The sequence below is a fragment of the Theropithecus gelada genome, chromosome 12 (genome assembly GCF_003255815.1).
Source record: "Theropithecus gelada isolate Dixy chromosome 12, Tgel_1.0, whole genome shotgun sequence".
NCBI classification, from domain to species: Eukaryota; Metazoa; Chordata; class Mammalia; order Primates; family Cercopithecidae; genus Theropithecus; species Theropithecus gelada.
In genome coordinates this window covers 110,317,974-110,439,406 of record NC_037680.1, presented here as the reverse complement: position 1 = coordinate 110,439,406, position 121,433 = coordinate 110,317,974, and the positions used below count along the sequence as shown (strand labels likewise).

Genomic DNA, 121,433 nt, shown 5'->3' with positions numbered 1-121,433 from the left:
GAGAACAAAGAATGTAAAATATCCCATTAATAATTGTTAGTATTGATTTTATGTTGAAATGATAATGTTTTTGATGCATTGAATTAAATAAAATACATTGCTGAAATTGATTTCATGAATTATAATTTTCAGTTTTTTAATGCATTTATAAAAATTTAAATTACACATGTGGCTCACATTTATTTCATACATCATATTTCTATTAAACAGTACTCTTCTGTATTACAAAATTATAATGTTTTGTACGGGTAAGTTCTCAATTTCTTTTATTAAGTAAAATCTATCTAATTTTTTCTTTATACTTTTGGACTTCAGTGTCAGGCTTAGAAAGTGTTTCACACCCCAAAATTTTATTAATGGTCACCTATAATTTGTCCTAATACATTTTACATTTGCAAATTAATTGTCTACTTAATTTGAAATTTATCTTTTGCTTATAATGAGAGATTGGAATATACATCACTTTTTTCCTAGTTGTATGCTTTGTTTCTGAAACTTGGTCTATTCATTTTCTAGTCATTATCGTCTCGTAAAGCATTTTGACATCTCATAGGACAAATATCTCATATTGTTCTCTTTCAAAAATTTACCGCCTAATTTCATATATTTATACTTTCAGATGCACTTTAGAATTTCTTCTTTTTTTTTTAGTTGTTTTTTGTTTTTAGTTTTTTTTTTTTTATTTCAGTAGGTTTTTGGTGGTGTTTGGTTACATGAATAAGTTTTTTGTTTTTTTTTTTTTTTGAGACAGAGTCTCTCACTATCACCCAGGCTGGAGTGCAGTGGCGCTATCTCAGCTCACTGCAACCTCAGCCTCTCGGGTTCAAGCGATTCTCCTGCCTCAGCCTCCTGAGTAGCTAGGACTACAGGCACTGGCCACATGCCCGGCTAATTTTTGTATTTTTAGTAGAGATGGGGTTTCACAATGTTGGCCAGGAGTTAATAAGTTCTTTAGTGGTGATTTCCGAGATTTTGGTGCACCCATCACTGGAGCAGTGTACACTCTACCCAATGTGTAGTCTTTTATCCCTCATCCCCCTCCCACTCTTTGCCCCGAGTCCCCAAAGTCCGTTATATCATTCTTATGCCTTTGTCATCATAGTTTAGCTGCTAGTCCTCATAGCTTAGCTCCCACTTATGAGTGAGAACATACAATGTTTGGTTTTCCTTTCCTGAGTTACTTCACTTAGAATAATGGTCTCCAACCATCCAGGTTGCTGTGAATGCCATTATTTTGTCCCCTTTTATGGCTGAGTGATATTCCATTTTATATATATATATATATATACACACACACATACACACACACACACACACCAAATTATGGTGTATATATATGTACAACCACAACTTGGTGTGTGTGCGCGCATATATATATATGTATATATATACACACATGTACACCACAATTTATTTATCCACTAGTTGATTGATGGATGGGCATTCGGGCTTGTTCCATATTTTTGCAATTGCAAATTGTGCTGCTATAAACATGTGTGTGCTAGTATCTTTTTCATATAATGATGTCTTTTCCTCTGGGTAGATACCTAATAGTGGGATTGCTAATGGGATCTACCATTTGGTAGTTCTACTTCTAGTTCTTCAAGGAAATCTGCACACTGTTTTCCATAGTAGTTGGACTAGTTTACATTCCCACCAACAGAGTAAAAGTGTTCCCTTTTCACCACATCCACACCAACATTTTTTATTGTTTTATTTTTTCATTATGGTCATTCCTGCAGGAATAAGGTGTAAATGAAAAAAAAAACTGTTAGAAAATTTATTGGGATTATGTTACATGTAGAAACTCTTCAGGATGTTTGCAGCTGTTTAAATAATGGAGAAGGACAACAGGAGTCCAGGGTTGGGGCATGTTATGTAACAATGGGGACCAGTTATATAAGTATCGGCACGTCCCAGGTGGATCTCTACGAGGATGTGTATATATGTATTTGACCTGGAAAATGCCCAGATATTTTATTACATGAAAAATGTAAGTTTTGACACATGAAGTTTAGCATTATTCCCTTAATGTAAACTTGTGAACATAGATCTACGTGTGTTATTTCCAGACAGACTTACCCCAAAGGGTATAGTCATTTCTAAGTGGTACAATTCTTATTGTCATTTCATTTTTCTTTGCATTTTTTCTATATTACTTGACTGATATTTTACAATTAGTGACTCGGTTATTAAAAACCAAAGGCTATAGCTAAATATTTAATTGACCAATTAAGTCAGTAATCTTGAATTAGACTTTTTGCAATACTTTATTTTGTCTTGCCATTCAGAAACATGATATAACTCTCTATTTTTCAAATCTTTTTCTTCCGCAAGAAAAAACTGCTGTTACAATCATATATGCTCTCTGTATTTCTTCTTATTTGTATTCCTGATTCCTATGCTTCTGTTTTTCCACTGCTTTTATAGTCACTTTTGATAGGTGGGAAAACTAGAAAGTTTGGTTTATATATTTAATTTTTTCAATTCAGCCACCTAATAAAATTCCTTAATTAATTCTAAATGTTTCTCAGTTGATTTATTCTCTTGAGTTGTCACGGTAGACAATCTGCAGATCGTCTGTGTATTCTTTCTGAAGTTTAAACTCTCTTCTTCTTAGACACTTAGGACACTGGGCCGCTCTGAGGATAATGTCGAGTTAGAGTGTTATTAAGATGCATCCTTGTCTTGTTCTCTAAATAGAAAGGTGCCTTTTATTTTGTCATCACAACTGACTGCTCTGGGCTCCTGCTGGAGCACACTGCCTTGGTGTCGTGGGTGTGCAGCAGGCCCAGTGCACTGTCCCCCCTCCACTCACCGCTGGCTGCTTGGCTGTAGATAGGGATAAGTTGAAACACCCCTAAGGTAACTTTGTGGAATATGTGTGTTTGTGTCTCTTTGTGAAAAGAGTTTTAGCTTTAATATATAAAGAATTTTTATGAATCAATAATGATAGGCAAGCTGGCCAGTAGAGAAATGGACAAAGGAGGATACTGGAGATTTATCCTTATCTACAGTCAAGCAGCAAGCTGTGGGTGGGAGCAGATGCTGTGGGGAATGCGTGTTATTTTGCTTCTGAAGTCTCTGTATCATCCCCAAGTGGGGTGCAGGAAGAGATGCTAACTCCTGAGGAGGAATGGGCTCTTGCTGAAGGTTCTGGGAACCCCAGGTTGCTGGAGATACCAATCTAGCCATCCTTATCTCATGTGTCAGAGTCCCATTCTTTCCCAATCAGTACCCTGAACTTGGCATAAAAGATCTGCTTTGTTTGGGAATGCCATCTTCTCAGGAGTTCAGCCATGCTGAGCATTCGGTCCTGGGCCTGTCCTCAGGCCTCTCTGTCTTCCTCCTGCAGAAGATGAAGCTCTTTCTATGCTTTCTTTGCTCTGTCCTCGTATTTTTGTTTCCTATGTCCTGGACCATCAATCAAGCTTAACATAAGTCACCCAATTCAATTGTCCTTAGAGCTACTACTTCCCCCATATTTCACAACTGCCCAAAACATTGACCAGTTAATGCACTCCCTTCCACCGCTCTGCCATCCATCCATTCCCTACCAGACAAGTGGCAACAACTGGACCTCCACTTCGTGCCTTGCTCAGGACAGGGTCCTCACTGCCAGCCAGGAGGTGGGTGATTCAGCTTCAAAACCCCATCTTATCATCTGTGCAGTGAGTTGAATGGTAGCCCCCGCACCGCCTCCCCCACGCCAAAAGATATGTCTCCAAGAGCCTGTAAATAACCTTATTTGGAAAAATAGTCACTGCAGATGTAATTACAGATCTCAAGATGAGATAATCCTGGATTGGGGTAGGCTCTAAATCCAATTACTGGTGTCCTTATAAGAAAAGAGAAGGGGAGAAGACACAAAGGAGAAGGCCATGTGAACATGGATGCAGAGATTAGAGCACTGTGTCTACGAGCCAAGGAATATCACAAATTGCCCGCTGTTACCAGAAGATAGGAGAGAGACATGGGACAGGTTCTCCCTCAGAGCCTGCAGAAGGAGCTAACCCTGCTGACACCTTGATTATACTCTTCTGGCCACCAGAACTGTAAGAGATCGATTTATCTTGTTTTAAGCCACCCTGTGTGTGGCAATTTGTTACAGCAGCCCTAGGAAACTAATGCAGTCTCCCTTTTAGAACCACTTCCAGAACCAACTATCCAAAGTTGGGTTCCCTAGGAGCCAGACTCTGAGATGAAGTTTGGAGGACAGGATATTTATGAATGACTCCCCTGGGACCAACACCTGTGGAAGCTGGAGAGGAGGGGTAGGAGAAGGGTAGGAGAAAGAAGGAGTGAGCAAAAGGAAAGGCTGAGCTGCAATTCAGGTCCAACCAGAGCCTTGGTTGATCTATGGCGCCCTCCAGAATTGCCCTCACTTGAATCAAGATGGCCACAGTGATGAGTCATGGGTGCAGGCCACCAGGGTATGAGCGTGACGTTGGGTGAAGCAGTTTTCTGTAACTGAAGCAATCCCTGGAGGGGCTGACAGCTGATGGCAGCTGCCAACAGCACTCCTAGCAGCTGGTGCAATGCAGCCCTTCCTTGAAGAGGAATCTGAGTGGCACATTGGTGCCCAACACAGCTTCCTTGGCTCAGTACTGTTTTTGTAAGATTCATTCATGTCCTTGCAGTACCTATAGTTTGCACTGCAATACATCTCCATTCTATAAATTTATTTAAACATATAATGTATTGAATCATTCTCCTGTTGATTAACATTTGGTTTGTGTTATGAGCTGAACTGTGTTCCTCCTCGCCTTCTAAGAAAATTTGTTTTTATTTGTACCTCAGAACATGACTGTATTTGGAGATAGGGTCTTTAAAGAGGTAATCGGTTAAAATGAGATCATTGGAGTGGGCCTTAATCCAGTATGACTAGTGTCCTTGTAAGAAGGAGATTAGAACACAGACACACACAGATGGAAGACCACGTGAGGACACAGGGAGAAGATGGCCATCTGCAAGCCAAGGAGAGAGGACTTGGAAGAAACCAATCCTGCTGACACCTGGATCTCAGACTTCCAGCCTCTAGGACTGTGAGATAATAAATATTGATTCTTTAAGCCACCCAGTCTGGAGTACTTTGTTATGGCGGCCCTGGCAAACTAACAAAGTCTGATTCTGGTTTGGGGCTTCTATTAACATCCTCATATGTTGATACCCATGTTGGTATCCATGTTCAAATGCTTTTCTCTGGTATATCAGAATCTCTGAGGTGTATACTTCTTAAATAGGAGTAAATCATTGGCTAAAAGTTTGTGGATGAGCCGCTTTATTAGATATTGCTCAAGTGTTTCCAAAGTAATTAAACTAATTTACATTATCTTCAGCAGGGTGTTCAAATTCCAATTGTTCCATGTCCTTGTCAACACTTGGTGCTATTATCATACAATTTTTGCAAACCCAAGGGCACATAATTGTTTTAATGTATATTTCTCTGCCTATTAATGATGTAGAACATTTTGTCACATGTTTTTGGTCACTTAGAGTTCCGCTGTTGAGAAGGGTGTGTTCAAATATTCGCCCAATTTTTCTTTTGTGTTGTCTGTCTCTTATTGATTGAGTCATATTGGTCTGGAAGTTGCAAATGTCTTCCCTGATTCTGTTTGTTGTTGTTGTTGTTTTACCTTATGGTATCTTTAAGGATAGTTCTTAATTTTTAATGTCTCAAACTTATCAATTTCTTTTGATGGGTAATGTTTTCATGCCTGGTTTAAGAAACCCTTCTGCCCTCTACCTCCCCTGCGTCACCCAGCTTTCCTTCTCTCTGAGTGATACCGTCCTTCTCCGGACTGCACATGATTTTCTAGATGCCATAGAGAGAGAGATCTGGGGTCATGTGAGCCACAAACAGCTTGAAGCTCCGTCTTTGGGGCTGGCACCTTCCGAGGAAAGAGGGCTTCTCTCTCCCGGCATCTTTACATAAAATCCCTAGAAAGAGTCTCATTAACCCATTTTAGGTCACACCCTCACCTTTGGCAGAGCAGGTGTGGCTACATAACTAACAGCCCCCATCGAATGACATTTCCTTCTTTAAAAGGAAGGAATGCTGAGCCTGTCCCCTGGAACCAGGGGAAGAAGTCAGACATTCAAGAAACTGGAAGAAGGCCAGTGTGGCTGGGATAGTCTAGAACAGGAGTGTCCAATCTTTTGGGTTCCTTGGGCCACACTGGAAGAATTGTCTTAGGCCACATGTAAAATACACTACCACTAATGGTAGCTGATGAGCTAAAACATAAATAAAAATTTAAAAAGGAGAAAAGAAAATTGCAAAAAAATCATAATATTTTAAGAAAGTTTACAAATTGTTATTGGGCCACTATCAAAGCCATCCTGGGCTGCATGTGGCCCGCAGGCCATGGGTTGGACATGCTTGGTCTAGAAAGAGAGGAGAGTGTTGCAAGATGAGATAGGATGTGGGCAGATCTACATCACACACTATCTCTGAGGCCATGTTAAGGATTTTGGATTTTTTGTCATTCAAGCAATGAGCTATACCATGTTCTGATGCTGATAATGATGGCTTGGGTCAAAGTGCATCAACAGAGCCTGCCATTTATGCATTCGTATTATTGTTTGAAGTTCTGTTGTCTCTGGTTCAAACGAGATGACCCTATTTCTGAACTCCATTATCCTGAAAACTAATGATTAGGGTACCAATTATGTTTTTAGTACATGCGTAGCCCTGGGGTTACATGGCCCTTAAAGCACTCACAGTCTCGTGGGAAGATAAAGTTCACACCCCTGATGCATTTAGAAAACAAATTCTTACTGAGGCTGAATCCATTCACATCAAACATTGTTATGAAATTTAAAGCACATCATCCCTTACTGGATAAGCAATACTGCCTACTTCTACTTGGAGATCTCACTTCAACACATGTCAATAAGGGAGGCAGAAATATTAGTTATAATGTAAGATCATTAACAGGTAACCTTCCAAGGTAACTTTCCAGCTTAAAATGCAGATTCCTCTGTTACGTGTCACAAACAACTATCTAGAACAGTACTGTCTAGCAAAAAAACTAGATAACCTTCTGAGATAACCTTCTGGTTTAAAATATAGATTTATCTGTTGCCTGTTGGAAACAACTGTCTAGAATAATGCTGTCCAGTGGGACTTTCTATAACAATGAATTGTTTCCTATCTGCTCCATCCAATATGGTAGCCACTGGCCACATTTGACTACGGAGCATCTGAAATGTGACTGGTGTGGCCAAGTAACTGAAAATTTAATTGTATTTAATTTTAGTTGACTTTAATTTTAATGACATCATGGCTATTGGCAATAGTATCAGAAATCTCAGGTCTAGAACATAGCTGAAAACCTAGGAGGGGGCAAAAGTGATCTCTCGGTAGCCTAAATTAGAATTACAACATATACGTATAGAACCCACCTTCCTCATTAAAAAAGTCCCTCAGCTTTCATGGAGATTGTAAAGAATCTGTGTGTGATTATTTTTTACACACTTCCAACAAATTTTGTTACATGGTTTCCAGCCCATCAAAAAAAAGAAAGCTGCAAATCAAAATTTTGAGATGGAAGTCAGCATGTTGAAAACAAGAAGTGAAATTATAACATGATAGCTAAGAAAGAGACAGAAAAATGAATATTGTGTAGTATTCTTTAGATTGCATTCTGTAGGACACTAGGCTGTTACAAAGCTTAAGTGATGTAAATATGTTAGTCCTTTTTGAAGAGTTTATTAGCATACAAATGCTCTGAGAATCATGTAAAGAAAGTGATTTAACTTAGTTTTAACCAGAGTTTTCAATCAGGGAAACTTTGAAAAAAAAAAAAATCTTGCAAAAAAAGTTTTCCATGAATCACAGTTTGGGAAATGCTGAAGTGAACTTACAAACTTTGAAGGACAAGCTGGGAAGCATTGATTACATGATAAATATGTCTCCAATTTCACTGATGCTTTATCAGAAAGTTTTGTCGATTTGCTAAACAAATTATTTTCATGATATTGAAACTGTTTCAAAACACACATACACACAAAATACACGGGAAGCTTTCCAATTCACTGTACCAACCAAGCAGTTGCTAAGACAACGAAAACCTGAACAGGATAAGGCAAAGGAAGAAAATCATGCATCAGCCTCACTTCAAATAAGCAATGAAAATAAAATGCAGTAGCAGGAAAAGGAATGAAGCTCTTTGACCAAGTGGAGCATATTCCAAGATTGTTTAGTGCTGCGAAATTCACGAAGATAATTCATAATACCAGAAGAGCAAAGGTGAAAAACAGTATCATCATTTTGATAAATGCCACAATGGCAGTTGATAAAATTAAAGATCAAAGTGTTTCATGAACTAGGAAGAGAAAAAGGAAATGTCTTAATAGGATAAAAATAACAATCTGGTCCCAAAGCAAATGCCACACCCAGTGATCGTGAAGGATGCTGTCCTTCAACGAAGGACTCATCAGGGCTGCCTTAGGACTTCCATGAGCCCTGGGTACTTTTGCCTTCGTGGGCCCCTAACTCCATGAAGAAATACAAATACATAGAAAATGATGGTTTTATCCCTGCATTGTATAAAGACTAATATAATTCAGGCGAGGTTACATCCATTTTTTCTTCTGATTCTAAAAGAAATTAAAATATTTCATGACCTCTAAACTTATCATCTGCCTCAGCACTACCTCTGGTGGCAATGGAGAAGCCCACCTGAATGTGAAGCAGCTGCCCAGCTGCTGAGAGTATAAACTTATCATCTGCCTCAGCACTGCCTCCGGTGGCAATGGAGAAGCCCACCTGAATGTGAAGCAGCTGCCCAGCTGCTGAAAGCATAGATGCTGCCAGAGGAAGTCCCTTCAGGGCCCTGGCCTAAAGTGTGCCCCTTCGCAGGGTGGCCCACAGCCAGTGACTGACTGATAGAAGCGTCAAAAGGACTGACCTTCTTGGTCCAGTGCAAGGAGCTCTGAAGAACCATCTAGCCTGAGAGTTCTCTGTTGTCCGAGGCTGTCACTGGGTCTCCATCCCAGCCTGACTTCTTCTGCCCACTCCCATTTTCATCTTCTTCCTCAGGGTTTCATTGCAAGTGCATCCCCAAATAGACATCCTGTGTTAAACTCCATCTCGGAGTTCTCTTAATGTTTTGTGTAGTCCTCTTTAATGATAAATCTTGCATTAAAGAGAGGAAAGATTTAACCAAATAAAAGTATATTGATTGTCACCACCATAGTCACTATCGTTTCTGTGGTAGTGCTGGCCATTGTTCTGTCCCCCTCAATAAGCAAGAAGAAGGAATGATCATCCATTCAGGTTTCCCTATAATCATAAACTCTGAGTGCCATTCAAAGATGCAGCCACACAACGATGATGTTCTCAAACTTTCTCACCCACGTTTCCCAATATAGGGGAATTGTAGATAAGATTAATGTGGGTAAATAGTGGTGAGGGTTGTTGCAGATGGTCAAGCCAAGTCACTGGCTCCCCTCTGAACCTGCAACAGGTCTAATTTCTTGCATTAATGATGAAATGAGGTAATCCGTTACCTGCTCTTCCTAGCAATAGAATATATAAGCCCAACTTTCAGGATGTTAGTTTCACATCAAATGACCCTCCCTGTGACACTGATAGACATGCTCCCTTCCCTAAGACTTGCATTCAATTAAAGAACAAGTAGACATTGAAATGAATGTGTAACCCCTGACATAAATGGGACTTAGAGCTGAACTTCAACTCTTCAACAAATAAGCTGCCTTAGGGAATTCAACTCAAGAAAACAGAGTGGTTTAGAAGTTTCTTTGCCATCATCCTCAAACCTATCAGAAAGGTTAGTAAAAGCCTCACAGTACGGTAAAGAGGAAAGCCACAACCCTAAAGGCAATATTCCCTGTTCAGGGTCATTTCAAAGAAGTGTGATATTATTAGACCCCTCTGGGGCAGAATGGCCCATTAGGTTCCATCCACAACACGTTAGGTATGCTGTGAAAGCCAACAGAGAGCTAAGCAGGCACCTGGAAAATGCAAAAACATTGCCCTCCAAAAAGAAGAGAAGGAAAGTTATTTAGCTAAAGTCTGTTCCAGAGCCATTTAGAAATCTCTGCCCTCATATTTGCATTAATACTTATTGGGTTCCCATTTGGCCTTTTAAAAATATAAAGCTATTATAGATCCAAGAGTCATGCTCTGAAATAAGTTAATAGTTTTCTTCCAGACCTCAGAGAAACTATGAGATTTGGGATGTTAATTGAAAAATGTTGCCGTTGTCACCCAGCTTTCTTTCCTACCAACATATCCAGGAGGACACCTCCTGTCACTCCTACTCACATCATTGCAATGTGATTTGGAAGTAGCCCTCCTCTCTTGTCTTTTCCTCAGCCTCATGCCAGCATGGTTAGAAAATCAACATTCCTTAGCACCCATTATACTTATGTCAAGCATGGCACCAGGTGTTTTTACCTAGTTCATTTTATTTAATCTCCATAACTCTATGAGGGCAGTACTATCCGCATTTTACAGATGACGTAACTGAGGCTCAGATATATTGCCCAATGTAGACTTGGTTACAAATTACAGAATTGGGACTTCAACACAGGTTGTCTCCCTCCTTTCATGGGAGGATGGGAGAATGCAATGTATGTAAACTACTAAGCACAGTCTCTGTTCAGTAAATGGTGTTTTTGTTGTTATTCATTTTATTACCAACTGCAGGAAGTGGATTGCCCTGGGATTCAGCTCCCAATTCCATTACATTACCCAAGACAAAGTTGTTCAATCAAGGATATCCATAAGGTCCATTAATACCCTGAGAAGAGCACATAATAGGCAAAGGACAAAAAAGGATATTTTACAGAAAAAAGAAAACTAATGGCCATTAAACATATAAAAATATGCTTAAGATGATAAGGAAAACTAAAATGATATAACAGTTTGCCTATCAGATTAGCAAAGATCAAAGATTGCGATAACATGAGAACATTGCTTATAGGACTGTAAATTTGTTTAACATCCTGTGTTAAACTCCATCTCGGAGTTCTCTTAATGTTTTGTGTAGTCCTCTTTAATGATAAATCTTGCATTAAAGAGGGGGAAGATTTAACAAAATAAAAGTACATTTATTGTCACCACTATTGTCACTATCATTTCTGTGGTAGTGCTGGCCATTATTCTGTCCCCATCAATAAGCAGGAAGAAGGAATGATCATCCATTCAAGTTTCCCTATAATCATAAACTCTGAGTGCCATTCAAAGATGCAGCCGCACAACAATGATGTTCTCAAACTTCATGTTCCCAAATCCCCAAGGTGAGCAGTTCGGCAATGTCTATCAAATACTATGTGGATGTACCCTTTAATGCCACAATTTTCTATCTCTGAATTAATCCTACTCACCTATTCCTGTTGTGAGCGTACATGGGGACATTGAGGACACATGTTTTTCTTCAATAGTCAGAGATCAGAGATGAGAACCATCTACTCATCAGTAAGGAGTCAGTTAAAGAAAGAGGGGCAGGGCGCGGTGGCTCATGCCTTTAATCCCAGCACTTTGGGAGGCTGAGGCGGGTGGATCACCCAAGGTCAGAAGTTCAAGACCAGCCTGGTCAACATGGCAAAACCCTGTCTCTACTACAAATACAAAAATTAGCTGGGCTTGGTGGCAGACGCCTGTAATCCCAGCTACTTCGGAGGCTGAGGCAGGAGAATTGTTTGAACCCGGGAGGCGCAGGTTGAGGTGAGCTGAGATCATGCCATTGCACTCCAGCCTGGTCAACAAGAGCGAAATTCTGTCTCAAAAAAACAAAAAACAAAAAACAAAAAAAACTGAGATGAAATGGCTCTATTAATAACAGACATTTTAGACTTCAGAATGAGGAATTTTACTAGTGATAAAGAGGGACATTACAAAATGATGAAGTGGTCACTTCACCAAGAAGATATAACAATCTTTAACATGAATAACAACAAAGTTTCAAAATACGATAAGCAAAATCTAATAGAACTGAATGAAGAAATATACGAATCCACAATTTAAGTGGGAGAATTCACAACTCTTCTCTGAGTAATTAATAGAACAAGTAGAAAGAAAATCAAGTAGAAAGTAGTAAGGATATGGAAGACCTGAACAACATCATCAAAGAACTTGACACACAAACAATGGGGGCGTATACATCCTTTTCAAGTGCACAGTCACCAATATGGACCATATTTGGATCATTTTGAAATCCTCCACAAATTTAAAAACACTGAAATCACACAAAGGATGTTATCTGATTGTAACAGAATTGAGCTTGAAATCAATAACTATAGCATGTTTGCCAGGCCCTGGGGATGAGGAAGGGTTTGACAGAAGGCACAAGGGAATTTTGGGGGGTAATGAAGTTATTCCACGTCCTTTTTTTTTTTTTTTTTTCTTTACAGAGTCTTGCTCCATCACCTGGGCTGGAGTACAGTGGCGCAATCTCAGCTCACTGCAACCTCCGCCTCCCAGGTTCAAGTAATTCTCCTGCCTCAGCCTCCAGAGTAACTGGGATTACAGGCATGCGCCACCACCCTTGGCTAATTTTTGTACTTTTTTTTTTGGAGATGGAGTCTCGCTCTGCTGCCAGGCTGGAATGCAGTGATACGATCTCGGCTCACTGCAACCTCCGCCTCCTGGGTTCAAGCAATTTTCCTGCCTCGGCCTCCCAACTAGCTGGGACTACAGGCATGCACCACCACACCCAGCTAATTTTTTGTATTTTTAGTAGAGGTGAGGTTTCACCATGTTGGCCAGGGTGATCTTGATCTCTTGACCTCATGACCTGCCTGCCTCAGCCTCCCAAAAAGCTGGGATTTCAGGTGTGAGCCACCGCGCCTGGCCAATTTTTGTATTTTTAGTAGCGATGGGGTTTCACCATGTTTGCCAGGCTGGTCTTGAACTCCTGACCTCAAATGATCTGCCCACCTCCACCTTCCAAAGTGCTGGAACTACAGCCATGAGCCACCATCCTCAGCCTATTCCATGTCTTAATTATGAGCATGATCACATGACTCGATGCATCTGTTAAAATTAATAGAACTATACACTAAATAGATAATGCCATTATATATAAATTGTACATAAATACACCTGACTAAATAAATAAAAAAGGATAAGCTCTTGAAATATTAAGTAAAATAGAATATTATAATATTTTTATAAAAAAGTTAAAAGAAATAGAAAAACTAAAAACAAACTTCCAAATATTAAGATACAGCATGTTGAGCATCAGTATTTTCTTTCTGATCTTTAGTATTATTCTGCACATTCAGAATTTTTCAAAGTTAAGACAAAAACATCCTCCGTGTGTAAGTTAGGTTATTTGAAATCAGGACTGTCCCTTTTGTGGTATATGGTTGTCATCTCCCAAGGCAACACCTAAGAGAGCAAGTGTCTAGGATAATTAGTTAGAGTGTATGCCAGGAGACCTCCGGAAATCCGGTTTGGCAGGCCATTTGCCATATGACAATCCTTTCATTTGGAAAAAATGGGTGAGATAAACTGTCACTGGGAAACACGTGCCAATGTTCTGGGCCTTCCCTTTGCCAGTGGGTGATGACTGTGGTCCAATGAAGGAAGAACACCAAGGCTTGGGCTTTCCTGAAAAGCCTCTGCCTTGTACACTCTTAAGAACCATGCAAGTGGGTCACTTATAACATTCTATGAAGACAAAGAGACAACCAACCTCTCCAAACCCCAGTTTTAAAAGGTTATATTTTCATGATTTGGGAGTCAATATTCTTTTTTTTTTTTTTTTTTTTTTTTTTTTTTTTNTCGCCCGGCTAATTTTTTTTTATTTTTTAGTAGAGACGGGGTTTCACCGTGTTAGCCAGGATGGTCTCGATCTCCTGACCTCGTGATCCGCCCGTCTCGGCCCCCCAAAGTGCTGGGATTACAGGCTTGAGCCACCGCGCCCGGCCGGGAGTCAATATTCTTTATGTTAAGTCATAGAAAAACTATAGAGATGGTTTAAAAAAAAAAAAAAAATCTGTGGATGCCAGGAGTTTAGCAGGAGCTGAAAACAGTAAAGTGAAACAAAGGGGAAACGTTTAGGGCAATGACACTCTTCTGTATGATGCTAAAATGATGAATACATGACAATAAGCATTTGTTAAAACCCATAGAACTTTATAGCACAATGAATGAATCCTAGTGTATGCAAAATTAGAAAAAAAATTAAGAAGTTGGAGAACAACTGGATAGAACGGATGACATAACAAAACAATCCCACTATTAAAAATGTATGAAAGCGCCTCACTGAAAGGGATGGAGGAGAGCGTGCTGACCTAAATAACTTTGTAAATGAGTGGCATCGCACGCGCGCATGTGTGTGTGTGTGGGTGTGTGTGAGAGAGAGACAGAGTCTCACTCTGTCGCCCAGGCTGGAGTGCAGTGGCGTGAGCACGAGGTCATGAGTGGCATCTTTAAGACTAAAGGCAAAAGGAACTGTACATCAGCATTGTACTCTCATTGATCACATTCTTTCTATGGAGGTATAGATTAATAATTGTTATTCTACTGTATGTGTATACCAGAATTGAACAATTGAGTAGGCAGAGGATGGGTGCTGGAAGTCAGGCTTCTTATTATTGGGTGGGAACTTACAGATCAGCAAAGGGAAGAGGCTGGAATGAGCCATGTAGTAATGGATTAGAATTGGAGACATCAGTAAGGATTCATGCTTAACTTATCTCTTATCTATTAATATAGATATTCATATATATACACATATACATATCTACAGTATATACACACATATATTTCATTGCTCTGTTGATCGAGAGGTCCTACAAGAATGACATCCCAAGAACAGCAAGCACATCTAATGCCCAGATCTTGATTTCTAATACCATTATCCGATAAAAGCAGCCAGAACTCCTTGGAGAAGTGGTTAATTCTAGGACTGGGGCAGGAAATATACACAATGGGACTAAACATCTCGAAGTGCCAGAAAGTTAGGAAGTGTTCAAAAACAAAACCTGTGGATGGGGAGGTATGACAAAGGAACACAGGAGCCCACTGATAGAGCTCCCAGGGGCCAACACTGGAACACTGTGAGCAAAAAATAAAGTTGGACTATAACTCAAAGTATGAAACAAGTATTTATGAGTCCATACTGATATAAATAAATGATTAACTAACTAAATAAATGGAGTTGAACAGACAAATCTCTCATGCAGAAGAATTCCAAAGAATTTATGTAAATGCCCCACCTTCAAGAAAGTGAAGGCTAAGTCCCCACTTCCTGAGGTGTAGGCTGTGCATAGGAATGTCCTTCCAAAGGGTTGAGTAAGAAAAGGGAGAGGGAAAAAAAGTACTTTCACAGCAGAGGAACTTGACAAACACTACCTTAACCAGGTGATTAAAGTCTACACCAATAGTGAGTGATTAATTAGGTTGATAGTGTGTACCCTTGATGTGATGTGATGAAAATGGCCATTTACCTCTGTGGTCCTCCTCCCAAAAGGTCACAACCCAAGTCTAATTGTGAGAAAAACATCAGACAAATCTTAATTAAGGAATGTTCTACAAAATATCTAACCAGCACTGTTCAAAACTATCAAGATCATCAAAAACAAGGGAAATCAGAAAAACTGTCACAGCCAAGAGGACAAAGAGACATGAGAAGTAAATGGATACCCAACTAATGTGATATCTTAGATGCGGAATCCAGAGATAGAAAAAGGACGGTAGGTAAAAACTAAGGATAACTGAATAAAGTACGGACTTTAAAAAAATTCTTTGAGTGAGGAGGATGTTTACTTCACCTCAAAGAGAAGAGCCCAGGAAGGACCCCAGGAAGCACCATGCTCTAAAGCGTGTGCAGGAGGCAACATCCTCTAAGGCGTGTGGCACGAGTCCTGTAGGCCATGCTGCAAGTGAGTAGGAATGAACACAGGATACTGGAGAGGAGGAACTTGAGGGGCTGTCAAGGGACACAGAAACCACCCAAGGAGCACACAGGGAAAGAGAATGTCAAGGTCACAGAGAACCCAGCTCCTTAGATCATGAAAGTATACAATGAACACAATTTTCAACACCATTTTGGAAAATATCCACGCTTTCTTGATTGAAATTTCCAGAATTGTTGAAAACTAATCTTTATGTTTAATAAAGTATTTTTGCTTGGCAATCTGAAGCATGCTTTCCCATTTTGTTTCATCAATAAAGAGCTTCAATTAAAATATGAAAAACAAAAAAATCATAGGTCTCTCCCATCCTGGAAGTAAACCAGATGATGCCTCAGAGACTGATCCCAACAAACAAAGCTCTTTATGCCCTTCCTTCCACAAAAAGAGGTCTTTGCTGTGTGGATTTTGAGACAAATAAAACTCTGCTCACTGGCTGAGGCCTGAGAAACTAGTACAGGCAATACCTGAATCTCGAGTAATATATTGAACAGAAAATAGATGTAACTTTGTTCTGAAAGATCATTTGATGAATGGCTGCTTCTTAGAATTCTAAATCTTTCAGTGCTGAAAAAAATTAATGTGGAGCAAAAAGATCTCTCATTCATTGCTGGTGAACATGTAAAATGGTACAGTCACTTTGGAAGACAGTTTGGCAGTTTCTTACAAAACTAACATACTCTTAAGATATAATCCAGGAATTCCACTCCTTGGTATATATCCAAAGGAGCTGAAAACCTATGCCCACACAAAACCCTGCACACAGAGGTTTACAGCAATTTTATTTATAATTGTCAAAACTTGGAAGCAACTTAATATCCTTCAGTAGGTGAATGGATAGACTGTGGTACATCCAGGCAATGCAATATTATTCAGAGCTCAAAAGAAATGAACTATCAAGCCATGAGAAGACATAGGGGAAACTTAAATGCACATTACCTGTGAAATTAGTTGTTACAGAAGCCAATCTAAAAAGCCTACACACTATATGATTCAATTTTTGTGACATTCTGGAGAAGGCAAACCTATGAAGAAAGTAAAGAGTTCATTGGTTGCCAGGGGTTGAGGAGAATGGAGGGATGAATAGGTGGAGCACATAGAATGATTATGGCAGTAAAACTACTCTATATGATACTACGATGGTAGAAACACGTCATTATAAATGTGTCCAAAGCCACAGAATGTACAACTGTGTTAGTCAACCCTAATGTAAACTATGGACATCAAGTGATAATGATGTGTCATGTAGGTTCATAGCTTGCAACAAATGTACCTTCTTGGGGATGTTGACAATGGAGGCTGTGCATATGTGGGGACAGGGGCCTTATGGAAAAAATCTCTATACTTTCTGCTTATTTTTGCTGTAACCCAAAAATTGCTCTAAAAAATGCAATCTATTGCAGCACTGCTTACAATAGCAAAGACTTGGAACCAACCCAAATGCCCATCAATGATAGATTGGATAAAGAAAATGTGGCATGCATACTCCATGGAATACTATGCAGCCACAAAAAAGAATGAGTTCATGTCCTTTGCAGGGACATGGATAAAGCTGAAAACCATCATTCTCAGCAAACTAACAGAAACAGAAAACCAAACACCTCACGTTCTCACTCATAAGTGGGAGTTGAACAATGAGAACACATGGAAACAGGAAGGGGAACATCACACACCGGGGCCTGTCATGGGGTAGGGAGAAAGGGGAGGGAGAGCATTAGGAGAAATACCTAATGCATGTGGGGCTTAAAACCTAGATGACAGGTTGATAGGTGTAGCAAACCACCATGGCACATGTATACCTATGTAACAAACCTGCACATTCTATATCCCAGAACTTAAAGTAAAATAAAAATTTTTTAAATTAAATTAAAAAAATAATAAATGCAATCTATTAAAAAGATGACTCAGGGCCTGACAAGAAGAAGAGTCCTGCCAGATCTTTGGCCAACTTTCTTATTCTATTTGGTTTCAAATTCCAGCTGCACTAGTTATTTGGTGACCCTGGACAAGCTACCTCTCCACCACCCCACTTCCCCCAGCCTCAGTCTCCATCCTGTAAAATGTGGATAATAAGTGTTGATCTCAGAGAATTGTGATGGGGAGGAAGCAACATGATGTATATGATATGCCAGCCTGGTGAACTGTAAGCCTGCAGTAAACATTAGCGGGAAGGGAAAAGCTATGGCCATCACCGCTTCATGATTGGCATTGGCTTAGTCTTAATTTACAAGAGCATATTCTCAAGTACACTAACTTAAACTCCAGGACTCTCCTGACTAGAAAAGGGCCATGGTTCCTTCAGAGACTATCACACTCAATGGTACTTACAGCAAACCACTACTTATTGCTCCTGGGACAGGAGCTGTTGTTCATTGGTGTATTAGGGTTCTCTAGAGGGACAGAACTAATAGGATACATGAGTTTATTAAGGAGTATTGACTCACACAATCACAAGGACAGGTCCCACAATAGGCTGTGTGCAAGCTGAGGAGCAAGGAAGCCAGTCCAAGCTCCAAAACCTCAAAAGTGGGAAAACTGACAGACAGTGCAGCTTTCAGTCTGTGGTCAAAGGTCCAAGAGTCTCAAAGCTGAAGAACTTGGAGTTCAGTGTTCGAGGGCAGCAAGCATCCAGCATGGGAGCAAAACGTAGGCTGGAAGACTAAACCAGTTAAGTCCTCCTACATTCTTCTGCCTGCTTTACTCTGGCCGTGCTGACAGCTGATTAGGTGGTGCCCACCCAGACTGAGGGTGGGTCTGCCACTCCCAGTCCACCGACTCAATTGTTAGTCTCCTTTGGCAACACCCTCACAGACACACCTAGAAACAGTACCTTGCATCCTGCAATCCAGTCAAGATGAACCAATCCAGTCCAATCCAATATTAACCATTATAATTGGTTTCTGTAACTTCTCCTCAGGACACTAGCAAATTGTATTAATTTCTGAGGAGTGGCTGCAAATGGAGAGCATCATTTTCATACTAAATCCAAGAATGTCATAAAAATACTACTTAGAAACAAGGGAAATGAGTAGGAATGGAAATGTCAGTCGTTACCTGTTTTCTGTCAAGTACTTCCAAAACTGTAAAATTAGGAAAATTCATCAAGAGTTCTAAAATACATATCCCCTTCAGCAATACAAAAAAATCTGGGGTATAAGTTAAAAATTTAAATACAGAAGTTAGGAGAGCAAGAATTTCTAAACAGCCTAAATTCTGTGTGTTTTATAATAATGTTAAGAAATAATTTTGATAAATGAGAGTGACATAAATAATTCTTATTTCTTGCAAGAAATAAGAACATTAGACGCAATGGTGAAAATAGTTGAATATAAAGGGATGAAGATAGCTGAGAGAAGATGTAACACTATTGACTTAAAAGCTAATTCTAAGTAAGGAGTAGATGCCCCAAAGCTTTTCAAGAAACAGAACACAGTGTCTTCTGTACCTGTCAAACTTATTCCAGTAAACCATGGGAGGTAAAAGGAATGGCAAAGGGCCGATGCAAGAGGAAGGGGGCCTTCTGGAACATTTCTAAGGTGGGTAATTTAAAGAGATTTCCAAGTTATCAATTAACCTCATGCCTCCTGTTTTAAAATTATTCACACATCATAACAGAGGACCGATCCTTGAATGTTTCAAAGAAAGATGTTCTGAGAGTTTTCAGATCCACAAATAATGGGGTTGATTAAAAATAGGTCATCCAAATCAGTCTAATTGCCTTCTATCTTTAATGTAAATTCTTTTCATTGATTTTTAAGATGGATAGCCCATTAAAATACATTAATCGTGACCCTAAAAGTGTACTTGTATTGCAAAAAGCCTAAGGTGAGGAAGAAAAAGCAATTCCCCACCACATGAAACTAGGGCAGGAACATCACCAAAGAGAGCTGTGGTAAGAGCTGGGAGGCGAGGGATAATGATGATAAAACACCCTCCAACTGTACACCAGCGGTTTTAGAAGGTTGGGGCTGTGTGTGTCTTATTTGGCTAAAAGGGCTCTAATTTTGTCGAGCCAAGGTGAAAAACACATGATTGGGCTTCTGTGTTTTTTAGTTATGTAAGAAATGCACTCTCGTGACTGTACAATGCATGCTCATTCTAGAAAATGCAGCTAAGGACAACTAACATTAGAAATAACCCATCACACCATTATCCAGAGATAACCCTGGAAACATTTTAATATATACACACTCAAACTTTTAAAACAAATAATGTATATTTTTTAAATGCATGTATGTAATACATATGTTTGGAATCTCCTTTTATACTAAAAATTTTAAATACATTTTAGATGCCAATAAATACAGTTCTTCAAAAACATGTTAATGGAACACAAATCAGTATCTATCACCATTTACTCAGCCATCCTTGTAGTATTGGACATTATCAACAGTGTTTCACTAAACGTCCTCCAGCTAAATCCTCGTCAATATCCACAATTACCGTGAATACATTTCAAGAAGTAGACTTCGTTAAATCAAAGAACAGACATGTTTTAAAGGATCCTCACACATAGCCCTAAATTGACCTCTGGAAACATTATACAAATTAATGCAAAATATAAGAAAATATTCACTTCTTCACACCCTCACTGATATTTGTTATTGTTCTTTGTGTTACTAATTTGATAGACTTCAAATGATGATTCATGGATTTTAATTTAGTTTGGGGGGCAGAAAATTTCACACGTTTATGAGCCATTGTATTCCATGTTGGTTGATGCTTTTAAACCAAACTAAATATTGCCCGAGAAGGACTCCGTACTTCTATATTTGAGTCCTTGTGGACAAACTGCAACCTAACTTAATAGGCAGACGAGACTGAAAACCTAACTTAGGAGTATATGACTGTAACACTAATTGAGTCTTGGCCAATCCCAGCAGCCATACTTCAATCACTCATACACTTCTGAGTGTTCAGAGTGTGTTCACAGAAAGCAAATGCTGAGCTGTAACCAATACAGTTGTTTCTCTACCTCACTTCCCTTTTTTTGTCTACAAATCTTCCACCATGTGGCTGTGCTGGAGTCTCTGAATCTGCTGTGATTCTGGGAGCTATCCAATTAATGAATAGGTCATTGCTCAATTAAACTCCATTAAATTTAATTCAGCTGTTTTTCTTTTAATAATGCCAATTTATGAACTTTGTCCTTTCTCTTTTTGGAGTTTTCATGTTCTTATTTATATGTTCTTCTTATTAAACCTTTGTAATATAGAATGCAACTATGTTTTCCATTTTGTTGGTTATTAAATGTGTCTTATTTTGTCATAAAGAAATGTTTCATTTCTCTGTATTCACATTTTTTCAACATATTTTCTATTTCTTGCCTTTGATGTCATTCTTGGAAAGACTTTCCTGACCCCCTTACAATATTGAAATGACCATGAACGTAAATATTTAAGCTCAGCTGCTATAAAAACATCATGAAAATTAAAAGCCATTCTGTAGAAAAGATACAGAAAAATGAACGAAGTACTAATAAATACTAGAACCAAAAATTTGAAGTACTAATAAACACAACAATTTAGAGTCAGTGTTGAATAATGGTAGATCATATTTATGTGAAGATAAGAAAAAGGGGAAATAATTTTAATTGAAGGAAGAATAAGATGACAAGGCAAATTATAGAGGGATAAAGTAGAAAATATTAGGAAGCTTTATATTTGTGCACATTATTTAGGACATAGTATGGAGTAATAACAACGGCACAGGCTTGAAATATTACCAAATGCTAAGCATCTGTAATAGAAAGACCTTGGAGCCATATCCTTTAACTAAGAACTCTGAACCCAAGAGGACATAGATAAGTTATACTGTAGGTCACTGGGCAGTTGTTTCAAAGTTGTACAGTGGATTTGAACCAGCAATCCAAAAGTATATTATTTCAATATTTAATTTTCATGATAAAAACTTCTCATTATATTACAAAACTGTTCTAGTTATTTCTAGTATGTAGGTTGCAAATAGTATTAAATGTCTCAAAATAACTTTCATTAATAAAACTTAGTGAGATCCCTGCATTTCATGTCTCTCAAGTCTCAAATCTGTTCTTTTATATATGAGCAATATTTTGCAATAACCGAATTATTGCTCTGAACACTTTCCACCTGAATGTGTAGCCAAAAGTGCTATAATAAACTACTTATGCTACACAGTAGATATGAAAGTCTTAACTAGAACAAAAAGTTTTTGTAATTAGATTAAGTCAAGTTTGACCTCTAAGTCATTGTTTAGTAGCTCAACTAATTCCTCCTAGAAATGTGGGTTAATGCTGAGGTTAATTTGCCCAACCTGATCTAATCTCACATGATTATACAGATATTTGAATGTAGTCACCATATAATTCTTAATAAAACCTAAATTAGCATAACGTGTTTCCAAATCAGCATCCTGAATCCTATCCTTACATGTCTGCCACAAAGATGAAATATTGAGGGTTATTTTTAAATTATATAAGTTTCTTGAGTAACCCCATAGTAATTCCTTTCACTTTGATCTCACTTTTTTAAAGATTAAGAAAGATCTCATTTAACTTTCAAATATAACTATATTTCTCAATATTTCAATTGTTTACTTTGTCATTGATTATACATTTTTTACAATAGAAGCAAATATTCAACTGAATCTTCTTCATCTGTTTTATTTGGAGAACCATCTTATTACTATATATAGGACAAGACATTGACACTCTTCATTTTTATTTGCCAAATAATATCTCAGTCAGAGGATACCACTGACAGCATTCAATGACTTGTGGAGTCTTTTAGTCCACCCAACAAGAGCAGGATATGCATTTTTTCAAGCACCCATGGAACGTACACCAAAACAGACAGTATTCTGGGCCATAAAACAAGTCTCAACAAGTTTAGAAGTATTGAAATAATATAGATTATGTCATTTGATGATAATAGAATCAAACTAGAAATCAATAACAGGAAGACAAGAAAATCTCTAAACATGTAGAAATTGAACAACATACTTCTGAATAAGCCATGGATCAAAGAAGTATAAAAGGAAACTTTTAAAAATACATAGAATTGAATGAAAATGAAAACATAATCAAAATATGTGGGATGCAGCTAAAACAATTATGTGAGGGAAATTTATAGCACTAAATGCTATAAATCAATAACTTACACTTCTAGCTCAAAAAATTAGGAAAAGAAGAGGAAAATAAAGACAACACAAGCAAAACGTTACCTTCAGGGAAACTATTTAAAGTATAAAAGAGGTATCTTGAATATTGCTTACAACTACATGTGAATCTGTAATTATTTCATTAAATTCTAATTTTAAAATGTTACTTTCATTTTCATACATCAACAGTAGAAAAATGGAACTTTAAATCAACATAATTTACAAAAGACTCCTAAAAATCCAACAAAATGTGAGTATCTGATAAAATTATAATTCATAAAATGTATACTGCTAAAATTATAACTATAAAGAAAAATATAATTTTTCCATCTTTTGAAAGATATTAAAGAAGACCTAAATTACAGGAGAGATATTCCATGTTAACGGATTAGAAGACCCAATCTCATAAAGATATCAATTATTCCCCCTAATTGATCTATAGATTCAAAGTAATTCTAATCAAAATGCCAAGAGTTTTTGGTAAAACTAACAAGCTGGTAATAAAATGTATATGGAAAAATCAAAGGTCAACAATAGCCATAACACAGCTAAGGAAAACGAACAAGGTGAGAAGTTATGCAGCTAGTTACTATAACACTGTGATTAGGTGCAAAGGTAGGAAAAAAAAAGACCAGTGAAATACAATATAGAATCTAGAGACAGGCCAGTGTACACATAGAAGAGACACAGTTTGGGTGGCATTATAGAACAGTGAGGAAAGGATAAATTATTCAATAAATGCTACTGAGACAATTTGTTATCCACACTAAGGAAAAGAGAAAGAATTGGCCTTCTACCTTAAAGCAAATACAAAAATCAGTTCCCGTGGATTAAAAGTTGAAATGTGAAAGGTAAGTTTTATTACCATGGAACATAAAAGGATTTCTTAAATAAGACACCAAAAATGCCTGTCATAAAGGAGAAAAATACAAATTTTACTTCAATTTTGCACTGGGAATATTTGCAAAAACACAATACTAAGTGTTGGCAACAGCATAAGAACTCAAATACCAACATGAGTGATATTTTATTGTTATTCGTTATATGTTATGCATGCCACAAAAGGTTTTGTATGTATTGCATATTTAATTTTAAAGTTAAATATAAAATGTTTTTCTTCTTGACAAATGAAATGCTTCTAGTATTTATCATTAAGCAAAATGTTAGGACTATAAATTTTAATTATTTTAATATTCAATATCTTTTCGTATTACATTTAGGATTTTTAAAGTAGGGAATAATATTAAATTTATCTTTGCAAGTAGAAATAGTAATAAAAACTCCTAAATAACGCTTGTATCAAAGAAGGAAACAAAAGGAAAATCACTAACTGGTACTCAAAGAATAGATAGCCTTAAATGCATTTATTAGCAAACAAAAGTAAGTGGAAGTAAATTCATTATGCTTTCAATTCAAGAAATGATTTTAGAACAGTTTAACCTAAGTTAAAAGGAAGAAAAGAATACAGTCAAGAAATTAAAGAAAATAAAAACAAAAACATGTAGGGTAGATAAAGAAACATTAAGCGCTGGTTCCTTTAAAAGACCAGTAAAACAGATAAAGTTCAAAAATATAATTAAGAAAAGAGAGACAACGGATACATAAATAAATAGCATTAGACATTAAACGGGACTTCCGCCCGGCACACCGGATCGCGCATGCGCCTTCGGGAGCGTCGCGCGAGCCCTGTCGCGTAGCCAGCGCTACGTGTGCGCCCGGGACGCAGACGCACGCCGCCGGCGGAGGAGGCCTCTTAACCACGGTGGGTTTCTCTCTTCGCGTTAAATCTCTCCTGCTCTGCGGCCCCGTGCCGCGTGGGCTCCCGTGGGACGCTCCCGTCGGACGCCGTCTGACCTAGATTGTTAATGTTATTGTTGGGAAAGGCGAAAAAGGCAGCGAGATCCCAGAATACCAGAGCCATTGTAGTGGTTGGAACGGAAGTTGGGATAGATGGGTAGCCGAAGATCTTGTGCTTTGTGAGCCCAGTGAAAATCGTAGATTGGCCGGGCGCGGTGGCTCACGCCTGTAATCCCAGCACTTTGGGAGGCCGAGGCGGGCGGATCACGAAGTCAGGAGTTGGAGACCAGCCTGGCCAACATGGTGAAACTCTGTCTCTACTAAAAATATAAAAAAATAGCTGGGTGTGGTGGCGAACGCCTGTAATCCCAGCTACTCGGGAGGCTGAGGTAGGAGAATCGTTTGAACCCGGGAGGCGGAGGTTGCAGTGAGCCGAGATCACGCCGTTGCCCTCCAGCCTGGTTGGCAGGGCGAGACTCTGTCTCAAAAAAAAAAAAGAAGAAAAGAAAAGAAAATCGTAGATTAGGGGCAGGGCACGGTGGCTCACTCGTGTAATCCCAGCACTTTGAGAGGCAAAGGTGGGCAGATCACTTGAGGTCAGGAGTTCGAGACCTGCCTGGCCAACATGGTGAAACCCCATCTCTGCTAAAAATACAAAACAATTAGCAGGGCATGGTGGTGGGCGCCTATAATCCCAGCTACTCTGGAGGGTGAGGCAGGAAAATTGCTTGAACCCCGGGAGGCGGAGGTCAGTGTGGAAACGCTGTCACAAAAAAAAAGAGAGAAAAGAAAATCGTAGATTACAGCATAAATTGGCAAGAAAATTTGTAGCTCACCTGAGGAGCAAGAGAGAAAGAAGCAGCCCCTCCAGGTTGCCTGGTGCTGACTCTGTCTTTTTTTAAAAGGCCTTTCCATCGAAGAAAGAGATGAAAATGATGAAAACTCATTAAGCAGTTCCTCCGACAGTAGTGAAGACAAGGATGAAAAAATAAGTGAAGAAAGTGATACTGAAGAAAAGACTGAAGTGAAAGAAGAACCGGAGCTTCAAACAAAAAGGGAAATGGAAGAAAGAACAGTAACTCTAGAAATCCCTGAAGTTTTGAAGAGGCAGCTGGAGGATGATTGTTACTACATTAATCGGAGGAAACGGTTAGTGAAACTTCCATGCCACACCAACATCATAACGATTTTGGAATCCTATGTGAGGCATTTTGCTATCAGTGCAGCCTTTTCAGCCAATGAGAGGCCTCGTCACCATCACGCTATGCCACATGCCAACATGAATGTGCCTTATGTCCCAGCAGAAAAGAATGTTGACCTTTGTAAGGAGATGGCGGATGGATTAAGAATAACTTTTGATTACACTCTCCCGTTGGTTTTACTCTATCCCTATGAACAAGCTCAGTATAAAAAGGTGACTGCATCTAAGGTTTTTCTTGCAATTAAGGAAAGTGCCACAAATACTAGTAGGAGCCAGGAAAAGCTCTGTCCCAGAGAGAGAGATTTGTTGAATCCATCCAGGCCGCAGTCTACAGAGAGTCCGTCAACCACTGGTGAAGGAGCCACCCCCAAAAGGCGCAAAGCCGAGCCGGAAGCAGTGCGGTCTCTGAGGCGGGCCTCGCCCCACACCGCCAACTGTGACAGGCTTTCTAAGAGCAGCACCTCACCTCAGCCCAAGCGCTGGCAGCAGGACATGTCCACCAGCATGTCCAAGCTGTTCCTGCACCTGGAAAAGAAGACACCTGTGCATAGCAGATCATCTTCACCTATTCCTCTGACTCCTAACCAGAGTCAGGGAATAGAAGGGAGTGCTGCGTTTGCTGGCTTTGAAGGGAGAAGAACTAATGAAATAAATGAGGTCCTCTCCTGGAAGCTCGTGCCTGACAATTACCCACCAGGTGACCAGGCGCCTCCACCCTCTTACATTTACGGGGCGCAACATTTGCTGCGATTGTTTGTAAAACTTCCAGAAATTCTTGGAAAAATGTCCTTTACTGAGAAGAATCTGAAGGCTTTATTGAAGCACTTTGATCTCTTTGTGAGGTTTTTAGCAGAATACCACGATGACTTCTTCCCAGAGTCGGCTTATGTCGCTGCCTCTGAGGTGCATTACAGCACCAAGAACTCCCAGGCAGTCTATAAAAGCGTTGATGGTTCTGTAAGAACAACTGCTCCATCTAGCATGGCGTTCTGAGTTCCAGGTAAACAACTAACAAGGTGATGGGTCTTTACCCAGAGCACAAAACACTGCCCACCTGGGGGCTTTGACAGAGGTGGTCCCGTTTGAGTTCCCCATATACTGTAGTTACTCTGTTTAGAATTATTTCCTAGGTGCCTGAAAGTGTTCTGACATGACACTTGCTACGTTGTAGGCCATCTGTGATGGCAGGAAAAAAGCAACTGTGTTCACAGTGAAATGTTCATGGAAGTATACATAGGTTAGGCCATTTCAGTAGACATTGCAGTTAGTTAGCAAGAACCACATTGTTTCGTTATTAGCATTAAACAAAGTTGTTTTTGCAGATCGGTTTCATTCTCTTGATGATGCTAAGCAACTCTGTCCAACAAGGTTTAGTTTGTACTTGAAAATCGCAAAGTAGTCTTGAAGTATTTTAGAGGGAATCCATATTGATGGCAAAAGAAAATTTGCAACTATAATTTGCTTCTAACGGTTCCCTCTCTGTGAAACATTATTTTTGATGAGCTAAAGAAAGCATTGCTTTTCTTGTTTGCAATTTTACAGCTATACTTTTTTGTGTAATGTTATGGTTCCCTTTCTGTAAAATGTTCTTTTTGGTGATCTAAATAAAGCCTGTCTTGTTTGAAAAAAAAAAAAAAAAAAAAATTCGGAGCCGTAACTACAGATACAATGACAACTGGAATATAAGAGAATGCTATATATTCATTTAAACCAGTAAATTTGAAAGTCTTGACAAAAATGAATGATTACTTAGGAAAATATATAAACTGGCTCCCCCCAAAAAAGTAGGTATTCCTCATTGTGGCACCTGACAGCCCCAAAGGTAGAAATTAAAACTAACCCACATATTTATTGCACACTATCTATGCTGACATTTTAATGTAAATTTTAGACCACATAAGCTTTAGCCTTTAGAGTCAGAAATTCCTTAGGTACTAGCCCACAAATTGCTACATGAGAGAAAACAGAAAAGATGTCACTTTCTGCGATCCTAACAGAAAGCCCACAGAGGCATATCTTCCCACTGTGGCTTCAGTAGCATCAAATAGGAAAGTGATAATACTGTGAGAGAATGATGTGCCACCCACAATATCTGAAGTACAAAGACAAAGCTGGATGTATTTTTGGTTAGTTAATTACAAACCTGTAAGAGTCCAGATGCATTCTTCCTAGATTATCATAATTCTCTTTCATGTCCATGAAAGGATAAGCTGTGTCACAAGGCTAAGAACTTGAACTGTGCTAGTCCAAATTGAGATGTGCTCCTAAGTGTGAGGTTAGAGCACTGGAGTTTGAAGACTTAGTATGTAAAAATAAATGTAACATATCTCGTTAATAATTTTTAGCATTGGTTAAATGTTGAACTGATGATATTTTAGATACATTGGGTTAAATGAAATGTTTTAAAAATACCTTCACCTATTTCTTTTTACTTTTAAAAAATGTTAATATTTTAAAAACTTAAAATGACCAATGTGTCTCACATTATATTTTTAATGGACAGTGATGCTCTTAAAAGTATTACCTCTATGGCATGGCATACGTCAAAAACTCATGGTCTTTTTTAGCTATTCTTTGATCCAATATCGAAGGCTTAGCTTCATGTATCCAAGCAGGTACAGGCCTCCACTAAATTAGTCAAAGCATCTTTTGGTCTTGTACTAGGATTACCTTTAAATCTGATGTTAACATATGCAGCAAATCCCTGCTGTTAATAGACACCACCCGACATCTTTCTGCTGTTTACTAATTTGATTGTTACTCTTTCCCTCACATATTACCATACTCCTATGTAACACACTCAGTCTGGCAGCCTTCTGTTACTCTTATCCAATGAAGGAGAAGCTCGTACTTGTGTTCCATTCATTCAAAAGTATCCATGCCCACAACCAATCTTTGGATAGTCTAATACAAAATCCCAATTTAATGGTTTTTTCATGTCATCTTAAAAATGAATAAAGAGATGATACCTGGAAGTCTAGGTGATAATTACTTTTCTTGACCAATTCTAGGCTTTACTAGAGAGCTGAATTTTATAATACAACTCTCCTAAGCTGTTGCTTGTGCAGCTAATTTGAAGGACAATTTGAAGTGAACTTAAGGATGAGTTGCCTTCTCAACTCTTAGAAAGACCCAAATATAGCCATTTCTATAATTAATGCTACTCATGTGAATTTGATCAAGCTACATAAAACCAGTTTAAATTCCTCAGCCCAAATAGTAGCTATGCATAATAGAATAAGCTTGGATTTTATTTGGGCCAATTAAGAGTGAGTCTAGGCCATTGCTAATAATACTTCCTGCTATCTAGAGTAATTCTGTAATACTTCCGGTATAATACTTCCTGTATCTAGAGTAATTCTGTAATACTTCCGGTATAATACTTCCTGTATCTAGAGTAATTCTATAATACTTCCGGTATAATACTTCCTGTATCTAGAGTAATTCTGTGTGACTTGGACCAATCTATGTGAAAGCTAAAAGAAAGGCAAGGTGAGCTTCTCACGGAGTTGATAAGAATTATTTTCTTAGGAAATCTCCCAATCCCTTCTTAAAATAATATTCCTAAGTTTGTTTGTTTGTTTGTTTTGAGATGGAGTCTTACGCTGTTGCCCAGGCTGGAGTGCAGTAACATGATCTCAGCTCACTGCAACCTCCATCTCCCAGGTTCAAGCAATTCTCCTGCCTCAGCCTCCCCCAATGGCTGGGATTACAGGCGTGTGCCACCATACCCAGCAAATTTTTTTTGTATTTCTAGTGGAGACCGGGTTTCACCATTTTGGCCAGGATGGTCTTGAACTCCTGACCTCAAATGATCCACCCACCTTGGCCTCCCAAAGTGTTGAAATTACAGGCGTGAGCCACCACGCCCAGCCTATATGTTTGTTTGTTTGTTTTCATTTCACAATTGTTTGAGATCTATTGTTCAGAGTCTTAAATGATTTTGTGCAGCTACTGCCCTGACAGATGATTCAATGAAATATTCAAAGATGAAATCAGAATGAAATTCTGCTGATCAGTGTTCGGACTGAAAATACGATCTTTGCAAATGAAATCTCTCCTTCAGAAAGCATCATTTATAGTGGTAAAGATGTGGATAATTTTTTATGATTCTTTCTTGTAACTTTGGCTGAATGAGAACAAAAAGAGGAGACTGAGAAGAAAAAGAGTTCCATGGACCTCTCTGAGGACTCAGCAGTCTCACATGAGTACCCATACTTACACAGACTGCACCAGCCCCTGACACCACTGAAACTTCACAAATCCTGAACGCCACACTCTTCAAAACTCCACCTACTGTCAGCAGAAAAGATTAGCATTTGAATAGGCAGGGCAAGGAAAGAAAATCACCCTCACCATTTTGGGGGAGCATGGTCTAATCTGTTGAGAACCCCTGAATAGGACAGAAGGGTAGAGGAAGGGTGAGTTTGCTTTTTACTTGAGCTGGGACATCCATCTTCTGTCTTTGGACATCAGAGGTCCTGGTTCTTGGACTGGAACCACGCCACCGCCTTTCCTGGACCTCCAGCTTGCAGACGGAAAATGATGGGACTCCTCAGCTTCCATAAACACGTGAGCCCATCCCTCAAAATAAATGTCTGTCTTTCTGTCTATCTATTTATCTATCTATCTATCTATCTATCTATCTATCTATCTATCTATCTATCTCATATTGGTTCTGTTTCTCTAGAGAACTCTGGCTAATATGTAGAAATTGTTTCCTAAAGAAAAATAAAAGTATTCATCTGATGAAGACACCATGTTAGAATTTAGGAAAGGGCTTAGTATTGTTACAAATGTCCACTACCTGGATGGTTTTTGTAAGTCGAGATAGACAAAGTTTATTTGCCCTCAAGGCTTCTACAGTTGACTGCATACCTCAAGTTTGTCTCTTTGACAGTCTGGCACAATAAGGCATTTTTAGTTTAATACCAAATTTCTCATTTTTCTTTTCTTGCTTTCCGTCAATGTGCCTTCCTTATTCTTTTTAGACAACTTTAAAATTTGATTCTGAAGGGGATGATGTTCTATGGAAGCAGGATTTGTTGTAGGTACAGGGCCATGCATATCAAAAGAAGAACTATATCATTGTCCATATGTAAACAATTCTCCTTAGAAGATTAGAGAAAGGACACGAAACTTGGGGGTGCTAATAGCTCCCCAAGAGTAGCACCCTCAGTAGAGGTCATTGGCTCTTCCAATGCCTTTCTCCTTGAAATCTACAGGTGTCCTTACTTACACCCTCATGATTCTTAGAGAATACAGAGGCTCTTAGATTCTTGTTTTTATTTGGGGGACCAGTTGTTTCATTTATAAAGCTCTATATTTATTTTTATTTCTAGCTTCTTTTTTTCCCTAGGGCCCAGTTACTTATTAGAAAATGTTCTGTTACCTTCCAAATTAACAATTTTCTATATATATTTTTTCATTTAAGGCTCCTAATTCAAATCGGAGTCCATTTTCAGCTGTTGATCGTACCCTAGAATAATGTTCAAAAGGTTCCTGGAATCCAATTTTTAAATCTAGTGTTTATTTTATGAAAATGTTAATCTTTGTCCAATTTACTCTTTAAGAGACAGATTTCTAAAATGACTTTAATGAGCTTCCTTCTTTTTGTCTCTAAGAATTAATTGTATTTTAATTTCCAGATGGATTATTCAAATCTTCCTTTTCCTAACCTCTTATTTTAACCACTTTCCCCATTCATGAGGGGCTAAAATGAAGTGGACTAGTCTATATGCATCTAGTCATTCATGAAAATAGTACATAACAAAGATCCTATTGCAAATATCTGTCCATCTTCCTGAAGTATAAGAAAATATTTATAGCATTGCTATGGACTGAATTGTGTCCCCCAAAAATTTATATGTTGAAGCCCTAACCCACAAGTGACTCTATTTGGAAATAGGGCCTTTAAGTATATAATTAATGTAAAATAAGGTCATAACGATGGGGCTCTGATCCAATACAGTTAGTGTCCTTATAAGAAGAGATACCAGAGAACTTGCTGTCTCTCACACACTCTCTCCCCACATGCACAAAAAAGAGGTCATGTGAGCACATGGCCACCTGCAAGCCAAGACAAGAGGCTTCAGAATGAAACCTACCTTCCTAGCACCTTGATCTTGGACTTCCCAGCCTCCAGAACTGTAAGAAATAAATTTCTATTGTTTATAAACTGGTTAGTCTATGGTATCCTATTATAGCAGCCTGTACAGACTGTCTTTGACTCAGCTCTACACTGGGTTTTAAATTCAACGTCTATATATCTGCCTTCTGATCTTAAACATTTACATGAATGTTCCTTTCCTGAGAAATCTCAAGGCAATACTAGCTCATTTAGAAGACTGGAGGAGGGAATAAAAAGACTAGAAGAGGTACAAGTGAAAAGTTGCTTAGATCCAAACAGGGTGGGTCTCAGAAGGTTAGTGTCCTTCGACAACTTGTGTTTTCAGCTCTACCACACCAGATTTAAAAACTGATTATTGAAAGATTGGTGTCTTTGCCTCCCAATTTTTCTAGACTGCCTCCTAAAATATGAATTGATTTTTAACACAGCAAACTTTCTCTAAAATGGTCATTGTTTTTTGCCATCTTTTGCCTTTTACCCAAAAGAATGCAAGAGTAAGGATCATAATAAGACTTTATATACAAAGAAGAATTTCTGCAGGAGTTTGAAAATTTGATACAGACAAATCCACGTGAAGAAGATGGGTCACTGCAGTCGACTGTGCTACAGTGTGCACTCATGAGTGGTGTCAGAAGTTAGGCCAAGCAGAAGTTAGGCCGAGAAGAAATCAGCGAGATTGCCAATGACCCAACAATTGTTTGACCTAAAATATAAACTGAGCAAAGCGGTCTTCTTTCACAAGTTGACAGAAGTGTAAATGTCATTATAAAGGTTTTGTAGGGTGCCCAAGGCTAAGTTCGACTAATTGCCTTTTCACATAATTGTCACAGGTCTGAGGAACCTCTAATCATTTGCCTTCAAGACTGGATTAGATTGAAGCAGAAAATAATCAACTTATATATGCATCTGTCTTTTGTGGAATACTTCCTTATACAATCAATAAACACAAGATAATCCAGGACAAAACAAAGACAGTTGAAATAAGACTGCCTATACACACACACACACACACACACACACAGAGAGAGAGAGAGAGAGAGAGAGAGAGCAAGCAGCAGGAGAATAAGCAAAGATATTTACTAAATCTTTTATCCCCAAATCATAAGGTCTAATGAGCTTATAGAAACACCTAGATCTAATTCCTTTGGTTATAAATCCTAGGGTAACAAATTCAGCGATGAGAGTTCAATGAAACTAGCAAGAACTCACTGTTGAGTCTGGCTTACCTGGCAGCAGATATGAAGGATAAATGGAGTTTGGCAAAGAGGCCCAGTGAGTATGCCTGTTGGCCTGAGAATGACCTAGAATGCTTCTAAGTGAGAGTCCTTGAAACGACCTCAGTAGAAACTTTGGATTTGCCACAGAATGATAAGACCACCCTTAATATCTGAACTGAAAAGACAAAGCTGAATATATTGCTACCAGCTATGTGTTGTACCTGCTGTACAATAGCAGCTTTAGAATGTTCCGGGCCATTATCTCATTTGGATAAATGGCCCCTGATTTTGCAGAGCCAAGGTAAAAGCACATGAGGGGTGCTGTGGTTTAAATGTGTCCCCCAGAAACATGAATTGGAAATTTAATCTCCCTTGCAACAGAGTTGGGAGGTGAGGCCTAATGAGAGGTGATTAGGCTATAGGGCAGAGGGAATGGATTAATGCCATTATTGTGGAAATGATCACAGGAGTGGGTTTCTCATAAAAGAATGAGTTTGACGGCTGGGCACAGTGGCTGTAATCCCAGCATTTTGGGAGGCCAAGGTGGGTGGATTACTTGAGGTTAGGAGTTTGAGACCAGCCTGGCCAAACCCATCTCTACTGAAAATACAAAAAATTAGCCAGGTGTGGTGGCATGCAGCTGTAGTCCCAGCTACTCAGGAGGCTGAGGCAGGAGAATCGCTTGAACCCAGGAAGCAGAGGTTGCAGTGAGCTGAGGTCACGCCATTGCACTCCAGCCTGGGTTACACAGCGAGACTCTGTCTCAAAAAAAAAAAAAAAAAAAAAAAAAAAAAGAGTTTGGCTCCTTTTTGCTCTCTCTTGGCCTCTAGAGTTCTTCTGCCTTACACCATGAGATGGCACAGCAAGAAGACCGTCACCAGAGGCCAATCACTCAGACCCTCACCAGAGGCCAATCACTCAGTCTGGGACTCGCCAGTCTTCAGAACTGTGAGAAATAAATTTCTGTTCATTATAAATTACAGGTTCATTACTCTCAGGTTTTATTATAGCAGCACAAAATGAACTAAGACAATTGGCCCTCTGTGTTTTCTAATTACATCAGTAATGCAAACTCATAATTGCACAACAAATGCTCATTCTAGAAAATGCAGCTAAGGAAAACTAATATTAAAAATAATTCATCACACCATCATCCAGAGATGGCCCTGGAAACATTCTGAGACATACATACTCACACTTTTAAAACATGTATAATCATACTTTAAATTATATAATATATACTTTTAAAATGCAGACGTATAATACAGGTTTATAACCTTTTTGTATTAAAAAGATCATATAGAATTTTGATATCAATAATTACACTTTTTCAAAATTGCTGGCAATAAAACATAAGTATCACCATTTATTTTGCCATCCTTCTAGTATTGGACTTTATAAACTGCTTCACGAAAGATCCTCCAACTAACTTCTTGCCAACATCCTTAATTACTTCAGTTAGATAGATGTGAGACTCATTAAATCAAACAATGAGCACATTTTGTGAGCTTTGACTGACACCTCGTGGAAAGTTAGCTTGTTGCCTATTTCACAGCCTCTGTTTGCATCAGTCAGCTCCAGGGCAACAGAAAAGAGCAAACCCTTTTCTTAGCAGCCTAATGGGTGGGTCTGATGTTTGTGATAATTTATCCCAGACTGACATTCTCACCTTTACATAGGAGTTTCTATGTTAATGCTGGGACCAGGCAAAAGCTGCGCTTCTCCAACCAGACTGGTGGTAACATTTCCACACCTTTCCAACAGAAACATATTTACATGACAACTCCATGCAGAATAAGTCTCCATCTCTTTTATTTGAAGCAAAATTCAGGCACATTTTATAAGAGCAGCTGTAATACAACTTTAATGAGCACTACTTCCTAGCCATTTAAACGGCACTTGAAGGGTTGGAAATCCCAGCCCGGCCAGTAGAGGGCACTGTGCAGGTGCAGCCAGAGCAACCCACCCTCATCTCTGGAAACCAAGATGCTGTGCCCAGAAACCTGCTGCTGGGGAAGGAGCTGACTTGTGATCCTTCCCTGTTACTTGAGAGTGGAAAGTGGTGGGGAAGGAGTTTGCTTAGCAGGTCTAGAGTAATATGGTTAGGCAGCCAAGGGTGGTGGGGTGAGGTATTATAGAGAATGGCATTAAGGGAGGAGACCACCCCTCATATTGTCTTATGCCCAATTTCTGCCTCCAAAGAAAGAAGAAGTAAAAACTAAAAGGCAGAAATGAAATCCACAAGCAGACAGCCCGGCGCCACACCTTGGGCCTGGTAGTTAAAGATCAACCCCTGACCTAATCGGTTATGTTATCTATAGATTACAGATACTGTATAGAAAAGCACTGTGAAAATCCCTGTCCTGTTCCGTTCTAATTACCAGTGCATGCAGCCCCCAGATCACGTACCCTATGATCTATGGATCATGACCCTCTCACACGGACCCCCTTAGAGTTGTGAGCCCTTAGAAGGGACAGGAATTGTTCACTCGGAGAGGTCAGTTGTTGGAGACGTGAGTCTTACCGAAGCTCCTGGCTGAATAAAGCCCTTCCTTCTTTAACTCGGTGTCTGAGGGGTTTTGTCTACAAAACCTGCTACAGCATCACATGAGAAGCATGGTGCAGGGTTCTTCTTTCCTTAGCTGGAGCACCACTTTGGACCATGGGATGGGGAAAGCCAGTCAGAGACTATTGGAAGACCAGCAGGCCAGAACAGTAAGGGTTAATGCATGGACTCTGGCTGGCTCAGAGGGGTTTGGCTAAAGCAAGTACGTTTTGGACTTCAGTTAAAGACTTGAACTTGAGATTGAGAAACCTTTCCACTGAAGCTGCCCCCAAACTCCTAGGACAGAGGCAGATGCTTGGATTGTCAGTGAAGCCAGGAAGGGAAACCTTGGAATGGTTTTCCAGGAATAGAGAATAAGCCCTGGGAGACGCCAGTTTTGAAAACTGGTACTATTGTGCTTGTTAGAGTCATGGTGAGGCAGGAGAATAGGGAACTGGGGTAGCCAAGGGTTGAGGCATAAGCAAAGTAATAGCAGATGCAGCCAGTTCACATAAGCAAGAGAACAGCAGGTGCAGCCAGTTTTAAGCAAGATTGGGCAGGACATAGGCCACATCTTCACTCCTGTGATAATAAGAAAGAAGTTTCCACTTCAGCCCCTGAATAACTGCAGGCCAAGTTTCCACTTTAGGCTCTGATTGGTCGCAGACCAATCCTTCATAGGGTGTAACCAATTGAAGGCCTCTAAAGGGTACCCCGGGTGTTGCCAAGTTATTTTGGCTTTATAAAATCCCTAATTGAAGCGGCTCTTGAGCCAGGTGCTCCAGCCGGCTCTCACTCTGCGAGTTCTCTTCAATGAATCTGTGCTCTCCTTACTCCGTTCTCCTGTTGCTTTGTTTTTCGTTGCTTCATTCCTTTGTTACTTTGTGTGTTTTGTTCAATTCTTTGTTCAACACGCCAAGAACCTAGACAGCTCTATCTGGTAACAATGAAAGAGTCAATCGTCCAAAACCCAAGAAGAAAAAAATCTTATTCAAGGTCCCAAGTCTCTAAATGGGCCCAGTTAGATGTTTGAAAAGTAAAATATGTGTGGAAGCACAGAGTCAGAGGAAGAACATGTTAAGTTTCTGAACGCTCCTAAGGAAGGAGGAGGAAGACACCTCAGCCTGTTTGCGAAAATTGGAAAAGATACAAATTAAATGTGTAGATCCTGCAACTGGAGAAGACTGAGAGGATGTTTATATAGGGAGGAAGGGAGGGAAAGAAACAGGATTGGTAGGTTACCCCATCCAATTCCGTGGAATTGAGAGCTCGGAAGATAAAGTGGCCCAGGATTTTCTTCCATCAGACTGAAATAGTACAGCCTTCCTGTTCCCACCTGGATCAGTCACTGGCGCTGGGCCACCCTGGGGCAGCAAGATCTTGGGTGAGGGAGTTCTCTGCGACTGAATCGTCCCAGAATAGGCTGACAACTGAAGGCCCCTGCCAACTGCCCTCCCAGCAGCTGTGGCATCTTAAGGGGAATCAGGCCAGCACATCTCTGTATCCAGCACAACGCAACACATTTTGTGGTCACACACACTACATGAGCCCCAAAGTTCTCACGCTCCCCCCACCCCCACCTAAATTTCTGCAGGACATCATGATAGAATTGCCGTGCAGGCTGAAAGGAGGTGAAGATCCCCCTCTAAGGGACCTCCTGGTGCTCAGTAATGCTTTTATTTTCAATCACATACTATGGTAATCACATCAGCACAAGCACACAAATGTGGTTAAGTCACCCTGTGTTTCCTTAGGATTGACATTCCTAAGATGTCAATCACAAATTTCATCAGCCATACTAAAGACTGATTTATCTTGCTCTTCTCTCTGGAGAAAATATTACAAGATTAATAACAATGAAGAAGCAGAATATGCAATCAGAAATACATGGGGGAAAAGGTGGGTTAATACAAGTATTTTCCTGGATTTTGTGATGTGTATGGCATTTGTCAGCATCTTTAAATGTGTCATTCGTTGAGACTTATTTTTTCTTTCGCTATCCTGCCTCCTTTTGGGTTGGTAATTTGGGGTTGTCTTTCTTAGGCCCCTGCCCTCGAAACCGCGCCGGGATCCCAGGCGGGTGAGTGAGGAAGGCGGCCCCCGCCCGGCGGCGACACCTAGAGCAAGTCACGCAGAAATCTCCAGGCCGTACTTATCTCCGGTGCACAGCGCGGGGGATGACACGCATCCCACCGGATCTCGCACAGCCCCGCTGATTAACAAGCACAGAGCCGTTGGAGCAACTTCCACCCACCTGGGCTACCGGAGACCCTCCCTCCCTTCCGCGGGACACGCTTCTTGGGGCGTGGCTGGAAACTCGGGCGTGGATTGGCCGGGAGGAGGGATGCAAATTTGTTTGAAAGGCCCAATCAGCGCCCGGCTCCTCCGCGCTGGCCAATAGAAAACCGAGAGGAAGGCAGGAAGGGCGAAGTCGCTTATTTGAGTGTGCGGCGCGCCGGGCCCTGCGGTCGGGGTCGCCGCTGGGGTAGCGGCTAAGTCTGCGGCTTGGTCCGATTCTGGGTCCGCTGCGCACCATGGAGAGCGAGGACGTGGAAAACGACCCGCTGCTGCAGAAACTCAGGGCCAGTCGCCGCCGCTTCCAGAGGCGCATGCAGCTACTGATAGAGAAGGTGCGGCCCCCGCCGGTCCGCCAGGAGGGGAGGCCTGCGGGTCGGAGTGAGGCTGGGAGGGGACGTAGGACGGGAAGGGAAGGGGCTCTGAGGGCTCGGAGCGGGAGCTGGGGAAGCGGGACTGGGGCTTGGGTGCGGAGAGAAGGTGGAGGCGGAGCTGGGGGCTCCGGAGAGGGAAGGAGGAGGCAGCGCCGAAGGCTTCGGAGCGGGGACGGGGAGGAAAGACTGCGGCCTCCGGAGCGGGGAGTGGGGAAGCGGGACTGGGGCTCGGGTGCAGAGAGGAGGGTTTGGTGGGGCTGGGGGGCTCCTGAGTGGGACGAGAGAGGCGGGGTTGGGGACTCCGCTGCGGAGACCGCGTTTGGGGCGCCCCAGGCCAGACTAACGGCCTCTCGCGGGCTGGCGCCGCCTCCGCCCGGGTCTGAGGCCCCTGGGACCTGACAGGAAACCCCTCCTCCTCCACAGTACAACCAGCCCTTCGAGGACACCCCGGTGGTGCAAATGGCCACGCTGACCTACGAGACGCCACAGGGTAAGTGTCATCCTCCGCTTCTGAGTATTCGGGTGAAGAGTGCGAATGGAGTAGTTGAAATGCTGTCACTGCTGTTTTAGGAAGTAAACATTGTTCACCTAATAGGAACCAAAACATTGGTGCCCTTAAACCTGTAAATTACTTGGATTACTTATTAAAACAATTCCTGAAGAGACATAGGTGCCTCCTGGCTCGCACGCCTCCGGCTTGCCGGGTTGGCATCCCCGCTGGCCACCTCCACACCATGGCAGCTCGGGGCAGTTGCTTAGCTGGACTGGTCTCAGTGTCTTCATCTGTGAAATGGGAAGGATGCTGACAATAATGTCTCCTGGGCGTGGGTGTTGTAACAGTTACGTACAATCCCTGTGAAACTCTGGGAACAGTACCCACCCTCCACTGCCAATACTCACTTTGACTATTGTTTGCCCTGTTTAACTTGGAGTAGTAACTGTCTTCCTTGAGGCTCCAAGTACTTGAATAGGGAGAAGGCATTCCGTTTAATAGTTAATGTAAACGGACTGAAATCTTGTGGATTCTTTTTGGTAAATAGCTGGTGACAGTTTGCACTGGCTGGGGTCAATTCCTCCTGTATAGCTTTATAACTAACTCAGTATCACTTAATGAAAACAAACCTCAGAGCACGTTCTGTGTTGCATTAAACAGACGAGCACAAAAGGTTCACAAGATCTGCTCCTTGAATTAAAAGAACTCCTACCTTTCCGCCTTTATAGCCAATCCAGGCGCATCTTGGGTGAAAAGTTTACATAGGCAGAAACTAAAATATTCCAGTGGCAGGTCTCTGTATAACATGTAGATTGCCCTTAGAAAGCATTCATTCCGTATATGGGATGTAGAGATTGCCTGCGAAAAGTGCTTACTCCCTCTAAATAGTATATAGATTGTCCTCTCTTTATGTATTTTAAGGACAGTCGCTGTCACATATGTTCCTTGTTTTCATGTAACTCTTTGGGCTAATGATGTAATTTGATGAGCCATTGCCTAGTAGGTAAGAGAGAGTTCCATCAATGACACATTTGCCTTAAAAACCTGAAACTTTACAAAGAGGAACAACAGCAGGGTATCAGAAGCCTGGCTTGGTTTTTTTTTTTTTTTTTTTTTTTTTTTGAGACGGAGTCTCGCTCTGTCGCCCAGGCTGGAGTGCAGTGGTGCGATCTCGGCTCACTGCAAGCTCCGCCTCCCGGGTTCACGCCATTCTCCCGCCTCAGCCTCCCGAGTAGCTGGGACTACAGGCGCCCGCCACCTCGCCCGGCTAGTTTTTTGTATTTCTTAATAGAGACGGGGTTTCACCGTGTTAGCCAGGATGGTCTCGATCTCCTGACCTCGTGATCCGCCCGTCTCGGCCTCCCAGCCTGGCTTGGTTTTAATTTTGTACCTTTTTTTTGCCTGTCACTTTGGCTTCCAGTGAACACAGATTGAGCAGAAGTTCAGCGTTGAGGATTATGTCAATGGTCATTTTTGTTTCTTTTCTTCAGGATTGAGAATTTGGGGTGGAAGACTAATAAAGGAAAGAAACGAAGGAGAGATCCAGGTATTTAGTGTCAAATTTTATTGCCACATAACCTTGCTGTGGAGGCGCATTGATGTGAATAAAGGTGTGGGTGTGCCCAACCTCTGAGCTTATGCAGAGGCCACCACGGGGCACTTCTCACCTTGATTATACTCTTGTTCTGTTTTTAAGGATTTAGAAGCGTTTCTTCTGTAGCTTGTCAAGTGCAAGGAGGCACTGTGTAATGTTTGGCCTTTTTGGTCACCCTGTGTTTCCTGTGTCACAGGCTGAGGGGCTCTGATAACACACATGCAGAGGCTGGGCCAGCTGGGTAACCCTCCCCAAGGCCACGTGCCAGCCCAGCGAGGGGCTCACACAAAAGACCAAATCCAGTTCCTTCTAGGGAAGAAGAATGTCTCTCTTCCTGTTTTGAAAGGGGAGGAAGAGAGATGAGGGGAGGTGCGGCCTGGAGGATCACACATCTTTCCCTCTGCATTTGTCTACCTTCCGAAGACCCAGGTTTCCCTGCCTGGTTGTTCCGAGGGTGTTGCAGCTCTGAGACCCATTATTTTAGTGGAAGGTGCTGTTGGCCTTTCTACGGGGACATCCAGGAGCCCTTTTGCCACAGTGGCTTTTGCAAGGTTGTCTGGTATTCAATTAATCACTGCCTCTCAGATGCCACGTCGTTCCTCCGTGTGGTCACAGGTCAAGGAACCTGTACCCAAGAATGAAAACATCAAGGTCAAGGTGACATAATATTAACAGCAAATTTGAAATCAAATCTTCTTGATTAATTATTCTAGTCATGGAAATGTTAAAAGTACATACAACTACATAAATGAGCTGATTTCTCTCTGCAAAGATGGTCACTAATGCTATTTTAGTACAATGTGATTCCCTATAATACACATCTTCATAAATGCATTTTTTTCTCCTTCACTTTTCCAGTTAATACATATGGCGAACTCTTCATCAACTATTGTATAATTATAACATTATATAATTATTTTAAAAATCATGTTTTTTTAACTGCTTTCCTGTTGATAGGCAATTAGCTATTTGTGGCTTCCTTTATTAATAAATAAGGGTCAGCACACTTTTTCCACAAAGGGTCAGATGGTACATATTTTAGGCTTTGCTGGCTGTATGGTCTCTGCTGTAACTACTCAGCTCTGTGTTGCAGGGGGAAAGCAGCCGAAAATAATATGTAAATGAATGTACGTGGCAGTGTTCCAATAAAACTTTATTTATAAAGCCTCTGTTAGATATGGTTTTCAAAGAAAATCCTGGTCCTTATCTCTTCCCAATACTGATATTTCCCCTTTTCAGTAAATTCTGAGAAGTGGGATTATTGGTTTAAAGGATATATACTCTTTGAATTATACATAATAGAGATGAGCACTCATCAGACCAGTGCTTATATGGTCCTGGTGGCAACAAGTTTTCATTTGAAGATTTATTTAAGATTTGTGTTTAAAATGTAGGAGGACCCCTACCCTGGGTCTCCAGAATCTTCAGACCCTTTCTTGGGATTAGGAAACTGGGCATAGCCTGAGATTTCAGCTGGGACATATCTGACTTCACTGTAATTGCTGTTGGTGACAGTGCCCAGATCTGCTTTCACCTTTTCCCAGACGACTTGGTGCTCCTGCTGCCCTGGGTGCTGGGGGAGGCTGTGGGCCCTAGCAGGCCGGGCGTTGACCTGTGCTGGGTTGGTTATAACACAGTGCCTGGGCTCTCTTTGTAGCTACCAGAGCTACCAAGTAGTTTGGGGTTGTTGTAGATCGTCTGCTTCTCTGTGATTCTCAAACCAGATTCTGCCTCAGACACCGCCACAAAACAACTCTGTGAACTCCATCTTACATGATGGTTTCACTGGAAGCAAAGGTTCTGATATTCTAGAAGTGGGCCTCAGTTACCCTGTAGTGCTCCTGGGTAGCCCCAAGTCCTCTGAACCCTCAGAGTTGACACCTGAGGACCATCCCTAATGGTATAGGCCTCACCACCTTCTCACACCCTGTTCTTATAAGGCTGGGTGGTTCCTAAAATATTAATATTTTAGCCAATCTGGTATCTTGAATGCTTGAATTTCACTGAGAACCCACCGATGCCATTCGCTGGGATTATTTGTGGGATGTGCTGTAGAGCAGGCTCTGGAGAGCTGAAGCAGGCCTGACCAGGAGTGTGGCCGCCCGACCAGCCCTGCCCACCAGGTGTGAGCTCCTGGTCGGGACAGCAGCTGCTTCTGTGCGTGAGGCTTGGGCTGAAACTGGCTCCTCCCCACCTTAAATACTCCAGCACATTCTTTAAAGATCACAGGAAGTCCCCTGGGGGCCACTCGACTATTTCTATGTTCTCACTGATGACCTCAGGACAATTTTGTTCGTTCCTATTTGTATTTTGGTTTGCCCCAGACCCTGTCATCCCTGGGCCAGTGTTAGGAGGGGTGGGCTTATCTGCTTGTGCCTGGGCCCCTGACTTTCCCTGCTCCTTCCCTACCTTCCAAGTGGCTTTTTAAGTAGCAGCTCCCGGTGCAACTGAAGGGAGCCTCAGCTCCCTCCTGCACTCTTGAGGCCTCTTATAAAGTGGACATACAGGGAGAAGAGAAGCCTTGTGGTAGGCTCTTGCTATCTCCTGTGTTAACGGAAGGATTGCAGGTTTATTACTTTACAGTGACTTTGAAATGTGCTGTCACTCAAACAACCATGTCTTTATTGGCGTCTGCACTTGGAGGACTCCCCCGTGAGGCCCGCGGACAGGACAGATGGCTCTGTGCAAGCTGCAGCCCGGGGTCCTGAGTTTTCCTCGCACCGCACAGTCCTGGGAGCCGGTGAGTGTCGCCTTTGTCAGAGAACTGAGGTCGGGGGACCAGGCCTGATGCACCTGTTACAACAGCTGAAAGCCTGGATTCCTCAGTAATAAAGTTTTTATTTTTTCTAAGGTACATCTTAAAAACTAAAATATGTTCAAGTACACTGTTGATTCCTCTGACTCTGCCTTCCCCACAGTTACATCCAGTGCCTGACATATGAATGGTACTCAGGTGTTTCTTGAGTAAATAAATGTGCCCCTCCATGTGAAAAGTTAATAGGCAGATTTAATAAGTTAAGATTTGCCCCTACAAGGTGGTGTTGTGAACTCTCACTTCTATAGGGAAACTTCCCACCTCATCCTTCTAGGAGGCTCCTTCCTTTTCCCCAGCCCAGTCTCACTGCCCAACCCCATCCTGTCCTCTTTTCTCAGGAATCCGTCCCTCACCCCTTCCTTCTGTCTTTAGCCTCTGTCCCCTGGATCCATCCATTGGTATTTAGATGCGCCCAGCCTCACTTAGACACATCAGACCCTTCGTGGCTCTCCCCTGTCCTGGGCCCTTCCTTGCCACCTCCCTTTGCCCAGTTCTGTTTACAACCAGAGTCAAATAACCTGCTCCATTTGCTGTCATGGATTCCCTACCCCACCAACCCCATGCGTTCCTCCTTTCCCGATTCCATCCTGGCTCCATCTCTAAAGCCCAACTCTGGGTGAGGTTTCTCGCAACCCTGTTGTTAAATCCTGTTGGCATTCTTTGGGTTTTATTATTTGGGTTTTGCCCTCTTCATAGCATTTAAACCTTCTGGAAGTTCTGGCCTGGGCCTCTGTGGCCCCCTGCTCCTTGGCCCCATGCTCCTCCTGACTATAACCTCCAGCCAGACCTCAACTGGAGGCGTTTTACTGCCTAGCAGCCCCTCTGCTTCAATACTTCATGTCCAGACTTGGCACAGCTGAGGCTCAGCCGGACAGACCGGCTCCCCATCTTCTGCTCTGTGCCTCACTACAGGCCCCTACTGTCTTCCCTCTAGTGTGAGCCAGAAACCCAGGGTCCTCTTCATCTCAGCCTCTGCCTCATTCCTCATGGCCAAGGCATCCCTGTCCTGTGCCTTGTGCCTCGTTAGCTCTCATGTCCCCTGTTAGCTCTCATGTCCCTGCTGAGCACCAGCCCCCATGCCCACCCGGGCTCCCTCTGCCCCACTGACGCACCTGTGAATGTGGTCAGGCCGCTTCTCTGATGGAACACATGGCTTCGCATTGCTGTTGGGGTAAAAGGCCAGAACCCAGAATGGGGCCTGAAGGTCTGCCTGACCACATGGCCTCCTCACTGCCCCCGGATAAACAGACCCCCCGTCTTATCTAAGCTCTTTAAACCTGGGTTCCTTTGCTGAAACAGTTTTGTCACTAGCCTTTAAACACCTGGACACTGGCCTTCTGCAGCCTCTGTCCACTCTGCCCAACCCCTTCCCTGGCACCTTGCCTGCACCTACAGTTAGTGATGGGTGTTGAGTCACTAAAAGGAAGCTGGTGGTCTTTCAGAGTAGAATTGGAAAGCTCTTCATGAGGATATTTACCTGTGGTGCTATGTGTTTACTGCTATTAATCCAGATTTTAACTCTAAATCCTTAGATCCATGAATTTCCCTGACTGCTTGACATCACAGGAAATAGTTATTTGACAGCTGTACTGCTCAGTATGGCACCCACCAGCCCTCTCTGAATGATATTTAAATTAGTTGAAAGTTAAATAAAATTTAAAATCCATTTCCTCCACCTTACTGGCCACATCCCAGCTGGAGTAGCCCCATGTGGCTAGTGGCTAGCCTAGGACAGCACACACCATTTTCCATGGTCACTGGAAGTTCTGTTGAGCGGTGCTGGGCTTGAGTGTCTCAACTTCCAGGCTCAGAGGCCATGGAAAGCGGGAGGTGGTGCAGAATCTGCTTTTCCTCACTCCATGGCCCCAGGCAGATTCTCATTCTAAGGGGTTCTCTGGGTTACTAAGAACCACGGGCAGCCATAGATGGCTCCAATGGGTGCACCCTTGAAACAATGGGGGTTTTTACTGTAGAAATTACTTGAAGTGATGCCAAAACCATCCTTGAGAGGAAAATGCACTCTTTCCTGAAAATCCTGATTGAGATTTACTTGTTTGACTTTTAGATTCAAAAAGCGGAGATATCAATGCCACGTCAGACCAGGAAGAGTCAGTTGCTTGGGCCTTAGCAGTAAGTACTGCTTTTAGTAATGAATGGACAGAGGGGGCGCTTGGAGGCTCAGGGGTGGATCCAGCAAAGCCCTTGTGGCCTGCGGCAGGCAGCATTGCCTGCAGCCTTCTGGAAGTCCTCTCCTGAGGCTGGCTTTTGTTACTTCCAAGTCTCTGGTTTCCTCATGTCCGGATTCCCTTCAGTGGTAAGGTCCTCCTCTCAGTCTAGCACTTGGCAGCCAGTTCTACCACCAGTGCAAGCCTGATTCATGATGATTTTCACTCTGCAGATAAAGCTGTCAGTGTGGTTGGCAGGGCGCCATTTGCTTGGATGAGCACATGACAGGGAAGTTGGGCTCTTGGTCAGTCTCCCCCACAGGGGCAGGGTCAAAAGAGAGGTGTTCTAGAAAGTATTTCCAGGTCTGCCGTCAAATGCCTCAAGTCACAAGGTTGCCTCATTGGGCAGTTGTCACCTAAACAGTAAGTGTCATTTATATGTCTGTTTCCCAGAATGCCCCGAGGTCACAGAAACCACCCGTTTTCTTACAGGATGTGCCTCTTATCCTCCTTGGTTGGGATAGACGAGAATTTACACAGAGCTTAACCGACTCTAGCGTCTTTCCTGGCCCCCGTGTCACACCCTGTCTCCTGCTAGAATAGCTGGTGCATGGTTTTCCTCTAAAATTGCCGCTTTTGTGCAGAGGGTTTCCCATGCACCCATGTGTAACTTTCAGTAACTAAGAAAAAGGAGGCAGTGGTCCTGGGGAAGAAAGTGGGTGCTCACTGAGAGACTGTGTAGGGATTGGCAGCAGAGGGGAAGGGGGTGGTACCAAGAGTCAAGAACCAAAGTGCCAGTGCCATGCAGCAGAGGATGGAGGGTGACGCCCTCTATTTCCAGTGTCTGGCAGGGGAGGGGTAGGAGAGCCTCCTGAGCTGGAGCCCTGAATTTCTGTTTTTTGTTTTGGTTTTTTTGAGACGGAGTCTCACTCTGTCACCCAGGCTGGAGTACAGTGGAGCGATCTCAGCTCACTGCAACCTCTACCTCCTGGGTTCAAGCGATTCTCCTGCCTCAGCCTCCCAAATAGCTGGGACTACAGGCACCTGCCACCATGCCCAGCTAATTTTTGTATTTTAGTAGAGACAAAGTTTCATGTTGGCCAGTCTGGTCTCGAACTCCTGGCCTCAAGTGATCCACCTGCCTCAGCCTCCTAAAGTGCTGGGATTGCAGGCGTGACCCACCACACCCAGCCAGGAGCACTGAATTTTTTATAAACTTACCAGTTTGAGGTTATTACCAGTAGTTGAGTCCCGAACTCACCTATGAATATTCAGATGATTTTTTTTTCTGGTCTAGAAATGCTGTCATAAACTTCTCTAGACATGGTTTTTATTTTATTCTTGTTTTGTCTTTTCACATTCTTTTGGGTTATTAACACAGCAAGAGGTGAAAAAGTGACTTTGAATAACATCATGGAGGCAAAAGTGACTTTGAGTAGCATCATGTAAAGATTTGTACATTAGTGAACTTTGCCAGTTTGTTCCAGAATACAAAATGTCAGGTGCACTCAGAAGCTCTTAAAAATTCTGACTTCTCTTTTTTGATCAGCCTGCAGTGCCTCAAAGCCCTTTGAAAAATGAGTTAAGAAGGAAATACTTGACCCAAGTGGATATACTCCTACAAAGTGCAGAGTATTTTGAGGTAATCTGTTTCCCAGTCTTTGTTTTTACATAATTAGATCATAAACACATTGAGGTGGGATGTTATTACGCTTTTTGTTACTTTCTGCAGAACCCGTAAAGAGCATTTGAAGTAATGATTTCCAAATTGTTTATTCACATGCTGACATACTTGCTCTTCTTGAATAAACACTCTAGGTTCCCCAGGGCAGCGCCATCAGGAAGGTGGGAACCCTGGCAGAGGCGCTCTGCCCACTGGTCTGGGACAGCTCACAGAAAAATCTAGTGGGGCAGCTGGGCACAGTGGCTCACGTCTGTAATCCCAGCACTCTGGGAGGCCAAGGCAGGTGGGTCACTTGAGGTCAGGAGGTTTCACCAACATGGTGAAACGTCATCTCTACTAAAAATAGAAAAATTAGCTGGTTGTGGTGGCGGGCGCTTGTAATCCCAGCTACTCGGGAGGCTGGGACAGGAGAATCGCTTGAACCCAGGAGGCGGAGGTTGCAGTGAGCTGAGATTGCGCCACTGTGCTCCAGCCAGGGTGATAGAGCAAGACTCTGTCTCAAAAAAAAAAAAAAAAAAAAAAAAAAAAACTAGTGGGGCCACACATGAGACTCTTAAGAGCAGCCCCAACCTCTGGACCAGGATTTGAAGCTGCACAGTTAGGGAAGCAGTAGTCCCCACATTCCCTGGTGTGATCAGGCTAGGATCAGCTGCAAGGTGAGGTGGCTGACCCTTGGCACCTGTCCCGCCTGCTGAGAGGTCATGTTGGGGGGAGGATGTGATGGCTTGAGAGGTGGGCACGCTCACCTGCCAACCCCTCTCTTAAAGTCAGTGCCCTGTGCCATAGAATAAGGGACATTGCAACACCAGATACCTAGAAAGTACACATTGCAGAATAAAAATTCATCTCCAAAAAAAGGCAGCAATCTCACAGGGGTGTATGTGTTTTCTTACTGTGCTCCTGACCAGTGGAAAGCCTGTATTTGGAACCATCGACTTAGTGGATGTACCTGAAATGCTTTTTCCTTTAACCCAAGGCAGCAAGTGGTACCCTCGTAGTTGCTGTGTTGATCCAGGGAACAGATTAGGGTTAGGAACGAATGGATCTATCGGGTCTTCTTTGTCCACCATCCACCTGGCCCCTAGGTGTTCTTGTGGTCCGAGTATAATGGTAGACCAAGAAAGCTACCAGCGTCCCTGGGATAAGAAGTTACTAGCAGATGAGTGATGACTGTGGCTGGAAGCTGTCCTGGAGACCACATCAAGTGTCCAGATCTTAGTAGGACACTTTTTCTTCCCACTGCCCGAAGCCTAGCTGGCCACTGTCACCACATTCACACGCTCGTCGGCGCGGCTGTATTAAGATGCACAGTCCCCATTGTCGGGAGAACCCAGCTCCTTGCACCCAGTTGACACCTGGCAACTTTTTTCTTGTAACCACTGGCTCTGATTTCAGTATGCAGGTGACAGAGCTGGAAAGGATGCACATGTGACTCTGCTGCCTTCACTGGCCTCGCCTGCCATGCCTGCCCCTGGTGAGTGCGACACAGAAACTCTATGAACCGTGCATGTCTCCTTCACTTTCATTGGAGCTGTGTGGCCCCTCAGAGCTGCTCACGCTGGCCACGCCATCATTTCCTGGCGTGTTTCATCAACATAAATTGTTAGAGATACACTTGCATTTCACTGGAAGATAAGATGTTTTGAAATAAGCTGTTTTCTCCTCTGCGCATCTGCTCTTTATTCCAATGTACTAGTTTGAAAAGTTTTGCATCTCCAGAAGCACAGGACTAGTGCAGTGAACACGCTTCACCTGTTTCACAATTAACACGTTGTCGTATTTGCTTTATCACCCCCAACACATGTGCACACACAGTGTGTTTATTGCATTTGTGTATGCGTTTGTCCCTAAATGCCTCACACATACCTCCAAACGTCGGGTCATTCTTTATGACTACGGTACCCTTAACACATGCCAGAAATTGAACATTGATGCAGTACAGTTTTACCCATTGTGCCGATGATGGCCTTTGCAGCCTTTCTGGTTTGCCTGACCATTTCCAGACCCATTCAGGCTGGTACCACTGTTGCGTTTAGTCTCCCTCCATCAAGAGTAGCTCCTTGACCTTTTCTCCCTCGTGGCCACCTTTCATATTATTGCCTTTCTTGAATAGCCCAGGCCAGTAGTTTTGCAGAATGTCCCTGAATTTGGATCTGATTGCTTCCTCATGGTTAGGTTCATGTTAAACATATTTGGCAAAATTACTACAGGGATGACTTGTCCTGAGAACATTTGGTCAGTCTGTCCCATTCTTGGTGACTTTTGAGGCTGGTCATTGAGTTCAGGTAAGACCTTAATTCAATGTTTCTCATTGCGACAGGCCCTTTTTCCTTGGAGTCATTTGTGTGATTCTTTGAGATCTCCTAGGAACCTTTTCTCTAAAAACTTCTCACCCAGTGACTTAGAAGCCAGCAATGTGGATTGCCTGGGTGGAGGTCCCCACCCAGGTTGTTTCTGTCTCTGCTGTTCCTTGGCACACGTCAGTTGGCATTCTGTTGAAAAGAGCTATCTCCCCTCTGGTCTTTTTTTTTTTTTTTTGCTTCCTGTAGTGCCCTCTCATGCTTTGATTTATTTTTACTTTTTAGGATCAGTAGGAATTCATCGAGTCTTCTTGTTCTTTGATTCCCACGTTATAATCCATTGCCAGTATTCAATCTGACACTCAAGTAGTCCCAGATTTAGCTGTCAGGGAGCCCCTTTCAGTCTGGCTTTTGTGTCGTGTGGTGCAACCCCATGATTTTTTGAGCATTTCTTCACCCCTGCCCTGACGCCGTATTCTCTCCCTGTTCTCACCAGCCACAATGACTTAACATGCGCTCATCTGGTCAATCGTGCAGCACAAAATAACTAGCATTGCGGCACCTGCTACCACTCTTCACAACCATGTACTAAGTAAGCTTCAACATTTCCAAGCAGCTCTTTTTATCCTTAGACAATATCTCTTTAAGAGGCAGACATTCAGCATATTTGGACTCTTTTTTTCTCTTTCAGTTGTCAATTTAACATACAAATTTTCTTTTTCTGTTTGTGTTCAATTTTATGGTTTTTCCCCATCATTGTTGGTTACATATAGGAAACATTTAACATGATGCAAAAGTCAAAGCTACATGAAGATGTTTGTTTAGAAGTCTTACGCCCCTTCCCATCCCTGTAGGTAAACGGCGTTGTCATTTTTCAGTTTCTAAGTAGCTTCTGCAAAGGCATCCACCTTCTAAACAGCCTAGAAGGAAAGGAAGACACCTTTGGGAAATGTACGATGGAGAGCAGAAATCCAATTTTGATAGCAAAAAATATCTCTGAGGAGAGTCTACTCCTACACATTTGTGGTGTTTTTGTTTTTGCTATTGCTTAAAAAAACATAGTCCTGATCCAATCTTAAGTTCTGTCATCTGTGCACATGGATGGTTTAGAATGGTAACACACCTTTACTTTATGTGTATCTTTTCTCCCAGGATACTACAGTCGTGTCTCCGGAAAGAGTCCTGGTGACCCAGCAAAACCAGCTTCATCTCCCAGAGAATGGGATCCTTCACATCCTTCCTCCACAGACATGGCCTTAGTACCTAGAAATGACAGCCTTTCCCTGCAAGAGACCAGTAGCAGCAGCTTCTTAAGCAGCCAGCACTTTGAAGACGATGACATTTGCAATGTGACCATCAGTGACCTGTACGCAGGGATGCTGCACTCCATGAGCTGCCTGTTGAGCACAAAGCCATCAAGCATCATCTCCACCAAAACGTTCATCATGCAAAACTGGAACTCCAGGAGGAGGCACAGAGGTAAGAGCAGGATGAACAAAACGTATTGCAAAGGAGCCAGACGTTCTCAGAGGAGCTCCAAGGAGAACTTTGTACCCTGCTGTGAGCCTGTGAAAGACACAGGAGCAATCAGAGATTGCAAGAACGTATTAGATGTTCCTTGCCATATGACAGGTTTAAAATTGGAAAAAGCTTTTCTTGAAGTCAACAAACCCCAAATCCGTAAGTTAGATCCAAGTTGGAAGGAGCTGAAAGTGACACCCTCGAAGTATTCTTCCTTGATTTATTTCAACTCCAGTGCAACGTATAATCTTGATCAGGAAGATAGATTTAGGACATTAAAATGGTTAATTTCTCCTGTAAAAATAGTTTCCAGACCAAGAATACAACAGGGCCATAGAGAGAACCGTCAGAGGGAGATTGAAACGCGATTTGATCAGCTTCATCGGGAATATTGCTTGAGTCCCAGGAACCAGCCTCCCCAGACGGGCCTCCCAGACTCCTGGGCCATGAACGTGTACAAAGGGGGTCCTGCGAGTCCTGGTGGCCTTCAGGGCTTAGAAACCTGCAAGCTGAGTTTACCTTCCAGCAAAGCAAAAGCAAGAAGTTTAAGCAAGGCTTTTGAAAACCTGGCCAAAGGATATCTGAAAGCGGGTAGGTGCCTGCCCAAGAGCAATTCTTCTTCACTTCCAAAGGCCAACCCCACACACAGCCCAGCTTGCCCGCAACAGACCTCTGATCTTCACGTTCAAGGGAACAGTTCTGGAATATTTAGAAAGTCAGTGTCACCCATCAAAACTCTTTCAGGCCCAGATAAAGAAGTGCTAGGCCACAGAAGGAATCGTTATGATGAAATTAAAGAAGAATTTGACAAGCTTCATCAAAAGTACTGCCTCAGATCTCCTGAGCAGATGAAGGCGCCTTCATGTATTGGAGTGTCTACAGGTAAAGCAAGTATGGAAGTTCGATATCAAACAGAAGGCTTCTTAGGAAAATTAAATCCAGACCCTCACTTCCAGGGTTTCCAGAAGTTGCCATCATCACCCCTGGGGTGCAGAAAAAGTCTACTGGGCTCAACTGCAATTGAGGCTCATTCATCTACTTGTGTTGCTCATGCCACCAAGAGGGACCATCATTTCCCTGCAAAAAGACCCAGGCTGTCAGACCCCCAGGGCTCCGGATGCCAGGCCAGTTCCCAGGGTGCCTCAGATGGGGTAGTCAACATCGTAAGACCGGGAGACCAGGGCAGCTCTTCACAGCCCAACTCAGAAGAGAGGAAGGTGCGTTTCTGTTGGTTGAACGTGGGTGTTTTATGTGAGTGACTACTCTTTGGACAGAGGGTTTTTATGGTAGGAACCTTTGTGCCACTTTTAGTGAATCTCAACCGAATTCTTACATTCGTGATCATTTTCCGAGCATTCTCCCAAATGCTTTTCCTTCCTGTAAAATCGTCTATATCAAGAACATGTTCCTGTGTAAGATGCATCGAGGTTGAGCAGAAGATGCTCTTGCAGAAGTTTCACACGCTTTCCATTAGAATGCATTCAGAGGTGGTTTTCTACAAATCCTCACTTACTACACTTTGTTCATCTTTGTCGAACGTTGATTTCTAACCTCTTCATCCGACACTCAGAAAATAGCGTTGTAAGGCAAAAGTGTTCTAAAGCAAATGACTTCCTGTCTATTTCGGGATTCCTGGTAGGGACAGAGCACGAGTGGCCTGGGAGAGCCATGAGCATAGCATTCTCACAGGTGTGAGTGGTGCCCTGCAGATCGTCTCAGTGCTCGGTGTGAAAACCTCTGCACCTCGCTCTGCAGCTTCGTTTGTGCGAATCACGTCAGCTAGAGTTTGAGTCTGTGTGTGCCCTTTTCTCGAGCGACAGTGCGGTGGGGTAGGTCAGTGTGAGTGGGTCCCTTTGTTGGCATTAAGGCCTCGATTCCCCAGCACAGCTTCTCTGTGTGTCCACAGCCAGGATCTAGAGGATGCGACTTTTTAAGCTCAGTGCCACAGCTCACCCACAGGTGGACAGGACTTGACTGTGGGTTTGATTTAGCCAGTTCCTTTGGGTTTTGTGTGTTTGTGGTTCCAGCAGATGAGGCTGTGTCTCCAGTATCCTCTTCCCTTGTGCCCTACCCTGGCGATGTGCCTCTTTGAGGTCATTTGCGTGGACGCTGCCTGCCATAAATGTCCCATTTTCTGTTTCTCCCACCTGGGCCCGCCTGGCCTGTGAGCCCTTCTCAGCCGCTGGCTCCTGCCATCTGTCCAGCTCAGAACCAAGGTCTGGCATGCCTTGTTCCTTCTGTGGCGCCTGCCTTCACAGCCTGCAGTCCGGCCTGTGCATGGCAGAGACCACACTCTCAGACCACCAGCGGCCTCCTGTGACTTGAGCCACCTGACGCCTTTCTCACTGTGACTCTGTCTTCCCAATGTCCTTGGACTGCTGCAGGGCCACCCGCTCCAGGGTCTGCCGTGGGACAGCCCTTCCCTTCCAGGGAACTTTCACTGGCATTCTCCCGCTACTACCTGGTTCTTTGCTATTGCATCCCCAGACGTCCTCCCCAGACTCCACCCACCGCTCAGCTGCCTGCTCCGTGCAGGTGACCCCCACCCTCCCAGCACATGGTGGGTGCTGCAGTGAGGAGCTGTCTGGACACGGGCCAGTCTCGTAGGTTAGCAGCTCAGGCTCCTTGGCTCAGTTCTAGAAGCTCCCAGGTTTTGTTGGGTGTTTTGGTTTTCAAAGTTATTTTCATGTATAAAGTCATACTGTGTGAACTAACCAGGAGCAGATGAAACAAGCCCTCTGTTGTCATCTGTCTTCCCAGTTGAGGATGGACATACATATGTGTTCAGGTGATGGGAAGGGTTTTTCTCTGCAGGGCCCGGCTAGGGTCAGGGGGCACTGTGTGGGCAGGGCCCACGGAGCTCCTTCCCTGGCAGTGCCTGGCTAACAGCAGAGTCTTTCCCTCAGGTCTTGGTCTCCAACTGTGTGCCTGATGCCCCATTCCTGTGCCCACATGGCTTTTTCAGAACAAACCACCGGCTGGGTGGCTTTGAGCCCCAGTTAGTGAAGCCTTCGAGAATCTCAGCCGCATCTTCATGGCAGACACTTCGTGGAGGCTGCTTTGAGAGCGAAGCTTATGCGTTCTGTTTAACAGATGACCTCTCAAGAGTCTCTTTCTCAGTTGAAAGGGGAGCATTTCACCAAAAACAACTCTCCGGCCCAGAGAGTGGTCCGAGGTTTCTCCTGCCTCCCGCACATCAGAGCTCCTCTGCTCTGCTCGCCCTGCTTGTCTAAACCTAACTGTGTTTTCTCAGGTAGTGCCCCAGCTCTTCCTTTTACCATCATCCTGCCCCTGGGATTCTGTCTCGTGCCTTTTCCCACCTTGTTCTGTGATCTGCTGGCACCGTGCCAGTCGCCTGCAGACCCCTTTCCATGTGTGACGTCCTGCCCCAGTGCTCCGTGCAGAGGCTCCTGTCTTGTTTTTTCACCTGCTCAGCCTAAAGGGCTTTCTTCTGGCCCAGCCACACAGGAGGGACCTTGGCCTTGCGGAGAATGGTGTGAGGCTGCATTATTGTGGGGCTGGGGAGTAGACCATCCTGAGGACTTGACCCTTGGTGGCCCAGCAGGGCGCTCCCAGCTGCCCTGGAATTTGACAGCAAGTCAAATCATGAGCACCCCAGGTTTTGTTTTAAACCACAGTATAAACATGTTTAACTGGTTTCCTATGTTTTTCTGCTTAAATGATAAATTTCTTGAGGAAAGAGACCAAATCTTCATGAGCTACAACTACATATGGAGTTTTCATGCCTAACATCTCAGTGCTCTCTGTGTGCCAGGTCATGCTGAACAATTTTTACGCCTTATCTTCTTTAATCCCCACCAGAACCCCTTAATTAGATCGATTCTGTCCAATAGGCAGGCTGTGTCTCCTTTTAATAGATATGGAAAAGTAGCTTAAATCTTAGAACTCCTAAATTCACTCGCGCAGCGGCGCTAGCTGGGCCAGGGTGTGGGAGGTGGACTTTCCCACCAGCTTGTGCTCCCTGGGGGAGTGTGGGGGGCGGCGTGGGGGGTTCGCCATTATATTTTTGTTGTTTCTTTAACATAATTTACTTATTTAACGTAATTTTCTGTAAGTATTTTTATACATGCAATGGAATAAGTGGAAAACAGTTAACCTTTTAGTGGCTGGCGTTGGGAATTCTACTAGAATTTTGCTAACATCATTTTCTTTGTCTTTTTTTTTTCCCTAGAGGAAAGAACACGGCTTACAGGATGGAAGAGAAGTGATTTTGTGCTAGAAAAATCAAAACTGAAAGTGTGCAGCTAGGTAATTTTGAGTGTTATTTCTCTTCCCACTTGCTCTCTGTTTGTATTTTTGTTTTTAATTCTTGAGACTGTGAGGACTTGGTTGACTTCTCTGCCCTTAAAGCAAATATTAGTGAAATTGGCTCCATCAGAGATGACCCTCGAGTTCTTGGTGTAGAAATTATGTGAATAAAGTTGCTCAGTTAGAATTCTTAGGGTTCTCTTTGATAGGCCTGTTTTTCTAATGTGTGCGTTTTTGGGGGGTTTTGTTTGTTTGCTTGTTTTTGAGACAGTCTCTCTGTCGCCCAGGCTGCAGTGCAGTGGCGCGATCTCAGCTCACTGCAACCTCCGCCGCCTCGGTTCAGGCGATTCTTCTGTGTCAGCTTCCCGAGTAGCTGGAATTACAGGCGCACGCCACCACGCCTGGCTAATTTTTGTAGTTTCAGTAGAGACATGGTTTCACCATATTGGCCAGGCTGGTCTTGAACTCCTGGCCTCATGATCCGCCCACCTCAGCCTCCCAAAGTGCGGGGATTATAGGTGTGAGCCACTGCACCCAGCCATGTGTTTTTTTTTTTAATTCAGATATGTCCAGAGAATCTCCTGTTTCCCATGTCATTTGAGAGTATTGTTTGCTTGTGAGACGTAAGTTTGAGCCCTGCATGCAATGACCCTTGAGGGAAAATTAACAGTCCTGGTGGTCCCAGACACTCCTGCAGCCACAGCACCTGTGACTCCTCAGGATTCTTATTGAAGCTGTTGATGACAGGATATCATGGTGACGTTTTTGTAGTGAAATAGTTCACATATTCAGAATGCACTGGTGAAACTCATGCTGGTGTAAATAGTTAATATATTGCCATATGAGTTTGGGCTTGCTTTTTTATGAAAGATTAAAAATGAGATTGAGGTACACATTTTTCATTCCTGCCTGCCTCCCCAGGCGATTACTCTCCTGATGTCTGATACCACCTCCCTACCCCACCCCATATCCCTTCCCCCCTGCGTCTTACACTGGGACCACGTTATGTGCGTGTATATGCGTGTGTGCACGTGCGCACACCTGCGTCCTCAGGCTGCTATAACAAAATGCTGGAGACCAGGTGGCTTCAACAGTAGAAATGTATTTTCCCACAGTTTTTGGAGACTAGAAGTTTAAGACAAGGGAGCCAGCATAGTTGGGCTCCGGTGAGGACTCTGTGGCTTGCAGAAAGCTGTCTTCCTGCTGTGTCCCCACGTGCTGGAGAGAGCAAGGTCTCGTGTCTTAGGAGGGCACTAATCCCATCATAAGGGCCCCTCAATCAGGACCTCATCTAAACCTAATCACCTGCAGAAAGCACCATCTCCAATACTACCATCATGCCAGGGGCTAGGGCTTAATCATATGAACCTGAGGGACCCAGTTCAGCCCACAGCCTGTGAGTCAGTAAGGAGGGTGCACGCTGTTGAGAGCTGAGAACCGGGCCAGGTGCTGCAGACCTCACAGATGGCTCATTTCCTCAAAGAACAGGCCGGCAGTGTAATGCTGGCTCAGGCTGGGCCAGGGCCAGAATGGCCCCTATAGATCTAGAGCCTTCCCTCAGGCCTGCTGCTTCCTAAGGACAATATGACCCATCCTTTCCTCTTCAGAAAAACCATCACTGCAACCCAGAAGTGCTTGTGCCTCTCCTCCCCCAACACCCAGCCGACTGCTGACACCTTGCTGGCAGGGCCAGGCCTGGCTGCCAGAGAGGCTGGTGTTCTGTCATCCAGTGGAGGAATGCGAGGTAGAAGGACCTGGGCATGGGTCTTGGCCAACTTACAGGATCTGCCAATAAGGGACCCATTGACTATATATGGTATAGTCTCCCTGTTTCAAACTAGATGAGTAAATTAATACTGTATGTATGCTACAGTTTTGTTTCATCGAGAGACTGAATGTGATAGGAGCTAATAGATGTGGGCATCTCATTTTGAGTTCTGTAGGTGGTTTATTGTCCTGGATGTCTGCAGATGGGAGCAAAACCCACCCGTGATCCTTATGCATAAGTGTCAACTATCTGTGGCACACACACACCTAGAGGCAAATTACGGGTCACAGATGGGTGTGCCTTGAACTTCACTAGTTATTGCCAAATTGTTTTCCCAAAGGGCTGCTCCAGTTTGCCCAATATCCGGCAATATAAGAGGTACCTTTTCCCCACATTATCGCTGCCAGTTGCTGCCAGTCTGAGCTCTGGCAGGTGTAAAATGTGTTGCTTCACAGTTTGCTTTCTCTTGATGACTTGTTGAGCATGTCTTCCTGTGAGTCCTGGTTTTTTAAATGTCCTCAGGACACTGGTTTTATATTTGCCTCTATTTTCCTGATTTGGATTTATTCGGAATCCAATGATATGAAACAATCCAGTTTTATATAAGTTGCAAGTAATTTCTATCTATGATTTGTCATTTAACTTTGTGGTATTTTATTGTATGGAAGTTACATTTTAACACAGTGCTATGGTTTGGATGCCTTTTGTCTTGAAATGTAATTGCAGATGGAACTGTTAGGGGGTGGGGCCTAGTGGCAGGTTTCTGGGTCATGGGAGTGAACACCCCATGAATAGATGAATGCCCTCTTGAAGGAGTGAGTTCTTACTCTCTGCAAGAGCGGGTTGCCTTTGCACCTGCCCCCTCGCCTTTCTGCTTTTCCGCTGTGTCTTGAGATAGCACAAGGCCCTCACCAGAAGCTGAGCAGATGCCAACGCTATGCTCTTGGACTTTCCAGCCACTAGAACTGGGAGCTAAACAAATTTTTTCTGTATAAATTAGCCTTTGGTATTCTGTTTTAGCAACGCTGAACATACTAAGGCGGATAACTTCCTCCTCTTTCTGGCTTCTGCTGTTACTTTTAAAAGAAAAACTACCATACTCTGAGGATAAAAAATACTGTACTGTCTTAAATTTTGCTGTCTCCATTTAGGTCTATAAACCATCTGGAAATGTTTCTGCACAGGCATGGAGGGAGAGCCAATTGTACAGACGTACAGCTGCCTCCTTGTACTGTATTGAATGCTGCACCCTCGCCACTCCATCAGTGGTGTTCAAGCTTGTTTAGCAGCAATACTCTTCATCACTTGGCAGGAAATCAGTTCACCATTTGCTCCGTGGGAGACACAAAACAGTTTGAAGACCACTATTCCAAAGAAGTCTTTAGCACGGGTTGGTTTTTGGACAGCATAGCAGCTCTCTCCTGTTGATGGGACCCCAGATGGTGAATTCCTTCGGCAGTTGTACTGGGAACAGTTTGGAAGTCCTGGTTTACCTGCTCTGGGGACACCTAGACTGTTCTGATGGACTGAGCATAGCAAAAGCCTTCCCCACACTGCCCCTCTCTTCCGCTACATGTTCTTAGACATGGGGCTAATTTCTCCTTTTTGACCAGCAGCCAAATTCTGTTCCAGGCATCATTGGGCTCCGGTTCCAACAATCCAAACTTTGGACCTCAAAGGGAAAGATGAGGGTGGGCCTGGAATAAATGTCACTTCCTCCATACGGCCTTTCTGGATTGTCTCCAGACTTGCACACCCACCCTCCTGTGCCACTGTAGCACTTCCACCCTGGCTGCAGTCCTCCTCCTGATGTGTGTTGTGGTCAGGTGCCTTTCCCTTTAAGAAGGGCCCCAGTCGGGCATGGTGGCTCAAGCCTGTAATCCCAGCACTTTGGGAGGCCAAGGTGGGTGGATCACGAGGTCAGGAGTTTGAGACCAGCCTGGCCAATGTGGTGAAACCTCATCTCTACTGAAAATACAAAAATTAGCCTGGCGTGGTGGTACGCACCACCCAGCTACTCGGGAGGCTAAGGCAGGAGAATCACTTGAACCCAGGAGGCGGAGGCTGCAGTGAGCTGAGATCACACCACTGCACTCCAGCTTGGGCGACAGGCAAGACTCCATCTCAAAAAAAAAAAAAAAAAAAAAAAGAGTCCCTGGAGACAGACGGGACACTCTAGGCCTCCCCTCACCGCTTGGCAGAGTGCCTGGCCTTAGGCACACTGTCAGCATGTGTGTGGACGAACTACGAATGAAGACATGAAGACAAAGCTAATTTCCGACCCTTTGGGCCAAGGGGCTGTCAGACACACATACTTGGGGGGAAATTGGAAATGAAGTGGCTCATTAAGGCTGAAGTTCCCTTTGCCCTATTGTCTTGGTTCTGGGCTGTCACCACCTTACAGTCACACATCTAGACTCCAGTGAGAATGGAGGTTTATTTCAACAGAAGGAAAGAAAAGGATACTAGTTATTTTACAATAGTGTTTTTCCTACAGACTAAACTTCTTACAAACTAAATTTAAAAGGGCTGGCATTTGGCACTAAGAAGACAGTTTACATCTTACGTTTGGACCACCGAGGACATTCCTTGGGGTGAAGCCAGAAGCCCGTGCTGACTACAGCTATCCAAGACTTCGAGCGTCTCCAGGGCTGCCCGCCTGACCCCGGGATCCGGGTCCAGCTGTAGTTCCTGGAGGGCTGAGAGGGAACACAAAGAGGGAAGGCTCAGGCCCCGCCCAGTCAGGACCAACATGCTGCATGCCCTTGGCAGTGATGGCAGGCAAGGGCTGCAGAAGGTGGGCAGGGGCAGATGGGGAAGCTCCTGTGTGGGAAAGCAGAAGACTGCAGGTGGAGCTGTTTCCACATACATCGCAGCTCTCGGCTTCAGTGACCACCCTAACAGGGACAGAAATCACCCACAGAACCTGGTAGCAGCATCAGGGCAAAAACATTTCATAAGAAGCTATGAATGGGAGAAACAGCCCAGGGAATGAAAGGCACTGCACCCATCAATAGCTGTCGTCCTGGAAAGGCCTCCCCAGGTGCATCTCTCTGCCCTGGTAACACTCCGCCCCCCAAAACCCCACAGCAAAGGGTCCTCTGGCTCTTCCCTTGAGGCGGTTTCTCTAAGCTCCCCTAGTGAGTTGGTGAGTCGTGGACTCAACATCTAACACTCTCCACTACTTACAATTCCGTAATGCTGGGAAGTCCAGCTTCTTCAGATAGTGTGTAGACATCTGCTGCATAATAATTCCTAAAATGATAGCCAAAGAAATGCTCATCACGCAAGTATTAGGTCAGCAGGCAAGTTGTTCTGTGGTTTACTTGGTTTACGTTATGAGAACACTGATGAAAGATTTTGTTGAGTCCACATTGGCAAGGAGGAAGCCAAAATCAAAACGGGATAGAAAGCACAGTGCAGGGCTTAGACCTGAGCTCCGGTCCCAGCTCTGCCACATGCCCTCCACCCATGATCCACCCTCCCCCCGAGTTGCGGGGTGGATCAGACAGCCTTCAAAGGCCATCTTGAGTCAGGAAACGTCTGTCTGCTCACCTGCCAAGTTGCAAGCAGCGATTCTAATTCTTGACAAGTTGTTTTTAACATAGGCCATTGTTTCTAGCAAGAAGCTATAGAGAACAGCTGGCTTTTTCTGAGTCTGCAAAAAGTAAGTGATACACACAGCTTTGGAGGATGAGACCCTGACAATGGGCTGTCATTCGCCAAGAGTGTTCCCATGGGCAAGCTCCCATCCCAGCGTCACACAGCAGATGAGTAGCTAGCAAGTGAAGGACCATCAGTCCCCTGTTGCATTTTTTCATATCCCATCTGACCAGAGAACCTGTGCTGTCCAACATGGTAGCCACAAGCCTCGTGTAACCCTGGAGCACTTCAAGTGTGACTGGGCTGAATTAAGGTAAAGTGCCCCCTGGGTTTTAAGATGGTACCCCAAAAATTTTAAAATATCACAATAATAGTTTTTATATTGATTACATGTTGAAATGATCACGTTTTAGTTATTTGGGTGAAATAAAATATATTAAAATTAGTTTCACCTCTGCACTTTTCTGGATGTGCCTACTAAAAGAAACGTCAGACAGCTGAAATGGGCACATGGCTTGCCTTCTATTTCTGCTGCACAGTGCCGGTCTCGACATTGCACGTGTAGAAGCTAAACATAGGGCCCCAAGAAAGAGCTGTGGCAATCTTGGACCCCCAGCTCCAAGCAGCGTGTGGCCACCTGGGACGGGCTGGTTTCCCCTTTGGTTTTCTCACCAGGATGGAGCACATGGTTGTCTGGAAAACGATCATCTTGTCATCAGTAGTGGTATCACTTGGCCCTGAGGGATGCTGCAGGGACTTCCAGCCCCAGAAGTGCACACACTGAAACATGGTAGCCATACAGGCCTGCAGGGACACAGGACGGCAGCAGAGGCATCAGCCAGGCCAGGGTGGTTCCCCGGAGGGGTGAGGCTGGCAAGAAGCCAGAGGGCAGCTCCAGAAAAGCCTCAGCAAGCCAAAGAAAGGTGGGGCTGGTGGCTCCTGGGAGGCTACCTGGGACCTGAGCCCCTGCCAGCTTGAACATGGCTGCATGTACATTTATAAAAAGCCCCTTGGGGCCAGATGCAGTCCCACCCGCCCCCTCAGCCAGCACCTTTGTGCCCTCAGCAGCCCTGCCTAGGACCCAGCCCTCCTTGAGATCGGAGGTGGGAGCCTGGCTTGAGCAGGCAAGACTGGGCACATGTCCTCACCTCCCAGGCCCAGTCCACCAGCTCCTGCCTTGTGACCATCCTGCTGGCCGCAGCTTCTGGAGATGGTAGGGCAGGAAGACAAAATGCTTCCACCTCGGTAGCCCTTTCCTCACTCTCGGTCACCCTTGCTGGGTGCACCCTGGTTCCTTCCCTGAAGCCCTCCCACCCCACTGGACAGTTGTCGATAAAACGTGGAAGAACAGTGTGGGCTGAAGACAGAGGGTGGTGAGGACTGGCAAGGTAAAGGAGCCTCTGAGCAGTGACACTTTGTGCCCAGGGTGGCCAGGGATGGTGTGGCAGAGGGATGTGGCAGAGCCCGGAAGCTGGGGTGGTGAGTACAAAGCCCAGGTCTAGGGAGCGTGCATCTCAATACTCCTCACTGCCTGTAAGGCCCACCTGGGCCACCAGGGCCACCCAGGCCACCTGCTCCACCCCACCTGGAAACTGCTGCCCTCAGTGAAGAGATTGAGGGAACTTGTCCTGTGACCCCACAGCTGGGGTCCAAGGCATCTGCTAAAAATGGCCATTGTGTTTCTGTCATGTGGGGCCAGCTGCATCCCAAGGCTTACTAGGTGGGGGCAGAACCTCCCCAAATCAGCCACCTCCTGACCCCACCCCCCAAGTCTGTAGGAAGAGACTAGGGAGAGAAGAGGGCAGTCAAGGTCGTGGGCCATGCAGGGAGTGAGGAGCCTGAGGTCCCCAGCCAACCAGGGTCAGCCTGAGAGGCAGCAGCTCAATGAGAAGACTCATTTACTAACAAATCTGGCTCTCCCTCTCCCTCCTCCCGCCCCAAAGCAACAGAGGAGCTGGGCCGTGGAGAGGGAGAAGCCAGGCCCGCTCCCATCCCAACATGGACCTGCCCCACAGGGAGCAGGGAGTGGGCAGGACAACAGGGAGTGGACAGGACCACTTTGGGGTATTTTGAGTCCTAATACTCAAAAGTGACCTGCCAGTTACAGAATCTGCTAGAAGAAAGAGTTTGGGCAGAGGAGGGCTATAGGCGGCCACCACGCCACGTCCCCCCACACCGGGCTGAGACTGCTTAGTGAGGTGGCTTTGCAGGTCATCTCGGATGGCCTCTCTCCTCAGCCTGTGTGAGGGATGGAGGGCAGAAGGGAGCAGGCTGTGGCCTCTGGGATCTCAGAGAAAACCGACTAAGGAGGAGAAAATCCTGCAGCTCACCAAGCCAGCAGACCCAAGAACCTGTTTCCTTGGGGGACAGCGGGCCCCAGACCGGGACATAAAGCCCAGGGTGTGTCTTACTTGGGCTGCATTGAAGCAGGGGTCCTGGGAGTGCAGCATGAGGGGGATCCAGGCCTTCTTCACCTCCCCTTTGAAGAAATGCTTCTTGGACATCCCGACCACCCTTGCCAGCTTCCCAAAGAGGATGAAGGCTTTCAGACGCAGCAGCTCGCTCTCCTGCAACCGGGATGGACACGGGCTGATATGCAGGCAGCAGGAAGCCCAGCAAAACCCCAGCCATTCTCCAAGGAACACCCAATGCCTTGGCCCTTGCAGAGCCTTCTGGATCATTCCGTCAGGGTGGAGTCTCTCCTCCAGCAGGGATCTCGTAGCCCTCAAGGGGCTGGGCGTTGCTCTGGTCTTTGTGCCCGCCTTTTCCCTGGTTGAGGGCTTGTGCGGGATCTGAGTGCACAGCCTTGCCTAGCAGAGGCCCAGGATGACGCAGGTACCCTGGGGATATTTGTAGGTGCAAGGAATAAAAGGGGGACACCCTTACCTCCTAGCAGGGCTGCAGGGGCCCAGGAGCCCTCACTTGACAGCACTGACTCTGGAACTTGGAAGACCTTTTATTTTACAAGATCCCGTGATCAGCCAGTCCGTACACTGGCACCCAGCAGGAGCCTCGGCTCTTTCTGCTGTAGGGCCCATCTGTTCCTTAGGGTCTGAGAAGTGCCCACTCCTTCACTGAACAAGCTCATGGAGGCTCTCATTGGACTCACATTGTCAAAGAAGATTCTGCACTGCTCAGACATGGCGTCGAAAGAGGACCCCACATCCCCTTCTCGGAGCTCAGCCAGGATCTTGGTCAAGGCCTCCATGCCCTCGGCAGTCACACTGGTGCTCACCGGCTCCCTCAGGGCGCCCAGGCACTTCTCCAGCAAGACCTTCCGGTACTGCTTCACCTGGAGGGGCATGGGCAGCCCTCAGCCTGCATCCTCCCTCCCAGGCTGACCGGGGCACCCGGCCTGTACCCTCAGCTCCCGGGACCTGGGCGCAGGGCTGGGCACGGTACCTTCTTGGGGGCGCCCAGGGCCATGTTGCCGAGGGCGCGCAGGGACAGCACCCGCAGGGCCTCATCCTCCTCCTGGTCGGCACCCTTCTCCAGCAGCAACACTGCTGGCTTCAGCAGCTTCTCCTGGTACAGAACTGGGTCGCTCATGAACTGGAAGGGAGGACATTTGGCAGTTATCCCCAAGGCAGGCTCATTTCTCAGCAGCAAGTGGGACATGGGAGGAGAGGTAATGCAGATTGGTGGCTCTGTGAACAGGAGGGGAGGGGCTCTGACAGCCTCTGTTTCCTCTCTATAAAAAGGGGGTGATGCTAGTACCTGCCTCAGCGTCTGTGTGGGGATTTAATAAGGAAATATGGGGGGAATGCTAGATAAGTGTTATAGATAGATAGATAGATAGATAGATAGATAGATAGATAGATAGATAGATATAATTTCGTCATTTATTTTTTTCAGGTAACAACAGCCACTGCCAAATACAAGAGCCACGCCCACCCTCATCTGAACAGAAATGCACAAAAAACATGAATTTCACTTTCAGGAGAATTACTATTGGCCTAGTACCCCAAATGCCAAAACCTCACTGGTATGCGTGTGTGTGCATGCATGTGTGTATGTGTCTGCGTGTGTGCATGCAAGCACCTGAGTATGTTTGAAAGAGGCCTGAAAAGAAAACTAAACAGCAAATTGTTGAGTCCAGGGACAGGAGAAGTGAGCGACTATTGACTGTTCCCACATCCAGTTCCTTAAGCCCCCATTAGGCGCAGTTGCTCTAAGCTTCCAAATGTTTTGTCTCCCACTCAGTCCACCTTCATTCTGTCCCAGACACCAACATCAGCAATCACAGGAGCTGCCTACAGCACTTCAGTTCATTTAAACATATACTGAGCACCTATTCAGGGCCGGGTAGAGCAGTGAATACAACTATCACAACCTATTTTAAATGCTCTTCTGGGAAAATTCCCAAAGAGTAAAGCCCTAGACTATTGTTAGCAAGCATTAAAAAAAAAAATCATTTATAATCCATCCCTATCAAATTTGAAGAATTTAAATAGCTTGCTTCTTAAAAGCTGGACCTAATTTTTTTTCTTTTTTTCTAATTTTTATTTTCAGTTCTGGGGTACATGTGCAGGAAGTGCAAGTTTGTTACATAGGTAGACGTGTGTCATAGTGGTTTGCTGCACCTATCGACCCATCCCCGAGGTATTAAGCCCAGCATGCATTAGCTATTTTTCCTAATACTCTCTCTTCCCCCACCCTACCCCCAACAGGCCTCAGTGTGTGTTGGTCCCCTCCCTGTGTCCATGTGATCTCATTGTTCAGCTCCCACTTATAAGTTAGAACATGTGATGTTTGGTTTTCTGTTCCTGCATTAGTTTGCTGAGGATAATGGCTTCCAGCTTCATCCATGTCCCTACAAAGGACATGATCTCATTCCTTTTTATGGCTGTATAGTATTCCATGCTGTATATGTGCCACATTTTCTTTATCCAGTGTATCATTGATGGGCATTTGGGTTGATTCCATGTCTTCGCTATTGTAAATAGTGCTGCAATGAACATACGCATACATGTATCTTTGTAATAGAATGGTTTATATTCCTTTGGGTATATGCCCAGTAATGGGATTGCTGGGTCAAACAGTATTTCTGGTTCCAGATCTTTGAGGAATTGCCACACCATCTTCTGCAATGGTTGAACTAATTTACATTCCCACCAACAGAGTAAAAGCATTCCTATTTCTCTGCAACCTTGCCAACATCTGTTGTTTCTTGACTTTTTAATAAATGGTCATTCTGACTGGCATGATATGGTATCTCATTGTGGTTTGGATTTGCATTTACCTAATGATCAGTGATATTTAGCTTTTTTTCATAAGTTTATTAGCTGCATGAATGTCTTCTTTGAGAAGGGTCTGTTCATGTCCTTTGCCCATTTTTTAATAGGATTGTTTGTTTTTCTTGTAAATTTGTTTGAGTTCCTTATAGATTCTGGATATTAGACCTTTTTTTAATGGATAAATTGCAAAGATTTTCTCCCACTCTGTAGGTTGCCTGTTCACTCTACTGATAGTCTTTTTTGCTGTGCAGAAGCTCATTAATTAGATCCCAATTGTCAATTTTTGCTTTTGTTGCAATTGCTTTTGGTGATTTCATCATGAAATGTTTGTCCATGCCCATGTCCTGAATAGTATTGCCTAGATTTTCTTCTAGGGTTTTTATAGTTTTGAGTTTTACATTTAAGTCTTTAATCCATCTTGAGTATAATAATGTGTGAGAAAGGGGTCCAGTTTCAATTTTCTGCAAATGGATAGCCAGTTCTCCCAGCACTATTTATTAAATAGGGAACCCTTTCCCCACTGCTTGTTTTTGTCAGGTTTGTCCAAGATCAGATGGCTGTAGAGGTGCAATCTTATTTCTGAGTTCTCTATTCTGTTCCACTGGTCTGTGTGTCTGTTTTTGTACCAGTACCATGCTGTTTTGATTACTGTAGCCTTATAGTATAGTTTGAAGTCCAGTAGGATGATGCCTCCAGCTTTGTTCTTTTTTCTTAGGATTGTCTTGGCTATACAGGCTGAATTCTACAAAAAATACAAAGAGGTGGTTGGGCGCTGTGGCTCACGCCTGTAATCCCAGCACTTTGGGAGGCAGAGGCGGGTGAATCACAAAGTCAAGAGATTGAGACCATCCTGGCCAACATGGTGAAATCCCATCTCTACTAAAAATACAAAAATTAGCTGGGCGTGGTGGCACACGCCTGTAGTCCCAGCTATTCGAAAGGCTGAGGCAGGAGTATCACTTGAACCTGGTAGGTGGGAGGTTGCAGTGAGCCAAGATCCCACATTACACTCCAGCCTGGTGACAGAGCCAGACTCTGTCTCAAAAAAAAAAAAAAAAGAAAAAAAAAGAAATACAAAAAGGAGCTTATACCATTTCTTCTGAAACTATTCCAAACCATTGAAAAGGAAGAACTCCTCCCTAACTCATTCTATGAGGCCAACATCATCCTGATACTAAAACCAGACAGAGATACAACAAAACAAGAAAACTTCAGGCCAATATCCCTTATGAACATCGATGCAAAAATTCTCAATAAAACAGTGGTAAACTGAATCCAGCAGCATACCAAAAAGCTCATCCACCACGATCAAGTCGGCTTCATTCCTGGGATGCAAGGCTGGTTCAACATATGCAAATCAATAAACATAATTCATCACATAAACAGATCTAAAGATAAAACCACATGATTATCTCAATAGACGCAGAAAAGGCCTTCAATAAAATTCAACATCCCTTCATGTTAAAAACTCCCAACAAACTAGGTATTGAAGTACCTCAAAATAATAAGAGCCATTTATGACAAACCCACAGCCAATATCATACTGAATGGGCAAAAGCTGGAAGCATTCCCCTTGAAAACCGGCACAAGACAAGGATGCCCTCTCTTACCACTCCTATTCAACATAGTATTGGAAGTTCTGGCCAGGGCAATCAGGCAAGAGAAAGAAATAAAGAGTATTCAAATAGGGAGGGAGGAAGTAAAAATGTCTTTGTTTGCAGATGACATGATCTTGTATCTAGAAAACCCCATTGTCTCAGCCCAGAAACTTCTTAAGCTGATAAACAACTTCAACAAAGCCTCAGGATACAAAATCAATCTGCAGAAGTCACAAGCATTCCTATACACTAACAACAGGCAAGCGCAGACAGCCAACTCATGAATGAACTCCCATTCACAATTGCTACAAAGAGAATAAAATACCTAGGAATACAGTTAACAAGGGAAGTGAGGGGCCTCTTCAAGGAGAACTACAAACCTCTGCTCAAAGAAACCAGAGAGGCCACAAACAAATGGAAAAATATTCCATGCTCATGGATAGGAAGAATCGGTATCATGAAAATGACCATACTGCCCAAAGTAATGTATAGATTCAATGCTATTCCCATTAAACTACCATTGGCATTCTTCACAGAATTAGAAAAAAAAATTATTTTAAAATAATTTAAAGAACCAAAAAAGCTGAACCTAATTTTTAAACAGCCATAATTAACTAGCATTTAATGAGCTCTTACCTCCCAAGCAAGCAATGTGTACATGGTCTATCTCATTTAGCTCTCACCAAAGCCCTGAAAAGAAGGCACTGCTCTCCCCTATTTGGCAGATGGAGAGCTTGAAGCTCAGAGATGCTAAGTAACTTCATCTTCAGTTGATCAGCAACTGAGCAGAGACTCTTAACCAGGCCCTTGGATTCCAGCACCTGGGCTTGGCCCTGTGTGGCTTGTAGCCACTGAAAATTCTAAACTCAGACACATCAAAGGCCAGGTCCTGGGTGACACAACGAGGGAGCGCTTCTCCTTCCCATCCTCATTTTGAAGATTTTCAGAGGCCTGAACACAGGGAGGGGCCTGAAGAACCTATAAAAGTTTGGTGAATGCCTCCCAGACTGGTCTTGTACTTCCAGGAGATTTTGTACAGCCCACTACCAAAACTCATTTTCCCATTTTTAAGTGTTGGGGAAAATAAACGTAGAAAAGAAAATTTTATGGCACATGAAATTACCATGAAGTTTAAATTCCAGTGTCCATCAATAAGGTTTGGTTGACACCATCATGCCCACTGGTCAACATATTGGCTGTGGCTGTTTTCCTGCTACAGCCAAGTTGGCCACAAAGCCAAAAATTTACTATGCAGTCCTTTACAGAAAATGCTGGCTGGCCTCTGGCCTGGGCTGTGGTTGGTTCCTAGGGTGCCCTGGGCATCACTGCCCTCAGGATGCTCCAACACTGGCTCTGAGATAGGGTCGCTGGGCCCTACCTTCCCGCCTTGCAAAAGCCCTTCGGCCTCTCTGAGCCCTCCTGCAGGAAGCCTGCCCCAGCGAGAACCCAGGTGCCCTCCCTGGGTCCCCTGAGTCATTGTACTTGCCTGGTCACACATCAGTTAGCTACAATGCTGTAGGCCTCAGCCTGTCTTTCCAGCAGGGCCTGCCCTGCACTACTCATGTGATGAATGAATGAAGGAGCAGATGAGAGAATCAGCACTCACAGGAGGGGTGCTCGCCTGTCCCCCACACTCCCATGCTTTGGAGATGAGCCATCCCCAGAAGAATCCAGGGACCCCATCCCCTCTGCTTGCACTCCACCCACACCCGGTGCCTCACTTCCACGCAGACCGCCGTGCTGCTGATGCGGCAGCTCAGGACTTCTGAATCCATGCCCCTGAGCACCAGCTCGGCCAGCCTCTGCCTGTGGCCCTCCACGTGCTGCATGCACAGCCTGCAGAGGAGAGATGGTGCCAGGTTGTGGAGGTGGCCCCACCCCTGCCTGACATTTGCCAAGAGCTAGCTGGGGCCGTACCAGTGCCTGGACCCTGCTGGCAGGATAACCCTGGACAGATGTCCTAACATCTCTGGGCTTCTCCCTCCTTTTCCTGGGGCTTGGTTGAGGATGTCAGCGAATCAGTCAATGTCTATCTCCTTTTTACAAAGGGGACTAGAGTGAGGGCAGCTCCGGAGTGACTAGGACCCCGGAAGTAATTCCCATCCCTGGTCTGCTCCAGACCCTGTGTGGCCCGGGGGACAAGCCCCTCCTCTCTCTGTCCTCATATCTGCTCTGAGCAGGAAGGGTTTGAATAAAAGGTTCTCATTGTCTTGCACACCACTGCTATCCTAGAGTCCCAGGTTGGCGTGGCAGTTCCCCCAGAAAGAAGGCATTCAGCCATGCAGCCATGACTGGACCATGTCCTCACAAGAAGCCCTTCCATCCAGCAAGGAGGTGCCTCTGCCGGTCCCCCTGCCACCCTGTGGGAGCCAGAGCCCACCTGGCCAACAGGCTCACACCCTCCAGGAATGTCCCGCCGTCCTGCAGGAGGTCCCACACCGCCTGCTCATCCAGGGCACGTGCCAGGTGCTGGCTCTTGACTCTCTTGAACAAGAGCTGCATGGACTTGATAGTAACCCTGGAGGGAGGTGGGAGCTTGTGATGTGCTGCCCTACTGGGAGCGCATGGCCTGGGGAGGCTGCTGCAATCTGAAGTGGGGACCCAGGGCCTGCCGGGCCCAGCCCAAGGGGCTGAGGGAAAGGTCCAGGGAGGGAGTGGGTCTGCGAGCTCTGAAAACCACACTGTGCTTGACACACATGAGAACGGCATCTTGAGTAAGATCAGCTCCCACCAGGAAGAGACAGAGGGCCCCTCAGTGGAGTCCACTGGCAACTAAGGGGCAGCCCGTGGCTACACCCAGCCCAGGCCTGCTGCCTTGCACCCACCACCCTCGAGAGCACCTTTGCAGGTTCATCTCCTCAGGCAGAGGAGCAGTGTGGACCAGCTTCCACATCTTCAGGACCGGCACGGCAGTCTCTGGTCGGTGGCTGCTGCCAAGCTGCAGCAGGAGGGTGTAGGTGAGGTCAGGGAGGAAGTCCGGGAGCTTGTCATTCTCATCCAGCTTCTGAATGAGAAGGTGGATGGTGCACAGGGTCTGCAGAGAGAAGTCCAGGGCATCGGGCTACTACCCAGAGACCCCCGAGGAGCCTTGGGGCCTGTGCCTGCAACTCACCATCAGGGGGTCCACCGCAGCCAGGCGCCAGATGTCAGCCTTGGAGGTGGCACTGACTCTAGGGCTGAGCCGTGACTGCAGCCGGCCCATCAGGCTGTGGAGCATGGTCCGGGCGAAGGGCACGTTCTCCGACACTGCCAGCCACACCTCTGCCAGGTGGCTAACCAAAGTTAGGGCACAAGGACTGTGAGTTTCCTGGCATGTGCCCTGGCAGGTAAGAATCCCTTTCAACCCCTTGGAAGCCCCCTAAGTAGGGGCTGGACTCTGGGAACTGAATCTCAGGGAGGTGGAGGGAGCCACCAAAATTTGCATGCTTAGAACCCAGGCCCCTGACGGTACACTCAGCCCCCTTTCTCTGCATGGGCTCAAGGTACCTTTGGGAACGCCATGGCCCCCGCAGAAGCCCAGCTCCACTGCTAGGTGGCCACAGAGACCCCCACCTGCTTGATGACTGTACAGACATGTCCAACAATACCTCCTAGTGCCCAGTTTGCATCAGGTTTGGTTGTCGGTAGCTTTCTGATATTGTGTCACCTAACCCTCCCAACACATCCTTGAGGAAGGTATTTTTATCTCCATATTCCACAGAAGAGGGAAGTGAGGCTTGCAGCAGTCAGGCCACCTGCCAAACTGCAGCTAGAACAGGGCCTTCCTGGTTTCCAAGTCCAAGCCCATGGCCCTGCTGAGAAGGGAAGGCCCCCAGGATAGGTAGAGAGGCACAGAGAGTGGGGCATCTGGGAGGTTCTAAAAGGCTAATGCGAGTCTAACAAGTCTAAATAGAATTTAACAAGGTTAAGTTGAACAAAGAGATGTGTAAACTGAGTATTGGAACCGACGAAACCAAATGCACAAGAGCAGGTGAGTTTGGGTCTGAGGGGAGATGGGCCTGGGGGCAGGAATAAATGGAGAGGGGGCAGAGTGCACTCATCAGCACCCACTGCAAAGAAGCCATGGGGTGCAAGGAAACAAGAAGGGGCACCTCAGTCTTACAATTGGCAACAAACAACTACCAACAATGACAATCCTGGAAAACAACCCCAGGCTCTGGAATGCAGCCCAGCTGACACCCTCATCACAGGCTTGCGAGACCCTGAACAGAAAGCTCAGCTAACCCATGCCTTGACTCCTGAGCCATGGAAATTGTGAGCTAACACGTGGGTGTTGTTTGAAGCTTCTAAGTGGGTGGTAATTTGTTACGCAGCAATAGCAAACCAATACAGATTTTGGCAAACTAAGTGAAAGCCAGTGTGACGTGGCCACCAAGCATGCCAGCCTGACCCAGGGCTGCACTGCACATCCCCCTTGCCCCCACCCAGCACTGCCCCATGAGCCACTGAGCCTCATTAAATCGTGAAACCTGCACCACCCTCCCAGCTGGACCCACGGCAGGGCGGCCCTTATGAGAAGAAGCTCCACGGTGGAGCCATGCCTGCATTTCGGGCAGGGCAGGTCAGCCCTTGTGGCTCTGCAGCCAGGGCCTGTTTCTAAAACCCTTTTCTCTGTTCCAGGCCTCTTACTTAGCCTGACATCTTCTCATCTCCCTGCACCAGCACAGGCTCCACTGCTCTGGGGATGACTGCCTAGCTCTTTCTGGCTCCTCTCAGGTGAATTCTGGTACCACCCCAAACAGACTCCCCATGTGTGGGGAGACCATGCCCAGCTGCCTGTGCCGTCATGCTGTAGCACACACAGGAGCTTTGTGCTGTTTGCAGAGAAACACCAATAAAGACGGGGTCGCTCTGCATCACTCATGGCAGCCTCCGGGGCTGGAGGTTGGGCCATTCTCCCCTTGGAGACTGGGACAAGTTGCTTCCCCTCTTAGGACACATTTTGAAAGAAATCGGGACAGCCTGGAATCTCTCCAGGGCTTGCTCAGGCCGTGGAGCCACATCCTGCAGCCGATCTGCCGGAGCTCTGTTTGCAGGGAAGGAAAGAGCTGCTCTGGGAGAATGAACTCCACAGACACTGCCCCAGGCATGTGGGGAGCTACGGGTCCAGATTCCAGCTCCATGTGGTGATATTCTACAAGCCTGGGCTCTGTCAGTGGCTCATCGGAGGCTGGCACCTCCTGCAGGAGGTACAGGTAGAGGGCTTCGACCTCCTTCAGGGCGGGGCAAGGTACTGCCTGAGGCTCCAGGCTTCTGGGATACATCAGGGTGGCAAGTTTGGCATGGTCCAACTGGCACAGGAGGCCGGGGCCGCCTCCTCTAGGACACCCACCTCTCCATGGGCAGGGGCTGCCTCAGGAGCGATGTGAGGATGGTCTCCTGGTGATGGTGCGCCAGCAGCAGGATGCCTTCAATGAGAAGGCGCCGCACCTCCGGGTGGTCCACCACTGGCAGGTGCACCAGGATGGCGCTCAGGATCTCGGCCACCTAGGTAGGGGTGGGGCATCACCAGGGGGCAGCCCAGGCCCCCATGGCCTCCTGCACTAACCCCATGACATGCCTCTGCTCCACGGACTCTGGCCCATTTGGACAATGGGCAGGTTAAACACCCAGCACCTTCTCTAGTGCATCCTCTGGTCTCTGCCTCAAACTCATTTTCACAGGCTTTCAGTGCAGGAGGTGGTGTGCTCTGGGGAGCAGAGCCTGGACCTCCAGGTCAGCGTGCACTTAACTAACGAGGCTACCTTCAACACACTTCTTTCTGGTTCTAGAACTCTGTTTCCTCCTCCTCTTTAGCAGCCAGGGGTTGGGGGAGGCACTCTCAGTGAGTGCTAGTGAGGCCCTCATCCTTCCCTCTCATCTGGGCACACCAGGCAGCCCCAGCCCCACTCTCTGCTGGCCCTGCCGCGGCTCTGCCACCTTGTCCTCCAGCTCCTTGGCCCGCATCTGGAGGAAGGAGCCTATCCAGGTGACAGAGGCCTTGTCGTGCTGCAGGTCCATGGCCCCAATGTTCTCGCAGAGCTTCTGGATGAGCGAGACCACCTCATCGCAGTTAAACTCCGTGCAGACCATCTAGGAGCAGAGTGGGTGACTCCCCTGCCCTCCCCTGCCACTCCATGACTGCTGACACTCCCTCCTCCTCTGCCCCACCCCATGGCCCCACTCCAGGCTCCCATCCTCTCTCAGACCATGGCCATGGCCTCCTCTCCTGGGCTGAGCCAGAAGGGGCCTGGTCCCCTGAAGTCCCCAGCCCCTGTTTGGGTGGCTCTCCAGGCACTTCATCACTGTGCCATGAGCCTGCCCACGTGCCCACACCACGTGCAGGGCCCATCCAGATCATTCCCATGGCCCTTTCCACACCCAGTGTGGCACATCACAGAGACAGGGAGAAGACAGCAAGGCAGATTAAGCACCTACTGTGTGCCAGAGACACAGTAGGGACCTGAAATACTGCAGGCCCTTTCAACACAGAGGGCAAGAGTTGGGCCAAAAGCCGTGGAGGCCGAGACCCCAGAGAACTTGGGCTGTGCGGCCAGCCCGGGAAGGCCCCCCTCCCTGAGAGACGGCCAAGGGCCACAAGACCAGCCTGGCAGCCCAGGCAGGCTCCCCGGCTGTCACCTTGGCGATTCTGGAGGATGCACAGAAGATCTTCTCCACGTCTGTGCTCTGGGTGTCCCCCTTACATTTCTCAAGCTCCTTCTCCTTGGAAGAGCCCCATAAGGAGCAGGTCTGGCTTGCTGTTGGGAATACAACTTCAGAAATGACCAGCAGGGACAAAGGGCCTGGCCACCTCCACTTCGTGGCTACCTCCTGCCCTGGCTTTGCAGGCCTGAGCCCCCCTCCAGCATATGAACATCCCAGGAGTTCTGACCTTTGCTCTCACTGGTCCTTCCCTGTGGCGGCCTCTGCCCGCACCACCGCTCCACCCTGCTCAGAGGCCTGCTCTCCCTTGAACTCAGCTCGGGCCAGCTCTGTCACATGTTTGGCATCTGGGAGCTGACTTTCTCCCAGCCAGGCCCTCAGTGCCCAGCACTTGCCCTCCGGGGTCAATCCGGGCTAATGAACCTCTCCTTCTGGAAGCTTCCACAGCCTGTTGGTGAACTCTCCCCTCACTGCTCCCTCTGATGGTCACCTTTGTTTGTTTCCATGCCTGCCTGCACAGAGGCCACGCTTCCCTCCAGGGCTGGCCACAGTGCACACTCCTGGAGTCAGCCCTCTCTCCCTCCCAGAGGGGCTGGTCCTCATGTCCTGCCCTCTCATACCGTGAAGATCTAGCAGGCTGGACAGGACATTCATTGAGGCCATGCGGGTTCCTTGATGGGCATCACAGGTACACGGGGCGATGAGTCCGACCATTGTGCCAAACTGCCCCATCTTTAGGGGGATCTGAGGGACAGGACACCACGGGGCTCACACCTCTGTGCTCTCATGCACACCTTTTGCTGCCCAGGGGCAGCGTAAAGGGCGACTTGAGAGGGCAAACCCTGCTCTGAAAACATCCATTTGGGGAAGGGGAGGGTGCCACTGCCTGTACCCTGCCCAAGCACCAGCCTCCCCTGCCCACAGGTGGGTCCCTGGAGGCCGAGTAGCCTGGAACTGTGCACCCCGGCTCAGGACTCCCTCCGACTCAGCTCTGCTCAGTTCACAGCTCTGAACTTGGGCCCAGTTGTTCCTGTAACAAACCCTGGGGATCAAATCAGAGCTTCCTGCTCACTGACTGAGCAGCCTAGGCAGGGTACTCTTCCTCTCAGTCTCATGTTTCCTGTCTGCACAGTGGAGATGATGGTGGCACCTCCTCTTGCAGGGAATGTCATGAGAGCCCAGATGAAGCCGTCCACACAGCCTCTGGCATCACATGTTGCTGAGTGTTGGTCTTGGCCCCTGCCTCATTTTGCTGAGCCTTCATCCCCACCTCCATCCAGGTGCCCAGGACCAGGGTCCTGCCCAGCCCACTTCTCTCCCCGCACCTCCCAAGACCAGATACCTATCCCTGCACCCCAGACCCTGACTCCATGGTCTTCCTGCCACAGCCATCCTGAGGACAAGACAGTCAAACAGCATGGAGCCAAAAAATGTAGAAAATTAAGTCTCATCAGGCTGCGTCAGATGGTCAATCAGTAAACACTACATCGTTCTAGACGTTGTAAGGGTTGTGGTACTTGTCAAGCTTTGCAAAATTTATGATTTAGCAGCACTTGATTTTCTCAAAGTAAATATTCACTTTCCTAACCAATGTGGGGTTCATAAGTATGTATCATTTTTCTTAAAAAGGGCTCTCACCACTACAGAAGCCACAGGACCCACAAATCCTGGAGCTCTGCCAACCACAATCCCACCCTTTCCCTCCCTGACCCAGCCCAGGGTACTAGGTCATCGCAGCCTCTCCCAAGGGACCCTCTGGGGACAGAACTTGATTTCATAAGTGTTCCCTCATCTTCCAGATAGAGATAGGAATTTTTCTGTGCATTTCGGAGCAGCAGGCTGGGGGTTGGGGATTCCTGGACTCACGCAGACAGCAGTGCTATGGACATAGATCCGCATGAGATAGAGATGGAGGTTCATGGCCTTTTCCCGCTCCCATTCTTTCTCCGACAAGATCCACTTTTCCAGAAGCTATGGGTAGAGCCCAGAACACCAAAGTGGGTGTTAAAATCTTGGGGCCAGCCCTTTCCTGGCCAGCTTTTGCCCGCCTCACCCTCCCACTCAGATTGACTTTCAGTGTTTCCTTGTGGTTCTAGACAGGCCCCATTGTGAAGGGAGATGAGGCTGTAGACAGGCAAAGAGCATCCCCAGCATTCTCACCAGGATGGTGCTTGACTGTTGCATTTGGCCTGGCTCCAAATGTCTGCCTATAATGAAGGGCCAGGAGCACAGCCCACCATGCACTCCAGATGGCTCCAGAGGCCATTCTGATAGAAAAGTTCATTTTAGAGCAAATCACATTACCATAGATAAACAAGATCATGTCATCACAATAAGGGTCGGTTGGTCAACCAGACATAATCCTAAATGTTTATGCACCTAATAACATAGCTAAATAATACATGAAGCAAAAAATGAAAGAACCGAAAGAGGAAATAAACAAGTGCACACTGTTAGTCAGAAATTTCAGTGCCTCTTTCTCAATAATTGATAGAACAAAAAGACAGAAAATCAAAAAGAAGATAGAAAACCTGAAAAATACTACTAACCAAGTTGACCTAAAAGACATTTTGAAACACTACACTTAACAACAGCAGAATATTTTTCAAATACACATGAAATATTTACCAAGATAGATGGTATCTGGGCAACAAAATAAATCTCAGTCAATTTAAAAGGATTTAAAATATGGGATTTAAGTATGTCATCAGACAACAATGCAGTTAAATTAGGAATTCAAACCAGAAAGATTCTGGGAAACCCCCAAATATTTGAAAATTTCTAAATAACTTGCAGGTCAAAGAAGAAATCATAAGGGAAGTTTAAAATGTTTTGAACTGAAATAAAATTAAAACACAATGTATCAAAACCTGTGAAATGCAGCAAAAAAAAAAAAAAAAAAAAAAGCAAAATCTAGGGACTTACTATCTGATCCAGATTTTAAGGCTTGTTATAATATAGTAATCAAGACAGTGTGGTATTGGTGTACCATAGACAAACACATTGATAAAGCCAAATAAATGTCCAGAAATAGACCCACATATACAGAGCCCTTGATTTTCAACAAAGGCGCATAGGTAATTCAAAGGAAAAAGGGCAGTCCTTTCAACAAAGTGTGCTAAAAGAGTTGGCTATCCATGGGCAAAAAATTAAAATACACTTTGACCTGTACCTCAGACCATACAAAAATTAACTCAAAATATATCATAGACCTAATCATAAAACCTGAAAATACCAAACTTCTGGAAGAAAACATAGGAGAAAATCTTTGGAAGATTTCTTAGATTTGACACCAAAAGCATGATCCATAAAAGAAAAAAAGATAAATTAGACTTCGTCGAAACTAAAAACTTCTGCTCATTAAAAGATATTGGGAAATTGGCTGGGCGCGGTGGCTTACGCCTGTAATCCCAGCACTTTGGGAGACCGAGGTGGGCGGATCACAAGGTCAAGAGTTTGAAACCATCCTGGCTAACACAGTGAAACCCTGTCTCTACTAAAAAATACAAAAAAATTAGCCAGGCTTGGTGGCGGGTGCCTGTAGTCCCAGCTACTCAGGAGGCTGAGGCAGGAGAATGGTGTGAACCCGGGAGGTGGAACTTGCAGTGAGCCGAGATCACGCCATTGCGCTCCAGCCTGGGCAACAGAGCGAGTCTCCATCTCAAAACAAACAAACAAACAAAAAGATAATGGGAAATCAACAAAAAGGCCACAGGCTAGGAGAAAATATTTGCAAATCATATATCTGTTGGGTTGTATCCAGAATATGTAAAACCTGTAAAAAGTTCCATAAAAAGAAAGCAAACAACCCAATTTTTAAAAACCTATCCAGTACCCTTCAAAAGTGCCAAGGTTATGAAAGACAAAGAAGGACTGTGAAGCTGTTCCAGACGAAAGGAGAACAAAGAGACCTGATGGGTAGATGCAGTGCCTAATCTGGACTGGATCCTGGATCAAGGAGAAAACAGCTCTAAAGGACATTATTGGGGCAACTCGTGAAATTTGAATATGGGCCATTAGTTTTAATACGTGTATTGTGTCAGCATTAAATGTCTTGAATTTGATCATGGCACTGTTGTTTTATAAGAGAGTACTGTTACTTTGGATGTCTGCAGCTATCCATGGTTCAAAAGATGTATGTGTATGTGGAAGGAGACAGAAGAAAACTGAGAAAGAAAATGTGACAAAGTATTAAGAACTCTGAATCTGCATGAAGTGCATCTTTGCACTACCCTTGCAAATTTTTAGCAAATCTGGAATTTTATAAAAATGAAATCACTAAAACAATGTTTCATGCACTCCCCTGTTCCCCACAGTCTGGCCCTCAGGCCAGCTGCTGGGGAGGAGTGGCTATCCCTGGCTCTGGCCTGCCGCCAGGCAACTCACCTGCACCATCTCCTGCAGCCCCCTGGGGTCCAGCTGCCTCTGCAGGAGGCTCTCCATCAGCCACTCCAGGGAGCTCAGGGCATTTGCATACAGGGTCTACAGCCAAGAGGGAGAGAGAGAGATAGGCGGCAGTGAGGGGCACCCACAACCCCCCTCCCTGCAGGGAGTCCATGCCAGGGAGGCGTCTGGCAGTCATCCACTAACTTCTGCTCAGTCTGAGCTCTTGACACTCATTTTCTCTAGTGAAGTACAAGACAACCATTTAAGAGGAATTCACTTTACAAAGCAGGATACTGGACTCCTGGGGCCCAGTTCTGATTCTTCATCCAGGGCCAGTCCCTTGAGGCAGGGATACCTGTCCACAAAAGATTCCTTCTCCTTTTCCACAGTGTTTTCAGGGAAACAGCCATCCCGTCAGGGACTACATTTCCCAGGACTCCTTGCATGGGTGGAGCCATGTGACTGTGTTCCAGCCAACAGAAGGAGGGCAAAATGGCTCTCAAGCCTTCCCTAGACTTTCTCTTCCTTCTCTCTAGGCTGGGTATCAATACCCATTGATTGGGACCTTGGGATTCATGCACTGAGGATAGGCAGGAGGTCTCCGCCAGCCTGGGTTCCTGAGTAATTGCACAAAGCAGCTCCATTTCCAATCCCATTGACAATTGGGCTTGACTTGACTTGGTTAATAAATAAACTTTTATGTTGTTAATCCACTAAGATTTCAGGGTTTATCTGTTTCAACAGCTAGCATTACCTTACATTTGCTGATAGAGCTCGCTACACTCTGCTGCCTCTAAACACTCGAGGGTGGTTCAGGAAGGTGGACTCTCAGCATGGCCCATGTTAATGTTAACTTCCAGGTCCTGACCCAGCAAATGAGGCATCCCAGAGGGACCTACCTTAATGGACTCATTGTCCTCTCCTGGGAGTTGGAGAGAAATTACAGAATGTATGCTGATATCCATTAGCTCACTGTTTTCTTCTGTGGAGTAGAAAGGCTTCAGCTTGCTGGGGAAAGAAGCAGTGACAAGAGAGGAACAGTCACTGGGGAGTTGAGCTTCTGCTGCCCCACTGCCCAATCTGGACACAGAAACATGTCCTAGAAGAGGAAGAGCCCGACTTCTCCAGTTGGAGGCTCTGGCAAGCATCCCTCCCCAGGAGCCCTGGCTCTGACCAGTAACCAGTGTCCAGTGACTCTCGCCTGTGATTGAAGGGGAGATGCAGGGGTTCAAGGCCATCTCTCCTATCTGCTGTTGCCTACTCTGAACCTATTAATCTGCTCAGAAACATTCCATTGCTCCTTGCCAACTACAACCATGGAATCTGACCTCCCAGACTGGTGCTTGTCCAGGGGCTTTCACATGTAATGCTTGGACCACCACCACCGTGGCAGCAGCAGCTTCATCTTGGAGTTTATGAGAAACACAAATTCTATGGCCCCAACCAAGACCTGCTGAATCAAAAATTCTGGGGGTGGACTGCAGCCATCTGTGTTTTAATAAACCCTCCAGAGGTAGTTGCTAGCGATTGGTGCATGCTAGCTCATTCTCCTTCTAGCCCCTTCATCAATAATTCTCAAGCTTGATGCATATTAAAGACACCTCAAGGATTTTTTAAGGACCCCCAGAGACCCTGTCCAAGCCCCAGGATCTGGAGTGGGACCTGGATATCCATACTGTTAAAAGTTCCCCATGAGTTCTATTGTGCCCCCAGAGTTGAGAGCCACCATCCTACTTTAAACTCCTGTTCCCCCAAAGTGTCTTGTATTGCACTCTCCTAGGAAGCCCCAAGTCCAGTCATTCTGCCTAAGCCCAGGTCAAAAGCCAAATGTCAACTCTGCACCAAGTCTTTTGATAGCTCCTTTTGTATAAACTGAGTTGCATTTTGTTAGTAGCCCCTTTTTTTTGTTCTCAGATTTTTTTTTTTGTTGGTGTGTGTGGGGGTTTATCTGCAAACGCAGTCCTATTAGTCGGCGTTGACCTATAAGTCTGTTTGTATGTGTCTGTCTTATCTCTTAAGTCCTTAAAAGGCTGGACTAGGTCTTATGTTATCTGTGTCCCTTCAGTACTCAGCACATAATTGTGCTTAGTTGATGTTCATGACATTTATTTTAAAATCTGCCTGTTGGATGCAGCTTAAAGCATCAGATAGTTCTGCTGTGAGCCTAAGTAATGAATCTTCCCCTGTAGAGGAGGTATTCTTAGAGATGAGCCAACCTCTTTAAATACTAATTTGATAAATCCATAACTTCTTCCCCTTTCCCCCTCCCCACCAGTGGATTGGCATCTCCAGGAAGGCAAGTCTTGGGCTTTAGATCATTTTGTACCAATGGTATCAACAAATAGTTGACTGAGCCCTTCAACTCATTGACTAAGCCTGACTCATCTTGAAGGATGCCTGCAATGCTCTTCAGTGTTATCACTGTTATTTTGCTCAAAATATCCCCAATCAATGGAAGAGCAGCCCACCCACGTGCCATAAATCCAACTTGAAATCCTGCTGAGAATTATAGAAAGGAGTGGCCGAGGCTGACCCCCATCTTCTAGGCTGGCCCATTGCCCTGGGGAGCCACCAACTGAGACCCCTGCTACAGAGGCAGGAGAGGAAAGAGGAGGCACAACCCCTGAAGGAGCACCAAGGAATGGTCTTGAACTTTTCCCCACCCCTTGGGATGGGGTGCGGGTGGGGGCCCAGCTCACCTCAGGTGTGAGAGGGCCTCCATCGCCAAGGCTCGCACTGGAGAAACCAGGTTGTCAGTCGGTTCTGCCTCAATGACCGCCTGCCCAACACAAGTAGGGGGTGGTAGCTTTTGGTGACCATGATGGCAGCAGCACTCGCCAGTGTCAGCATGAGAAAGACCTGGCACTTCCCAAAGCATCTAACACCCCACATCTCTTTCATTCTTTTTAGGACCATTTGGCTTTTGGCATCTTAGGGGAGGCAGCAGAGAGGGAGTAAGGCCCAAAGTGGTCCTGGGCTCCCAGCTCGGGTTGCTCATCTACTTGCTGTGTGCCCCTGGGCCAGCACTTCCTCTGCCTGAGCCCAAGTTCCCTTCTCTGTAAAACAGGACCTGGAGACCCATTTTACAGGGCTGCTCCAGGCTAGCATGAAAGTACAGGTCCAAAGCTCCTGGCCAGTGAGAGCCAAATAAATCCCATTTCCTCCTCACTGCCTTCTGTTCCACCCAATCTCATGTCCCTCAAGGGCCACTTCCAGCACAACCCAAGCAGCTTTGAGGGGCCAAGGCATTGGCAATGACATGAGTGGGGAGGCCTGGGGATGAAGGACATTGGCGGCCCCATAGGCTCCATCAGCCTTTGGACAGTGAACATGTTCTTTGTCTTACATCCTTCTGTGCATCCTTCAGGGCTTCACTCTAAGTCCTGCTTCCAGCAGATCCCTGCCCCTAAGGCCCTCCCACGGAGACACGGGGAAGCTACAGCTAAGCCAGCCCAGGGAATCTCTGTCTATCAGGCCTGAACCAGCTGCCCTGGGCACCGCAGGACCCAAGACAGCCAGAATCTGCCACCCTGTTTCCAAACAGTTGACTGGCTGTGAAACCCTTTATCAGATACAAAAATCATTCTCAGAACTCCTACAGTTAGGTCAAAGCAGAGCCAAGACAGGGAAGGGCTTCAGAGAGCTCTGCAGATGCCCTCGGGAACTTTGAAAACCTCTCACCACAGGGAGTTAGACCCCAAAACCAGGACCAGGACCAAGGAGGTGCCTCATCCAGCTTACCACTATGATGCTGGTAAGAGTCGTCTTCTGGGCAAAGTGAAAGTCCTCCAGGTCCTTGATGTTGTTGATGGCCTTGGTAACCTGCACAACACTCTTCATGAAGGCCATTTTGAGACAGATGTCCTGAGCCCAGAAGGGGGAAAGGAGGGAGAGAATGTTTGTGAGCAGCCCCAGAAGAATCCAAGATGCAGCCTCTGCTCCTGGACTCCCTCTGCTCAGAAGAAAGCATTCAATGTTGAATGCTCTGAGAGATGGGCAGCCTCACTGTGTCCTTTGACCACATGAATGGAGCACCTGCCACATGGCAAGGCCACAGGCACATGGCGGGGATCCGAGGTGAGGTGCAGCACCTGTGTCCACACGTGATATACTTTGGCTGTGTCCCCATTCAAATCTCAACTTGAATTGTATTTCCCAGAATTCCCATGTATTGTGGGAGGGACCCAAGGGGAGGTAATTGAATCATGGGGGCCGGTCTCTCCCATGCTCTTCTCATGATAGTAAGTCAGTCTCACAAGATCTGATGGGTTTTTCAGGGGTTTCCACTTTGGCTTCTTCCTCATTTTTCTCTTGCTGCTGCCATGTAAGAAGTGCCTTTTGTCTCCCACCATGATTCTGAGGCCACCCTAGTCATGTGGAACTCTAAGTCCAAGTAAACCTCTTTTTGTTCCCAGTTTCAGGTATGCCTTTAGCAGCATCATTAAAACGAACTAATACACCACGGAAGATGCCACCTTCCCAAGCCTCCTGAGGGCAGCAAAGCAGCTAAGGGGCCACCTTCAGTGACCAGGGGCCCTGAGCCCTATGTGTCACCATAGAGGCAGGAGAGGTTATTGAGAAAATGCTTGCTTTTACATGGATGAACCTTGAGAACATTATGATAAACAAAATAAGCCAGACATACAAGGACAACTATCATATGATTGCACTTAGATGAGGTACCTGGACTAGTCAAAGCCACACAGACAGAAAGAGTAAAGGTGGTTGCCAGGGCTGGGGGGAGAAGGGAATGGAGAGTTGGTGTTGAATGGATATAGGATTTTGGTTTTGCAAAATGAAGAATTCTGGAGACAGATGGTGGTGACAGTTGCACAACAACGTGAATGTACCTCATGCCATTGAACTATACGCATTCTTAAAATGGTTATGATGGTAAACTTTGTTATGTGTTTTTTGCCACAGTTTTAAAAAATAAAAACAATTTTTGCTTTATTCTCTGTGTTTTCCCCTCCTTGCCATTCCAAGAAAATAGCCAGTCCCTTTGCATGTCTTTGAAGGCAACCCCACCTCTTGTTCCTTATGAAAGAGTCTGGGTCAGTGTCAGGGAGGGCCAGAGGCAAGGGCAGAGGGAGTGGGAAAGGCTGGGATGAGGTGGGGCTCATCTTGTGGCTTCTGGGGACCCCACCAGCACTCTGGAAGAGGGGCTATCCTCACCCCCCACCCCCATGCATGCCACCAAAGCACAGAGAACAGCACATTTGGGCAATGGGCTTCCCACATGCTGGGCATCAGGTAGGATGCCTGGATGTCCCCTGGGTAGGGATGCAGGTGCCCAGAGAGTGGCAGAAGACTACTCCCCACCAGCCTGGTCCAGAAGACATCCCCCCAGGCAGATGGGGCTACCTGGCAGCTGCTGACGTAATGGTGAATGATCTTAGCGGTGATGGGGCTGTCCACGAGATTGAGGAGCAACTGGGGGTGGCAGTAGGAGGCCACGCAGCTATACATCACCATGAGGGCACTTTTCACTGTCTCCCGCCTCCAGGGGTGGTCCTTCTACAAGGCCAAAGAGAAAAAGAACCACTGGGGGCGGCAGGGGCTGCTCCAGATGCAGGTGATGGTCTCTGGCCACACGACCAAAGGATGCGTCAAGTCAGCTGGCGGTGCTTCATCTGTTTTCTGGGTGTGTGAAATGTTCATTGTCTTTTCATGCATAACATTCATTCACTCGATGCATCTTTATTGAGCATTTACTAGACACCGGGCACTGTGCATGCAGTAGTGAGCAAGACAGACCAGGGCCATAGACGCCCAGACCAGCCTAAACAGAGGCTGCTTGCACACCTCATACCTTCCCTACCAGGCACCGGCTACGGGCCAGGCACACATGAGGCTGGAGATCCAGCAGGAACCGACAGCCTCCACCTTGCCCTTGCGGTGCTCACATCCTCAGAACAATCTCTGAGTGGGAGGAGATGTTAGAGGCCACCAAACCCACTGTGGATGGGGAGCAGAGGCCCCGGTGCCCTGCCAGACTGAGTAGAAATCCAGGTGTCAGGTCCTCTTTGCAGAAAACCTGGAAAGAAGCCTGGGACACTCTCAATTCTCTACATCCAAACAACCAGACCCCAGGGCAAGGGTTCCTAGTCAAGGGCAAAGCCTGAGGCATGGGTGATGGTTTCAGATGGTTTCCCACTAGGAGCTCAGCCAGCTGGTGAGACCATCTCCTGTGGCAGGGAGGGGCGGCCTCCAGAGGATGGAGCCATGGGCTGTCTGGGTCCAAATTCTGGCTTCACCAGTGAACCAGCCTCATGCCTATGGACAAGCTTCAGTGTTCTCACCCTGCAACGGTGGGTTAGAGCCCCTCCATCCCAGCACCGTCCATTCACTGAGGCAGAGCTCCCAGTGCCAGGCACCCATGGAGCACTACCTGAACAGCTTCTTCAGATCCTGTGGGTCTGGGTGGGGCATGGGACTCTGTATTTCCAATCAGCACCCAGGGAGCCCCCACTGCCAGTCTGAGAACCCCACCATGAGTAGCAAGGGGCTGGGACTCCATGACAGTATCTGGGTCCTAGAAAGGCCCACCCTGCATTTTTAAGATGATTCAATAGCAAAAGCTCTGTCCAGGAGGTCTCAGACTAAATGTCTCAGCCATTGTGGTGACAGGAGACCCTGTGGGAGGTAAGTTTCCTACTGAGATCTAGAAAGGACCTTGGTCAGTGCCTAGAGCACTGTGCGAAGAGATCCCAAGACCCAGTTGTGGAGGGAAGGTTCCCTACCCGCCAAGCACTGATCTGCCAGGACTGCTCTGACTCCTGAATCCTGTCCTCGAAGTCATGAAGCACATTCAGCACCGTTTTTACCTGGCCCCGGGCGCACAGGCCAAAGCACAGAATCACACCCTGCAGGGAGACCCAGCCAGCCAGGGTGAGGGCAGGGGCCAGTGGGCAGAGAAGGATCCCACACACACACATGCAAGGCACACACGCATGTACACACACGCACACACCCACAAAACACATGCAGCCACATGAACACACGTGTCCCCAAGGGTCCAGAGGCATCTGGTGGACAGGAGGGGGCTGCAGGCACCCTCACCTCGCTGTCGAAGTCATTGCTGTAGTCCGTCTTGTACAGCAGCTCCAACAGCAGGACCTCCACCTTGCTGGCCTCCAGGCCTGTGGCCAAGGTGAAGCCCAAGGCCCGGTACAGAAAGCCCTGGAGAGGCAGAAGGGAGGAAGGAGCTCAGGCCTCCCTACAGCCAGCCTTCAGGGGGTGCTGTTGTAGACAGTTTGCTTCATATTCTTCAACTTTTTAAAAATGTGCAGAAGATACTTGCACACACGTTTATAGCGGCACAATTCACAATTGCAAAAATGTGGAACCAGCCCAAATGCCCATCAATCAACAAGGGGATAAAGAAACTGTGATATATATATATATTCATATATATTTATATATTCATATATATGAATACTACTCAGCCATAAAAAAGAATGAATTACTGGCATTTGCAGTAACCTGGATGAGATTGGAGACTATTATTCTAAGTAACTTAAGAATGGAAAACCAAATCTTGTATATTCTCACTCACAAGTGGGAGCTAAGCTATGAGGATGCAAAGGCATAAGAATGATACAATGGACTTTGGGGACTCAGGGGGAAAGGGTAAGAAGGGAGTGGGGGATAAAAGACTACAAAATGGGTGCAGCGTATACTGCTTGGGTGATGCATGAACCAAAATCTTGCAAATCCCCACTTATTCATGTAACCAAAGACCACCTGTTCCCCAAAAACCTATGGAAATAAAAAATTAAAAAATAAATAAATAAAATAAATGTTCAGGTTATTCTGGGAGGTCAGGCTATATAAGGGCAGGCATGTTATATGTGTTAAAGGGGGAAGTGTAAATTTGTTCAACTCCTGTGTAAGTTGAACCAATTTACACTCCTGCCAACAAATCTAAGCGCACCAACTTCTCCACCTACTCCCCAACATAGGTCATGATCAGAGAGAACTGGAACATTCTCACTGTGATGTGTTTCTTTGATTATCAGTTGTGCCAATTATCTTTTCATATTCTCATGATTCATTATAATTCCTTCAGTTTCTGGTTATATTCTTTTTCCCATCTTTTAGTGGGTTTTTTCTATTTGTAAGAATTTTGTTTTATATTTGGAGACATAATAAGAACAACCATCCATATTTCATTAAATCCTCACCATGACTCCATAAAGTAAATATTTTTGTTTTTGGAGATGAGAAAACAAACAGGAAGTAGTAGCAGCACACAAAAAAATGTTAATATCTGTAAAGTTTACCTCTTTTCTCCTGTCTTTCTTGGTTTCTTTGCAAGCATATAAAGGCTATTCCACGTTAAGATTATAAAAATATCCATCACTATATTCTAGTTGTTCCATGGTTCTATTTTATTTTGTACACTTAAGTCTTTGATCTGTTGTGGAAGAACATATTCTTCCTTAATGTGCTTTTTTCACTTTATTGTATTATTTTTAGCACAAGGTTTTAATTTTCATGATATCCACTTTATTTCTTTGTGTCACTTGTGCTTTTTGGTGTCATCTCTAAGAAGGTTTTGCCTAACCCAAGGCCACAAGATTTATCCTGTGTTTTTCTATAATTTTATAATTTTAGTTCTTTTATTTAGGTCTGTGATTCATTTTGATTTAGCTTTATGTATGGTGTGAGGAAGGTATCCAATTTCATTCTTTTACATGTGGATTTCTAGTTATCCTAGCACTATTTGTTGAAAAAAACTATTCTTTCCCCATTGAATTGTCTTGGCACCCTTCTTGAAAATAAATTAACCATAAATGTGAGAGTTTATTTCTGGACTCTCAATTCTATCAATCTGTATGTCTATCCTTATGCCAGAATCTCACTATCTTGTTTACTGCAATTGTGTAGAGTTTTACTGCACTTGTGTAAGAAGTTGAAATTGAGAAGTTTGAGTCCTCCAACTTTATTCTTCTTTTCATTATAATTATGTTGGCTATTCAGAGCCCCTGGTATTTCCATATAAATTTTAGGATCAATTTGTCAGTCTCTGGAAAAAAAAAAAAAAAAAAAAAGAAGAACAACTAGCTTGGATTGTGATAGGGGTCATGCTAAAACTGAAGATAAATTTGGAGAGTATCGCCATTTGAACTATAGCATCTTTCAATCCATGAACATGGGGTGCTTTCTACTTATTGAGACCCTCACTGATTTCTTTCAACATTTTAGAGTTTTGTAGCAATGTGGTATAGTTTTGTGTTTACAAAGAAACATACACATGTGATTGCTAATCAGAATCTGGAGGATCAACAAAACAAAACAAAAAAACAAACCAAAACCAAAACTAAAACCACCAATCTAGACCACCCTCCTCTCCTCCCAGGACCCTGTGAACAGCCACAGGTCCAGCTGATCTCACACACACAGTGTGATCCTCTCCACTCCATCATCCCTGGAGTCTCCTCCCTGTCCAAATTCTCCTGTCCCTGTGAAGACAAACCTTCTCCAGAGAGGGGCTGTCAAAACTCGCAATCTGGTTGTTCAGCTCTTTGCTCAAGCGCAGGCTCCAGCTAGACCCCCGGGTCTTCTTGAGGGAGTTTCGCAGAAACTGCAGAGGAACAAGACATTGGTGGGAAGGGACAAAGGCCTTCATCCCCGTTCTTGCCTGGGCTCTGGGAATGCTACGTGACCTTGAGTAGTGACTTGCCCTCTCTCACTTCCCTTGCCTACATCTCCAGATCACGAAGTCCATAGATCCCTGATCCAGTGCTAATAATGTTCTGTAGGTCTGAGGAATGGCTGTGGCTCTGGGGGCTAACAGAAGGGGTGTCACTCCCTGCTCCCCTCCTGGGCACCTGGCTCTTGGGATGGAAGGTTCTCTCAGTTCTCCCCTGGGGATAGACACAGCTATAGACTTTGAAACTCCCAAGTCTTCTCTGACAGAAGGAGAACATGTCCTTTAGGAGCTTCTAAACTCCTCACGTGCCCAGCCCACCAAATGCCTTTCCATCTACTCCCATCCTTCTCCTCCTCCCAGGCCTCAGCAAACTTGTTACCCTTTTACCTGAATCAGCTTGTCTTCCCAGGCTTTCTGATCCCAAGTGAACTCAGTATGTTCTGCAGGAACACATGCATGGTCACACATGCCACTTTCTTCCACTGCTCCCCTGAGCCTGGTATTCGAGGCCCTCTATGCCTCCTTGGCGTGGCATTTGAGGCCCTCCATGGGTGAACCCATCACACATTGCATTGCCCTCCTCACCTTCCCAAGCTGCTCAACTAGTTCTCAGGACAAACGTGTGCTGTGTGGGTCGACTGTGAGCCTCAGCTCTTGTTATTCAACTCATGTGATTAGAACCCCAGCATGTACACGGATTGGAGGGTTGGCTTGGGATGGGCTCCCCAGGCACCTCACCTTCCAGGTACCGGACCAGTAGCGGAATCTCCAGCTCCCACATGTTGGCCATGGAGGGTGCGATGCTCTGGCTCAGGGTCCTCAAGAGGTTGAGCATGGCTATCCCACGACCCTCCCCCTTGTAAGGTGATGACATCAGCACCTGGAGGGCACCAAGACTCCAGTGAAGTAGCACCTGAGCACCTCGCTCCCTGTCTTGGAGCTCATTGTCCTCATTTTTAAAGGGAAGAGCTGGACAGGATGGGTGGTTTTCAAATAGGGATTTCAAACAGAGAGTGCACCTGCAGAGGACACTGCAGGAAGGAGGGGGGAGGGGGGATGGGGGCCAGACCTGGGTTCCCTCCCCACCCCAGGCTTCAGTGTAATATGGATGAGGGTCCACAGTTAACATAAAGAGGAGAACTCATGGGTCCTGGACTGAGCCAACCTCCAGGGGTAGGCAGGTATTGGAGGTGTTGTGGGGATGCTTTGGGCAGAGGAATCTAAAAGCAGGTCCAGGCCAGCTCCCCAGTTATCACAAGTGCACTGCCTCTACCAAACTCGAGAGGAATGACAGGGACATGGAATGATCTGTCCTGCCAAATATCAAACTCCCTCATTGCACCCCGGCTTCCTCCTACCCCTGGGGCTCTGGGAATTAGGAGCTTAAGCCACAAGGCATGGCCTTGCCAGGCCAGGGCATGATGCAGGTCAGCCACTCACCAGGAGACGGGCCAGCAGCTTCTGAGGTGCAGGCAGGTCCACTGATTGAAGGAAATGCAACCCCAGCTGAGCCTTCCTCGCTTGTATCAGGACATGCTCCTGTGTCCCCATCTAGGAACTTTACCCTTGAAGGTGCCTCCCCAACATGATCTTGTTCCCCAAACCCCCAGAATGGAGAATGGGTTGGCACAGGGAATTTCCTAAGAATATCACTACATTTCACTTATGCTGGGAAGAGGGGAGAATCGTGCTAACGGGTTGAGGTTTAGAAGATGCTCTTTTCAGGTCATGCACATTTTGTAGTGGACACCAGGGCTTACCATGACAATGTTTTGTCTCCTACCATGAACCTGTCCTCTGCTGAGCCAAGAGTAATTAGACACTGCCCTTCTACCCACTCCTGACACTCTCCACAGGCTTTGGGAGCCAATGAGCCCATGAAAAGCAAACCAACAGCGCACAAACAAAAGGACAAAGGCAAGGCTAGGCCTGCTGAGAAGGTGCAAGTGCAGGGGCCCTAGAGAGGACTCAACCGGAATCAAGAGTGAGAGGGGCATGAGGAAGACCTCAGAGGATCGCCTGACTGGCTTGTTTAGATCAAAGTAAGAAAGCAGGCTCTGCCCTTCACTAGCCCTGGATCCTAAAGGACCCCATCAGTCACCTCCGTCACCAGTCACGCCCTTGGGGCCAGAGGTGGGAGGAAAGGGGACAGGAGCAAGCACGGTAGGTGGGCATAGTTGCTTTGAGAGCCTGGTGTTAACAGTCCCCACTCTGAGTGGACCACAGTGAGGGCAGTCTACAGAGGATGGGGTGCCTATAGTTACTGTAGCTGGCTCAGAGAAGCCAGACAGAGCAGAGGCCCAGTAAGGTCATGCATGAGAAAGGCTGGGCCAGGAGCTCCCAAGGATGGGATCTGGACCAGGGGTGTAGGCTGAGGGGACAGGACATGAGGAGTGAGCTATCCAGAAGGAAGTTTACACAATTCTAACATGTCCTAGATATGATCAGGTAGGCATTAATGTCCAGGTAGGCCTTAATAGTACTAATTTGGACTTGGATGTTTCTAGGAGAAGGGGGAATGAGGGTGGGAGGAATGTGGAGAGAGGTGGGCATTCCCAGACAAGGAGCCAGCCCACCTGCCCAATCCAACCAGCTGGCATAGGAACTTTGCCCACCTTGCCTGCTCTTGCCAGCCATGCTGACATCCACGTCCTGGCCATGCAGCTGGTGTTCTGCCAGGTTTGTGAGGCTGATACAGATAGGAGTCAAAGCTTCCATGTAGTCTGTCTCCATGATGTAGCACAGGAGCCTCACCCAAAACTCCTGGGGTGGGGGTGGGAGAGAAAGGGGCTCAGAATTAGCCCAAGCCCTGGGCCTCTAAGGAGAACGGTCAGGCTCTGCCATGGTTCCAGCCCCATCTCTGCTTCCCCAGAGGTGTCCCCTGACAGTCTCAGCCCTGAACTGGCTCCACCACCAACCCCAGTCTTTGTCAGGGGCATTTAAATGTCACCCACCCTGATGTGACAAGACAGTCTGCTACTCCCTGCTGGGGCCAGCATCCCTGTTGCCCAACTTCTATTGCTGCCAGCCTCATACAAACCGACATCCATCACACCCTCCTCATACAGGGTCCTCCCTCTCATCCCAAGTACTCTAGAAGGGCACCCTGGGCAGATGATCCAGTTGTGCGTGCCTGGTATGACGGTCAGTTTTGTGTGTCAACTTGGCTAGGCAAGAGTACCTAGTCATTCAGTCAAACACGAATCTAGGTGTTGCTATGAAGGTAGCTTGTAGGTGTGACGAAAGTGCATAATCCACAAAAAAGATTATCCTCAATAACATAGATGGGTGAAATGCCTTAAGAGTGAAACGCTGAGGTTTCTCTGAGGAAGAAGATATTCAGCCACAAGGCTGCAGCATCCACCCCTGCTTGAGTCACCAGCTTGCTGGCCCGCCACGCAGGTGTCAGACTTGCCACCCCCACAACTGCATGAGTCACTTCCTTAAAATAAATCAGACTATATATGTCTTCTACTGTGTTCTGTTTCTCCGGAGAACCCTGACTGATATGGATTCTTGGAGCTGTCTCTCCGACTTCACCCCACCATCTCCTCTCTCCCTGGGTGACCATTCAACACCCCCAACTAATTGCCATCCCTCTTCACCCCACCCCCACCCCTGGGAGTTGAAGGTGAGGTTCTTATGCTACCAACTATCAGATACAATGGCTTAACCTGTTCCAGCCAGCAGGACTAGAATCTCCCAGCTCCTGGGCTTCCCCGTAAATGGCTTAACCTGTTCCAGCCAGCAGGACTAGGATCTCCCAGCTCCTGGGCTTCCCCATAAAGACAGCATGGTGAATTACAAAGGGAATTTCAATCCTGGCTCTATTGTTTACTAGCTGTGAGGCCTTGAGCAAATTAATGAATCCCTCTGGGTCTCAGTTTCTTTATCTGCAAAATCAGGATAACAACTACCCTCTACGCGAGTAGTTGCTGGGATAATTAAACAAGATTGTGCACGTTGCACACCTAGTAGGGTATACCTGCTATATGTGGATGCCACATGGACTGTAGCTATGATGATGATGATGATGATTTCTGCAATTAAAAAAAGCTGTCGCTGGACAGGGATCATCTAGCCTGCAGCCTCACTTAGTGAATAATCATTCCCTCCTTGATGCTCTCATGGTACATTTTTCCCATCTTATTGCTATGCCACATTTTGTTGCAATTAAAAGTTGACACATTTGTTTCTCCCATAGTCTGTGAACTTCTTCCAGTCATATACTGAGTCCTCCTACTGCACACTCCTCTCTCCTGTCTTTCACAGAGTAAGAACTCGATGAATGTTTACAAAATTAAACCATGAAAGTTATTGGTCTACACACACACACACAAAGGCCTTAAAGTAATGGACACATTTCAGGTACTCGCTTAAATGATACAGATTGATACTGCCAGTCATGCTGATGTCATGCACTGCCCAGCCCCTAGGGGTACAGAGATGAAGAGTAAGTTTTCATCAAGGACCTGGCTTTGGAACTGGGTTTTGAGTAATTCCAGGCAACTGGAAGAGGAAGGTCCCTCGACACTCCAGACAGCAGGAACGGAAGAAGCAAAGAGGTGGAATTCTGGGCATGTGAGTTCACCCCTAGCCCGGCGTGGAGACCCACTGTGCGGGTGGGGCAGGGCCCACTCACGTTGGTCATCCCACTGACAGAAGAGGTGATGATCTTCACAGTGTCCATGGTGACTTTGTGGACCATCCTCTCCTCCAGGTCCCTCAGATAAAAGTTATCCCGGCGATTTGTCTGGAAGAAAGAACCAAGGGATTCCCATTTGTGGCCTGGCAGGGGCTTGCCATGTTCTCGGGTGTGGTTTCCTCACCCCCCAGGGGCTCCATGCCCAGATACTGAGTCTACAGAATGCTCAGAGCTGTGCATATATCTAGGACCCCACACATTGTCACCTGCAGGTTCACTGTGTGTCTATGAACTCATGTCGTGAACGGATACGCAGGTTCCAACACAGGTATGCCGAGTGGCATTCTCCTCTCAGCACGGTGGAAACCATTTCCAAGTCCAGCTGCTCTGTGATCTGTGTATCACGGCCACTCACCAGTTTGTAGGTGGATAAGGTCAGCTGCACAGACACGTACTTCAGGCCCCAGCCTTTGATTCTCTCCTGGTAGCCAGAGAGCGCCAACTGCCCAATGATGCGGAGAATAGCCATCCTCACCTGAGGGGACAGGACCATGGACATGCTGGGGGTTGGGGTGGGCTCCAGGGCACCCAATCCTGTGACATAGACAGCTAGAAATTGGGGGTGCTCTGGGCTAGAAGGGGCCTCAGGGGCTACCTGGTTACTGCCCACTCTGCCCACCTCCCCCTGCCTCATCCAGGGGTCCCACTCTGCAGCACGCCCACCTGGGAGCCTCATTGAGCCTTGGAAAGACACAAATCTCCCTCCCTCCCTTCCAACCTAGGCTGCTCCATTCTAGCAGCCCTTGCCGTGGGGAGCCCATCTGTTACCCTGGGCTCCCTGGGGCTTGCTCCATTGGTGAGAATCACTACATGCGGGAGATGCAGAACGAGCCTTTTCTCTCTTCTCTCCACAGCCTCCAGGTACTAAAGACAGCTCTGCCTAAATCTCTAGCCCCAATTCTCCTCCATCCCCTCTCTGATATTCCTCAAAACCGCTGTGCAGACCCTCACTACGCTGGACCTCCCTTCCCCGGCCTGTGGCCAGAACCGAGCTCCACTCCAAGGTAGATGTGGCTGCCATGGAGCCTGGGACTGTGGTCTTTGGCCTTTTGAGGGTGGGTAGAGGAGTACCCCTTAGTTGCTTTTCTCACATGCAATAAGATCTCACAAAACCCTTGGCAGCTGAGTGACTCTAGCTGCAGCTGGATTTACTCGGCCTCTGCTGGGTCCAAGGTGGTGCCTGAGACACACCACTCGAAAACTCTAGATCCTTGGAGAGAATGAGGTCTCGAGAGTGGAACCTCAGCTTTCACTGGCCTTGCCATCCTGCAGCCCCAGTTGAGACCCAATGGAAAACCGAGTTTTCCATCAAAAGCCTCCGCCTCCCAGAGCCCAGACTTCCCTTTGCTCCCCTGGCAGGGTCCCCTGAGTGCCCCCCTTTTCCAGGTCTCTGCCCTGTTACCTTGGACCGGGTATCAGAGATGGTGTTCTTGACCACCCGGATAGCCAGGTAGATGGCCCTGATACTCATCCTGGGCTCTGAAGGAGGAAAACTGGGTGGGCTGGAGGGCTGCGGCTCAGGGAGACAACAGACATCAGGTGGCTTGCCCCGCATCAGGGCCTCACATTCTGTCTCCTCCCACATTCCCCAAGCTCAGGGGCACTTTCTTAGGAGACTTCCTGGCCATGCTCTCCCTGGCCACATCCTTCCCTTGGCCACTGCTTTGCGTGTGTCTCATTTGAACCCAGGTAAACTCTCCTTGAGGGCAAGGTCTCTGCCTACGAGCTCCTTAGTGCCGTGCAGCTGGGATAGAGCACTGGGCATGAAGTGGGCACACAGAGGTTGCAAAGCACCACCAGGAAGAGCATGGGTCCTGACACCAGGCCTGGCCTGGGTTCAAATCCTGGCTCCACTACATCCCAGCTGTGTGACCTAGAGTGAATTACGTAACCCCTCTGTGCCTCAGTTTCCTCGCCTGTAAAGTGTGGATAATGACAGTGCCTCTGTCACAGAGTTAACACAGTGTCTGGCACACTGTAAGGGTTGGGGGAGTGTTTGCTAGTTGTACAACTGATGACAGCACACCCAACTAAAGGAGGAAGCTTAAGAGGGGCCAGAGCGCCTGTAGTCCCAGCTACTCGGGAGGCTGAGGCAGGAGAATGGCATAAACCCGGGAGGCGGAGCTTGCAGTGAGCTGAGATCCGGCCACTGTACTCCAGCCTGGGCGACAGAGCGAGACTCCGTCTCAAAAAAAAAAAAAAAAAAAAAGAGGGGCCAGAAAGAGCCATGAGAAGGTTCTGGAGAGGGCTGGTGTGGATGGAGGTAGAGTTAGACATTCAAGATGATACTGCGCTCAAGGCTAGGGGCTACTAAGTCAACCCCAGAGTAGGAAAAAGGAAATGAGAGCAGGTAGAAGGTGGCAGTCAGGTACTAAGTGAGCATGAGGCAATGAGATTTTCACCTTTAAGATGGAAACTGTTTCTGATTATAAAAATAGTATATGGCTGCATAGTATTCCATGGTGTATATGTGCCACATTTTCTTTATCCAGTCTAAGCTGGAAACCATCATCTTCAGCAAACTGACACAGGAACAGAAAACCAAACAACACATGTTCTCACTCATAAGTGGGAGTTGAACAGTGAGAACACATGGACACAGGGAGGGGAACATCACACACCGGGGCCTGCAAGAGGGTTGGGGGAAAGGGGAGGGAGAGCATTAGGACAAATACTTAATGCATGCAGGGCTTAAAACCTAGATGATGGGTTGATGGGTGTAGAAAACCACCATGGCACATGTATACCTATGTAACAAACCTGCATGTTCAGCACATGTATCCCAGAACTTGGAGTAAAATTAAAAAGAAAAAAAAAAGATCTAATTTCTCTGAAAGAAAAAAATAGTATGGGTTCATTGCAAAATTAAAATAAAAAATAACCACTTTTTAGTAGATTGTGTCCTTCCAGACCTGTTTATGCATAAATGAACACAGATTTCTTCCATATCACTAAGGTCATGCTATAAATACTGCCCCACGTTGTATTGTTACACTTAACATAAAGAGGGCAGCTTTTCCACAAAAAAGTGGATTGACTGCAAGCCTTTAAATTGCTGTGTAATACTCCATTATTCCACAAATTCCCTACAGAAAAACATTTAGGCTGTTTCTCACACTTTGCTTTTAATACAATGTTTTAACGAGCACCTTTGTCCAATTACTTTTGGGCAATTATTTCCTTTGGACAGTTGACAAAAAGTTGGATTGCTGAGTGCAAATTTTGGTCCCTATCCAACTAAGCACCCCAAATCATTTATTGATTTACACCTCTGTCAGTGAAGTATCACAGGTGGTTTCTTGTCACCCTAGACTAGCGATAAGCAAAGTATAACCCACAGCCTGTTTTTGTAAATAAAGTTTGCAAAACCAGCCGTGCTCAGGAGTCCACAGCTGTTTTTGGTCTGCATATGGTAGAGCTGAGTAATTGTCAAAGACTATACAGCCTGCAAAGCCAAAAATAGTTTTACTATCTGGCCTTTTACAGAAAAATGGCCAGGTGAACTCTAGCCATTATCTTTATCATCTCTATTCATCGAATAGGTAAAAAGGATTTCATTGTTGCTTAAATGTGCATTTCTTTAAGAGAAAGTTTTAATGTGCAGCACAAGTCCCTTTATATACAGTCGCCCAATTTGTGCACTGAACAAAGCTACCCGACTTTAGGACTGAGTGGGAGTTTCCCATGCTCTTCTAACCATTATGTACCTGTAGGGCTGCGTGCTGTCAACAGCGGCCTTCTTCAAATTCACACAAAGGCACAGTGTGAGCTAGTGCCTTGGTGAGGGACAGGTGTTCTCTTTAAATATCAGGGCTAGGTTTAGAGTTTGGGCTTAGGGATTAGAATCAGATGTATAGACTATGGTTGAGCACTGAATCCACAGGGCTTCAGGTGATGCCTACGTGGTGTAGTTTGGCCTTATATCCTGCCGCTGATTGAGCTTTGGAGGTTAGGAGGAGGATTCAGGTTAACAATTTGAAATTTGGACTCAGAGGGTTGGGCGTGGGGAGGGTAAGCCACAGTGCTGATTAGGTTAAAGTTTAGAAAACGAAAAGCAGCCAAGAACTTTGGCTTTCTTGGCCCACCCAGTAGTGTCTAGAAAGTGGCAATGCCCGGATGTGAATGAAAATTGCCTTCCTTGTTCTCCACCCTGCCTGCCCCGCCCTCCCCGCCCCACGCTCCCCACCCGCCCCGCCCCACCCGCCCTGCCTTGCTCACCATCTGCGCTCACTATAGCCCTAATCAGATTCAGAGTCCCCACGCGGACGGCCTCCTTGTTTGTCTCCATCTGGCTGAAGAAGAACTTCATCAGCTCCTTGGGGTAGGAGCGAGCTGCAGGGTGGAAGCACGGCTTTAGTCATGCTTACCGGGTCCAGAGCAGGCCCAGCAAGGCAGTCCCAGGCCCAGCGCTCAGAGGGGCCGGGACCCCTAGAGGCCCCCTGCAGTCCTCGGGGCAGGCGGGGAGCACCCTGCCGCAGAGCCTCACCGAGGGCTACGAAGCAGTGCACCATTTCCAACAGGTTCTGGCTGCTGTACTGATGCTGGGCCGGGGCCTTGTTGCACACCTGGGGAGGGATGGGCAGTGAGGGTGGAGGAAATCACAGGGACACAGGTGCAGGGACAGCTCAGCTGACCATGCCTGGGGCTGCATGAGCATCACAGCCTCATACCCCATCCGATACAGGAAGGCACACGAGTGAGTTGTGGGCCAGGCCACCTCCCACCGCCGGCTTCCTGCTGATCCACCCAGAGAATGCCCTTGTCCAGCCCAGCTTGCAGGCCTCACCTGGACATGCAGTTCTGTGAAAATAGTGTGTAGCTGCATTTGGGGGACAGGGGTGTTGGTGATGACTGACACTTCCAGGATCTGCCTCAAGACCTGCAGTGGATAGGCAAATGGTGGCAGGTGACCTTCTACCAACTCAAGGTCAAACTCCAGACCCTTGCTACTCAGGGGCCCACTGACCCACTGAGCATCAGGATTCCCTGGGAACTGATTAGAAATGCAGACTCTCAGGCCCTACCCCAGTCCTGCTGAATCCAAGCCTGCATTTCACCCAGCCCCCAGGTCGTTCCTAACCACAGCAAGGCTTGGGAAGTGCTGCACTAGGCTGCTGAGTGTGGCATTCGAGGCCTCCCTTCACCTAAAAGTGAATCCCATTCTTTAGCCAGAATGATCTACAAATGGCTCCTAAATCAGTCACATCCCTTTCCATTCCTTGCTTTAAGAGCTGATACCCACACCCTGCTTATAGATGAGTGATCCCTTTACATGGGCACCAGCCCCAGCCATAGCTCCACTCGGAACACTGCAACGGCTGCCTCTCACACATCTTACCCCTTTACCAAGGCTGCCTTGAGTTGACTGGTGTCCTTCCCAAATTCAGGCTCGCCCAGAATCTGAGAATGTGACTTATTTGGAAATAGGGTCTTTGTGATGGAATTAGGTCAGGATCTCAAGGTGAGATCATCCTGGATTTTGGGTAGGTGTCCTTGTAAGAAGAGGACAAGGAGCACAGCGCTGCCGACACCCTGAGTTTGGACTTCTGACCTCCAGGACCAGCACCTGGTCCCTTCCACCCGGAAGGGCAGTGTTCATTTCCCATGGGTGCCAGGCTCCACGCCCCTCACAGGACACAGATGTCGGGTTGCTGACACAGCGTCAAAATATCTGACATCCCCCCGGCTTCCACTCATACCCCTTAAACACTTGGGAGCCCCCAATTCCCTGAGCCTCCTGCCCAGAGCCATGGCTGCCTGGCCGCTCACCTGTGTGATGAAGAGCGCCTCCAGGCCGCCCTGGTACTCCGCCAGCAGCAGGGGGATGTAGTCGTAGACCTGCTCCCGCAGGTCATCATTGGGCAGGAGGAGGCCGAGCATGGGCTTCAGGGACCTGATCACCCCCAGCTTCACCTGCCACCGGAAAGCAGCTCTTGGACTCATTGTCTCACGATCCTCCAGCAAGGCCAGTGACCTCAGCCCCACCCACAGAATCCAAGGACACAGGACAGAACGGGCCTCCGAAGCAGAGCAAGGCCTTTCCTTCACAGGCGGCTGGGTTTGAGTCCCTCCCACTTTGCAGCCACATGACCTCAAGCAGGTACTTAACCTCTCTGTGCCTGAGCTTCCGCTTGTGTCAAACAGTCCTATATCACAGAGGGGTGTGAACATAGCTCCCATGGGTAAGACGCTGGTAGAGGGCCCAGCATGTAACAAGTGCTCTCAGGATTATCACCAACCTTCATCAAGGCTGGCCTCATGAATGAGGCTCCTAGGTCCCAGCTGTTCAACATCCATGAGTTCCCCCGCTCTGCCATGAGTCAGGTCACTGCCCTCTGGGTCCTGGGAGTAAGGCTGGACCCGATGGTCTCTCAGCACCTCCCGGCCCCACAGGCTGGGGAGCTGTGGCCTGGGGACCACCAGGCCCTCCTAAGAGGGGCGCATCTCACCTCGGGGTTGTGGTGCCTCAGCCACACCGTCACAAAGTAGCGATACATGGGAAACACCTTCAGGGCAAATTGCTCCTCGGTCATCACGGGGTACACGCTCTCCTCCAGGTGCTTCAGATAAAACTGCACCGTCTCACAGAAGGTCTCCATGGCTACCAACGGCAAGGAGGGGGCGGGGATGCACTTGGCGCCAGAGGGGCTGGAAGCAGAACTAAGCCGTCCCAGCCCAGCTTCCCGGAAGGAGCGCTGATGCCGTGCCATAGCGCGGGCTGCACCCTGCCCTCCCAGCCCCCCGCAGCACCTTCATTTTTACCCTGCGTGCCTGTGTGTGCAAGAACCGAGCACTCAGGGGTGTCTGAGTCCCTCTCCTTCAAGGACACAGACGGGGTCAAGGGCGAGGCCTGGAGTATGACTCTGCCACATCCTGGGGACTCCAGGTCAGAGGGCAGGGAACAGTGAACACATGTGGCCCTCTTTTTCTCAGGCACTAGGGCTTTTTATAAGCCCACAAGAACTTTAAGTAATCAAAATCTGGGGCAAAGTGATCAGATTGAAATAGCATCTAAGACCAGGCCCCTCAAGCTTCACGTGGCGCCGTTTTCCCCCATCTCCCTCTCTTGTGAATGCTCATTGCTGTTCTGTGGTCTCCTGAAGTGCTTAACTACAAAACAAGTTAAATGGAGTCACAGTAGCAGCTTCTTCCGTCTAAGCCGGGATCTTCTAAAAGGCCCCCACTGGGTCTCAGCCTCTTGTGCCCCAGGGAGCCAATCAGAGGCCACACAAAGTAAAAGATTAGGCAAACTTCTTTGGAGAACAAATGACCAGGGCACCTCTTTTTCAACAACCCCTCCATCTGCTCCTTACCCAGCAGTGTCCCTCCGGCGCCCTGATGGAGCCAGACCTGCAGACCCAAGCGGGACACTCACCACCACAGATCGCCTGGCGTATCTTGGCTTCATTGGCAAGTCTCAGCATGGTGAATATGGTAGCCAGGGTGATGCCCATGTATGGCATGAACTCAAACACTGTGAGGTTGTGAGGGATCATTACAGGGAGTTGGGGCTGGGGGTGAGCAGGAAGAAGGCAGGACAACCCTGCTGCCCTCCACCTCCAACCCCTGACAGTCCAGAGCAGGCTTAGCCCTCTGCCCTGGCTGGGGCCCAGGAAATAGTCTGGGAGTCAGAAAAGCATTAAAATGTGAGCTAGAAGCAGGTGACACAGGAAGAAAGCCAGGCAAAAGGGGAGGAAAGGGAAGAAGAAAGAGGACCAGGAGAAGGAAGAGGAGGTCAGAGAGAGGGAGGGAAGAGAGTACAGAGGAGCCCCAGGGAAGGGTGGGCAGGAAGCAGAAAGAAGCAGCTCCCAGAGTGCGTTCGTCCTCCGGGACGTTCTTGGTTGAACACAGAAGCAGGGAAACAGCAGGTGAGAGCAAGAAACTGAGAGAAGGCATGAGGCCAGCAGAGAAAAAGAGCAGATGGAGAAAGGAATCACAGAGAATGGGAAGAAAGGGAGCCATAACAGGCCACCCTGTGACAGGAGGCAGGCCCCTCCGCTCCACCCACCCTGAGTGCACCGCCGTCTTCAGACTTCATAATAATGAGATTGTATATATGTACACTAATGAAATAATAATAGAACCCACATGACTCCCCTGGCTGGGCCCCCTCCCTCCGGCGCCATCCACGTGTCCCTCTCTTCTGGGCCTCTGGCATGAGCACCCAACAGGCCGGTGTCTTCCCTTCCCTCCACAGGCCCCCTCGCTGCTGTCCCTTGTCCTCTTTCCAGGCCTGCCTTCCCTTCCTCCCCTCCCACTCCATCCAGGCCTTTATCCCCAGCAAGCCGTGAAGCTCTTCCAATTCCACCTTCTCCAGTCTCATCTGACTGGACCCCTTGGCAGGATGGGCATCACGGGGGCCTCCACCCCTTGAGATTGTTCTCCCTGTGCCAGGCCTCACATTCCACGCTGTCTCTTACGACTCCTCCCGAGCCTTGCCAATGTCAGGACCCCTCCGAGCCAGGTCCTCTCTCTACTTTCACTCCCAGTATCAATGACTTTGAACATCACCTACACTCTGAGGTCACCAAGAACCAAAGCCAAGCCCAGACCTGCCCTCTGAACTCCACATCACAAATCAACTGCCCCCTCTGCCTCTCCCCTGGGGCCTCCCACAGGTAACATGAGCTCCACACACAGCTCGAAGTTCTTCACTTGAGCTCCCAACTCTCAGTGCTGCTAGCTCGGGAAAGGAGGTCAACACGCTCCCAGTGGCTTGCTGCGTCCTCTCCTTCCCCCGCCCTCAGCAGGTCCCGTCTCAGATCCCCTTCCCACCTGTCACCCCTCACCACATGCTTCCCAGCCCAGCCACCAGCACAAGTACCCACCTCCTAGTCCTCTCCAGCCAGGCAACAGCCAGAAAGGCCTTCCCAGAACCTACATTCACCAGGCAACCCTGAAGCTTAACATGCTTCGATAGCTTCCTAGTGCCCCAGGTGACATACCCAAGGCCCTGCCTGACTCGCCCCCTCGTCTTCCTCTCACTCCTTAACTCCAGCCACAGCCACTTCTCAGCTCTTCAGAGAATCGAAGCTCTTCTCTGCCCCAGAGCCTCTGCAATGTTCTCTCCCTGTGGAATGTTCTCCCATCCCATGCTTCACACGGGCGTCCTCCTCTCTGCCTTCAGGTCTTAGCTGAAATATCGCTACCTCATTAAAGGCTGCAGAGATGGGGTCTCCTCCCTTAGCCAGATCTCAAATGCCCATTTGGCTGTTCTCGTCATACCCGTCACCTCATGTTATAAACATCTATTTCCTTGTTTGCCTGTTGGTCCTTTCTGAGCACAGGAGCCATGAGTGTCTTACTTATTGTAGTGGCCAGGTACCTGCCACAAGACCTGCGTGGAGTAGGAGCTCAGTGCATGCTTCTGGGATGAAAGGAAGGGAGGCAGGATGGAGATGGAAAGAAGGAAGGAAGGGAGGCAGGATGGAGATGGAAAGAAGGAAGGAAGGAAGGAAGGAAGGAGAAAAAGAAAGGGAGGGAGGGGAAGGAGTAAGTAAGGCAGGCAATTAAAAAGGAGCAGAAGGAGGAAGGAAGGAAATTTAAAAAGAGAGATGGAAAGACAGAACAATGCAGGTGGAGGGGAGACAGGAGAGAGAGGGGAAGAAGGATGAGAGGCAGAAACACACAGAGAGGGAGGAAGGAACGAAGGAAGGAGGGAAGGAAGGAAGGAAAAAAGGAAAGAAGAAAGGAGGGGAGGAATAAAGGGTGGGAGGGAGGAAGAGATGGAGGAAGGGAGGAAGGGAGGGATGGAGGAAGGGAGGGATGGAGGAAGGGAGAGATGGAGGAAGAAAGGAGAAAAAGAGGGAGGGGAAGAGTTAGTAAGGCAGACAATAAAAAAGGAAAGGAAGGAGGAAGGAAGAAAGGAAAGGAAGGAAGGAAGGAAAGAAGAAAAGAGGGGAGGAAAGAAGGGTGGGAGGGAGGAGAGAAGGAAGGAAGGAAGGAAGGGGAAAAAGAAATGGGGAGGGGAAGGAGTAAGTAAGGCAAGCAATAAAAAAAGAAAGGAAGAAGGAAGGAAGGAAATTTAAAAAGAGAAATGGAAAGAACAGTGCAGGTGAAGGGGAGACAGGAGAGAGGGGAAAGAAGGATGAGAGACAGAAACACACAGAATCTTAACAGCTAAGAGACAAAGTGACTGCAGAGACAAAATGAAGAAATTTTAGAGGGAAAAAGAGAGAAATGAAAGGGAAGGGGAGGAGGTGAACATAGGGACAGATGGGAGGGGCAGAGAGAGGCAGAGACCGGGAGGGCGCACTGGGCCAGGCTGAGGGCCCTCAAGCTCCTACCATTGCCGTTGGCCAGCTTGGCCAGTGTGATGATGACAAATTCGTCAGTGAGGTTGAGGGGCTTGAGGTGGTGCTGAAGCTCGTACATGACCAAGCTGAAGTGATTTCGGGACAGAGCCACCAGTGTGTCGCTGGCCACCTCTGCCTTCATATAGCCCTCCATCTGCAGGGAATGGGAGAGGGACATATGGCACCACCACCAGCCGGGCCTCCAGGAAAACCCTCCTACCCCAGGCTCTCTCCATCCCTCCTAGCTCCCTTGGGCTCAGCCTTACCTCTGCTCTGAGAGGTAACTGCCCAGGGCTATGGGCATCCTGGGCCAGGTCCCCAGTGGCCCAGCTCCTGGGTTGGCAGAGGAAAGGCACCAATGGAGCCTGGGGTCCTACCTCTGGGATCTCCCTCATCTCCTTGGAGGCGATGGCCACCAGCCTCTGTACACACTGCTCCTCCAGCTCCCCCTCCTGCTGGATGATCTCCTGGAGGATGTTGTAAATGTTGACCTTGCGCCGGGTGGAAATCTGGGAAATCAGTATGGTGGGTGGGATGGACCTCACCCTGTCCCCAGCACAAGTCTACTACCTCTCTCTCCCACTGTCCTCCTTCCCTACACCCAAACCACCAGCCTCTAAACACACAAATATTAGATCCCCATTCCTCCATTTTTAAATCCTCCTGCTTCCCTTCTCCTGCCCTTCTTATCCCACTGGCCCTGTCAATACAACTTGCGTATCTGTATTCCTGCCCCTGATTTCAGTAAATATCTGGCAAGGCAGGCATTAAGTGATCAACACACAAGGTTCTCTATGCATGGGGCACTGGCCATCTTGAAAGCCCAAGAAGGCAGGCTCACCTTGCCTTTGCCCTGTTGAGGGAGTCTGTGGGCCTGGGAAAATTGCCTCTGACTCCCTTCCAATTCCTTATCACCACTGAAAATGACCTGGTTTAGGACGGGATTGGGCAGATGGATTGCACATCCCCGATCACACCTGGAGGGTCGTATTTGAGAATACTTTTTAATCAGGCATGACAAGCCACTCTTAAGGAATGAAGGTTACTTTCTACGTGGGGCCACTGCCTGCAAAGCCCTCAGGAAAAAATGTCCTGCTACTTCTGGTGGTAGGGAGTTCCCTCCCAACAGTCCAGAAACCTTAGCAAATTTGGGGACCTTAAGAAGAGAGGAATTCACCCAAATGTGTAAGTTCTACTGGTGAAATCCAGTACAGGGAGTCTTGGTCTTGGTTTCCTACTTTTGGGAGAACAAATAGTAATTTGTAAAACTCCAGTCAGAAATTCCTATGACAGCTCCCAGAAATTAATGATGTGGCCTTAGTAGCTGCTCAGTACTGTGTGGCTCAAGACCAGTGTTTCTCAATCTTTATTATTATTATTATTATTACTCCCAAGGACATTTAGACTTTTTTCCTAATCACACCCCAATGAGACTTTAGTGCCGTGTGTGTGTGTGTGTGTGTGTGTGTGTGTGTGTGGTATGCATATCCATGCTTTATACATGAAAAAGTAAAATTTTCTTTGTCCCCCAAGAACTAGTTTTACTTATTGGGGGCAATATCACCCCATTGAGAATGCAAGGTCTAGATTTTCACAGTACACTCAAGGAGGCCTGTGGCCTTGTGAATATTCTCCACTGAGAATATTCAAACCAGCTAATTCTAAGCCTTCTTACCCTACCTCACCAGTTTCTTTCCATAGAAACCACAATAAAGCCTGTTGCCTATAATGCTTAATCAACACTCTTACTGCACCCTATACAAATAGCCAGGCAAATTATAAGAAGATCAGCCTTTTTTTGTGATCAAGAATAACCTTCGGAGAATATTTATAGTCACAAAAGAAAAATTGTCAAAGACTTGGAAATAACAAAAGCAGTCACTGAGTGGCCTTCTGGAACTGAGCTCGGTTCTGTCTGGCAGATGCTGTGGAAGGACTGGACCCTGTAGAGTGTGCATCTGTGATTGCCAAGGCTACTTTACATCTCTGTAGGGGAAGAAGTTAAATCCTAGAAAACTGGTGACAATGCACATGTTTCCTCCATAGCAATGAAAATGATTTCTGTTCACGGCAGTGCAAATGGATTTTGTCTGGTAAAGCACAGGTAAAATTCTTATTTGAACAGCTTTTAAAATCTTACTGGTTCCTTAACTAGTTAAGGAGTAAATAAAATCTTTGATGCATGTTAATTTTTAAAATGTGCCCATTTGTTTATTGTCTCTTTACTGCCACTGATGACTGATTAAGACGTGTGTGTTAATCATGGTTTCTTATTTTCTTTATTTCCTGATGCTTTGACACCTGGATCCTTGCTGACCCTAGAGAGACTACTCCTCCTGGAGCTAACCAATTCCTAGAGAGAGTAAACAAGCTGTCCATCAGCATGCTTTTTAAATGCAAAACAACTGTTACAGATTGAATCACGTACCCTAAAAATTCCTATGTTGAAGCCCTAACACCCAATGGGATAGTATTTGGAGATGAGCCCTTTGAAAGGTAATTAGGGTTAAATGAAGTCACAAGGGTGGGACCCTAATCTCATGGGATTGGTGCCCTTATAAAAGGAGCAGAAGACACAAGAGAGCTTTCTCTGTCTCTGTCTCATGCACAGGAGAGCCATGTGAGGACACAATAGAGGGCAGTCACACAAGAAAGCCAGCAAGGAAGCAAGGCTTTACAGAAACCAAATTTGCTGACACCTTGTGTTAGTCTCTTCTCGCGTTGCTAATTTAAACATACCCAAGACTGGGTAATTTATAAAGGAAAAGAGGTTTAATGGACTCACAGTTCCACGTGGCTGGGAGGCCTCACAATCATGGTAGGAGACAAAGGGGGAACACAGTCACATTTTACATGGTGGCAGGCAAGAGAGAATGAGAGCCAAGAGAAAGGGGAAACTCTTTATAAAACCATCAGATTTTGTGAGACTTATTCACTACTATGAGAACGGTATGAGGGAAACCATTCCATGATTCAGCTATCTCCCACCGGTTCCCTCCCACAACATGTGGGAATTATGGGAGCTTTAATTCAAGGTGAGATTTGGGTGGGGACACAGCCAAACCATATCACACCTTAATCAGGGACTTCCAGCTTCCAGAATTGTGAGAAAATAAATTTCTGTTTTCTAAGCCACTTAGACTATAATACTCCATTACGGCATCCTGAACAGACAAGTATTCCAACCAACACAGAGCCCCTCTCCCAATCACCTGCTTTATTGGGCTCTCATACTCTGGGCCACTATCCACCTGCCCTAATCACACAGTGCAGGTATCAAACAACTGGGAACAGCTATTTTGCCCCAGAGTCCACTGAGAATGTTCAAACCAGCTAATTCTAAGCCTTCTTACCCTACCTCACCAGTTTCTTTCCACAGAAACCACAATAAAGCCTGTTGCCTATAATTTCCCCTGACTCTTTCTGCCTCCTCACAGACCCTAGTGCTTCCCTCTGTGTGACCCTGCATGGTGTGGAGGGCCCCTTCTCTTGGGAATGCAACAAACTGTCTTTTCTCCTTTTTTTTTGAGAAAATGTCTTGCTCTATCACCCAGGCCAGAGTACAGTGGTGCAAAATGGCTCACTGCAGCCTTGACTCAAACAATTCTGGGCTCAAACAATGCTCCCATCTCAGCCTGCCAAGTAGCTGGGACTACAGACAGGTGCCACCATGCCAATTACTTTATTTTTTTAGAGATGTGGTCCTGCTATGTTACCCACGCTGGTCTTGAACTCCTGGCATGAGCCACCATGTCCAGCTAATAAACTGTCCTTTCAAGAGCAAGCATCTCCTGAGCTGTTGGTCTTGCCTCAGCTGAATAAAAATAAAGCCTACATTTTTTGTTTTGTTTTGTATTTTTGAGATGGAGTCTCACTCTGTCACCCAGGTTGGAGTGCAGTGGCACGATCTCAGCTCACTGCAACCTCCACCTCCCGGGTTCAAGCAATTCTGCCTCAGCCTCCCAAGTAACTGGGATTACAGGTATGTGCCACCAAGTCCAGCTAATTTTTGTATTTTTAGTAGAGGTGGGGTTTCACCATGTTGGTCAGGCTGGTCTCAAATCCTGACCTCATGATCCGCCCACCTCGGCTTCCCAAAGTGGCTTGAGCCACTGCGCCTGGCCTACATTTTTTAAAAGCCCGTGTCAGTCTGTTTTTGCATTGCTATAAAGGAATACCTGAGGCTGGATAATTTATAAAGAAAAGTGGTTTATTTTGGTTCATGGTTCTGCAGACCATACAGCAAACATATTGCTGGCATCTGCTTCTGGTGAGGCCTAGGAAGCTTTTACCCATGGTGGGGTGGAAGACAAAAGGGGTGGAAGGCAAAAGGGGTGGAAGACAAAAGGGGAGCCAGTGCATCATGTGGTGAGGGAGAAAGTGAGCCAGAGGGGGAGCCAGGCTCCTTTAAACAGCCAGCTGTCACGTGAACTCATTACCACAGGGAGGGCAACAAGACATTCATGATGGATCTTCCCCCATGACCCGAACACCTCCCTCCAGGCCCCACCTCCAACTCTGAGGTCACATTTCAACGTCATATTTGGAGGGGACACACATCCAAGCCACATCACAGCCTATTTTGAAACTCCCTTGCTTGTGCTTCCCAGCTCCTGCAGACCTTCCTCATGGCTGCCATACACCTGTCTATATCTAAAGAAGGACCAAAATAACAAGTCAATGACCACACATCTAACAGAGCATGTGGAGGAGAACACTTGACTTCAGCAAGGAAGTAACAAAGACCCTCTGAAGCACAGAAATTCAAGATGGCAGCATAAAGAAGAGAATGAAGTAGCTGTCAGGGATTAGCTCAGGGCCAAGAGGGACTCACCCTTGCAGGAAAGATAAGTGGGAGATCTCTAGTAGTCCACATTCCCAACACAGACACCTGTAAGCCTGACTCAGAAGAGCCCCTCAGCCCTCACAGACCCTATATAGGGAGCTGGCTGGAGTCCACACTGACAGACTCCCTCAAAGTGGGAATACACACTGGGTTCTTCCCAACCTTACCCCCTACCCTACCCCAGGACCCAGGCTGCTGTAGCACAGCATCATTTTAAGAGTGAAGCCACCAACTGACTACTTCTGCCCTGGGGTCAACGGTCCCTGTGTTTCCACATCTCTGAAGCCCCACTGACATCCCCCCACACCCACCCAAAGGGCTGCAGCCTCATGGTGCCACCTGGACCCAGCCAGGCAGCTACATTATCAGCACCCAAGCCCATGCAGCATCCTACACCCTGGGGAACAGGCAGTGTGGTATATCAGAAAAGCTGCCCCCAGAGAGAGCCAAAGCACACATTCCCCAGAACCTGAGAGACACCTGCCCAGGGCTGCTGCCACTGGTAGTGATCCTGCCCCAAAAGTGACAGGGTCTAAGGACTTGCCTGCCCAGAACCTACCACCACCACCACCACTGGCAACCAGTTGGGCCACCCAGGGGCCCAAGAACCAGCCTGCATACCACACATATTCATGCATACCACACATATTCATGCATACCACCCAGGGACCTGAAGAACAGCCTGCCCAGGCCCACGGCCACCACTGTCTGTGAACCCATCTCCTCTAGCATCAGAGCCACTGTGTGTTTGCATGTGTCCCCAAGGGGCCTAAAGACTGATTCACCTGGCATCCCTGTCCCCAGCAAAACCACTCTCAGCCTCCACAAATAACTGCTGGAACTCACAGACACTGCTGATGTTAATGACAGCTGAAGAAATTGTACAAGGACTACATCTCTTCACACACCCAGAACCAGGGCCAAAGCAGCCTATCCAACCAACATTGTAGGTATGTCTACAGGAAAAAGTCTTTTTCTATGACAGCTATTCCATAAAATGGGGAAAAGCAACTATTATACCAAATGTGTAATAGTTATTAACATAGGGAGATAAGAAAAATGAAAAAGCAAGAAAACATAATGCTTTCAAAGGAACTCAATAATTCTTCAGTAACAGACTACCAGAAAAATAAAAATTTATGTAATGCCTAAAAAGAAATCTAAAATACTGATCTTACATAAACTCAGTGAGATACAAGAAAACACAGATAGGCAATACAAATAAATAAATTGAAAAAAATTCATGATCTGAATAAGAATTTCAACACATAGATATAAAAAAAGAAATCTTGGAATGGAGAATTCAATAAAAAATTAAAAACACAATCAAGAGCTTTTACACTGGATCAAGCAGTAAAAAAGAATTTCTGAACTTGAAGAAAGATCCTTTGAAAAGAATAAATAAAGTCCACATGATACATGGGACACCATTAAGCAAACACATATTCAATTTTAGGAGCCCCAGAAAGACAAGAGATGGGAGAAGGCATAGAAAATTGATTTAATAAAATAATAAGGAAAGTTAAAAACTTCCCAAGTCATGGGAACCATATAGACACCCAAACACAGAAAGCTCAAATATTTTCAAACAGATTCAACCCTAATAGGTCTTCTTTGAGGAATGTTATAGTTAAACTGTCAAAAGTCAAAGACAAAGATTATTCTAAAAACAGCAGGAGAAAAGCATAAAGTGACATCAAAGCTGACTAGCAGCACATTTCTCCACAGAAACCTTATAGACCAGGAGAGAATGGGATGATATCTTCAAAGTACTGAAAGACAAGGTTAGGTGAGAATACTATACCCAGCAAAGCTATTTTTAAGACATGTAAGGGAAGTAAAGTCATTCCAAGGCAAGCAAAAACTGAGAGATTTATCACCATTAGACTGATCCTACAAGAAATATCTAATAGCGTTGTACATCTGGAAGTCAAATAATGATATCTATCATCAGGAAAACACACAAAAGTATAAATCTCACTGTTTTATGTAGAGTAGATGACAAAGATAAATGATACACACAAATGAGAAGGAGGAAAGAAGCAAACATTATTACTACAGAAAACCACCAAACCACAAAAATAAGAGAGAAAGAAACAAAGGTTAACAAAACAATCAGAAAATAGTTAACAAAATGACAGGAGTAAGTCCTCATATACCAAAAACAATCTTGAATGTAAAGGGTTTAAATGCCCCAATTAAAGGATATAGAATGACTGAATTGATTAAAACAACAACAACAAAAAAAACAAGGCCCAACTATATGCTTCCTACACAAAACTCTTTGCCTGTAAAGATCCATGTAGTCTGAAAGTAAAGGGAAGGAAAATGGTATTCCATGCAAATGAAAACCAAAAGCATGTAGGAGTGGCTATGCTTCTATTGCTTCTATCAGACAAAATAGCTTTTAAGTCAAAAAACATAAAAAGAGACAAAGATGGTCAGTATATAATGATAAAAGGGTCAATTCAGCAAGAGGATGTAACAATTTTCAATACATATGCACCCAACACCAGTGTACCCAGATATATAAAGCAAATATTATTAGAGCTAAAGAGAGAGACTACAATATTTTGGAATTTCAACACCCCACTTTCAATATTAAACAAATTATCCAGACAGAAACTCAAAACAGAAACATCACACTTAAACTGCACTAAAGACCAAATGGATGTAACAGACACTTTTACCGAAGATTTCATTCAACAGCTGCAGAATACACATTCTTCTCATTAGCACACGGAACATTCTCCAGAATGGACTGTATGTTAGGTCACAAAATAAAATCACAACAAAAAATTTTAAATGAAATCATATCAAGCTTCTTCTCAGACCACAATGGGATAAAACTAGAAATCAATAACAAGAGGAACTTGTAGAAATACTCGAAAATTAAACACCTTCCTGAACAACCAATGAATAAATTAAGAAGGAAACTTAAAATTTTCTTGAAACTAACGAAAATAAAAATACAACATGCCAAAACCTATGAGATTCAGCAAAAACACTACTAAGATGGAAGAGTATAGCAATAAATGCCAATATTAAAAAAGTAGAAAGATTTCAATTAAACAACCTAACGATACACATCAAGGAACTAGAAAAACAAGAACAAACCAAGTCCAAAACTAGCAGAAGAAATAATAAAAATCGGGGACTTCCAGTTCCAAAATGGTGGCACAGAAAAAAACTGGCTTCACTCCCCACTCCCCACTCCAACGCCCCCCGCCACACACACACAGAAAACCAAAAACAAATGTACAGCAACAAGATTATCATCAGCAATTTCTAAAACTCAAAATGGAGAATGAGGCAGTTACTGGGGCCACAGAGAAGGGAAAAACCTCTGAGCAAACTGTAAGAGAATGGGACTTCTATATCCATGATGCCCCTCCTCCCAATTTGCCCGGCATGAAGCCCATGCAAAATTTCCCTGACTTATGGTTTCTATACTGCAAAAAGTCAGATAAAGATCAAAGTGGACAACCAGTTTCCTGAAAATCTTGGCCTTTCTGGCAGGAGACCTGTTCCTGTCTCAACCCATGAGAAGCATCAGGAATGCCTGAAAGGAGAAATACCCCTGAGGACAGCCAAAGACAAAGAGAGGAGGTGGGACTATCATCAGCATCCCTTGAAACTATGCTCTGTAACTCAGCCAAAGGAGATACCAAGTAAGAGTGGCTCTTCAGCAGCACCGTGCTGTATGAGGTTCATTCCACAGGTTCCCTTGGCATGAACCCCTAGCCAGCCTTCCAACACTACTGAGATATCCTCCTTAGGACCTCCCTCATTTTGGGACAGGTGGCATTCTGATTGTTTATGGGAACCAAAGGAAGCCTGGGCTTATGAAGCCATCTGGTGCCATAAAGGAGGCAATGACCTGGCAGGGAAAGAAAAAAAAGTCAACAGGTAAATTACAGAGAATCTCTAAACAAATATATCCAATTAAAATCAGAACAAGCCAGACAGAGAATGCAAATAAATAAATAATCCTTCAAATCAAAGACACAGACATACATCCACAAGAAACAATAGCAAACAGGGAATCATGACCTTCCAAAATGGACAAAGCAAAGAACCATGACTGACCCTAATGAGATAGTCATTTGTGAACTCTCTGACCAAGAATTCAAAATAGAAGTTTTAAGAAAATTCAGTGATCTCCCATATCATACAAAAAAAATCAGTTCAAAAATTTATCAGGGAAATGTAACAAGGAGATTGAAATAATTTTTAAAACTCAAACAGAAGTCTTAAAACTGAGAAATAAATGTACTAAATTGAAAACATCATTAAAAGCGGTCAATAGTAGAATGAATCAAGTAGAGGTAAGAATCAGTGAGCTCAAAGACAGGCTATTTGAAAATACACAGAGGAGAAACAATTTAAAAAATATAAAAGAATGAAGATTACTTACAAGATATAGAAAAGTACCTCAAACGATCGAATTCAAGAATGACTGGTGTTCCAGAGGGAGTTGAACAGGAGGTAGAAAGCTTATTCAAAGCAATAATAATGGAAAACTGTCCAAAACATGAGAAAGAGATTAATATTCAAGTATGGGAATGTCAGAGAACAACAAAAAGATTCAGCCCAAATAAGATTTCTCCAAGGCATACTATAATCAAACTCTCAAAGAGTTTGACAGGACAAAAAGAGGATTCTAAAAGTGGCAAGAGAAAAGAAACAGATAACATAAAAAGGAACTCCAATTCATCTGACAACAGACTTCTCAATGGAAACCATACAGGCCAAGAGGGAGTAAGATGACATTTTCAAAATATTAAAGTAAAAAACCCTGCCTTCCAAAAATACTGCATCCAGCAAAGCTATCCTTAAAATATGAAGGAGAAATAAAGTATTTCCAAGACGAACAAAATTTGAGAGAATTTACCACCACCAGAAATGCCAGGAGTTTTTCAGTCCAAAGGAAGAAAACACGAATGTGAAAAAAGATAATGTTTGAAGGCGCAAAATCACTGGTAAAATTAAGTACATGGGCAAACTCAGAATACTCTAATACCATAATTGTGGGTAATCCACTTGTAACTCTAGAAATGTATTGAAAACAGTATGATTGTTTCAATAGAAACAATAATTGAAAATAATAATACCTGTAGCAACTTGTGAAGAGATGAAGAGAGGCAATATAAAAAGATGTAAATTGAGTTGATATGAAGTCAAATGTGGAAGCGATGGAGTTATTAAATGCAAGCTTCTAAATTTTTTCTTGTTCCTATTTTGCTTTGTGATCTAAGATAAATTGTCATCTCTTTAAAATAACTTGTTATATGTATAAGATATTTTTAGCAACCCTTGTGCTAACCACAATGCAAAATCCTATAATATACTCACTAAAAATAAAAATCAATTATCTAAAACATACTACCATAAAAACAATTCCTGAACCACAAAGAAAAACAGTATGAAAGAAAGGAAGAGAGGAATTACAAAACAACCAGAAAGCAAACAACATAATAGCAGTAACAAGTCTTTACTTATCAATAATAACACTGAATGTAAATGAATTCAGCTCTCCAAGTATAAGACAAAGAGTGGCTGAACAGATAAAGAAACAAAGACCCAACTATACACTGCCTGCAAGAAACCCACTTCACCTATAAAGACACACAGACTGAAAATGAAGGTTGCAGTGACCTGAGATTGCACCACTTCACTCCAGCCTGGGCAACAGCATGAGACTCTGTCACCAAAATAAATAAATAAAAGAAATACAAAGAATTATTAGAGTTATTAGAGTTATGAACAACTACATGCCAACAAAAGATGGAAAAAGATATTCCATACAACTGGAAACCAAAAAAGAGCAGAAGTAACAATACTTACATCAAATAAACTAGACTATAAATCAAAGACTATAAAAGAGACAAAGAAGGTCACTATATAATGATAAAGGGGTCAATTCAGCAAGAGGATATAATAACTATAAATATCTATGCACCCAACACAGGAGCTTCAAAGTATATAAATCAAACATTAATACATATAAAGGGAGAGATATACTGCAATACAATAAAGGTAGGGGACTTAAACACCACATTCTCAGTAATGGACTGATTATTCAGACAGAAAATCAATGAAGAAACATCACAGTTAAAATACACACTAGATTAAACAGGCTTAAATGACATTTACAGAACACTTCATCCAATGGCTGCAGAATGCACATTCTTCTCATCAGCACATGGAATATTCTCCAGAATATACCATATCTTGAGCCACAAAACAAGTCTCAACAAATTCATCAAAGTATAAATCATATTACTTTTTCTGACCACAATGGAATAAAACTAGAAATCAACCACAGAAAAACTTTGGAAAATATACAAACACATAGAAATTATGCAATATATTGCTGGATGACCATTGGGTCAATAAAGAAATTAAGAAGGAAATTTAAAATTTTCTTGAAACGAATGGAAACAGAAATCTAACATACAAAAATCTATTGGATACAGCAAAAGCAGTACTAACAGGGAAGTTTATGGCAATAAAAGTCAATATAAAAAAAGTAGAAAGACTTCAAATAAGCAACCTAATGATACACATTTAAGGAACTAAAAAAGCAAGAATATACCAAACCCAAAATTTGAAGAAGGACAAGAGATCAGTGCAGAAATAAACAAAATCAAGACTAATAAAACAATACAGAGGAACAAAAGAAAAGTTGAGTTTTTGAAAAAATAAACAAAATTGATAAACATTTAGCTAGAGTAAAAAAAAAAAAAAAAGAGACTGAAGACCCAAATAAATAAAATCAGAAATGAAAGGAGACATAACTGAGACTGGCAGAAATACAAATAACTGGCTGGGCACACTGGCTCATGTCTGTAATCTCAGCACTCACATCTGTAATTCCGGAAATTTGGGAGGCTGAAGTGGGCAGATCACTTGAGGTCAGGAGTTTGAGACCAGCCTGGTTAACATAGCAAAATCCCGCCTCTACCAAAAATACAAAAATTAGCTGGGCATGGTAGTACGTGCCTGTAATCCCAGCTACTTGGGAGGCTGAGGCAGGAGAATTGCTTGAACCTGGAAGGCAGAGGTTGCAGTGAGCTGAGACTGCACCACTTCACTCCAGCCTGGGCAACAGCATGAGACTCTGTCACCAAAATAAATAAATAAAAGAAATACAAAGAATTATTAGAGTTATGAACAACTACATGCCAACAAATTTGAAAACCTGTAGGAAACAAATTCCTGGACACATACAGCCTACCAAGATTGAACAATGAGGAAATAGAAAACTCCAATGAACCAATATGGAATAATGAGATTGAGACAGGAATAGTTTCTCATCAAAGAAAAGCTCAAGACTGGATGGATTCACTGCTGAATTCTACCAAACATTAAATAAAAACAAATACTAATGCTACTCAAACCATTCAAAAAAAATATTGATAAGGAGGGAATACTTCCAAACTCATACTACAAGGCCAGCATTACCCTGATACAAAAACCAGACAAGAATACAACAAGAAAAGAAAACTACAGGCCAGTATCTGTGATGAGCATAGATGTAGAAATCCTCAACAGAACATTAGCAAACTGAATTCAACAACACAATTAAAAGATCATTCACCATGATCAAGTGGGATTCATCCCAAGGATGTAAGGATGGTCCAATACACGCAATTCAATAAATGTGATACATCACATTAACAGAGCCAAGAACAACAATCATATGATCATTTCAATATATGCTGAAAAAGCATTTGATAAATTCAACAACCCTTTATGATTTTAAAAAAAAAACTCAACAAGCTGGGTATAGAAAGAGCATACCTCACAATAATATATCAGAAAGATAGTTGCATTTTCATGTTTATTGCAATACTATCCACAATAGCCAAGATATGGAATCAACCTAAGTGCCCATCAATGGGTGAAGGGATAAATAAAATGTGGCATATACAGAAAATGGAATATTATTCAACCATAAAAAAGAATGAAACCCTGTCATTCACAGTAACATGAATGAAACTGGAGGACATTATGTCAAGTGAAATAAGTCAGGCACAGATAGATAAATACCCCATGTTCTCACTCATATATGGGAGCTATAAAAATGGTGAGCTCATAGAAGTCAAGAGTAGAATTTCGGTATTAGGGTATGGGAAAGGTAGGATCAGGGGAGGATAGGGAGAAGTTGATTAAAAGATACAAAATTACAGCTGGAGAGAAGGAATAAGTTCTCGTGTTCTATAGCACTGTAGGTTATGAATATAATTAACAATGATTGATTGTATCTTTTCAAAAAACTAGAAGAAACCGTTTGAATGCTTGCAGCACAAAGAAATGATAAATGTTTGCAGTGATGGATATACTAATTATCCTGATTCGGTCATTACACATTGTATACATGTTCTGAAATATCACTTTGTATTCTATAAATATGTACAATTATTATGTGTCAACTAAAAATAAAAGGGGGAAAATGCAAATGCAAATCCAAATCCAACAAAAATAATAAAGCTTTTTATAAATAAGCTCCTCTGCTCATACCACCCCTTTGCTACCCACTCCAAGATAAAAGGGTAGTCTAAAATCCAACAGTTCTCAAAGTATGCTCTCCAGATCAGCCTCAGCATCACCTGGGAACTTGTTAGAAGTTCAGGCTCCACCCCAGACTTACTGAATCAGAAACTCTGGGGGTGGGGCCCAGCAAGGTTTGGATCAGCTCTGGTCAAAACCCTGTCTAGTCCAAAACCTTGTCTGGTACAAGGTGATACAAAGCTTGTCTGTACAAATCCACCATGGCCTCTGGTTGCACTTTGTATCACTCCCTCCAACGTCCTCTACCCCAGCCCCCTAACCCAGCTAAGCATCTCCCCACTAGGCAAACATCCCTGCACCCTGTGTCTGGTGTATCTTTACTCTCCCATGCCCACTGGCTCAACATCTTTGCAACTCAGCTCATGTGCCCTAGAACAATGGCTCCCAAACCCACTGTGTCAGAATACAAGGGAACTTTTAAAACTTATGAACATCCCAGGTCCCAGTTGGTCCTCAGGGAGTAAGCACCTCACAGTCTTGCCCATCTCTGTATCCCAGTACCATGCACCACATCTCTGAGAGTCACTAACTATGTGTTGGGTGGTGGATAGATGCACACACAGCTAAAGGTGGCTGAGCCCAGTGGGTAAGGTGGCCCTACCTCTGACACCTGCAGGCAGCGGATGAGAGTGTTTATCACCACAGAAGGCTCAGTGGTAGCCTTCTCCGTGATTATCACCGAGGCCAGGGTCTTCCGCATGTCAAGGCCTGCCCCTGTCGTGTCTGTCTTTGCCGATTCACTGTCAATGATGTCCAGGAGGTTCACGACTTGTTGAAAGGTACCTATGAAAACAAAGGCCACCCAGGTGCAGTGTGGAAATGACCATGACAGGAGGTGCCCTTGTGTCCCTGGCCTTGCCTCCACCTGCACAGCTCCAGCTTCATGTGTGGTGTGATGTCCACTGTGCAGATGGAGAAAGGGAGACCTAAAGAGTTAGTGTCTGAGATGGGGCAGGAAAGCAGAGATGTGGGTGACATTCTTACCACTGTCATCTGATTCAAAAGTCCCAAGGTCGTCTCTTTCCTCTGACACCTCCTCACTCGAGTCTACTGCTGCTTCTGTAATGGCTTCCATCATCTCTTCCTCAAGCTCTTTTGAGATCAACAGAATTTGTAAAGTACAGGGTGTGACAACACACCCTAGGATGACCCCAATGACCCATACCCTTCAATAAAGCCATCCCCTTGAGGGTGTGTGGGTGTAACCTGTGACTGCCTTCTAACCAATAGAATATGGCAAAGGTGATGGGTGACCCTCTCTCAAGTGGATTACATCATATGGCAAAGATGGTGGGATGTCATTCCCATGATCACATTATGCCGCATGAGAGTCCCTCTTAGCAGATTGAAAAGAAACATTCTACTGGCCTTCAAAAGTAAACAGCCATGATGCAAACTGCCTGTGGTGAGGGCCATGTGGCAAGGAACTGAGGGACTCAGTCCTACAACCATAAGAAACTGAATTCTCCAATAAGCACATGAGCTTGGAAGAGGAAGCTGAACTCCAGAAAGGACTGCAGGCTCTGAGACCCTAAACAAAAGACCAAGGAAACCTATGCCCAGACTCCTGGCCCATGGAACCGTAAGATAATCAATGGATGTTCTTTTAAGCCACTGAGTTTATGACAATTTGTTACACAGCAATAGATAATATCCTTGGTTTAATAGAGCCGTCTCTCCCTCTTTTCTAGACACTGATAATTAACGGCTAATGAGAAATCCATATCAGCATCTCTCGTAACTCCTTTAAGGGGTTTTCCCAATATCCACAGCTTCTTAAAAATTGAGAAACACCAACATAGATGTCAAGATGGTGGAATAAAGACTCTCAGATCATTTCTCCTCGTGTCCCAAGTTCCTTGATCCTCAAAGATCCATTCCACGGCCCTTTACTATCCCATACTCCCTTTTCCTTTAAAGGATTTTAAAGAGCTACTCTGGGACCTAAATACTGACCTTTCCTTAGGGTCCTCTTCTGGATTAAACAGAAACTAACCACAAGAAAAAGCTCCGCTTTTCGCCCAATACACATCAATGGAAATGCAAATGGCAGAATTGGTTGTCAAAGTGAGACAGTTGGGCTCTTCAGTCATGTTTCTTACAGGAATGGGCCTCCTGGCAGGGTGGGAGGGTTTCACTAGAACTATCACCGTTAGATCCCAGACCCTTGGAACTTTGAGATCCAACTGCCTCCCTGAGTCTCTATCAACCCAGGGGTTTGAAGAGTGCACAGGACTCTGGGGTGAAAACTCCACATCATGCTGCCAATCAACATATCTGTTACTCACATGTATGTGCTGAAGTACAGGGGCCTGTTTGGGAAAGAGAGATGGTAGAAGTGGGGATGGCTTACAACCAAGTCCCAGGGGAACACAGTCATGAGAGCCCTGGAAGGGGAGGTGTGGTCAGGACAGTTGGAGACAAGAGGAGAGGCAGACTGAGAGGCCCTGGGGAAAGTACTCCTCCTTCCCAAGGACTGGATGACTGCAAGAGAAGAAAGTGGATTCCCGCTATCACAATACTTACAAGATAAAGAACATCAAAGACAAGTAGGATAGGAGGCACCCTGATTTCCTAAACCAAAAGTGGAGCCCAAAGGATTTCCCTGTCATTTGTAGCTAGGAGAGATGATCCAGATCATAGGTAGAACAATGAAATATTGTCCTTTGGGAAACCTTTCTAGGCACTGCAAGACAACAGGAACAAAACTCAGAGACATCTAGGGCCAAGGCTGCTTATGTGGAATTCCCGCTCCAAGTTTGCCCATCCAGCCAAATGGGGTTTCCTCAGCCTGTGCTCGGACACCTCTAATACAAGGGAGCTCATTACTCTCAGGACCAGTCTCTTTCTACTTCATGGAATTCAGATGGTTAGAAAATGAGCTTTCTTATCACACCCAACGTTTCTTCCCTATAAAATTCCTGCATTGTTCCTAGTTCTGCACTTGGAGGTACATTGATCAACATGAAATAGACATGAGCAGCTATCCCATGCCCCTTCTTTCACAGGAGTGCCCCTATGCACTACCTCCTTCCACTCCCCACTGAGCCTTCTTTTCCCTTTCAAAGATCACTCAGGTGAGGTGGTTGCCAAGTCCACTCCACGGGCCCAGACTGCATGCGTACTGTGTGCAGCTAAGCATGACTTTCCATACTGCAGTGGATATAGGGTAGGTGGAACATATCTCTGTCCTCTGAAGGTCTTCGGACTCAACACATGAAAAGTGATACATTTAGAGCCAGAAGTGAATGTGTCAGCAATTGCTGTGTAACAAACCACCTCAAAATTTAATGACTGAAAACAACCGATTATTATCGTTGACAAGTGTATGAGTCACCTGCACGAGTCTGTGGATCTGTGCTTTGTCCAGCCAAGCACAACTAGAGCCTCACTCATGCATCTCAGACAGCTGGAGGGTTGGCCATTGGCTCACTATTGGCTGAGGTGACTAGGATGATGGGGACATCATGCAGCAGGACTCGCCCAGGCTGTTCTCATAGCAGCTGGGCAGGATTCTGAGACAATGAGAGGGAATATGAAGGGAATATGAAGGGAATATGAGGCCTAGACTTGAAACCAGTGCTGGTCACCTGCCACGTTCTGTCAGCCAGGGCAGGTCACAGGCCAGCCAGGACCCACAGGCTGGAGAAACAGATTCCTCCTTTTCATGAGAAGAATTGCAAAGTCACATTGTGAAGGATATGGCAATCAGGAGGAGTGGAGAAAGGGGTCATTTTTAAATTACACACAGGGTGAGTGTGTAAGCCACGGCCAAAAGTAAGAGGCCCCTGAGCATGTTATCTAGAGAGGACATGAAGACAGCAAGACCAGGGAGGAAGAAGTGGGCTCTTCTTGGTTTTCCAAATTGAAAATACTTTTTTTCATGGGGAAACCCCCTCTCTACTAAAAAATACAAAAATTAGCTGGGCGTGATGGGGTGGCGTGTGCCTGTAATCACAGTTACTCAGGAGGGTGAGGCAGGAAGAATCGCTTGAACCCAGGAGGCAGAGGTTGCAGTGAGCCAAGATCACACCACTGCACTCCAGCCTGGGCAACAGAGTGAGACTCCATCTCAAAAAAAAAAAAAAAAAAAAAGTAAATACATTTTTTTCTGATTATGACAACAATATTGAACTCAACAATCCACTTACAAAATCAGCTTCTCTTAGATGCTGTCACTCTATGGCACTTTGCACCTCTACTTCTGTGGGAACTACCCAGGAAATAAGAAAACACTTTATTTGTAGCATCCTGTGAGCTTAAATACACAAAAGGGCCAAGACATAATGTGGGAAAATGGAAATACTGTGCAGAAGCTGACTGCATTAGTCCATTTTCATACTGCTATGAAAAAATACCCAAGACTGGGTAATTTACAAAGAAAAAGAGATTTTGGCCGGGCACGGTGGCTCAAGCCTGTAATCCCAGCACTTTGGGAGGCCGAGATGAGCGGATCACGCGGTCAGGAGATCGAGACCATCCTGGCTAACACGGTGAAACCCCGTGTCTACTAAAAAATACAAAAAACTAGCCAGGCGAAGTGGCGGGCGCCTGTAGTCCCAGCTACTCGGGAGGCTGAGGCAGGAGAATGGTGTAAATCCAGGAGGCCAAGCTTGCAGTGAGCTGAGATCCGGCCACTGCACTCCAGCCTGGGCGACAGAGTGAGACTCCGACTCAAAAAAAAAAA

The 121,433-nt window shown here is 45.5% G+C and overlaps 3 protein-coding genes across 6 annotated transcripts; 2 read left to right on the top strand and 1 right to left on the bottom strand.

The window, feature by feature from the left end:
- Window positions 1-24,715: 24,715 nt before the first annotated feature.
- Window positions 24,716-27,660, top strand: LOC112636225 (putative male-specific lethal-3 protein-like 2). The gene is made up of 2 exons (XM_025404779.1): window positions 24,716-24,793; window positions 25,734-27,660. The coding sequence occupies exon 2, from the start codon at window positions 25,889-25,891 to the stop codon at window positions 27,020-27,022; it is 1,134 nt and encodes a 377-aa protein (XP_025260564.1). The 5' UTR covers window positions 24,716-24,793; window positions 25,734-25,888; the 3' UTR covers window positions 27,023-27,660.
- Window positions 27,661-38,357: 10,697 nt separating this feature from the next.
- HJURP (Holliday junction recognition protein) lies at window positions 38,358-56,133 on the top strand. 4 transcript variants are annotated; one of them, XM_025405491.1, is made up of 9 exons: window positions 38,358-38,551; window positions 39,014-39,080; window positions 40,574-40,629; window positions 43,321-43,417; window positions 45,558-45,622; window positions 47,207-47,299; window positions 48,737-48,815; window positions 50,794-52,379; window positions 55,355-56,133. In XM_025405491.1, the coding sequence occupies exons 1-9, from the start codon at window positions 38,456-38,458 to the stop codon at window positions 55,400-55,402; spliced, it is 2,187 nt and encodes a 728-aa protein (XP_025261276.1). In that variant the 5' UTR covers window positions 38,358-38,455; the 3' UTR covers window positions 55,403-56,133. The 4 variants fall into 4 exon arrangements, with proteins under 4 accessions (XP_025261276.1, XP_025261277.1, XP_025261278.1 ...); XM_025405492.1 differs by having other exon boundaries at window positions 50,794-52,393; window position 55,355; XM_025405493.1 differs by lacking the exons at window positions 43,321-43,417; window positions 45,558-45,622 and having other exon boundaries at window positions 38,380-38,551; window positions 50,794-52,393; window position 55,355.
- A 3,482-nt stretch (window positions 56,134-59,615) lies between these two features.
- On the bottom strand, window positions 59,616-118,854 carry MROH2A (maestro heat like repeat family member 2A). The gene is made up of 42 exons (XM_025405036.1): window positions 118,703-118,854; window positions 117,731-117,838; window positions 117,348-117,529; window positions 103,701-103,832; window positions 103,315-103,477; window positions 100,404-100,502; window positions 99,478-99,629; window positions 98,798-98,941; window positions 97,815-97,907; window positions 97,515-97,593; window positions 97,247-97,360; window positions 94,431-94,507; window positions 93,384-93,503; window positions 92,966-93,076; window positions 90,939-91,086; window positions 89,764-89,804; window positions 89,062-89,203; window positions 88,711-88,763; window positions 88,147-88,254; window positions 85,728-85,847; window positions 85,409-85,531; window positions 84,030-84,182; window positions 82,407-82,529; window positions 81,365-81,444; window positions 79,565-79,673; window positions 78,666-78,761; window positions 76,146-76,250; window positions 74,900-75,023; window positions 74,256-74,374; window positions 73,557-73,709; window positions 72,970-73,124; window positions 70,750-70,909; window positions 70,478-70,671; window positions 70,018-70,155; window positions 69,359-69,473; window positions 64,205-64,354; window positions 63,912-64,094; window positions 63,214-63,369; window positions 61,475-61,606; window positions 60,755-60,857; window positions 60,389-60,454; window positions 59,616-59,898 (listed from the first exon to the last, which is right to left on the bottom strand). The coding sequence occupies exons 1-42, from the start codon at window positions 118,776-118,778 to the stop codon at window positions 59,762-59,764; spliced, it is 5,136 nt and encodes a 1,711-aa protein (XP_025260821.1). The 5' UTR covers window positions 118,779-118,854; the 3' UTR covers window positions 59,616-59,761.
- Between the last annotated feature and the right edge of the window lie 2,579 nt (window positions 118,855-121,433).

Coding starts and splice junctions, on each gene's coding strand:
- LOC112636225 (XM_025404779.1), top strand. CDS start 25,889: ATGGAAGAAAGAACAGTAACTCTAGAAATCCCTGAAGTTTTGAAGAGG.
- HJURP (XM_025405491.1), top strand. CDS start 38,456: ATGGAGAGCGAGGACGTGGAAAACGACCCGCTGCTGCAGAAACTCAGG. Junction 47,300..48,736: donor AAAGTGCAGAGTATTTTGAG/GTAATCTGTTTC, acceptor CTCTGATTTCAG/TATGCAGGTGACAGAGCTGG. Junction 48,816..50,793: donor GCCTGCCATGCCTGCCCCTG/GTGAGTGCGACA, acceptor CTTTTCTCCCAG/GATACTACAGTCGTGTCTCC.
- MROH2A (XM_025405036.1), bottom strand. CDS start 118,778: ATGTGTATTGGGCGAAAAGCGGAGCTTTTTCTTGTGGTTAGTTTCTGT. Junction 117,530..117,730: donor TTTTGAATCAGATGACAGTG/GTAAGAATGTCA, acceptor TTGTTTTCATAG/GTACCTTTCAACAAGTCGTG. Junction 97,908..98,797: donor AGGCGCTCTTCATCACACAG/GTGAGCGGCCAG, acceptor TATCCACTGCAG/GTCTTGAGGCAGATCCTGGA.